The 101201-nt window shown below is 43.7% G+C and overlaps 2 protein-coding genes across 3 annotated transcripts in view; both read right to left on the bottom strand.

The window, feature by feature from the left end:
* Nucleotides 1-4798, bottom strand: part of Drgx (dorsal root ganglia homeobox) — a 30000-nt gene extending 25202 nt beyond the window's left edge. The window contains exons 1-2 of the mRNA XM_034499065.2: nt 4684-4798; nt 819-916 (exon numbers count right to left, since the gene is read on the bottom strand). Coding sequence (XP_034354956.1) covers nt 819-916; nt 4684-4717 — 132 coding nt within the window. The 5' untranslated portion in view covers nt 4718-4798. The remainder of the gene's footprint in view (nt 1-818; nt 917-4683) is intronic.
* A 23638-nt stretch (nt 4799-28436) lies between these two features.
* Ercc6 (ERCC excision repair 6, chromatin remodeling factor) lies at nt 28437-95447 on the bottom strand. 2 transcript variants are annotated; one of them, XM_034498498.2, is made up of 21 exons: nt 95349-95447; nt 91551-91975; nt 89742-89862; nt 87734-87845; nt 82303-83032; nt 68731-68859; nt 63056-63214; nt 57153-57288; nt 48646-48816; nt 48040-48216; nt 45605-45721; nt 43700-43795; nt 39679-39894; nt 39214-39324; nt 38445-38564; nt 38000-38094; nt 36306-36451; nt 35536-36225; nt 31769-31973; nt 30950-31022; nt 28437-29968 (listed from the first exon to the last, which is right to left on the bottom strand). In XM_034498498.2, exons 2-21 carry the CDS (start codon nt 91970-91972, stop codon nt 29552-29554), a joined length of 4443 nt encoding a protein of 1480 aa, XP_034354389.1. In that variant the 5' UTR covers nt 91973-91975; nt 95349-95447; the 3' UTR covers nt 28437-29551. The 2 variants fall into 2 exon arrangements, with proteins under 2 accessions (XP_034354389.1, XP_034354388.1); XM_034498497.2 differs by having other exon boundaries at nt 95092-95415.
* Between the last annotated feature and the right edge of the window lie 5754 nt (nt 95448-101201).

Below are 101201 nucleotides of genomic sequence, written 5' to 3'. Positions count from 1 at the left end.
TAAATAAATAAGATATATTTTTTTTTACTATGTGGGTGCTGGGAATTGAACCCCGGTACTCTGGAAGAGCAGTCAGTGTTCGTAACCACTGAGCCATCTCTCCAGCCCAAGGTATATTTTTTGAAAAAAGATAAGAAAAATTCCACAGAATGACACTTTAAATCCCAGTTGACTCTGTAGCCAGCCGAGGCTACTAACAACCACAGTGTGCCCTCCCCGAGACATTGAAATAGACAAGTCATAGATGTTTTTTGTGTGTTTACATTTAAATTTTGTCTTGGGCATTAAAAGTCTAAAGATAGTCTCGTGAATAATTCCCACAGTGCCACCATGGGAGTAGAGAAGGTTGGCACCTATAAAACTCTTGATCAGTCAGCCCCACAGAAGCCTTATAAGAGTGGGGGATCACCTCTCAGATGCTCAGGAAAGAGACTGCTCTAAGGACACTTGGCTTGGGGAAGCCCAGTAGAAAAGTTGCAACACTGTCTTTTCATGAGGCAGCCTTATCAGTCAGTTTTCCCATGTCTTTCTGGAGATAAGAATGCCCAACCTGCATTCTGCTGTCAAAGAAAATGTCACTCAGACCATCGGTTCTAAGACACATGGGAAAATTCATAGCCACTTTTTTACTGATTACCTGGAGTTACAAAACCTGAGTTAACTGTCCTTTTCCCAGGCAGACACATAAGTTATTCAAGAAAACAAAGACCTGGCCAACCTAACAGTTGCTCTCATTTTAAAAGGCAAGGAGAAAGTGGCTCATCTGTGACTTTGAGAGAAAAAAAAAATGGTTCTCACACATGGGGATCTGTCCTTACCTGCTGAAGAGTGAAGGTAGTCCGGTTCCTGCGCTGTTTTCTTCTAAGAAACCCATCATCGAAATCCCCAGTAGAGTGGTTCCCAAAGGGTGCAGTGCCTGCAGGGAATAAGTGGGCTTATTCAGACTGAGCAGAGAGACCCGGTATTCATTCAGATCCACACACACTAGCTCCCTCCCATGTTCCATCGCAGGGCAGGACACAAACCTGTCCCTCCCCAGAAAGCCTGGCCTTCTAAAGTACTTGTCTGTGTTCTCCTAGTGAGACCCTTCTTTTCACGATCTCTTGTTCTGTGTCACCACAAAACCTTTGGCTATAGGACCAGGTTTCCCTATTTCATAGGACAATGGTGACCTTAATACCCAACATGGTTAAGTCTACTCCCTGTGAAATTGTGGCCTCTGAGTCAGGAGGGGTCAGTAGCTTGGGAAAACTCTGGTCCTTGTCTACCTTCCTTTTCCTGGCTCTTCTTTCCCTCTGTCCCCTGTCCCCTGTTCACTCATTACCATGGACCCTCCAGCGGAGACTGCATGCCCTCTCTGCTCACCTGTCAGTTCACTCCCCTTGTTACTAAAGCCATCAAGGACTAAAGGCTGGGGAGGAAAGAAAACACCAAGAGCTTTTCACACCCCTTTCCTCCTAGAAATGCAGAATTGAAGGAGGTACAAAGTTTATAAATGATTATTAATTACCACTGGTCACAGCTCATCAGCACCACAGTGGATCTATTATAAAGACACCAATTAACAAAAGGCCTGCACCAGTAGAAAGCCATGCTGACTTCCTAGGGCCGTGCTCCAAGGACATTCCACTAGGTAGCCAGGCCTTATACAACACCCTACTGTCCCCGATTCCCCAGGAAAAAAAGATGCTGTTCTCTCCAGCAGCCTCCAGTGCTCAGGGTAAAGCCAGAACAGAGTCTGGCCCCAAATGTGCATTTGGATCATTTTCCAAATGTGCACTATTTACTTGATAGTCCACGATGGCTTCTTAGGAAAACAAATGAGTAAGTTTCCATTAACCAGTGCGCGTTTCACCTGCCATGGGCGCTGCTGTCAGAATCATCATGCACTCAGCATCAGCTCCCAGGCACAGCATCCGAACAGTACCCTTCACAAGCACCTCAGCCTAGGAGGCTAAGTTCTCAGGCCCTTCCACATCGCGTCTGCTACAGAGGGTAACCCTGAGAGATCACATGCCTTGTTGAAATCCTGCTCCCCGTTTCTATTAGAGCTTTCTCCCACCATCTTCCTGTCCAAATTGCCTGCTTCTTCAAAACCCTGGCAGCAAACATTTCTCTTCATCTCAGTAGAAACTAAACGGGAAGGATTCAAAGCAGCCTTATCTCCATCACTTCACAAAAGGCCATGCTATCTCCTTTTGAGGGAGAGTATTTGACTGGTCACCGTGGAGCACAGTCTCAGGCCACTGCCTCCCCAAGTCTTCTCACTTACACCTTGCTTTTGCACTGTTCACAATGCTTCCCAGCCGAATTCCTACAAAAGATGACTTCACTGCACTAGAAAAAAAATATAAAAAAAGACTGACAATCTACCAGAGTAAAGGAGATGAGGGTAGGCTTCTTCGAAATAAAAAGGATACGTGATAAAGTTATGCACAGCTCCTTAAACAGAACATAATTGGACAATGAAATAATATGGTTATAGCTTTGTCCTTCCCCCCAACAAAGTGCATAATGATACCAAAACTGATAAATTATAATAAATTGTGTCTTTGTTCACTATTCATGTGATATCAATCAATGAAACTGTATTAGAAGGCAATTGAATAGGAACCATCAAAAATTTGAGCACACAGGTTTTTAATCTATCAATATAGTTATAAAGGATGTTGAAACAGAGAGGTAATGCTGTTCTTGGAGATGTTGCAATTAAGAAATAAAAGAGGATATGACAAATCACACATCGCTGGACACCTTCTGCAAAACAAATACTGGAATACTATGCAGCAGTCTAAAAGAAGGCAAGTAGCTCCAAATACACGGGTGTGGGAAAGATGTATTATGAAGTAAAAAAAAAATGCAAAGTGCAAGATGATGTGACAGTATAATCTCAGTCAAATAAGACTTAGCAGACATGGAACAAAAGGTTAGGGTGAAGGGAATACACTAGTGGGTAGCTTTGGGAGAGGAAAGGAGGGCTCTGCTAGCCAGAGTGTAGGTTCTTGTTCTAACTTTGAGACCCACACGGCACTCTCTAATTTAATCTGAACAACGTGTCTGAGAAGTAAGATTATAGTCCCACTTTGCTTTCTCTCTGCTCCTCCCTGGAGTCCAAGGTCTGTCCTCAGCCATCCTCAACTTTCCCAGCTACAGAGCATCATCCTGCCTCAGCAACATTGACCTAGACATAAATTCCCCTCCTGAGAAACTAGCATAGGTTTATATCTACAAAAGCGCGAAAGGTACTTGACGCCCTCCTCTCCTGGTCACATCAACCAGAGTCAGGGCCAAGGTAGGGCCCACAAAGAGCATGAGTAACCCCGACTACCCCCTAAATAAGTTAGTAAGCAAGTCAGACAGAGCCTGGGATAGAGCTCTTAAGTCACTTCTGTAACCCATCCTTCTGTAACAGGGGTTTCCCCTTAGGTTACCCAGAATGTATACAACTTGCTAAATGCCCAAATCTCTTTTCCCATTAGAAAAAAAGCCTGGGCTAGGGACGGCAAACAGTGCTGAGCTTGGAGTCAACAGCATATAGCAACTACCCACCACAAACCCATAGGGTCTCCTCCAGGCCTAGGGTAGAGTTGTAAGAGACTCCTTTCTGACTGCCCTAAAGTCCCCTGCCTGGGTCTTTCCTGGTGTTGAAAAGCAGGCATGCCGAGCTTAAATGCTACTCTCCCCACTAGCTTCCTTTAGCAAACTCTGCTGGACTCTTCAGGGCTTGTATATGGAAAATGAAAACAAACTTTCCCAAATCATGGCTGAGACTAAAAACTGCTCAAGGCAACCTACAGCAAGGTGGACAAATGTCCCAGGATTATAAACATTTCAGTGTCTCCTCTGGGCCACAGCACAAGCCAGAGTAGGGAGTAGCATGTCCACCTGCTGGCTACAAATCACTGCCAGGAAGAACTTACCCTTCTGTCTCCCAGGTCCTGGTCAGAGACACCCAGGAATGCAAGCTCTTCACTTCTCACTACCCCTGCCCCACTTAACAACTGGGAGAAGAAAACATACCAGGAATAGGGAAAGGCGTTTTCCCCCCTAAGGTCTAGAGACCTTAAACAACCAGACCCTGATCCTGGGGGCTGACGAGCTGGGCATTTGTGGTCAGAAATAACTATTCCTGAACACTCCGGGCAGGTAAGTATCAGGGAGCTTGCCTCCAGGGACAGCTTTGCCGCTAGAAACTGACATTAAGCTGTCCAGAATTACGTGTGCGATCCCGGAGCACTCTTGCCAACGCCCAGAGTGAGAGCAGGCCAGCAACTAGGCCCTTCCTGACGCGTAGTGGAGTCAGGACTCAGCGGGCAGTTCAACTTGCTTTGGTTTTCTGGGATATTAGCAAAACACCGTGAAAGATTGATGCGGGCCCCCTGGGCGGAGAAGCCCCGATTAGAGGCGTGACACCAGCATCTGTGCTGGGAGGACCAGGCGTCCCTGAGGCACCCATAGCCCGGGGCAGCGCGACCCAGGCGGAGAGGGAGGTGGGAGGCAGGTGGCACCCGGGCGGAGGGATGGAGCTGGATGTAGGGAGGGGGCTAAGGGTGCCCATAAACACTACCATGAGGCTGCCACCCCGTGGGGCGAAGACCCCTACACCCATCAGCCCTATTGCAGCCCCGGCCCTTTTGGCTGGCTTTGCCTGGCCAAACAGCCCCGAAAACGGCGCTTACTCACCCTCTAGCTGTGGTGGGCAGTGGAAATAAAACATCGCTGACGGTCGGATGGGCCCTGACGGCTGGACCAGGGCTGGTGGCGGCCTGACAGACTTGTGCCTGTGCGTGGCTCCGGCCTGGCTGCAAAGCAAACAGCAATAGAGTCTGAGTCTCCTGCCCGCACACCCCGAAGATCACAAGGAGTGCCCCTCCTACAAAGCCTCTCCCGAAGCCCTTGGTCCCCTGGGGCCACCGCGGGGTTGGTGGGAGAAGTGGTTGCACCTCCTGTCCCAAGCCGTGACCCAAGGCAAGCCTTTCCCGTAGGTCCTGATGCTGGACAACCGCGCCCTCACAAAGCTGGGCACAGTCTGGCTCCTGGTTCTCAGGGGTCCCAGCCACAAGCCCTGCACTTGGCCAACGCAGCGGGGTCCGGCGATCGCGCAAGGCCATCTGCACGCGCAGCAGCTCGGGCCAAAAAGCCGGTAGACCCCCAAGGCCCAGCGCAGGGAGCCTGGGGAGCGGCTCGGGAACCCTGCCTACCTCTGCGGGAGGCGGGCGAGAAGGCCGGAGTGCGCTCGCCTCTAGTCCGCACGCGGGGCTCGGCTGGCGGCGGGCGGGGCTTGGCGCTGCTGGCGCCCGCAGGACCAGAGAAGTGACTGGGGAAGTGGCCAGATGTCTTGCTGTCTGTCTACAGCGCGCGCCGCCGCTCAGCACTCGCCTTTATAATCTCACGCATAATTGGCCTTAATCTGATTATTTCCAGCGCTGTCTACAGCGAGTAACTTGGATAGGTCTATTGGGCCTTACAAATGGCCCACGTGGTGTAAAAAAAAAAATCCGTCACTTCTCGGCAAACATCAGGAATGTTTTTCCCTTTTTTTCTTTTAAAAGAAGATTAAAAAAAAAAAAAAAAAACAACAGCCACCAATATTATTCCCCCACCCAAAAGAGATTATGTTCTAAACACTCACCCCAACACCACCCCTCTGGGTCCCCTCAAACTCAACCCTTCTTTCTCTGAGTGAGATTGGATTTGAGCTCGCCCTTGTCAGAGGCCTGGCGACTCCAGGACTGCAAAATTACCAAAGCGCTGCTAATTGTCGCCGCCGGATGGGTTTTGGGGGTACTCGTTGCACACGGCTTCCCTTTCCAAGCGATCGTACAAAAGGAAAGTTTGATTTTGTTCTCAGCAAGGGGTCCCTGAATTTATGTTCGCTTCTCCCTGCAAATGATATGCAGTGGGACCCTTCGCAATTACTTTTAAAATGCATCCGAGGCAGACACTCAGCGGAGAGAGGCCGCCCTTCTCTCTGCCTGGGTGAAAATTAAACTCTAAAGTACCGGGTTGAAATTTTCAAGTCAGGGGCGCGGGATTGGATCAAATCACATAAACTGCAAAAAAAGCAAGTCTAATGGCGCATAATTGGTTCTGTAATAGCATTACACCAGGATAATAGCCCGTTACGGCCCCCTGCACTATTAAGTGCTTCCCTGGCGGAAAGCCTTTATGATATTAAAGGGGGAATATAATGATATTTTGGTTATTAAATGCGTGTAATTAATTTATGCACCACTGAAAATAAAGTTGGTATTATGACCCACTCAAGATGCATCAGAAGATGCGAATCAGACAACTGTTGATAAGTTCTGGTGTCTGTTCCGTCTAGACTGCCGATTTTATTTTGGGACGATGGCTTCTTGGACAGACTACATAAATTGAATATTTTATAAACATTCTAATGCTGCGTTTGAGAGCCTTGGCGAAGCGGTGGGTCGGGTCCCTGCCCGGCCTGAGATCCAGCCTTGATCTTAAAGACACAGAGCTTTGGAAACAAAAGGCCTGGCGGGCCCACTCGTGAACCAGCGGATCGGGACAAGTAGCGCGGAGCTGGAGAACTGAGTGCTGAGGCTCTGGCCGGCCAGTGGACACCCCTGGGAAAACAGCCAGGAAGAAACGCGGCACCGCTCCCGCCGACGCAAGGCTGGGCTGGGCCTCTTTCACTCAAGCGGTCCTTTCTGGACTCAGCAGCTCCTGGCCAGAATCGGCCCTGCTGGCATCATGGAGAGGCTGGAAATGCCTGCTGGGCCCGGAGAGAACAGACTCTGCGGTGCTGGCTCTTCTCTAGGGCCACAGACTCCACGAGACCAAGAGGCGAGTCGAGAGGCCCCGTGCTGTGGATGGCGGGACCGGGCCAGTGCACAGCTTCGAGGCCAGGAGCAGACCCTTTCTCGGTCCTGGACCACAGCGAGCTCACGGGTCCCTGCTTCCCTCCAGGTCGGGCTCAGGGAGCATCCCCGCTCTCTGCAACCGGTTCCAGGAGCCGAGGGCCCCCTGAGCGCCCGAATAAGCCGAAAGCCCCCTCCGATGCCCTCCTGTCCTGAGCTGCAGCTTCCCGCGGGCACCCTGTGCGCTCTGGGAGTCGAGCGCAGGGAAGCGAAGTGAGGAAGGCTTCCCCGCCAGCTCCGCTCAGCGCGCACTTGCGTTATCCGCGGGAGCTTCGGCCCCAGCAACCTAGCACCGACTGCCGCGTTGGCCCCAGAAAACAGTGGCATCCAAGCTTCGATCAGTCCCCTGTGGCTGACATCGAGCCGTAAGGATTTATGTGAAGCCCTGATCAGTCCCGGGGTCGGAGCAGACTGGTCCTGGGTGTCTGAACGCCTCTCCGAATCAGCCGACTGATCAGAACCTTGGACAGCGGCGAGCGTCCCCCCACCCTACCAGACTTTTTGCTGGCCAAAGAAACCACCAGTCCCTAGGGCCCCTGTGAGGTCCTGCAACGCTCTGCATCAAGGTCGGCACAACTGATTCCAGGCGATCCTAATCCTTTCCTGGCCCAAATCATTTGGGATGCGCAGTAAGCGCTAGAAGCAGGAAGCGAACTCCCTACTCTGCAGTCTCAAATGCAGGGTGGCTGTAGCAGAGAAATATCTTACAGTCAGTCCCCTTGCCTTCACCCCTGCCCTCCCAGCGCCCCTCGATGCGAACCTGGCTACGTTCTTGGTCCTTGGCTGGACAACCAGCTCAGCTCTAAGAAAACACCCACCTCGCGAGGCACTCCGAGCCAGCTCGGGACCCTCAGCCTTAATTTACCCGAAGTCCTTTTCCCATAACTACGAGGCTGGGCTCGTTCCTATGGAAAAAATTGCAAATAAACAACCAAACAAACAACCGCAGAAACGAAAAGCTACAGAAAACTTTGATGACGTGAACCCCTCTTCCCCCCAATTGTCTCCGATACTCGGGGCCCTGGAGAAGAAGGTGACTAATAGATAGTCGTTATGATCTCCCCTCACCAAAAGGAGAGGGCGTTGGCAAGGAAACTCTCATTTTTCCTTAATTCTTGTGCAGTAAAATGTATTTCCCAATTAACCAAATTTGCCGATCTGTCCCGCTTGGACACTCTGATAATTTACAACCTAAAAGTGTACTTTCTTTATCTAAAGACCAAGGTGACTGCTTTTAATTTTCTCTAACCTCTTTACACTTGATGTTCACCAGACTCATAATGTTAATTGGCTTCATATACGGATCATCAGTTTAATGAAGAAATAAATCCTGTGTTGCTTTATGTTTTAACAGTGATTGCTTTAATGAGGAATGTGACGTGTTCCAAAATCAAAGCTGCGGGAGACATTAAATGGGACTTCTATTAGGACAGAAATGCTTATTTAAAGTTGAAAGGCAGGGTCATATTTCAACATTTTTCTTTTGTGAGGGCTCTTCCCACCCCCACCTACCTGGGTTGTTTCCAGCTTCTACAAGGAGACACTTCTGGGGTCCTGGAGGCTCCTTGTAATATTTAACTCCGTTGGCTTCAAGCTGCAATCCCTGTAAGAATCATTTTCTGGTTATTGCATAGGGCATGCTAACTTACCTCTAGTCCAGAAGGGCAGAGAGAACCCAGAACAGAGTGGGAAGTTCAATTTTCAAGGTTATTCATGGTTTTAAATAAAGGAGGAAGAGAGTAACACACACACACACACACACACACACACACACACACAAGACTTGTGTGCAGATGTGTTGCAGAGGCGGCTTGCCCAGTACAAACATATTCACAGAACTGGAAAGCCAAGGCTGAGCTCCAAAAGGCAAACGGCTCCCAGATTAGAGGAGGGGGCTGCTGCTGACCTGGGCTCTGCAGGGGAAGTGCTGGGCCCCCACCCAGGTGCTGGGAGCTTTACATCCCCTATCAATTAATAGCAGAGCAAATATGCTTTCTCTAATGTGTGTTTGATTTTTCTAATTTTAAACTGGCTCTATGAAGGGAAAACTGTCACTGCAAAATCACCGAGAGCAGCAGTAACACGCTGCAGATGGGCGCGTCCTCCATGCTAGCCCTCGATTGTCTGCAGTGATGTCCTGAGTCACTTTAAATTGATTCCTGGAAAGTATCCTGTATCCCTAGAAAATGGAGGAGTTGGAGATGCTGGGCTGAGATCTCCAACACCATACACAGCTGTGTTTCCTCCCATTTGTCCTGTTTGAGGAAATCCAAGGGAACATTTGGAAGCGCATTTAGGCACATCTTGTGAACCTCAACCCGTGAGTACATGCTGGACTTGATAACTGTGTTCAGGAGGGTTTTTCCCTGCCTCTCTTTTAAAATTTCACTTTAGCAAAACCAATTCCCGTAAACACCACTTAAATCCATAACAGCAGGGACAAATAAGATACTCCACTTAACAAGGAGAGAAAACATATTGAGCTCGTAACTACTTGTTCTGGGACAGTCTAAGATATTTGTACTGTTATTTGAATGATAATTTCGGAATCTGTATTTCCCTCCAAGAGGGGAGGCAAGCTCGGGGGTGCTTAGCTGTGTGTTGAGGGTGAGTGTAGTATTCTTTCTACAGCCAGAAGTAGGGTCGTTTGTTATTTTGGAAATGGCCAATAAGGGTGGGTTAGCTACACATGTAGAATATGCTTTAAAAAAAAAAAAAGTAGCTAATTGAAGTTGTGAATGAGAAGAATGTGCATATAAAGGAAAAGATAGCTGTGCTTTTTATTCACTTAGAAATTCTCTGTAACCCTCAGCGTTATCTGCCATGTGATGGTGATAGAAGCTGTTCACAAGCAAACCACAGTCTAATAACCTGGCTTGCCATGGTCCAGGGTCTCAGGACCACACAGATGCCATGTGGTTTCCAGGAATCTCACAGCTCAGCTTTCGCTCTTGGCCTTGGTGTTGCTGATGAAAAGATGAAGCACTGTAATGGAGGGAAGCAAGTCCACTGCTCGTTCCCTGTGAGCAAGCCCTGGCCTTCAGTAGCTAGAGGAACTCATTTCCTGACCTCTGTGACATCTGCTGTGTGGAGGACAGCAGTGCCTACAACAAGTTTTGTTGAGAACACCAAAAGGCCACACTAGGACATTTTCAGAATCTTAAATTATTGTGTATAATTCTATAGGGTGGAGTCATCTCATCTGACATTTATACAAACCCATAGAATATCTAGCACTGAGAGTGAACTATGTTGTAAACCTTGCACCCTGGATAATAAGGATGTGTCACCATGGGGACAAATGGACCTTCTAGAACTAGGGATCATTATAGAAGAAATATGTGTTTATCAGGGCAGAGGACATATGGGAACTCTCCTTAGCTTCTGTTTAATTTTGCTGTTTATAGAAAATATCTCTAAAAATATAACTATTTTTAAAAGTTTTGAAATACAAATTATACATAATGAGCAGCACCCAGCAATCACTCAGTGAACACCAGTTACAACTACATCATCACCCTCCCCATCGCCCTGCTACAATGATGGTGTCTAACTTTCCTGGCTTTCCTGGCACCTGCTAGGGTCTCTATTTCTAAAAAGGGCTATATATAGGCCTTCAGGTGGTTAAGATGGCACCTGAGTCTTCTGTGATCTCCAAGATGAGTTTCTCATGAGACAAGACAACAGTCCCCCGGGGAGAGCACTGCTGGGACTTCCCACCCTAGCGCTTTGCTCGTCTGTCTTGCTGGTTCCCAACAGTTTCTACTTTTCACACTTAATTACATTTGTTCAGCTTTACTTGGCACTTTTGTTTGGTTAGAAAGTCTAAGCAAGGGCCTTTGTGTTGTGTTAATGATATTCTATTTGACCAACAGACGTGTGTTGGAAGTGTGGTCCGATGGCTGAGTATGAAACCTCCGCATGGCTACCGACTTCACCGTTCTGTGTGTCTTTGCATATGACTTCCTTACAAACCGTGGGACCTTCGTGATTTCCACACTGATGGTGACCTCTTGTCAAGTGTTAGGGTAAGAGTAGAGTGTGTTGAGCGAGACCAAGTCTACAGCTTCTGGTGTTATAAGGTCTGTTCTGGAACAGGGAATGTATGCCTGAGATTATGGTGGTCTCAGGTCCCAGGCAATGGAGGATCTGACTGTGAGAGGAGATAAGAATGAGAGAGAAAACATTTGTATCACCAGAAGCCCATGTCATCTAAGCTTTCTGACTGCACAGTCTGCTCTCAGAAGGCAGCCCGCCTCTTCTCAGAGCTTCTCCCATCCTCAGGTAAACAAACCCCTGCTGCTCTTAATGGAGATCGCCCAGTCTTTCTGAGAAGTCAAGAGAATGTCTTGACAGGATGTCTGTCAGTTGCATGCCTTCTAGCCACAGTAAAGTTTTGGGGGTTGGGCCTGCATCCTTCCGGGGTGTGTCCCAGGACTTCAGCTACAGTCAAAGGTCAGTATCTATATCCAAACACTTAGGATCTCGCTCATGGATCTTCTGGAGTCACTGTAGCAGAACAATATCTTTCCATGAACATTTAATCCATCAATCTAAACTGTTATTAAAACATAGCCAAAAATCCTCGTAGGACATGAAATCAATCCAGGGAAATCTCAAACCCAACCCAGCCAAGGATAGGCAACAGCTTACCTTCAGAAAGCAGTGACTTTCTAGTCAGGTTTTGGTTCCAAAGCAGTCAGCTCTCCATAAGACTTGAGGAACAGCCCTGTGAGGTGGCTTTAAGAGCCCATGAGTAACAGAGGCAGGCTGGAGCTGGGTTTCCCAAGCCAAGGCCCACACTCCCCACCACACCTCTTAAATAAGACATGTTTCTCCTAAAACATAAGCACAGTCAATTGCCCATGCTAAGTGCTCAATAAACGTGTAGCGGTTAATTGAAATGCCTATTGAACAAATGAAGTAAGTTTACTACATGAATGATTAGTAAACACAGTGAGGCTTTCCCATTTCTAAGAGACTTGAATTATGTAAAGTGTGGTGGTGGAGGGGCAGATTTCCAATCAGGCAGACTTGGGGTCAAATCTGACTTCTTAAACCTCCTCCTTTATTGGAAATGCTTGCTGCTCAATAACTGATTCAGCGTTTCCTCTCATCACTTCTCTCTCTCTCTCTCGCTCTCTCTCTCTTTCTCTCTCTCTCTCTCTCTGTGTCTGTCTGTCTCTGTCTCTGTCTCTCTCTTATACACACACACACATTCTCTCTTCTGTCTCTCCTACACTCAAACACCCTCCACATTCCTAACTCTCTCTAACACATGCCTTCTGCCAAGTACCTCTCTTCACACACACACACACAGACACATACACACAGTACAGAAACTACACACATACACACACATACCCTTTCTCACCCATGCTTTTCTTTTTTCTTGTTCCTCCTCATACACATACCTCTTCCTTTTCCTGTCACAGATACGTGACTAGACAGATAGACATGGACAAACACACACATGGACACACACACCATGGGTTCTCCGCAACTCTGACTTTTCTATGGTGCTCATTTACACACACACACACAGATGCGTACGCACCATGGGCTCTCCACCACTCTGACTTTTCTATGGTGCTCATGAAAACCTAGATTCAAAGACCCTCCCTTGCTCCCCACCACCGCTCACAGCGATGCTCCCATTTGTGCTCATGCAGGTCCTTAGGATGCAGCCCCCTACCCATGCTTCACTACTCTGCTCCTGTGGGTCTCTCGACCTCCTGGTTCACATGCTCTTGCCTACTATAGCCGTACCATGACAGAACCTCTCAGAGCACCCCAGAGGTACTTGTCCTGACCCGCTGACTCATGTGATGGCACCCCTGTGTAGCACGTACGGATCTTAGCAGAAACACTGCTGAGACCGGCTAGAGTCTGTGACAGGTTGGCTCAGTCAGATGCCACTCTGGGCACTTCGCAGTCATCACACAGCCCCAGCTGTCCAGGCTGGAGAGGAATCAGTCCAACATGGCCATGACATATGGGAATCATTCCTTCATCTTGAGAGTCTCAAGGAGTTGGGTACCAGGGTACCAACCTGAGGGGATGTGTAGCAGCCCAGAGACTGTGACTCTGTGACTGTGATAAGACACCTTGAGCAATGCAACTTATAAAAGAAAGAGTTTAACTGGATGGTAGTTCCAGAGGGTTAGAGCTGTAACAGCCAAGGCTGGGAGACAGGGCCTGGGGCAGCAGCTGAGAGCTCACATCTTGAACCATAAGCAGGAAGCAGAGAAAATGCAGATGGCTGTCTTTTAAAACATCATAGCCTGCCCCCAGTGACACACCTCTCCCCACAGAAAAGGAGTTAATATGAAAGTTGGTTCTAGGGAGTGGGATCCTGCTATAGCAGGTCTACATAGTAGGTTTTGGAGGAACATGAAAAACTTTGGGACTTTGGATTAGGAGACAAATAAACATTGTAAGTGGATCTTAATGGCCCACCCCAGTAGGATCTTGGAAGACAGTAGTGCCGTGCGCTAAGCAGACTATAGAGGCTGCCTCCAGGGCCTTTAGGTGGGAACAGGATAAGCAAATAGGTTCGTGAGCATTCTTGAGATATTTTAGCTAAGAAGGTGGCTGCCTTCTCTCCATTTTCCTAAGACATTTCCTGAGATTAAATAGAAAGGTGTCGGACTAATTTCTTTAGTGGAGAAAATTCTAAGACAGCCCAATGTCAATTCTATCATGTTGTTACTAGCAATCACTTCTGTTCAGGTCTACAATGAAAAAAAAAAAAAAAGCAAGCAGAACAAAAAAGAAACACAAATGCAGTTTGGAGAGAAAAAGAGCATGAGGGAATTCAATGTTGGACCCAAGATATGTTCTGGAAGAGAGGAAGAGATTCATGAGACAGCCAATGAGAAGTGGAATAAAAGCAGGGCACCCCTTAAGGCGAGACTCATCCACTCACCCGGCTAAGCCTCCAACTTGTGAAAGGAAAAGGTGAAGGAAGTTTCTGTTCCTGAAAAGCAACAAAAACAAAGACTGCTGCAAATGTGGGTGGGGATGGGGGCTTCATCCCAACTTAGTAACCAAACTTGGCAGTGTTGTTTGCAGGGTCCTGGCTTTAGGACCATAGAGGATATTCAAGTAAGAGGTCATGGAGGCTTGCTCTGGGGTCAAGGAGAGCTGCTGAGGCCACATGTGTGGAGAGGAGTCCCTGCATGGAGACCTCGCGAGGTCATTTGCTGAAGCCCTGAGCGTGGAGCTTGTCTTGTGTTGGATCCCCCCAAAAATATTTGTGGCAGAACCTTGCATGGGATATTGGCCAAAGAGAACTGCACACAGGAAGTAGAATCAATCCAGGAGAGAGAAGCTTGTTACAGACAACAAAGCAGCAGGGGAAAAGCCATCAAACCCTTTACATTGGACATGGAGTTACAGAATTTGGAATTTTCCCTGATAGACTTTGATCTTGCTTTCATCCCATATTTCCTTACTATGCTTCAATCCAATCTTTTGGGAATGGTAATGTATAGTCTGCCATTTCACGTTGGATGTATTTTTTTTAATGGGGGCTTATAATGAAAAGATTACCTTGGGTCTCAGAAGAGACTTTGAACTTTCAACCTTTAAATAATACTGAGACTGGAAGACTTCATGGACTTTTGAAGTTGGACTATATATGTTTTGCATTACAATATGGCCACCAGCCTATGAGGGCCAGGGAGTGTATTGTGGTTGTTTGAATGAGAATGGACAGGCACCTCCACAAAGCTCATGTGTTTATATATTAGGTCCTAGTTGGTAATACTGATCAGGAAGGATTAGGAGGTGCGGCGTTATTGGAGGAGGTATCACTGGGGGCAGGCTTTGAGGTTTCCAAACACTTCTGTCATTCCCAGTGTACTCTGCTTCCTGCTTGAGGATCAAGATGTGACCTTTCAGCTACTGCTCCAGCCACCAGGCTTTCACTCCACCATCTTAGACTCTAGCCCTATGGAACCATAAGCCAAATTAACCTCTGTAGGGGTTGGCCTGGTGCTGCTATGCATTCAAATGCTAAATACTGGCTCCAAGATCTGGTTGTCCCCTGATGAGGACATCCTCACGTATACCAAGTGATGCTATGTAACCTTGCTCTCCAAGTTAATTGGTCAAAAAAAAAAAAAAAAAAAAAAAAGACGAAAGCCTGTGATTGGGCAGTAGATAGAGGTAGGTGGGTTTTCAGTTACCTGGCTGGAGGTTGTAGGTATAGAGAAAGGAGGAGAAGAAAAGAGATGGATGGAGGAGGAAGCTGTGAGTATGTGGCCAGAAAAAACAGCCAGTAACTAGGGCCTTATGACTGAAGTGTAAGTTAGAGTAGCTCAAGCCTGCCCAATCCCGGCTCACAGCTTATAAATATAATACCTGGATTGTGTGTCTTTTATACAGGTTAGCTAGAATACATAAGTCTATTTACAAACCTCTCTCTTTTCATAAGTTTCCTTGGTTATGATGCCTTATCACAGCAACAGAAAAGAAAGTAATACACCAGTCTTATGCCGGGTGCAACAGAAAGACTATCTTTTCTTCCACAGTACTTTCTACAACACTTGTGTGTGAGTGTGTGCTTGTAATATATGTACATGTTCACATGTGTGTGCATATGTATGTGCAGGCGCGTCCTTCCCTATGTCCATGTGTGGTGTCCAGAAGTCAATGCCAGGTGTAATCCTGTGTTAGTCTCCACATAAATTTTTTGGACGTAGGTTTTCTCGCTGTACCTGGAGCTCATCAATTTGATTAGACTGACTGGCCAATGAACTCTAGCAATCTGCCTGTCTTCACACGTGTGCACACACACACACGCACACACACACACATGCACACGCACACACATCCACATGCTCACTGGTGTTACATCTACACAGGACCATGTCTGGTCATGTATGTGGGAGCTCATGGTTTCAGCTTGTGCACTAGGTACTTCACTAGCCAGCCAGCTCCCTTGCTTCCTTGTAACAATTTTGGGTGGGTTTTTCTTTATACTAGATTTTAAAGGCTGTGGAGAGCAGGGCAGCCTGGGTTTGTCAGGGCCCACACCCAGTAGCTATGCAGGAAAGATATGCAGAGCTCACACATTAATAAGAGAGACTGTGAGCCTCAGAGATGGAAACATTAACAAAGCCTGTGGCTGCAGGTGGCTCCCTGCTGTACTGCCCAGTGCCCTCCCCTGCTTCCTAGGCTAAGTCGGGACTTAATACACCTATGGAATAAAGACAGACCTTCAACCAATCATCTCTTTCCTGCACTTGTTGCTATTAGCCTCTGAGGGCTTTGGGACAGTCGCAAAGTCGTCTAAAGGACACTGAGTTCACAAACAAAGGGACACCCTGCCCAGTCCAATCCTGTGAGAAAGGCAGGGAGTACATTCCTCCTCCCATCCCATCCCCTCCCCCACCCCATCCCCATAAGCTATCCCAGATGTTCTTTCCCCACCCACAGCCTGCAGTGGAAAGATGAATCTCATACCTCATGGTCAATGTCCCATGGCTGTTTTCCAGCTCTGGGCTCATCTTAACTTTCTGAGAATGACTCATCCAATCTGAAAATGAGAAGTGACTCCCATCCAGGAAGAAGTACTTTATGAATCAGGAAATGATCCCCCATAGTGGCAGGGCTTAGTTAGTGTCACCTCCTGTTCCCAAAGCCAAAGAGGGTGAAGGCACATGATGCAGATAGCCCTTCCACCTGTTACCCCATCCTTATACCTGAAGTAAAGCCGAGCCTCTCCTCACTTTCCACTGTCCTCTCTCCTCTCACCTTCTCCCTCCGCTTCCTGTCATGCTGTCTCCTAGCATTTCTTCCTCTCCATCACTGCAACCCAACCACCACCTGGCAATGCCTGTGCTAAGCCCAGCTGTATCTGAGTGACCCATGTTCTCTTTTCTCTGCTGTCACATTTCTGAGAGCACCTCTCTTGGCCCACTGGGAGCATCTGCCTTATCCTGCTGGGAGCACCTGCTTTGGCCCTCTTGCCTTTGCTATTTTAGTAGGGAGATTGCTGAGAAAGGAGAAAGATCACTGGAGAGTGGGAGGGAGGGAGGGAGGGAGGAAGGGAGGGAGGGGAGCTCCCCCCTCTTCTGTTCAGCAGAGACGATGCTCTGTCGTTTGGCTGGAGTCAGTACTGGCTCTGTCTTATACTGCATTAGTGTCATGTCTACAACATGGAACAGCTGGGCAGTGCACCAAGCACCATGCTTCACACGCTACCCCTGTGAAGCATCTTACCCTGCCCCCATAGCACTGATAGCTCTCTGATGTCTGAAAATGTTTGAACCTAAAGCCCTTGCTTAGACTTTAAGTGCTGTGTTTATGGTTGTCTTTCCTTCTCTTGTGTTCTTTTGGGAAGATTTTCTAAAGCAAAATGAATAGATCAATAAATTTAAAGTCATTCACATATTACTACCTAAGGACAAACCTCCCTAACATGTTCTTGGGTACCTTACCAATATTTTATATGGATTTATCAATGCATCATTTTAAAGGAGAAAAATGAGAAGCAGCAGCACCTGCTCCTGTTGGACAGTTTCTCATCTAAGGCCATACTGCAAATATCTCTCTGTGTTATTAACTATATTGCACGTGTACTGACTGCTTATATGAGTAGGAAGAATATATATCCACCTGCTGTAACAGAGGTCATAGCAATGACTTAAGCAGCCATTTTGATCCTCTGAAGTGCGTGTCAAGGGCACCTCTGCTCTGCCCCTAAGAATGTCAGATCCATGTGATCTAAGAGTTTACCCCCAATTTGCATTCTAGCCCCCAAGGAGATGAAAAAGGGGCCCCAAAGGACATAACCATCTTTAAAGAACTCTCTCCAGGCCCTGGAGCCATTATCTGTTTTTATCCCATCAGCCACACCGATGACCACACCCTGTTGGTAGGGAAGCTTGGAAACTATGTCCTGACTTGCACATGCCCAAAGACAAATAGGCAGACAGATCAACAGAGGCCAGAGGTCCAGAAAGAAACTGCTAAACCCCACCTCCAACCTCACCCCACCTCCGACATCCAGAAGCTGACTGGGGAGGACCAGGAGTCAGTCAGCAGTTCAAGGCCAAAGAACTCCTCGAGGGAGGTTAGAAGGCTCTGGAGACAAGCATGGGGTCAAAGACATTTCAAAGGTCAAATGTCAAAGGAGGTAGGAGCCCACCTAGGCCACTTCTCCAGTCAAACAACAGAGTACACAGTGGGCCTCTGAGCCCTCAGTGAATTTCCTAGGTCCAAGGGACTGTTACCAGCAGATGGGGCTGTCTGCCTACTGTCCTAAAGAAAGCTCCCTCAAGTGGCCAGAGTTCTTTGGTAACCAGGAAGTTATGTAAACTTCACAAAATGTTAATTCAGAATAGCAGCTAGTGCCAAGGTGGGTGGGAGTAGTAATCTAGGGAACCCTACGCAGGAACACACAGGAGCCAAAGCAGACAGTGATGTCTGCATCCCCAGCTTTTTCCAGCCCCATGCTCCCAGGTGAGACCTAGAGAAAGGATGAACCAATAAGAGAAATGCTGCATTTGGAAGTCAGGGAGTCAACCAGGCTACAATCACACCCATCTGTTTCATCCAATACCACCAGCTGCCACTAGATGGCACCAAACTTCAAAGGGGAGCAATGCCTTTTTCTTCGCTGCAGCAGCCACTTCAGAACAAGGAAGGAGATGTTTTATTGAGGTGTCCCAGGCTCCTATGTGGGCCCTGGCACAGAGTAAAGCTCAGAAAACATGCAAATGTCTGCTGATTGGAGGGAGGTTGGGTGGGTGGGTGAGTGAGTGGATGGACAGATGGTCAGGTGCATAGAGTTGACTCCTCTCTCTAAAGTACCTGGACACTACTTCTCCTTTTGCCTTTGTAGATGTCTTCGCCCCTCACTTCACTAGGGTTCTGAGGTCTGGAAGAGTATCAAGGTTGCATAAAGTAATGAGATCAAGTCTTCCACCCTTGGCGAGAGGGTAAGGGGCAGGAGAGGACACGTGGAGCAATCAGAGTAAAGGCCTTCCCTGTACCCAATTCCCACCCAGCCAAACAGCCCTACTGTGTCCTACCCATCTTGCCATTATTTTATCCAAAGATCACCTATGACTGGCCTTCAAGACTCTGGCACTGACCCTGCCTCAGCTCCAAATGGTCTCTAAGATTTCCTGGCCCTTGCCTTTCACCCTGCCATGGCTGTTTTTCTGCTTTAATTTCCTTCTTGGGGATTCTTTCACATGTTTGTGGGTACAAACGAAGGGTCCTCTTCACTGCCATGCCGGCTGCATGGTGTAACCTGACATCTACAACGGAACCCTGCACACTGAAATGTGTTATCTAAATCAAGTCCCAACCCCCTCTGACTGAGTGAAGGAAGCCACTGGTCCTGTCAACCATTGTTACCCAGAATTCCCCACCACCAGGTGAGTGCTTTGGGTTTTGTTTGTTTGTTTTGGAAAAGGAATTTCTTCTAACTTTTTGAGGTCCGATTGACAATTATTTTTAAAAGCCTTATATTGAAGGAGCACAGTGTATTGTTGCATATATACTGTGAATGGGTATCTAGTTAACGTAAGTGACATTTCACAAGTTATTTTTTTTGTAAAAATGGTTAGCATACTTATACTCAGTTCTCAGATGGCAACCGTGTGACACAATGTGTGACCTACAGTCACCAGGCTGTTCATTATGCTCCAGAACTTACTGATTCTGTGTACAGAAATCTTCTGTCCCATTTCTCCCAACCCCCAGATGCTGTCAAAACCTACAGTGCCGTCTGCATTTGAGTGTGGTTTTTTGAAATACCAGGAGAAGCCAGCATGCCTTCACAGTACACAGACACATTCCTGGTGACCCCGCCAACCTTGAATCCTGTCTTCAACCTCATCTCCTCACAATGGCTAGAATAAACAAACCAAATATAGTTGTAGATTCATTTTCCCTACTCAATGAGCCACAATGAAAGTAAACAGAAAGATGTTCACAGACACCTCCAGGGCCACGGCCAATAGGGAGGGACCAGGCAGGGTCCCTGGTGATTGAAGCCTCAAGATTCAGGTTTCATTGACTGTAATTCTGGCTGGCTCTGCCCAGAAACCACATCATTTATTCATCCCTTTGCCTTTGGCTCTGAGCCTGCCACCCTGGCCGGATAGCTGCCCTTTTGGAGAGTCACCCGGAACCCAGGGACAGTGGAAATTTCCCAAGGGCCAGGTGCAGGGAGCTGTTGGCCATATTCACAGAGGCTGTGGACCACTTTTACAGTAAAATCACTAAGTTAACTGTGTGGTCTATCATATACTCCCTCTTCCTCTTTGACACCCTATTTTTGGTTGGGTCTTCACAGTGTGTCAGAGTTCTTCATGTAAATACTACTCCATTGTATGTAAAGGACTTGTACATCTGTGGATTTCTGACATTTATGGATATCCAGAAGAAACTCAACAGGTCCTAAAGGGGCGATGCATGCAAATAAACCACACAGACTGGCCCTGCAACCACCCAGCATATTAGCTGTTTTTTGCTTGCATCCTCTTTTGGGACTTTACACACTGTGGTGGCCCGTTGTTTAGTGAGAGGAGGGCTGGAGGTAGGAGCCCCTTTTGGCATTGTGCTATGTAGTGAGATTTGCGGGGGGGCTGCAGAAAATGTGGGTAGGCCCTGGGGAAATGTAGGGTCACAGGTGACACTGGACTCTGAAATGTCACACACAGCTGATCCTAAAGAGCCCAAGCTTCAGAAGAGCCAACCTAGGTGTGGATACTCTGGCTCATGAAAACTTGGAAAGGCTTAGCCAAGCAGGGCTCTACCTGACTCCTAACAGTCCAGGGGCCGCTGCACATGTTTCTAGCTGTTGACTCTACACGCTGTAATCACATCCAAGGGGTGCAGATATGTCCGAGTATCTTCCAGGGCGCTTTCTGCAGTGGGTGGGAAGAGCCTGTGTAGGGCTGCCAATAAGGCTGTCTGTCCCCTTCGTGTGGTTGGGTGTTTCCTATGGAACAAAGAAGCTTCTCTCTGTGTACACTGGTGGCTGGGAGCCTAGGGACCTGTAGGCCAGAGCCTCAGTCACTAAGCTTTATAGAGGTCTAAGCCCCACAGAAAAGAGGTGAGGCAGGTAAGCCACAGAATGACAGAGGGACAGTGCTGGCCCTAGTGAATTAAGAGAAAAGTGCCCTCTGGGAACTGGTTGGACCTCCATCAAATTTTCTTTTCTTTTAAAATTGTGCACGCAGTAGCGGAGTGTGAGAAATCGTGAAAGCCTGTTGTTGGGGGCTGCACGGACCGAACTGGAAGATTTTGTTTAGTGAAATAAGCCAGGCTCTGAAAAACAAGCGCTGGGTGTGCTCGTCCATCTGTGAAAGCCGAAAGTCGAATGTCACAGAAGTAGAGAGCAGAACAGCGGTTACCTGAGGCTGGAAACAGGTGAGCGGGCTGGACGGGGGCTGCTAATAGACACCAGAATATAGCTGTATAAGAGAAACATGTTTCAGGCACGATGGTCAACACTGTGGTGTGATGTCAGGTCATAATTCATGAGGAAGTTTATAAAACAGGTAGAAAGGCAGAGCTTACAGCTTCCCAAGCAAGGGGGAAACAGTAAATAAATACTCTGAATTGATTCATATATGCTATGTACCAAGTAGCCATATTGCACCCCATAGCTATTATAATTATCCTGTGTTAATTAAATAAATCAGGTAGAAAGAGGCAAATGAAAAGCCTTTCAAGGCAGCCAATTCTTGCTTCAGCAGACCCAAGCCCATGTGCAATTGTGCTGGAAACATGACCCCAGTGTATTTGTCTTTGTGATCAGTGGTGTGGAAGACTCACCTGTGCTGTCCAATATGCCATTCCCCAAAACAGAAACCTAGGGGCCAGCACTGCTGGACACAATTGTCTCACTGTGTGACCTGTGCCTCCGTTTCTCCGTCTTTGTACAAAAGCAATTGTACTTGTTGTTAGTTTTTGTCAACTTGGTACAAACTAGAGGTGCCTGGGAAGAGAGAAGCTCACATGAGGATTTGCCTCCGCCAGATCGGCTAGTGAGTGTGTCTTGAGTAATCACCGATTTAGGAGGGTCCAGCCCAATGGGGCAGAGCCACCCCGACAGGTAGTCTTGATTGCGTAAGAGCAGGTTGGCTGGGCGAGTTGTGCAGAGCAAGCCACCAAGCCGCATTCCCCATGATTCTACTTTAGTTCCTGCTCTGAGCTCTTGCCTTGCCTCACTTTTGGGTAGAACGTCTTATCACAGCAACTGGGGCGGTGATAATGACGTGTATGTCTCATAGGCCTATGGCGAGCACTAGACTCCTGTGTGCTGGCAGGAATGGGCTAAATCTCTTAGCCCATGTCAGCTTTCCCACCAGACAGACATGTGCTGCTGTGGGAAAATACCAAAGCACCTCTCTGTTTCAACAACAAACTATGAGTCCAGCAGCACAGGGCCAGGGCCTCTCTGATGTCTTATCTCCACTCCCAGATTTCAGCCATTTCTGTTCCAGCTTCGCAGTGTTTACTGCATCCAGGATCTACTAAGGCTTTATGTTTTTCTTCCAATTCCTTCCGTTGCTCATCAAACATTCATTTTAAGTGACAGATGCTTTATAACGAGATCGTAAACTCAGTATCCATTAGTTCATGGGGTAGATAGAAAAGAAACATGGATGTAATAGTCCAGTGGCAGTGAACACACAGGGTGGGGCTTCTAAACGCCATTTCCCACTGAACCGGGAGTCAGGCTTGCAAAGGTTATACAGACTCAAAAGTATTCCAGAATAAACAGTTTAAAGCAAGGAGAGGAGCAAGGAAAAGGAATAGGAGGAGACATAACTATGGAGGAGAAATGACCTATGGCTCATTCCAGAAAAAGCAGAAAAGTATACAAGAAGCCAGTGCCAGGAGAGAAGGAAGTGGCCCAAACCATAGGGGCATGTCAAAGGGCACAAGAGCCAGCTCCCAGCAGCCCTGGCCACATTTGGGTCTATCTGAACCTCAAAATAAAAGACAGAACCAAATGGATTATAATCTACCAAATAATAAAGATGTTATGAGTTCATCCTGACGTCAGTAAATAAATAATAGAGTCAGTTCTTCCTTCCAGTCAATGCCAAGGCACGGTGACTGAGAGGCAAGGGAGTCTTTGGCACACACCATGCCCATCATGGACTTAGGAAAAAGCATCAATGAAGGTTAGAGCAGTGGGTGAAAGTCTGATGAGGGACAAAAATATTCATTTATTTTCAAAAACGTTTCCCCATGTGTCACCTACTAAGCTCAGAGGGGACAAGAATGGCTGATGGTGAAGGAACCCTGAGGAGCCCATCCATCATCCACAAGGCTCAACAGGGGCATCAACATTCCAGGGACAGATGGACACTGCATTGAAGGCACCACGCCAGGTCAGCTCACCCTGATGGCAAGGAGGCACAGTACAGCCTTATCCTGTGGTGGGCACAAAGGGTCAGGATGGTGGGTGCTATCTTAACCATAGGTGGCAGCAGACAGGTGACCAAACACAGTGCTGTCGTTCTGGGCAGACAGACAGCAGAGCAGCTGTAGAGGATGTCATCCAGATAGCCAGGGAAAGCTGATCATGCCCACATCTCATGCTAGCACTGCCTCAGGAGGCTGTGTGCTCATCTTCGAACTACAGTGGCTGTTTGGGAGACTGTCTTGTTAGACAGCACTGAAACATCAAGGTGAAAATCAGTCTGGTACGGAGTCATGTGCCTGTGACAGCCTCCAAGACTTAGGAGAGTGGGCAGGGGAGAGAGGAAAAAGAGAAGAAAGTAGAGCTGTCCTTTCCCAGCCTTAAACAGGCTTGAAGGAGTTGTTTACCTCGGTAGACCAAACAATAGGACCCGAGAGTTACACACCTTGGTGGCCTAAGTCTGCTACAGGAGCTGAGAATAGACTGCCTGCTGAGCTTGCCTTGAGACACAAAACTCAGCTGCGTTTGAGGATGGATAAGGGGTTGAGACTCAAAACCTTCAGCTGCAGTTGAGGATAGATTACCCTTACCCACACTGGCTGAAGCGAAGGGGTTCTGGTGGTGGGGGTGGGGCTTCCCCTTTTTATTTGAAAGACAAACATTAAACTTCGAGCCTTGATCAGATACTTGTCTTGGCTACATCTTTTCTCTCGTCCTCCCCCTCTCTCATTCCCAGCCCCTTTCAGGTGAACCCAGTTGATGTGGCTGCAGGCAGCTACAGTAGAGGGAAAGAAACAAACAAATGACCTTGAACTCCTGACCCCTTAGCTTCTACTTCTTAAAGTACTGGCACTGCAGATATGTACCACCACCATTGCCCAGCTTTTATAGGAATTTTAAGTAGTCTTTAATTTCTGGGTTTTCTCCCTACAACCTGAAGCTAGAGATGATGAGATATGTGTACAGCCCACCCCTCCCAGAGAGAACTTAGTAGGATAGATGATGGGGAAACCTGCTTGTTTGTTTCACCTGCCTGGACTGAGTTACCAAGGGAAAAATAAACAAACTGTATAGTTTCACCAACTTAGCTGATTTAAACATCACTAGTTTTGGGAGCCTAGGTCTCACACTGTTTTGCAACACATTGCTAGTCTCCAACTAGCTTTGCAGTGTAAGACCCCCACAAAGGGAGGACCTCTCTCAAGCCTCAGGAATTTTCGGCCACCTAATAACTCACAAGACAACAGCAAGAGGTTTATTTCAGGATCAACTGGCTGATGGTCAATTCATAACCCACGCAGGAGAAGAGGAACTGACAAGACAGCCTGGTTAGGGGCAGTCTTATATAGGGAAACCCACAAACGGGGGTGGGGGGCGCTGAAGGGGTAACCAAGGAAACATAATATCTTAAGAAGTCCCAACCCGTAATTTAGTCAGAGTCATGCAGAAACTTCTTGTATACTCATCTTTCACAAGAATGTAACCTTGCTCAACCGTGTGCTTTGGGCCTTCCCCACCCTCAGGTGGGTTCTCTTCCCTGAGGTCTGAGGAATGTTAATCAGCCCCTCCCTTCCTCTCCGGAATCCAGCAAGTTAATCCAGCAAGTGTCCTCTGACTCAGGGATAATATACCCGTCCCAGAATGTAAAATGTATCGTAGGGCAGTGAAGACCTAAAATCTCACATTTAGTTCTGCTTTCTTGGTGGAAATAGTGAACCTGCATTCTTTTGCTCAGGTCTAGGGGTCATAAAAACTTCCTATATTTTTCGTAAGTTTTCTATACCTTTCAGCAGTAGGTACCGCCTCTGCTGGCTTCATCATGATGTTTGCCTAAGTCACCTTTCCGAGTCTTGAAGGCTGCTTTTGCTGTTGAAAACACTGCCTTACTCCCTGGGCTTGGAGGTGACTGACAGATGGCTGGACCAGAATGAGAACCCCAGTATTTGCCTTCATACCATGTCTGTCCTCTTTTCAGCTCTGGGTGTTAATCACTGAGAACTGTTTTATCAGTTACATTAGAAGGCTGTAACAGAGCTTTCTTGACCTAAACCTGCCTTGTTTCTCTTCCCACTTGAAGGCTAAAGACACCTACCAGCTCCCATGACCACAAACAACAGACTAGGAAAGAAAGCAGCAGCAATGAAATTCCTAGAGCGTGTCCACCTGTTTGCTCCCCATTGCTCTCCTTCATAGCTCCGATCGCCATTCCTGCTGTGTGTCTGAAATCCTTCCACCCCTGGAGCTGAGGAAAACTCCCACTTCATCCTTTGGTCACTGGAGAGTCTTTCTTCTCCCTAGTAGTGGACATTTGGACATTCATTTTCATATGGGAGACACTCTGTGTACAGACAGGATCACGACTCTGATAACACCTGGTGCTGTCATAACACTGGGACGGGGAGAGACAAAGGGGCTGTGCTTCATGTCATACCCACTGTTCTCTCCAAGACTTGATAGAACTGGTTTTGATGTTTTAAGAGTTGACTGTGTACTTCACCAAACTAGGTGAGGGTATTAAAGAGGGAAACTGTTGATATACGCAGGAGAAACATTTAATGAAGTCCAGCACTGGATCTGAAACTGGAAAGAATATTCCCTTAACTCGACCATCTATTAGAAAACAGCAGCAACTGTAGGTTTTAAAGCTTCTCTTCAATGGCAGGAAAGAGAGATGGCTAAGTACTATGGCACCTGTAAGCACTGCTACTCCATATCATAGCATGCGCATACTGGAACACGTGAAACAGTCATCACTCTTCTAACTGATCCAAGTGTTACAGAACACATAGATCACAGAGTGCATGTTCAGCCAAGCTGCTAGACGATACATATAACATTAGTTACCAAAGCCAACTTCGAACCAGGAGACGAGCCTTTATAACTGAGAACCTGGGTTTTCAGAAGGTGTTCTTTACTGCGGGTACAAAGTCAGGGTTGGGGCTAAGTATAAGTTGTACATCAGACACTGTTCTCACCAAGACTTGATAGAACTGGTTGCATGATACACATTTTCTATCTATTCATATGTAAGTCGTCTATGTTTAAGCTTCTATATAAGTTGTCTATTACAAAATGTGAGATATACCACAATTATTTTTTTATAAGCCCATAATAAAAATATGTAGCTATGGTTTCTTCAGAGATGCATGGGACCCAGCATCATAAATAATCCTTAACAAATCTGCTCATTCATCGTAATCACAAAATCCCAATGTGACAAGATGATCTAATATATATAGAACAAAGATCTAAGAGTTGTTCTACAATTTCAGACAACCAATTAGAAAGCGATGTGATTAAAAATGGCTTCCTGGTAAAGATGAATGGACAAAGTTAACAAAATATAGCATTCAGATACATTCCCATGATTATATGGACTCAGGACATAATGGTATGGTGGCTTTGTAAATGTGTAAATCAGAAGGGTGGGAATAATCTATGGTTTTCAAGTGTTAGGAAAATAATTATTTCTGTATGATCACATTTAATCATTTACCTTACTGCTGACAAAATGCCCAGACAAAAGAACCTCAGGGAAGAAGGGTTCATTTTGGCTCACATTACAGGTGGCACAGTCAGCTGTCAGGAGGTCCACTGGTATATTGCATGGGCAGCCAGGACAGAGTGGAGCTGGACTATGAACCTCAAGACCCACCTTCAGAGACTCACTTCTTCCAGTAAGCCATTATGTCCGGCTTTTCCACAACATTTCAAAAGAATATCATGGGCTAGGAACCACGTGTTCAAAGACATGAGTCTACAGGTGGGACACTTCCCATCCAAACCACATTGTAACTAACAAGACTATTCATGAGATGGCATCATGACCCTAGGTTATTAAAAAAACTAAATGTCAAAGATTTAAATGTAAAGGCTTCTGGGTGATGAGCAACGTAAAGTTGATACAGGATGCATCGAGCATCTGGATTGTATGTGAAAGATCCTTAAAAATCCTAAACAAAAATTATGTAAAATATCTAGAACAAAGCTAATACAAAATGTGAAGACCCTTATAAGGAATGTTATCCAAGCATATAAAGGACTTAAATAAAATTAGGCCTATCATAATACTAATGGGCAAATTATATTAATTATGAAGAAGTCCATTATCTTCCAATTAATGAACAAACTAATGCTATCCCGGCTAAAAGAGCAACATTTCAGTGGAACTTAATAAGTTAATTCTATCATTTACTTGGAACAGAAAATGCACAAAAATAAGACACAGAGAAGAGATAAAAGGGAAAATAGACTTTCCCACAGGTGGCAAACTTCAGCATGCAGAGTGTGAAGGAAGAACAGACGCGGGTCTGACGGCAGCTTTGCATCACAGTGCCGTGAGTCAAAGTTGGCATTTGGAGTGGGTGGGGGATGATGGACTAGTCCACGATGGCTTTTCATTTTTGCCTATTTCATAACTGTCTTTCATTTATACTTAAGAAACTGGCTGAATATGGTATTCTGTTTGCTGTTAAAATAATCATGGAAATTCAAGTTAAAGGTTATTTTATTAAATAAGATTGATTTTAAAACAATGTACTAAGATGGAAACTAGCTGCTGTAGCAAGCATGGGGAAAGTGAGCCTGTGATGGGTTTGGAGGTCAGCAGTCTGTCGAAAGCAGAGCTGCATCACAGGAGTGAAGAGGCCCACATAATATGAAAGCTAATATACAGGAAACTTATGGCATTAGTATGTTACATACATTAAACCAATTAGACGTTAAAACACTATTAAATTATGAATTCATTTATTTCACCCCAAAGTATCAGGTCAAAGACAGCCAGCCATTCATGACTGGTAGACCAACCACCCTCTCTTGAAATACCAGGAGACTCCTGAGGCTCTCACAGACATCCTGACCAGCAAAACAGGGAACTTTCAGGGCAATCACACTGTGACTCTTTGTGTAAGCTTCAAGCTAGAAGTTTTCCATCTCACTGCCTAGAACTATCATGTGGCCACACTATCTGCAGGGAGGCTGAGGAACAATTACTAGCTAAGCAGTCACGAGTCCACGGGAAACACAGACAAGAAGGGGCAGCCCACACCAGCAGCCAGGGCTCTGGAAGGCAGCAAGATCAGCACAGAGTGGGAAGGCAGGAGTGCTTGAAGGATTTTTAGCAGTGACAATACAGTAAAAGCTGGTATTTTAAAAATTTTTATTTGTAATTATTTAACATGTTTAATACATTAAATCTATTTATACTACACAAAGTATTTAATGTTCAAAAAATCAGATTGCAGCTCAATGTATAAAGGTGCTGTATATTGCTAAAAAGTATTTCAACCTAGAGCGGTGGTCCCTAAGTTTCTCTCAGCTTGGTTGCATAACCATTTTTACAGATTTAACCTTCCCAGGCTGGGTATAGCTGGAACATGGACTCCTTCCTTACTGCACAGCAGGTCACTTTTGACAGTTAAGAAATGACTACACCTTCCCTGCTCAGTACAAACTAGATCTCAGACATTACAGGCACAGCACAAACGTTTCACACTGGTGAGTCAGGTCGGTAGTCAGCCTGAGGACAAAGGCAATATCATTCCCTTGTAAGCCAGTGACTAGAAGAAAATAAATAAACAAACGGGTGTTGTGACTTCCTTCTGAGCCAGGTACTAAAGTTTAGAATGTATTGACCTATTTAAACAAACCCCTCCCACCATCTTTAGTTAATGATGACAGAGAAGAAAATACAGACTTCCTTCTTTGATACATATGTATGAACTGGGATGGAACTTGGTGGTAAAGCACACACTTAGCATGTGCAAGGCAACAGACTGTCTTGAGCAACATTTAAAACAAACAAAAAAGCAAAAAAACCCAAACCTGCTCATTTAAAAGTACTGTAAAGAATTATTTATAGGTAATTAATGATTTGACAGATAGCAAGCATCTTTCTGTATGTGGCCAGTGAGTCAGAAAAATTTATTCATCCTGTATCAAGGTACTAAGGTTATAAGATACCGTGAAGTGACTTATGGAATGGGGTGGATAAAGAGAAGACATGTTCCCAGCACCATCGAGAAGAACCGATCCCTGACAGCATCCTTTGGGTTAAGTAATGTATTTGCCCCATTAAACAACTGTTAGGTCCCTGGTTTTATAACTTAATTCATAGTGCCACCAAAACAAAACAAAAACCCTCCAATTATTTTCTTCAAGTTTTAGTCTTGAGGTAGATGACACAGTAAACAAAGTACGCGCACACACACACACACACCAAGATTCCCATTTAAAAGCGTTTAGGGAACATCACTGTTCAGCAGTATTCTGGCTTCAGTTTCCAAATCCCTTCACCACCAGGAGTTCTATGGAAATTGCACAGATTTCTCAGTAGTTCCCGGAAGACACAGGACTGTGCCACAGACAGCTTGGATTCAAACTCCTGAAGGATTTCCTGAGTGCTAGCCTGGCCATCCACCTGGGCCTGGAAAGCAATGAAGTTCCTCATGTCCACCAGAAGGTCGTCATGTTCTGTGTTGCAGGGAGGAGTGGAAGAGGCCTCAGCAAGGTGCTCGCCATCACTCTCCAAGCGCTCCGGCAAAATCATGTGGTTTCTTGCTCGCATTCTGGCCAAGAGTGAGGAGGAACTGGGTGCTCCAGACAAAGATGCTCCATCTTCTTTGCCACTGAAGTGCTCAGGGGTGTGGGCTTTCCCCTCCTTTTTCATGTTGTTCTAGAGAATGAAGACCACATGTTAGCAGACCAGACTTGTAGATTATTCCACTATTTCCCCAAAGGCTGTAAGGACCCACAGACTAACTGAAATACAGTATGTATGGTGAGATGCAGGAGAAAGACATGGACACCATCCAGTGCCAAGGTAGCGGAGATGTGGACATGGATCTACCCATTTGTAACAGGCATTTCATAAAGAAATAAGCAGGAAGAAGAGAATGAGGCCATCTCCTGGATGCCAGAGAGTGAGAGCAGGGGAGCCGAGGGAGACCTTGCCTGCAGGCACAGTGCCTGGGTGGATCCTCTAGAGGCCTAGGACAGCTTTCCGTGGCCATGGCTTGTCCTGTTCTTTCTCCTGCATGCACCCTGGCCCACACCATCGGTCAAGGAGCAGTGTCACTTTCTTCACTTTTCAGCCTTCCTCCTTTCCACCCCCTGCATCTCATATGCTTCCTTTAAACATCAGACCTAACTTGGAAACTGCCTTAGCCTCCTGCTGCCAAAAGCCCACATGGGAGACTTGAAAAGTGTCTGTTCTCAAAGGAGTTCACATGGTGATAAAACTGGAGTCTTAACCTGGTAGGCAGTCTTCATGTGTGAGCACTATCACACCCTTAGTCAGACAGACAGAGTGGTGCTCACCCAGTTTTACCATTACTGCAGTGTGGCAAAGGACAGGTGCTTTGCCCCACACTCAAGAGGGTTCTCTAACCATTTAGTTTAGACAGTGGTGTCTCTAGAGCTGACACACCTCCAGAGAGATGGCTGTGCATATTAATTTTCTAAGAACTGAACAGAGAATTTGCTGAGATTTTGTGCTCTAGAAAGTGTTCAAATGAAAGTACAACACAATTCTGAGCCCACAAGTATCAAATGTCACCACGTCAGTTACAGCCATCTTCATCTTCACACCTAAATGACATTCTTCTGGCCATCCACACAAATCTCAACATGAGAGGCAGCCAGGCTGCCCTGTTACCTGAGTCTTTTCTGTTAGCGACGAAGGACGCTGCACAGGGAGGCTGGAATTCCTTTTCTGACCGAACCTATTCCTAAATAAGAAAGAGAATCAGGTAGACAGAACGTCAGATGCTGCATTAGAAGCCAAGGTACTCTCAACAACAAGCCTCTTCCTGGGAAAAGTGCTGCCGTCAGATCACCACACTCCTGCTCCACTCAGACTCCACTCCTGTGGGATGTGTGATTGGGATCCACTCAGCATGCTCATTCAATACTGGACATGAGAAAGCATCCTGGATAATAATTACATAATTATATGCTAATATTATAATTAGCATAATAATGCCTGATAGCTAGAGACTGGCTAATTGTCCTACTAACATTCAGTCACTACTTATATTTACCACCATTATTTTTTAAATAATTGGTGCTTTGCCTGCATGTATGTCTGTGTGAGGGTGTTGGAATCTGAAGTTACAGACAGTTGTGAGTTGCCTGTGGGTGCTAGAAACTGAACCCAAGTCCTCTGGAAGAGTAGTCAGTGCTCTTAACTATTGAACCATCTGTCTACCACAGCCCCTCCCCCCCCCACTTCGATTTTAAACATTTCTCAAGCACAACTGATCACTTCTTCCCCGGAAAGGTTATTTCTAGAAAGCAGGAGATGAAAGGGAAGAAAGACAACAGGACTTCCCCAAGTCATTCAGAGCTGCCCCACGCAATGCCTTCCTGAGGGAAATTCTTGTCTCATAGAGAACAAGCCTTGGCCCACCCTGACAGTGCAGCTAGCCTTAACCACTGGAACTTTTTGCAAGCATGTTGGGGAGTGGTCTCTTACTTGACTCCTGTAGGTGCACCAGAAATACCCCTGTGGCCAGTCCAGGTGGGAACACCAGATGCTGCCCCCAGGCATTGCTGACGAGAGAGCCTCAGAGCTTTCAAGGCGTCCTGAGCCACTCGGTTGGCTTCTGCCTCCACTAGCACATAATCCGGACTGGACCCATCTATGATGGCATCATGCTTCACCACGCTGTGCACGCCCACTAATGAGAGTAAGGAAAGAATGACAAGGATGATTTGGCTTATGTACTTCAATACTACACACTGTAATACTACACACAGCTATACTACCCACTGAACCACTACACACCATAATACTATGTACAGTAATACTACACACAGAAATGCTATATACTGTAATACCATACATTATAATACTACACACTGTAATACTACGCACAGCTATACTACCCACTGAACTACTACACACCATAATACTATGCACAGTAATATTACACACGGAAATGTTACATACTGTAATACCATATAATACAATACTACACACTGTAATACTATGCACTGAAATACTACACATTGTAATACTACACAAAGTAACACCACACATTATAATACTACACACTATAATACTATACACAGTAATAAATATTACATGCTGAAATACTACATATTATAATACTATATACAGTAATACTATGCACTGAAGTAAATACTAAGCACTGTAATGCTAGTTTCACAGGAAAAAAAAAACCCACAACACTTTTAGCTGCTATTTTTTGGATGGCAGCAATGACTCAAGAACTTCACAAATGCTTTCTGTTCACACTTGCCACTACCCTACAAGGGACAGTTATGAATTACCCTTGTTTTAAAATACTTAAAATAAAATGCTTTAATCATAATTTTAACATTTAATCTCTTCCTAGTTATGGTATAAGAAAATTAAAATATTAATAAACCCTTCAAAGTGAAAATATAAAGCATAAATACGAATTTTAAGCAAATTAACCTTCATGGGAATGTTAATAAAATACACTTAATAGAATAATCAGTGGAAAGTTCATTTCACTGAGTATTTGCATCAGTAAAAACGAACAGCAATGCAAGATGTGGCATGCCTATAATCCCAGCTCCTGAAAGGCTACCTCAGAGAAGGATCAGAAATTCAAGGCCAACATGGGACACACAATGACACTCCCAAAAATAAACAAACAAATAATAAAATTAAACTAAAGTGAGGATAAAAATAAAATAAATTTCTAACTAGACATAAATACAAGGAAATAATCATGCTCCAAAAATCTCACCAAAATAAAAACAAAAGCACTAGAAGAAAATTATAAAATAAAATAATGAAGTACTGACTAGATCAACTATAGATCCCCATTAATAAATAAGAATCATGAATTACTAGACAGCAAAATGAACAACTCACTTAAGGTAAGAAAAAGAAAGACTAATGGAATAAAGCCAAAAAAGAAGCTTCTCTTTGGAAAAAAAGCAAATCATTATAGGCATATTTGTATACCTTTGTGGCAATTTGAATAGAAAACAATAGCAAAAAAAGATTACAGATGATACAGGTAAGAGTCATGGGAATTCAGGGTTGGTTAATGTTAACTAATCCATTATCTAATCAGCTTTGTGATGCTCTTTTCAATACCAACCATTGATGTCTCTATACTGAAAATGCCTTTGACAAACTTCATTACCCATACCTGAAAACCCATTCCCCAAGCCAGGAATTTCCTTAATAAAACACATGCTTTATCCCAGCTCCAGACTCTTAATGAGTAAACACTCCAGGTTATTTCTACTGTAGTGATGCATAACATTCTGCTAGCATTGCTGGCTAGTACATTAATAACATCATGACTTACAAAGGCCTCTTCGTGGTACATGAGCACACAGGACCCCAGCCTCCTACATCTTACCCCACTGAAGAGAAGATCAGTGGATTCTGCCCTTCGTTCTACAGAGGTAACTTATAATCACCTTTATTCTCAAGGCTCAGAACTTTGTTTCTTCTAGACTCTTCCCCACTAACAGCTCTTCACACTTCAGTTTTCTCTCTACCATCTACTTTGGCCCATTTATCACTATGCTGTGGTATGTTATTCTTTCATTTTCTGGCTAGGGTTTTATTGTGTTTCTTGAATGTGGGAATGTATAGCTTTCATCATGTTTGAAATATTGTTTACCAGCATCTCTTCAGATTGATACATTCCCCTCCTCACCCTTCTTCGTCAGGACCTCAATTACCATTACACGAGGCTATTGACATCCCAGTCTTTTGCTTCCGCGACCGACTTTACTATATTACTCTTTGCAGAGCTTCTCTGCTCTCAAGTTCACTAATCTTTTCTCCTGTTATGTCTAACATAATCCATCTCCTACCACACATTTTTCACACCAGCTATTACATCTTCGTATAAGTTCACTTTAAATGTATGTGTACATCTTTTATGCCTCTTTTTGAATATATATACAAGTTATAATTATTTAATGTCTGTGCTAATTCCACCACCTGTGTCAACTCCAATTTATTCCCTCATTGTGAATCCCATTTCCTGCCTCTTTCTATGACCAATAATTTTTGTATTTGATTTGTTGCAAAACCTCACACACTTTGTCTTGTCCAGTGTTTACTCTCCACAGACTATAAGAGTTCAGGGGAAGCAGAAACAGTGCTAAGGCTGCCTAGTAGGCACAGGCACTGTCCCTGCTCTGGGTGTGCACAGGAACTTTCCCCTACTTCTGAATGGTCCTTTCTGCAGCCTCAATCAGCTTCCTTGTAGGATGTGCTGACCAGCATCCAGCTGAGTTCCAAAGGAACCCCTCTGCAGGAGGGTAATCCTGCTGCTCTTCCCCATCACACTCTTGCATAAACTCCAGCACCTAGCTCTCCCCGAATGTGTCTGCCTAGGGCTTCATCTGGACCCCCTTTTATGGTTTTCAAGGCATCAAGCTCAGCTCATTTGTCATCTGAGAGATCAGCATCCTTTGGTGGTCTCTTGGCACCACTGCTTTATATTTCAGCTGTTACATCCTTACAAGAATCATATATGCTTTAACCATAAATGTAGAAAGACATACAAGAATGTATGCATTTATTTTTACACTCATGCACATGCATGTATAGTTGTAGGCATATTTACATATGCATGTGAATGATAAAGGAAGTACTGAAAACTGTTAATGCTGGCATACAGGCTACAGCAGAGCTCATATACTCTTCATGCAAATTTCCTTGAAAAAGCTTTCTGAAGCAATGCATAAACCTGCTTTCCTAAAGAGAACACCCTGACTCAGGAATCTTTGGTAACTATGGCCACCACTGTCATCATAATGCAGCAAAGGGGAAGAGGATAACACTCAGGAGGTACCAAAGCTGAGCAGGGCATGCTGATTTTCACTGTCTCAGCCACTGTTAGCTGGTTTCTCTAATGCTTCTCTTTCCTCTTGGTCATCAGCTTCTCTTTGTGCCTGCCCTTAGCCAGAGTCCATCCTGCCTCTCTCCCATGAACGGTTTTTCTAACCTCCTCTAGTTAGAAAAGCATATAAATACAGCACCAAAGGAAACTGCCTACTAACGTTCAGGCAGCACATGACTATTTGATCAACTATAAATGGTCACATGTTAAGTATTATTGTTTCTGAAAGTTTCAAACTCTTTCAGGTCTTCAAAAAGGGGGATAAATAACAATTTCCAAAATGTTAGCCCCATAGTTAAAGACTACCATGCTCGACACGGCTGCCACATTCACTTTCCTAGCACCGAGGTGAGAGATTCATCAAAATCATTACCTGATTTTTTGAAAAGCTTTTCCAAGACATAATCATCACTGTTCTGGTCCTTGGCTCCGCTCTCCTGCTCAGAGGTTTGTTGGCGGTACCGCCTTTTCTTCACCAGGTGCGGGACTCGAGTTCCCTCAAACTTAGCATCTTTGCAATGTTTGGAGTTCTTGGCCTTTTGCTTGGGCTGTGGACATCTCTCTGTGGTCTCTTCCTCCATTGCATCATGTTTCCTTTTTGATTTGTGCTTAGAGAAATGACCTTCCGTTTGTTCACTCATGTGAACAGGTTCTGTCTGAGCCTGACAGCACTCTCCTTCATAGGAAGAACCCTGCATCTCACTGGTGCTCGCCTCCCCTGATGGCCTGGATGTGTGGTCAACTGCTGGAGAATCTGAGCACTTCCCATCTCCACTCATCACGGAGAGTCGCTCCAGTGTGGACCCTGCATCTGTCTCTTCTGCAAAAGCAACACTGCTAGTTCTGTTCCCATTTGTGTGATAGTCGCCTTTCAAAGGACCATTTTCTCCAGAATTGACACTTCCTGTAGTTCCTGCTGCCTTAGATTTTTCTTCCATCAAGGTGGCACCATTTGCAGGTATGCCAGAAACAGGGGGCTTCTTGCATTTGAGATCTGCTCCTAGGACTGGCGGGGTCCTTTTTTTTAAATGGCATTTGGGTGTCTGAATATTAGAGTCAGTTCCTGTCACAGGGAAAACACAGCTAATGTTACACTTCAGAATTCTTATGCAACTGATTAAATTAAATAACTTAATGTAATACCTGCAAAAATAGCACTTGTTTCAGTGCCCTGGGAGGCATCAGGACTAGTCAGAGTGAACAGTTCATAGAGATCATTGGATTTGAAAAAGCGCCTTTGTTTTGGGTCTTTTAGCACTCTGTTTGTCAAAAACTGCTTGAAGATTTGTCTAAAAAGATAAAATCACATTGGTATGAAACAATGTTTAGCTGTACCTCAAAATTCCAGTTATAAAACATGAGAGATGGGGCTGAAGAGATGACTTGGTGGTTAAGAGTACTGGTTACTCTTCCAGAAGACCTGGGTTCAATTCCCAGCACCCATAGGGCAGCTCACAACCACTTGTAATTCCAGTCCCAGGGAATGTAATGCCCTCTTCTGCCCTCTCCAGGCACTGCATGCATATGGTGTGCAGACACAGACACACAAAACACAGGCGCGCACACACACACACACACACACACACACAAAATCAAGTTTTGTTTTTTTTTTTAAATGTGAGAGAGATACTAACAGCAGATCTATGAATGATTAAAAAGCCCCCAAACTTTCAGCCATAGAAAATTACAACTGAAAACATAAATAATATATATGGTGGTCAGCTAAGTTGTATAAAATTTAAATTAGAAATGATATCTTATTATTTATGCCCAATGACTTCTGTTTTACCTTCAAAACCTATCACATTTCAAACCTTTTAAAATTTATGTACCCCAAACTCTACAGGCTGTAAGGAGCCAATCAGACCCCCTGGGCCAAGGCTGCCCTGGCCTGCTCAGTGACTTCTTATAGCTGTGTTCCCTGCTTTGTAGAGCCCTCACCTGCTCTGCTCCCCAGCCCCCACCTGCTGGCTCACTTCTGTGCTTAAGCTCCAACATTGTTGTCCTTTTCACACAGGCATTACCACAAAGCAACACCATTCCCTCCTATCCCCTGTGCTTCAGGCTAACCCTTTCTTACAAGATGCATCTCATCACCAGGTCTGACAATAAGCCTACAAGGACTCAAAATAGTTCTGGAACAGCCCAGTGCCAATGCAGGTCCTGGAATGTGGGACAAGAATGGAGTCTGAGGAGCACAGAAAAAGCTGGCAATGTTTAGACACTCCCTGCAGTTACTGCTGCCTCAAGCTGCCTACTTACAAGAAAGTAAGAGGAAGGGGCACATGCTGTAACCTCTCCAAGGGTCTCTGAATAAACTGTCCTTACTTCTGTCACTTTTCAAGCAAGTGACACACTACAGTAAGTCAGAATGTTTTCCTCACAAAGCAAGTTCACATTTACATATAAAGAACCCGTGGCTTAGGCTAAAGTACAATATTTACTAGGTTCAGATATTTTAAAAAACAGTAAGGTTGGCTGTGGTGGCACAGGCCTTTAATCCCAGCACTTGGGAGGCAGAGCCAGGTAGATATCTGTGAGTTTGAGGCCTTCCAGGTTTACATAGTAAGTTGTAGGCCTTCCAACAGCTACACAATGAAATCCTGTCTCAAACAAAAAACAAAACAAACAAGCAAACAAAAAAGAGTAATAGATCAAAATATATTTTAATGGCAAAGAAAAAATAAAAACACAAAATAGTGTGATATTCTTTAAGTTATAGTAATTATTCCTCTAAGATGAAAAGAACTTTTAAGCATGCACTTGGAAATAATAGAAACCCTTCTTCCTAAAAACTCTAGGTTAGGATATGAGGTCCAGCAGCCCTCTATACTGACCGATGGTAGATCTTTTCCTCAATGGTGCCGGCTGTCAGAAGCCTGTAGACAGTCACCTGCTTCTTCTGACCTATCCTCCATGCACGCTCCCGGGCCTGTGGCAGAGAGATTTTTAACAAGAGCCAACTAAGAGACTGATCATGGCCTTCTATCCCCTAGTCAGAATTCTGTCTAAGAAGAAATGTGCGCTCGAGGCCTGAGCAAGTGGACAGAGTCACGTGACAGCTTGGGTGCAAGAGGTTTCTGACTCTGAACACTTTTCACAGCAGAGCTGAGATGGATACTGTGGAGAGACAGCTGAGGCTCCCCCAGTCTGAAGGACTGACCATGTGCTCTCATTAGGGAGCAGGATGTGACCACCATGCAGACTGCACGTGAAGCCAGGTATGACATTAACAAGCTGTCCCTGTGTAGGTGCCTTCTCTTCTCTTCATGGAAGACAGACCTGTGTGTCAGTGCTTGGGTTCCAGTCAGGGTCGTAGATGATGACTCTGTTGGCCCCGGTCAGGTTCACTCCTAAGCCACCCACACGTGTGGTCAGAAGAAAGACAAAGATGGACGTGTCCTACAGGAAAGATGCAGAACAAAGTGGGCAGAGCTAAGAGCTGCTATAGCTCTTCACTCCCCCCGTACCTCCGACCCCACAGGCCTAGCATGGGCTCTGCGGCTTACCCACACCTCAAACTACATGTCCCAGAATCCTCTGTGAATCAAGTCCTCATGTCAGAGCTCCTACTTTTATTAATTATATTGACAATTTTAAATAATTGTATAAAGTACAGACAGACACACATACATTCTCACTGGCTATGTGTTACCAGCTTCTTTATTCTCTTCTCAAATTTCAGCACTTCATTTCTAAATCTGGTATGCCCACTTCCCAACCCATGAAGTGTACACTCAAAGGCCACACATCACTAGGTGTGGTGGTGCACATCTTTCATTCCAGTTCTTTTGAGGCAGAGGTAGATGAATCTCTGTGAGTTTGCTGTCAACCTAGTCTACAATGCAAGTGCTACACAGCCAGGGTTACACAGTAAGACCCTACCTAAAAGAAAAACAAACAAACACAAGGGAATACCCAAAAGGATAATGTCCCCTTTACCTGCTAGCCAGACATAAAGATAGTTCAGTGACTGTCAGGGTGGACATGTGCACTCACTCTTTCCCTCTATACACTGTAGTCTTTTTAACTCTGTCACATCCCTCATTACCTCATTGTATTTTGTAATCAGTGGCTGTCTTGACGCTATGGTGGTGGTCCCATCCATCTTGAGATAGGAATACTTGTGGGCTCTCAGAAACACTTCCAGTATGTGCAGCATCTGTTAGTGGATGAGGGAAACAGTCTGCAAACCAAGTACGCTCCAAGCACATGCTTCCCCACGTATGTAAGCAGTGTGCCTTCCCCAGTGGGCCTATACTGAAAAGGTTTTCTTGCTTTGAGGAGGAGAGTGAATAACTAGCAAAGAACTTGTGCTAATTCTTTGTGAGTAAGCATCCCAGCCTCACTAGGATGCCAGAATCCTGCTGTGAGGGGTCTTTTAAAAAAGCCAACTCTTTTTCCTTTTCACTCCTGTAAAGGGACCCATGGCTGCCACCTCAGCAGTGAGGGGTGACAGACATCCTACCTTTTGCATTTGTGGTCACCAGTCCTGAAAGCCAACTTGAGCACTAACCTGCCTCGACTGGGAAAACAGCAGCACTCGCTGACCCTGCTTGTGCCAGATTTTCAGCAAAGACTCAACAACAATCATTTTCCCAGAGCGTTTCCAGTATCCAAACTGTTCTTCTTCCAGTTCGTCCTCTGGAAGACCACTGACATTCTTGGGACCACCAGAAAAGAGGTCAGGGTGGTTGCAGATCTTCCTCAGAGCTACAAGTCCAGAGAAAATCTGTGATTAAAACAACAACACATATTGTTACGTGGGTGTAACAACAGAAAGGAGGAAGGGGGAACACGTTACATGAATTACAGTCATTTGTACCAGCTCGCTGACTTCTTCTCTATGTCAACATTGAGATACAGTGTGGATCCTGACTGTCCTACCCCAGGTCCCACATGCACTGATCCCCAGTGTGGTGGCCTCTACATATGGGGCTTTTGGGAAGTGACTGGCTCATGAAAGCTCTGACCTCATCAACAGACTGACACACTGACGGCTTCATAACTCTATGGCCTATTAAGAGGTGGAACTAGCTGAAGGAAATGGGCCTGGAGGTATGCCTTGAAAGCCACTTCTTGTCCCCAGCTCCCTTTCTCAGGCCCCTGCTTTCCAGCCACCACAAAGTTGCTTCCTGCACATGTGCTTCCTGCAATGTTGTGTGGCCCCGAGAAGGGCTACAGGCTGAAAACCATGAGCCCCCCTACTTTTCTTAAGTTGATTTTCTCAAGTATTCTGTTATAGTGATAGAAAACTGACCAACACAAGCTGGAAGAAATTAACTTTCATTCACGTTCTTTTCCTGATTGGACAACTTCTCTGGAAAAAAAAACAATTTTACTGGACTGAACATGTCCACAAAGGTCACAGTCAATTGCTGATAACTCAACTTCCCTCACCAGAGAAAAGAATATTTAGTTCACAGCACTGTATATCTGATTTAAAAGAAAATCTAACTTAAAACCTAACTTACCTTAAAAACACAGGCCAAAAACATTATACCCATCCCTGATCTACCTACCTACCAAAGGGCTCCTAGTCTTACATATCTAAGTCCCTTAATGCCCTGTTTTTAGTGTTTTTAGATGCTGAGGATGCTGAGATACTACTCCATCAGAAATATGCATGACAAAAACATGAATGGAAGAGATACGCAGGGTTGGACCATGGAACAGAAAAACCTAGAGGCTGGGGTTACTCTCCCCAAACCCCAGGCCAGCCCCTGCCTCAAGGTGATTACAAAAGCTTAAGAATGATTCAGGCAGAGGCAGGTGGATCTCTGAGTTCAAGGCTAGCCTGCTCTACAGAGAGAGTTCCAGGATGGGCAGGGCTACACAGAGGAGAAACCCTGTTCCAAAAAACAAACAAACGATCCAGCTTTTCTAAAGCATTCAAACTGTGACTGGTTTGAAAGTCTAAGTAAAAAAGAATCATAAATTAAGCCAATTTTCAGAGTAAGGCAGATTTAACTAAACAAAAGATCTAAGCAGCCAGGAACATGGCCAAGCTCTTCAAAGAGTCATCCTTCTGTCCTCTCTCTTCCTCTCTCATCATGCCCCGTGCAGTACAGCACTAACTACCCACATGTAACTGCTGAGCATGGGCATCGTCATCTGAATTGAGATGGACCGCAAAAGGAAAATTCATACCCAAGTGTAAATATATAATACAAAAAAGAAAGTAAAATCAACCTCCCCCCACCCCACACACAGGGTCTCACTATGTAGCCCACTGGCTTAGACCCCACTATGTAGATTAGGATAGCCTCAAACTCACAGAGGTATGCCTATTTCTCTGCCCCTCAATCATTTTCAATTTTTTTCTACTTATTGAAATACTTTGGGCCTGCAAATGAAACAAAAGACATGATCTTCATCCAGTTCACTTGTTTTTCTTTTAAACATGATTCTAGAAAATATAAGCCTTTCCTTTTGTATCTACTAGATACAGCAGTTTCTGACCTGACCTGGAGGCACGTAAGGGAGAGCTGACAGCTGAGGAGGAGATGTGAGTAGTTTTGAAGTACTCATACAGAATAAGAAGAAACTGCTTGGTCTGAAGAGATGGCTCAGCAGTTTAGAGATCTTATTGCTCACACAGAGGACTCAGGTCCAGTTCCCAGCACAAATGGTGGTCCATACCCATCTCTAACTTCAGATCCAAGAGATCTGATGCCCTCTTCTGATCTCCATAGGTACCAGGCATGCGTGTGCTATGTTATAGTGAACCTACATACACGTAGGCAAAACATTCATATGTACAAAATAAATCTTTTAAAAAATTGGAGCTGGAGAGTTGGCTTGACAGTTAAAAGCACTGGTTGTTTTTTCAAAGTACACAGGTTCAATTCCCAAGACCCACATGGAAACTCACAGCCTTCTAACTCCAGTTTCAGGTGATCTGACACCCTCTTCTGGCTCCACAGGCACCAGGCACACACAAGTGCACAGATATACATACATGCAGGCACAACACCCATACACAGAACATTTAAAAACAAAGCAAAGAAAAAAGAAAGTGCTGGGAAGTGACAAATAGGTCAAAATGACTGATCTGAAAGTGTAGACACCTGAGGGTGAGGACACAGGCAGCCACTGCAGAGCCTGGGGAGGGCACACAATGTAAACTCACCTATTCCTCTCAGAGCCTAGGGAGGGCACACAGTGTGAGCTCACCTATCCTTCTCAGAGCCTGGGAGCAGGGCAAAGTAGACTTCTGAACATACTCAAATATACTACAATAGGGCACAGTGAGGACCATGGCTGCAAGGCTCAGCATGCATTTAAGGGCATGAAAGCTTGCACCTGCTAGGGGAAAGGCACAATATCAGAACGCACTGGGCTGCTAAGACTTGTTCTGAAAACACTGCATAGAAACAGCTCTGCCTGGATAAAAAACAAGAACTTGTCTACTTGGCCCTAGCAAAGTTACATGTCAAGTCAGTGAAACTATGTGCAGGGTGTGAGAGAAGCTGCAGCTTTAGCCTATCATACTCCTAGCACACAGACTCCCTGACACAGTCATGCTGAATGCTGACAATGCCACCATGGAACAGTGTGTGAAAACATGTCCTCTTTAGATGCCACATACCCTGGCAGGCTGGGCTTTCCTAGCCCTGCAAGCCACACCACCGTGTGTGGCTACTCCTCAGTGTTCTTCTTCCACAGTCTGGATCCACGTGCACCAGGTCTATGGTGGAGAGGAGCAAGCAGCATGTCCTCTTATGTAATGAGCTCCCTCACTTCTGGAAGGGCTGCAGATCCAGTTATGGTTCTCACAAAATGACCTCGCAAGGGCCACAGAAAACACCTGACCCAACTATCCAGCTAAGTAAAATTCAGATGCCCGGCTTATGGCTCTCATGTCTCACTGATCCATGATGTTCCTAGACACTGTAATCTGTGCACCACATTCTCATGTCAGGTGCTAGGGACACTCCACAGTGGAAGTATTCTAGAAAGCCAAACTCTCCTATCTCTGTGACTTAAATAACAGAATTTTCTGAGTAGACACTAATAATTTCCAAATTCTAGAATGAGCAAATAAATTCCTTTCATAATCCGGGGAAAGTAAGAGTTAGAACCTGAGAAATTTGATCCAGAATTTTGTCTGGTCTCTAAGGTGGTAATGGTCTGCCAACGCTTATTGGGCAATGAAGCTGAATGAGAGGCTGATAAAACTTGCACATCTTGATAACTATGTCCTGATAATATATTTTAGTCGTAATTTCTGAGAAAACCCTGCAATGTACTGGGCACCACTCCCTGACAGGTATGTAGGAGCCTTGGGTGGTAGGACTTAGGTCACATCCCCACCTTGAGTCCCACTTTTGCTCAGGGCTCCCCCTCATACCAGTGACCTTGCTCCTCGCTTTACACCTGTCTTCAGCTGTAGCTGTGACTCAGGAGCCACTCCATTGATGGCAGATGGGTTAACAACATGGGCACAAAGCCTGGCACATTCTAAACCCATTTCCTTTCCAGACCCCACGCCCTTGATAACAAGTGCTCTCTCTGGAGTCTGCTCTTTGGCTGACCTGATTCTCTCCATTGAGAATCTTGTAAACTTCTTTGGAATCAATGAAATTCTGGTAGACTTTATGCTGCTCCTCAGTCAGACGGCAAAATAAGACCTGCAAGGGAAAAGGAAATAGTTTTAAAAATACATTAATTATAAGTAAGACTCCCTTTTCTAAGAAGGGTGCACAATTTTAACAATGATACATTTCTCAGCTAAAGAGAGTTTTCCCTTTTCCATAGCCATCCACCTCCTAGTTCCAACCCAGGACCCAGCAGTCCCTCCAAACTAGCCTCTGCTCATGTCAGCACCCCGGTACACAGTCACATTTCATTTCAACTCAATGTGACGAGAGACTCTCCCCCAGGCCTCTCACCTATGCTCTGGTTGGCTGACTTGGCAGGAACCTTTACCTCACCTGGAACTTCCCCGTTCTAAGGGGTCATAAGTTCACCAGGCCCTAACAGCAACTCCCAACCAGCCCACTGGGGTCAGTTATTCCATGATATCACACTGCCTACTCTCTGCCTTTCATCACTTCTCTCTAAGTCTACCACCTCCATCTCAAGGCTTGACTTTCTTTACAGCAGACCTCTACTGTCTGCCTCAAGAAGCATCTCCCCACACACCCTTCCTAGTACCATCTAAAGCCCTGAATAGCCATGCTAATGCCCTGGGGCTTCCTAAGCCATTCATCTAGCAGCCATCTTTATCTCAATGTCTAATCGCAAACATTCAGACAAATAGAAATCAACAAAAATCCGTCTTGAAGCTATCAGGATCTGTATCTTGTGAGGGTTTGGTTCCCATCTCTAAGACAGCTCTACTTTTGCATCTACTTCATATAGGCGAAGAAGACCAGTCCAGTCAGGACCTTCAACCTCTGCACTGGATCTGAGCATGTACCTGTCTTCTTCAGGACAGTCCCCTGCCTATTCAGCTCTCTACAGGGAAAGGGGGGAGCATCCTGAGAAAACACGGGACAGCCTTCACCGGCCTGCTGCTTCCCAAGCCAGCACCTGGTACAAGTCACTGATGCCACTGAGAACACCCAGGCATCAAAACTGACTTCAGAGCCACCCTGTGTACCAGGCTCTTCCCAGATCAGCTGTTTGCCCTTCACTCTGCCAGTTCCTGCCACACCACCTCCTAGCCCACTTCATCCTATCTGCCTGGGCCTCTGCAATCTGCCCTGTTAGTTCCTTGTCTTCTGCCCTCTCTTCTCTGCTGCTTCAGCTGCTTGCCTCTTCTTGGTCTCCACGTGCTCTTCAGGTAATCAATCTCTGCTCAGAACTGCAACCTTACCAGCTCGCAGTCTTGGCTATGGCCATCCTAGAACCTTCTCACATCCCTCAACCTCATATGCAAGTGGACGTTGTCCAAGTACGTCAACATATGCTCCTAGCTTTAGTGACCCTGGCACCCCTGCTGGCCAAGTACTAACATACTGCCCCATCTTTTGCCCATAATTTTCTTCATCCAAGTCCTAAACAATTTGTTCTTTGACCTTCCTTAGGCCTCAGCACAATTATCAGATCAAAGGTCTCCTCTGACTATTACTAGAGAAAGCCTTTTCCTTCAACATGTCTTATCTCCCAACTTAGTGAAAACACCCTCTTACTTTTTACTCATTTGGGAACCTATGCGGTTTATGATCACAAGTCTGTTTGCTGCCTGCTGTGTCCCAGAGCTGACAATATGATGTCTGCAGGAAAGAACTGGGGGCTTAAGGAACATAAATGCTTTCCAGTAGTTGTAGGATCAAGCTGTGAGCTAGAGGAAAACTCCAGCCATGGGAAGATGCCACAAATGGGTACAGTCACAAGTAGACCAGCCTGCCCACAGTGCCAGGACGAAAGCTGTAGGCTCAACAAGTTACACATTCATGCTTGAAGACTGCTTGACCACCTCTGGATTCACAAACCTGCTCATTTTTATCTGGCAACGAAAGGCTCATCTTAACATCTGATTTCATTCTCCGCAGTAGGTATGGGTTTATCGTGTCTCTTAAGACACATGCACACTTATAGGCAGTTTTAACCTTTAATAAAAGAAAAGAAATATAGCTTAAGGAATAGAGCTGTTCTCAATTGATTCCATTTCTTAAAAACTAAAGAATCATCAACTGGTTTATAAATTCAACTTAGAAAAAGTCAAGTTCTGGATGCTCCAGACAATGGCACCTTTCAAAATAATATCATCAGAAAAAATAAGTTACCTACCTCATTAACCAAAATATATGAGAGAACTCCTGTTAATCACGGCTTATCTCCTCTTCTATACTTGTTTTAATTATCACTGCACTATTTAGTTAAGCAGGAAAGTAAAGATTTATTTGGTTACTGACCATCCTCCAGGGGGAAAACTAGTTTCAAATAAATCCCTATTTGCATTCTGCAGGAGCTACAAAGGAACTGGGCCCTGCCAGGATAGAGATCAAAAGCCAAGTCTGGTGAGAGCCGTTGCTGTGGGAGCCGCCCACTGCCTAACACAGGGAGAGTAGACTCCGGGGAGTGAGCTCAAGAGCAGCCCTCTGATACCACAAATCAAAGGTCACTCTGGCCTAAAATGGAGCATATGGCCCCATAATAGACATGGCCACATGAGAGGGCATTAACTGTGCACAGAAAAACAAAGACTTGCAGCCTGAGAAGCCACACCCTCTGCAATTCACTTACGGGCAAGCAAAGGCTTTGATTAATTATTAATACTTTAAAAAACTCTAAATAGGTTCAACAATTTAGTAAATTATTATTCATAAAACAAAAATCTAAAATTTAAATGTAAGAAACATAGTTTTAAAAGCTTAAGCAAAATAAACACAGAAAAGTTCAGGTTAAACACATTAAATACATACTATTTGGATAGACCCTAAGAACTCCTCACTGTGTCTGCATTGTGTATGCACACCTGTCTGCATGCAAGCACTGTGTGAATAGGCGTGAATAATTACTAAATACAGGCAGTACCTGCAACACCAAGAGGCTAACCTGGTAACAACTTCTACCCTCTAAGTTTATCACTGGGACAATGATACAAGTTAACCTGTAAGGAGATGAGGTACAGATGATTTGTAATGCTGAGATGTTAAATTTCACAATTCACAAAATATAGCCCACCATTTAGTCACAGAAGAGAGAGCCATTAAAATTGGTTTTGACAAGCCTCTGGTTTTAAAAGTATAAAACTGTTTTTGTAATTAAGTATTCCAAAACATCAGATCATCAATCTTTTGAAGGAGGACTTTGGTCTTGGCCTAGCAAGGTCCCATGAGGTACCTCCCCATCTGACTAGGGACACACAGATATCCTACTTAACTGCAGGGCTGGGTCTGCTTCTGTAGGTCACAGACTGCCCTTAGGAGAGCCCCACCCTCTAAATTCTATACAAACTCCAAACTACCCATGGCCCAGGCCTAAAGCCTCAGTGAGGTACATCCAGCCCAACCCTGTTTGCTTTATTCTATCAGCATCTAGAACTTGCTTATTTATCCTGCCTAAATGTCCAACCATGCTATTCCAAGACCACCATCTAAGTCTTGGTCCAGCTCCTCACTTCACCCTCAAAACCCCCAACACCTCTAATGCCAACCTTCTCATGACTACTTGCAGCCCCAAACAACCCCAAGAACTGACACCTTCTATCTGCTGGATCAAATCCCTTCCTGTTGTCCCTCAGTAACCACTAACTTCCTCTCAAGGCCCCTAGTTCCAGCTTTTGTACACACACTCTGTGACCAGGTTAAGGCATGGGTCACTGTGCTAGCTTCCAGTACATATCTCCTCACTGTGAAAGGGACAGTACCCTGGTGACAGCAAGGTGGACTTGTCCAGAACTGCTCAATCTTTTTCACGATTGCTCACTGCTCTTGTGTTCACTTCCAAAATTATTTTAAACATCGTAAACGACATTTCCCACAGAAACCAGCACTGAACCATTTCCTTTCTCTTGTGAAAAGGGAAGTTTTATTCTTGTGCTTTCCTTAAGTAAATGGTATACATAAATTTTTAAAAACTTTATCTGTAAAAATACAATCTACTGAGTAGGGACAATTTCTGATTTTTATCAGACACCAATTCATTCATTCATTCATTCATTCATTCATTTTGGTTTTTCAAGACGGGGTTTCTCTGTGTAGTCCTGGCTGTCCTGGAACTTGCTCTGTAGACCAGGCTGGCCTTGAACTCAGAAATCTACCTGCCTCTGCCTCCTAAGTGCTGAGATTAAAGGCGTGCACCACCACTGCCTGGTGAGACACCAATTTATAAGCCTGGCCATCTTCCTTAACACTGTCAATGACTTGGCTACAAAGTATAACGTTTAGGAAAATGCCAAAGGTGTTACTACCTATCGTATTACCTGTACTGGGGAAGCATTGGAATATCCTCCCATGGTGATGGGGACAGAGAACTGCTCCATAAACACAGGCAATGTGCCTAGCTTTCCTGGGAAGATGAAGTCGAAGAGTGACCACAGCTCTCGGAGGTTATTCTGCATTGGTGAGCCAGACAAGATAATCCGATGAGGTGTCCGGAACTAGATGAGGAAAGGAGACATTGTTTTATGAAATCTACTTTGTAACAGATAAATGCCATCAATCCTAAAACACAAGTAATTGTTACTTAACACGTTCAATCATTTTCATTTTTTTGGTCCTCTCCAAACTGGGTATTTTGTCCAATTTTCTAACTGCATATGGAAGAAAACACTGAGAAGAATTCTGTCTTGTTCAAGTTAACCAGCACCTATTAGAGTGGGGTTTGGTTACATTCTAACAGATGACCCTTACAAAAGACATGAACAATCAAAGTCACAAAGGACAGGTATAAGGAATTTTCTATACTGAGATAAAACTCAATAAATGTATTCATAAAGCAAATGGCCTATCCTAAAATTAAATCTCAATACTCATCCGAATCCGCCTCTGTAAGCACCCTACCTGCTTGCCCTCTGTAAGCACAATACCTGCTTGCAAGCAAGGGTGACTGCAGCATTGGGATTTCGAATTTTGTGTCCCTCATCTAAGATGACATAGTGCCAGTCATGTCTGCTAATGTCGTCTTGCATCAGTCGAATGTAGGAATACGAAGTTATCAAAACTCCATGACAGTGAACAATATCTCGAATCAGCTTCTCCTAGAACCACAATAACACAGTAAGGGCAAATGTAAGTAAGAAGCAAAAGCTTAGATTTGGATTATCATGAGACTACCGAACACACCACTAAAATATACAAATCTAATGACATACATCAGCACTTTGTATTTGGTTAATCTGCAAAATAGTAAACACACTAAAGTGGAACCCTCAAAGAAGGTAGTCATAGACATGAAATCATTTGTTCAACTGTTGCTTTCCTAAATCACCCTTTGTGTCCAACCCTGTTACATCTTTTAAACAAAGTAGAGGGAAAATGATCATTATAGTAAAAGCAGGAAAGTGAAAGAAACAGTCAAAGACATAAGACATATAAGAATGGCGTGAGGGGGCCGGGTGGTGGTAGCCCACGCCTTTAATCCTAGCACTTGGGAGGCAGAGGCAGGCGGATTTCTGAGTTCGAGGCCAGCCTGGTCTACAGAGTGAGTTCCAGGACAGCCAGAACTACACAGAGAAACCCTGTCTCGAAAAACAAAAACAAAAAAAAAAAAAAAGAAAAAAAAAGAAAAAAAAAGAAAAAAAAAAATGGTGTGAGGGCAAGAACATGCAAAGGCAATGACATAAAGTGTAATACAAAATCCCACAGCTAGGAGACCTGAGTCTGGAGAAAAACATCTCCAAATGTCAGCAAAATCGTGGAAGGTCTTATCCCACACATATCTGCCTAGATGACTGAATCTTCAAATTAAGGAATAAAGAGGAAATGCCTGGGTTGAGAGCATAAGGAAAAGTTTTCCTTCCAAGGAAATAGTCCTCATCAAGCATCTTTCTGAGACCTAAAAATGTCAGAAATAAATCATTTTTCTGAAGAAGAATACATAATTCTTAGCAGGGAAAGGTCAAAAGCTAGAATCCTGCTTGAGCCAGGCTTCTGTGAGGCAGGAGTTCAAAAAAACAAGCCACCTAGAAGTTATCCAGGCACACAGGGAAGTACAGATGAGGTGTTCCCACAGAAAGCTACTGGGGAGAGAGGCTAGGATGGTGCCCTGACAGAGAGCGCACCAACTCCTGGTGCAAGGACAGTGACCATCATGAACTCTCCTTCTACAAACAGAAACTATGGCTTGGATCAGGTCCTGTGGTGGAGTCGGGATTCCAGGGCTGAAGGCAGCCCATCCAAAGCTACCATCGTCCTATATTAGGCTGCACTGCTGCTCACCATACTACACAGGAAAGCTCTGGAGTGAAAATTCTGTGTTAATGTATAAATGTCTTTAAAAAGCCTGCTAAAACATTAAGTATAATATAGAGTACTTTTAAATAATGAAAAGGGATATATTTTAAATATTACTGTAATTCCTGTTTAATTAATAAAGCCTATGGGGAAATGAGGGGAATGAATATCCCCAAACTTCCACCTTCTCCACGCATGTGCGCATGTGTTCACATGGATGTGGAGGCCGGAAGACAACTTCCAATGTTGTTCAGGTATTGTCCACCTTTTCTTTAAGACAAGGTCTTTGGCTAGTGAGGCAGCTCAGTGAATACAGACACTAGTCCACAAGCTTGGTGACCTGAGTGTGTGACCCTGTACCCACTGTATGGTGGGAGGAGAGCTGATTCTCACAAGGTATTCTCTGACCTCCACGTACCTCAAACATGAACACATACTGAGAAAGGAAGACAAAAACACAGCCTTGAGCTTAAAGAACACCTATGCAGACTGATACGGGACACTGGGGATTAGCAAAGATATACCAAGAAAATGCAAATAAGAGAGGGCAGAATTTACAATATAAATATCAGATATACTTTCTATCTTATTTATTCTATCTCTTAAAAGAGAATGACATATTTTTTTTAAACAACCAGGAACCTTTACCTGCATAAAACACTGTAACAACCATGGGCAAAGCTGACAAAGCAATCTGGACAGCTTCGGGCATTAGGTCAGGGTCAAGAAATAAGCCAAACAATGACATGACTCAAACTGAGGACATAGGACCTGAGCATGCTGCCAGGGCTGCTCCTCATAGTATGACAAAATTAACAAGAGGCAAAGCCAGTGAGTCTCAGAGAAAATACATGGCGGAACAAGGCTACGTGCGCACACAGGGTTCACGTAGGAAGTGCCAGGCCAGCCAGAGCCAGACAGTCAGATCCTGTCTCGAAGCCAAAACAATAATGGACAGAACCAACAAATAAGTAACTCTTTGAAAAGACAAACTGAAAAACAGATGCAGTATGAAGCTTGTAGAGTGAATGCAGAGCTAACTCTGCACATCAGAAACCCTCAACATTTGACAGAAATGACTCACAAAAAGTAAGCATTCAAAAGAGAAGGGGCACAAGAAAAATCAGACTAACTGGGGAACAGTTAGTCTGTCAGGAGGCTTATAAGTTCAAATCCACCTGCACTGTACAATAAAACCCTAGCTCAAAGAAAGGAAGGGATGGGGCTGGCTCAGTGTATAAAGGCACTTGCCTCTAAGACTGACAACCAGAGTTCAATTCCAAAAATTCACGAAGCATAAAGAGAGAACAACTCTCACAAGTTGTCTTCATTTCCATATGTAGTACCATGATATACAAGAGCTTGCTGTCACCCACATGCACAAGCAAACATACAAATGAAAAAAATTCATGTAGGGTTGACAAGTAGCTCAGATGGCAGGTATTTGTCTAGCACACAGGGTGTCCTGGGTTCAATTCCCAGAACTGAAAAAACTGGGTTTGGTTGGTGCACACCTGTAATCTCAGCACTCTGGGGATGGAGGTCAGAGGATCCAAAGTTTCAAGGTTCTCCTCAGCTACACAATGAGACCCTGTCTCAAAACAGGGTATACAGATGACACATATGTGTGTATCCATCTGTGTGTGCGTGCATGTATAAAGGAGTATAAAGGAGAAACTGAGGTGGAAAATTGTTCCTGTGTTGTAGCACACAAGGCATCTAAGGAGCTTATAAAGCCTCAAGTATCAACTATATTCTTATAGTGACTACTCTTTTGCCACATACCACTTGAAAAGTTCAGTGTCTAATGCAGAATACTGCACCAATAAGTTAATTATGTTGGTGCACAGCCTTGCAAACAACAGGCAACTAAGACTCAATCCACCTCCTTGAGGCATGCCACTCCTTCAGCTGGTAGGGGTCAGTGCAGAAAAGAACCACCGGCAGACTCCACTCCCTGACCTCACCCATGAACTCCGTAACTCTGAAAAGCTAGAGATAATTCCCTCACTTCCTCCACATCTGCATATTCTTCCAAGATTCTAGGCAAGCAGCACCCAGTTCTATCCCTGTTTTCCTCCAGGAGAGCAAGGGTACCCCAAAGCCATGCAGGAGGTAGAGCATGAAGTGACAGCAATGGATACTCCATCCCTGAGTGTTGTCGGGTGTCAGCTGTGTCCTGCTGTCCTGGTATTGGCTGTGCACATTGAGAGATAGAAAACAGAGAATATTTATAGTTGCCCAGGGCTTGAAATAAAGAGTGGAAGTTAAACCACCACTTGAATTTACAAAACAATCATTTGCCTTTGACTAAGCCCTGAAAATGTTGGTTCACTTGCTCCTGGGCCCTGGGACTTCCAACTGTTGCACAGGCTCATCATGGTCCCCCCACTTACCCCTAAGGTGCCCAATCCCAAAATGAATTCTTGAAATCACTTCATGTAGCTAGATGCTTTATCATAGTTAAACTAACGAGACACTGACCTGCTAAATGTACGCCACTGAAGCAATGTGTAGCTTCTTGTGATTGCCTAAGAACTGAAGTTTATTTGGAACATTCTACAATGTTAACTATAGAACCACAGAATTCCTATTTATACTGTGTTCAGAAAGATGTATAATGATCATAAAGAATTTTAAAGATGCCATAGAGAAAGGACAAGAAGTTGTACAAAATGTTCACAATGAAAATATGTCTACTAGATAACCCATCTATGACTATTGATATTCACCTGATTCAATCTCAGAATTCTATAACTGCCTGGACTGGAGTTTCAATAATGGTGAATTGTTGAATATTATGGACGTCTCAATCCAAACACTTAAGACAAATCATCTCGGGCGGTTTCAAATTAAAAGCTTGTAAAATATGTAACCTCTCCTAGTTTTTGCAATTAATAGGGTACATCTGCAATTAGCCTGACTTACTGAATGTAGTACTGTTGTCATTAAAAGATGTCTGAGGAAGTGCTGCCGTTATTATGGAGGCTCAGGAGACCAATCCCTCCTAGAGGGCAAACAGTGGACTGGTAGAAAACAACAGCCATAAATCACACTGTCAGGCAGCGGGGAAAACCAGTGAAGCACAGGCACATGAAGGCCATTCACAGTAAACACACGGCAGCTTCCCAGGCAGGATTTACTGCACCTGTAATTAATTAAAATTTCCTTCAAGCTAAATCTTTAATAAACAAGGATTTGTGCTGACAACGAAGAAAAGGTGGCTCCAGCAACATAATTTTACAGTGTACCTCACAGAACAAACGGAGTGTCTATGGCTTCTCATAGAAGTGCACAGAGCAGCTCTGAGTTACTAGGAAACACATCACTTTGCTTTGCAGTTGTGCTTGGAATGTGTCTGAATGTTCAGGAGACCTGAAGATGTACATGGCCGCCCTTCCTATTCTGACTTGGTTTTATTTTTCCCTCTCCCTTTGCAGTTAATTTTTATTTATTTATTGTTCTCACTGCGTAAGCGTGTGTGAGTGTGTCTGTCCATCTGTCTCCATGTGGCAGAACAACATGTGCCACAACATGCATGTGGCAATGAGGGGACAAGTCTCTGAAGTGATTTTTTTCAGGCACCTTATAAGATCCAGGGATCACACTAGGGTCCTTACACCTGTGTGGAAGCACTTCTAGCCATGGAGCTATCTCACCCACTCCCTGTTTACCTTTGTTTTAAAATTTATTTATTCATTTTATGTATATGACTACACTGTCACTATCTTCAAACACACCAGAGAGGTCATTGTATTCCACTACAGATGGTTGTGAACCACCGTGTGGCTGCTGGGAACTGAACTCAGGACTTCTGGCAGAGTAGTCAGTGCTCTTAACAGCTGAGCCATCTCTCCAGCCCCACTTTCTACTTTTTAAGAAGCCAAGTGCTGACTCCTGTTCCAGAAAGCAGACCTTTGTAGAGAATCCAGCATCCATCAGATGGCCAAGCACTATTTGGCTTTTGAACTATCCCATGACCTTGTACTTTCCAAAAAGAACTGTAACATTCTAAATCATTCTTTCATTTATGACATGAGAAAAAAGATCTAAACATTGGCCATGAACACTTTTGATAAAAGGATTATAATAAACTTTTCTATCTAGAACGTATACCAAACAGTCTTTGGGGCCATCTTTCTCAACTACCAGGATCAAGGCCTGTAATATGTTACGTTGCTATGGAGAAAATAAGTGAGTCACTGTTACCTGTCAGGGAACACACGATGTTCTTCATGCATGTACATTACCTCAATAAACCTTCATAAAATTATCAAAATTCTCAAATCTGCAGATCATCAAACCAGTCTCAGAGAAGCCAGTAAAACACCAGTTTCACAATTCCTTCACAGCAGGTGTGTGTGCAGGCATGTGCCCCTCAAACCCTGCTGCGGTAAACAAACCTTGTCCTCCTGAAACTTCAGGAGGTGGGTGGGTTTTTTGTTTTTGTTTTTTCATGTCTAGGACTCTAGGGGCATGAGTTGATCAAAATGAGACCAAACTCTTTGGATTATCTAAACTGTCCACAAAATCACTGGATTCTACATATCAGGAAAAGGTGGGAGACATAACGGTTATTTTAGAATACAAGCAGTCTCCCATGATACATCTTCTAGCAAACTGAAAAAAACGACTCTTAACCATTAAATAAGCTTCTCAAAACAGTGCTAATGAGGTACCACCCACTGGGCAGCGTGGTGGGATAAGCACTACAGACTGCCTTCCTTCATTATCTTTCATGTGTGTTCTTTCCAAAGTTGGCTTTTCAAGATTAATTAAAACATCATGCCTCTTTCTTCCTGAGACCTAACAATATGAAACACCTGGACGCTAGCATTTATAGTTGTTCCACAAATAAATATTAATCAACTCATATACAATTTTTTTCTGTGAGGAAAAAAAGCTGTAATGAAAAGCAGTGGAGGAAAAAACATACAACCATGTGCACACATGTGAGTGTAGCAGAGAGATCCTTATCATGAAGGATGCAGAGGCAGGAGGGTCACAAGTTCAAGGCCAGCCAGGGTTATAGAATGAGATTCTCAAAAAACACACCACCACAAATGAGAACAGCAAAGAAGTTGGATATAAGCGAAGGTGACATTAGTCCTTATGGTGAAGTTGGAACTACTGTAAACCAAAGCAACCCATTAGTCCTTAAGGTGTTGCTCTCTGACAGATAAGGGTCCCAAGTTTTCCAACAGGCTCACTATCAACTATCTTTCCACTAGTTAGTCAATATATAAAGACTACTCTTTATCTGAGTTTGCAACATAGCCATTAAGAGATGTCAAGAAGCAGTAAGATGAAAACAGGGCAATGTCTCACCCAGCAACAACACAGCAGTCAGCAGCTCAGAGTGCAAGAACGGCACCTGAACCTTCACTGCCTCCATACCACTAAAAGCCATTTCTTCTCAGTCACAGCATTTGCTCTTTTTGCTAATTGTCTCAATTCAATTTGTTTTATACCTATCTTTTAAAATCCTGGGCAAAGACAGTGATTGATATAGATACTTCTGATCTACTTCTATCAAAAATTTTGCTTACCTAAAGTCATGAGTGCATGGGAATTCACAGGGACCAGAAGTCCAGTGGCTGCAGAGTGCTTCTAGGGTTAGGAGAAGCTTCTGTGGCCCTTATGGCTGGCACTGCACTCAGGAGCTAAGCAGACTCAGGAAATCAAGAACATGGACACATTGCCAGCTGACAGGACTGAAGCCTGCAAGCCTATAAGCCTGAGACTATTATTACAATATTTATTAAGCAAATATTTGTTATGTTTGAGATATGCAGTATCTAGTCTACAGTCTAGATGTTGAAACAGATGAAAAGGGGAAAAAAGCAGCTTGGTATAACACATCTACAGAATGTAGGACCAAAGGTAAGCCTTCTTTTTAAAAAAAAATCTACCTGTAGCTGGGTATGGTGGCACACAGCTTTAATCCTGGCATTTGAAAAGCAGAGACAGGTGGATTTCTGTGAGTTTAAGGCCATCCTGGTCTACATAGTGAGTTCCAGGGCAGCTAGGGCTATGTAGAAACACTGTCTCGTGGGGGGGGGGGGCCGGGGGAGAGAAAAGGAGGAGGAGGAGGAGGAAGAAGGAGGGAGAGAAGAAAAGGAGGATAAGGAGGAAAGGGAGGGAGGAAGGAAGTAAGGAAGGGAGAGAGGGAGGGAGGGAAGGCAGGAGGAAGTAAGGAAGGGAGAGAGGGAGGGAGGGAGGGAGGAAAGGAGGGAGGGAAGAAGAAAGGGAGAAAAGGAAAGAGGAATGGAGGGAAGGAGGGAAGGAGGAAGGGAGGAAGGGAGGGAGGGAGGGAGGGAGGGAGGGAGGGAGGGAGGGAGGGAAGGAAATGTATCTGTTTGCTAAATCTGCAAGCATGGGAGGAACTGCAATATCCAACACACTGTGATCCAGGAGGAAACAAGGAAATTAAACTACCTGTACCTAGGAAAGCCTCCAAATAACACACACTCTCTCTCCTGCATCAGAAACATATGTGAAAAGCATAATTACAGGTGTGTTTATTAATTAAGGTTAAATATTTCTTATTCAACATGCTGTGGGACCAGGAGTGGGTCAGACGTTGGAGTATTTGCATGTATGTGCTAAGGTGCCTTGGAGTTAGAGCCCAGCCTAAACACAAAATCCACTGTGTCCCACGCACAGCTACAGGAAGTTCTTATACAAATCATTTTGGTGTGCCTATATTTTCACTATGGCCTCTCATATGAGTCAGGTATGGACTCCTCCAGTTGTGATACCATTGCTCAAAGCTTCAGATTTGGAGCATTTGGGATTTCTGATTAGAGATGCTCAGTCTGTGCTACTTTTCAAATTCACTTTTCTCAAATTGCTTAAAGCTGCTAATGTCAAACTCCCTCCAGTAAAATGCCATGTAGACCACCTAATTTGTAATCCCATGCACACAATCAGCCTGTAGCCCCATCTGTGCCCAGCTATGTTTTGTTGGACATCAAAACACACTCCCAGACTATTAAACAAGAAAGTCTTTGTTCACATCTGGTTGATAATATGGACTTACAAGTCAATAATTAAATAAGTTAAAATGAAAGAAACATACGTAGGCACATTTGAAAGGAAAAAAGAAAGCCAACTGTGTAGCCGGTCGCTGCATCATTACCTTTTTGTGGGCATAGGAACCTGTTTCATGCAGAATTGCCACTCTGAATGGAGGCCACCACGTGTGGAATTCCTTCACCCACTGATGCATCACTGTCGTTGGGCAGACAATTATAGTGGGGCCTAGTCCCTCGAATCTGTACCCAAAAGTCCAAGAAAAAAACACAACCATGAAAGACAATAGAGAAAGTGACCAGCAGTCAACAACAAAAACCCTGAATGGTTCAAAAAAAGAAAATAACCTATGAAAACTTACTGATGCTTTCTTTAAGGAAAAAAGCTACTGAGGTTAACAGTAGGGAAAACCTGGATGAATACATTCATCCCTTAGTGGATGCAGGAATTAATAACAAACAGTATATGGTACGCTTGGAAGCCAACATCATTAGTAAAGAAGAAAGTAAAAATAAAACAAAACACAACAAAAAGCCGCCTTCCTTCTGTTTCTTACCAGTCCAGATAATACACAGTGTATCCTAACCTAAAGGCCCAGCAGCAGCTTCACTCTGTATGAAGATTTCCCATCCACCAGAGCTTTCAGCCCATGGAATTTCAATACATCTTTACTGCTCTAGAAAGCATGCATGATAGCCATCGTTCAGAAGCTTGGAGGGACACTCAGCTCTGGTCACTGGAGCCTCCTCTCACGATGACAGGCTGCCTCCTTCCCTAAGCAATGGCAACACTGTGGAGGAGCATCCCAGAGACTGCCCTCTGCAGGGAAGCTGAGCTGCAGTGCTCACTGGGAAATTTATATTAGGAGGGTAATATGACCTAAATATGCAGGGACAAGGAAGAATTGAAATGTCCTATGTAACACAAGCCAGTGGTTGTGAACACCACCTGAATCTGAACATCATTCTGTACAATCTCAGACATATTAGTTTACATCTCTGAACTTCAGGTTCTTATCATTAAGTAAATAATAGTACTGAATTTACAATTACTATGAAAATTGACAGTTAACATCTATGAAATGCTTACAACAATGTCATTTGGTAAATACTAAAAGGGTTTATTGAATAAAACATACTATCATATAACCATTAAAATTGTTTTTGAAGACTATCTAATGGCCTGAGAAAATGATTATAATAAACTTAAAAGGAAAAAAGAAAAACCCTTACAGATCACTGCAATTTCCTAACACACAAGAGCTGGCAGGCAGGTGAAGAAACCTCACCATGGTCTTCCCCAGCTCCACTGGGAACAGACACAATTGGCTCCCAGAAAGAACTATTTTATGTGGTCTTAAGCACTGGTATGCCATAAAGTGTGGATCCTTTCTGTCTACTGCCCAGCAGCACAGCATGCCCCTGAAACTCCTGCAGGAAGAAGTGCTTTGCTTAGGAAGGAAGAACTCACTCTTCAGGTTAGGGGAGACATTTTTCTTGCCATGTCCCGCTATATGTATGCTATTTGGTGTATAAGATGAACACACAAGTCAAAAGCAATAGTGATATCCCCACAGGAACGCAGGCTACTCTCCCTCACAGCTTTCTAATCCTAATGACAGAACTGTCATCCATTCTTCGGGCACCAAACCAGAAGGCCAGATATGGTTCTCTGATCAATCCTCTTGTTTCCCACCACAGGATACCTGTACAAGTTTACATCCCTTCTGCCCCCTAAATCTCTCCACAAGTCACCATGGCTTTCCCTGTACATGTGACTGTTCCAGTGCAGCCACCTCAGCCACATTCTGGCATCGTCTGGCACTTTCTGAAAGCAAAATCTGAATATCTTGTCCCTTTCCAAGGCCTCCAACAGCTGCACACTGCTCTTAGAAGAGTACCTACACCTTGGCCTGAGACCATGCAGGTCTGGCTCCTGCCTCACCTGTCTTACTATGATACTGTTAGCACCAGACCCTGGACTCTGCCAGCCTGCACTGTCCCCAGACCATGTGTAGTGCACACACTCTGTCTTCTAGACATTCACTTTCTCCTCCTTTCCCTCTTGTCCCTTCTGCTGCCACCACCTTATCCATGGTAGAGCTGGCCCTTCTCGCCAGACAAGTGGATGAGCATCCCTTTGAGGTGCCCATGCTAACCCGCTGTAATGTATATTATTCCTCTTGCTGGACAATCTCTTTATGGTATGACCTCAAGGCCTAGCCCACAGCATTTAAAGGATGAATATGATAATGTGAATGATTATTTTTAAGCTGACAAATTATATAAAATTTTTATATTATTTTAACTTAGGAAATGATTCCTGAACTTAAAAATGTTTAAGATTTCAATGTGAGCCACACAGAGCTTGAGATTTAGAATACTATCATCTACATAACTAAAAAATAATTGGTCTTATTTAAGAAAAATAAGATACTGGCCAACTCTCACTAAAAGTTTTACCCCTACACTCCAACATGATGTCATGTCTCAGTCCACTTAAGAGCCCTTCACCTCCTGTTGTATATGGTCACTGTCCTCTGGACCTTGGAGTGGGAACCGAGAATTCAGTGGTCCTAACAAACTCACCCCTGCCCACAGAATTTCCAAGCTATGTTGTCACTAAAGCCAGGGCCCAGTCAGGGTCTGAGGGTCTCTCAATCTCCCTAGGGAGAGCAGGACTCTGCCCTGGCCCCTGACCCCTGGCCCCTACGATGACAGCACTCCTTTTAAAAGGATTAAATGTGCCAGCTTCTTTATAGCCTCCAGTAAGAATAAAAGGGAGTTGTCATCTATATGCATTTGGCAGGGATTAGGAAACAGCCAATCAACAGCTGTCTACAGTAGTCTAAAACATGCTCCCTTCAAACAAGTTTGAATGTATATATACAGCTTTTCAGGTTGTATAGCATTTTCCTCTCCTAACTACCATGTAGATGACATGCTTGTTCACTTAGGGCTGTTATTTAATCCCAGCTGACCTGCCACCTGGCTCTGCTGTGTCCTTTCATTTCTGTCATTCCCACTCTGTTAGAAGAATTGGAGGCTTCCATGCTGAGCTGAAATCCCACAGCTGAGGCAGGCTATTCCTGGACCACAGAGGGGGCAATCAAATCCATTAACAGCAAGTGAGCCACTTTCTGAGCCTTAGTATCAGGGAGATGATACGAAATGGCTAAATGTACTAGAGTGATTAGCATCAATTACCAAACATGCAATAGCTCCTTTCATCTTTGATTATCATTGATTACTTAATGAATTTACGACTAGTCAATAGCTCCATGGTCAAATACTTCAACTTATGAGTGGAAAGCCTAATAGCTATGTCCTAGGACTTACTGGGAATTACAAAGTGTAACATTTACCCTTCAAACTTTGTTAACTTTTTTTAGGACCTTAACTCTTCATCAGAAATTAATTAAATGACAACCAAGTCAAATATTAACTGGAATGTGAGAAGTAAATCACTCACATCTTCCTGTTATAAAATTCAGAGGACCCATCACTTTAAGATTGCTCAAGAAGTGTGTTCACCGTGCTCCAGAAACATAGCTGCCAGCACTCACTTATTCATTCATCTACCATGCTTCTTTCTCTTCTAGAAACAGTTGTACACCATCCATCAAAACATAAATTGATACAACAAACTACTTTTAAGAGAAGTTTCTTGATATCACAGAGACTTCCAGTTTCACAATGTTCACAGACCTTGAAATTAGGTCATCACCTCCTATTGGGACCCCAACATCTGTAGCCAACAATGCAATCGTGGCTTACACACATGTTCCTGTTGCTTTAAGGGCTATTTTTCTTTAAGACATAAGCTGACCTAGTACAGAAGGAGGACATATTACACAATCATTCTTCACAGAGCTCCTCAGCACAACCTGCACTGTGCCTGATACACTGCCACATCCTCAGAAGCCGATCCCACCAATATTATTTTAATAAAGACGATCCGGGCGCTAGTCCAATATGCCACATTATTTCATTATGGAAAACAAATATGAGCATCGACAGTTAATTGATTGCAGCTGATGCTCATTGGAAGCCCTGACTTCATCCTTGCATGATTGTCACCACTCAAGAGAACATGTTTTAATTTACATGTCAGAACTACACTGCAGGGATGAGTCGAGGTCTCCTACACCCAGAATGTTAAAACTCCACACAAGGTTCATGATAATAGGACAGAAAGAGAAGAAAGACACAGGAAATGAGAAAATTCCAGAAATGCTTAAGGAGAGAGAGCCCTAGAAACATCTGGGACAGTCAGAACATTCAGGAGAACTGTAGCGATCAGACTTATGTGAAACAGGAAAGGTCATTTGTAAGTGCTAAGTAACAGTCACAGACAGGAAAACCTTAGATGCCCGTATTCAGCTACTTACCGGATTGTTTTCAGATTTCCAGGCAAAATATATCCTACATCTAAACAAGTATCTGATGGCTACAGACGCTCTCCTGCTTCACTACAGCTTTCCTGTAATAGCAGCAAGACGTTTAGTTTTTAAAATCTTTTAACAGGTTTCCTTCGCCTACAGGGGACTTTGAAAAATATCTAGGGGTGACAGATGACTCAATGGTTAAAAGCACACACTGCTTTTACAGAAGACCTGAGTTCAGTTCCCAGCACCCACTGACATCTGTGACTTATGACTCCAGCTCCAGAGGATCCAACATCCTCTTCCAGATTCCACAGGCACTTGCAGTCATATGTACATACCCCCAACATGCATGTACAGATAAGTGTACAAACAAACATACTAAAAATGAATTTTTTAAAAAAAAATCTGAGAACTTCAAACAGTCCTTACAATAAGTGCTTACCTGTTAACTGAGCAAAAAGTAATGCATTTTAAAAACAGGTAACAAATAAAAGGTGGCCAGGATACCTGGGAGACTCAATAAGAGTCTTTAGTAGCAGGGGCTTATGTTTATATCTGGCTCTCTACATTCTTGTGCCACTTCCTTAGAATGTGGGCAATCATGTTCTGCAGTTGCTGACTTTCAACACATCAACACTGTTTCAAAAACATCTGCAAACTGCATACAAGGAGCGCCTCACATCACAGGACACAGATCCACCTGGTAACTGTATCATTACTACTCATTAGATAAACCTGCTGGGACACAGGGAGCTCTTGGTATATCTGTGTCCAAGATCAAGCATCCTATGAATTTATCTCACAACATTCTTACCAATATAGATTTCCACAAAGATAATTTACAACTTAAGCAAGGCACTGCTCACAGGTCTTTATTACCAGAACCAACATTTCAGTGCTTGCCCACACAGATGAGATGCTCGTTCTTTCAGAGCACTGATGCTCTAGCAGTGTTAGGAAATAAACAGAGGCAGACTAAAATTACATTCTACACTTTCTGGAAGTCATTAGGGTGTTGACCTTGGGAAGGGAGTCTAAAACGTACTGAGCAGACTAAGTAATTTCACTCCAAAAAAGTGAGCACACCTCTACATGCCATCACATACACAGACTTAAGAGTACACAGAAACTGTAGAGAAAGCTTCTTCAAAGCTCCAACTTTGCCCATGAGCAGACTCGTCCTTACTGTAATGCTCACCTGGTCTTCTGCCAGAACAAATATTTTAATGTAAAATTTAATAAATGGGACTAAAGGTATTATGTCTAATTTAAAATTCCATATTGTGTAAACTATTGATATTAACATAATTGAGTTTGTAAACAATCCATTTGCAAGAGCTAACCTTAGACATTGTATTGACCCAAAATATCTAGCGGGGCCCATCTGCAAAATGAAGCATCAACGCCTGGAATTCATTACAAGTGTTACATGTTTAATTTCTCCTGCCCTACAGCTCCATTGTCTCGTAAAATTTTTCCTTTGATGTCCCCCACTAAAAGAATTAAAGGAATATTGTAATTGAAATGTCATCAATAATTCACAAGACCCTCCTCCACAGCAATACATCTGATGAAATATTAATTGAGCTCCACAGACTGACAGTCTGCAGAGGAGCACTTGCCTGTAATTTGAACCGCGAGTCCTGATCTTGCTGTAGCTCAGACCTGCCAAGAAGGCAATTATCTGGATGGTCTTGCCCAATCCCATTTCGTCTCCCAGAATTCCTCCTGCCTGCTGGCAGTGCAATTCCCACAGCCACCTAACACCTGTCTGCTGATACCTACAACAACAAACAACAAGGAAAGAGAATGGCAAATGGTGGGTAATACAGACTGTAACAGAAAGGACTCATGAATTAATCATTTGGTTAGGTTCTAGTCCAGTCAGATAAGCCTGCCGGATGCATGTTTTATATGACTGTTATATTTATAAGGCCATACATTTTTGATCACTTAGGCATAAAAATCATAATTTTTTGTTATAGAATGTTAACACATTTCTAATTAAACTGATAGATGGGGTAATTAGAACTATTTTATTCTTTTTCAACATTAGATATAGCTTGATAAACAAGCATAAACTTACTAGCTTTGACTCACTTTCTGGAAAATAAGAATCTCAAATATTCTAAGTATATAAAGGTCTATAAGTTTTTCTACAAAAAAGAAGTGATAAATTTTTTTCAATCTAAATAGCATCCAAAAAGCACAGCAGAGAACACCAGAACTTATAGCTTATATAGTTGTAAAGTCACTTTGTAATCATATTATCTTTTACTAGGGAAAATTAAATAAAATTTTAAGGCCATAAGCAAGTATGAGTAATAGAACTGTTCTCAAAATTAGTGTATAGCAGATGATTCTGTTGCACAATTAACAGATGTAAAAAGAGCTAATTATAAAGGACAAACAGCATAATAGGTCTTTTAGTATTTTAAAGCACTCAAGGATTTTAACAAAAGTTACAAGATCGGGACTATAAAATTTTAAATATAGGTTTTAAGTAAAAAATAAAACAGTATCTCCCTTTCCCTCTTAAAAAAAAAATCCAGCTGGTCCTTTCCTTACCATTCACATACTCAACCCTAGAAACCTCTAAGGTTTGTTTTGTGTGCAAGTAATAAAACAAAAATATTTTCAGGAGTGGATAATGACCTGATATCATGGAATGATATGAAGATTACCTGCCAAATTAAAAAAAAAAAAAAACATAAGCAAAACTCACTTATGATAAAAGTCAAAGGACAATCTGGCCCAAAGAAAACACCAAAGCTAAGGCTTTTCCAAAGAGAAAGTAGGTTTATTATTTCTACTTTACTGCCTACTGAAATCGTGTCCTGAGACGGGCCTATCCATAGCCTCAGCACTCAGGCTGGGGGAAAATTCCAGGAGTTCCAGGTCTGTCTTAAAAAAAGGGAGAAAGGGAGTTAAGAAACAGACACACACACAGCCAGACAAATGAGCCCATCTCACTGTGGACCTTGGTTCTTGGTGAGCTGTTACTTACCTCCTTTCAGTAGATGTGCCATAATTCATTTTCTCTCAGTATTAAGTCAACTAAGTATAAATCTAGGTGGTAACATCATTGCTCATGTGTAAGAAAAACGTTGAGACACTTACTGCTTATTAGTTTGGCTAATTATAATAAATACATTGAAAATACACTTTGAAGAAAATGATTAAAAAATCAAAACCCAATTAATTATAAAAATAAGACTGATTAATTTGGGAAGACAAGTGCCATAAATGTATCACATGTCCTGAGAGAACAATGTTTCCCGCTGAACAAACCCATTTGCAGGGAGTCTCTGGACCAGGTAGGCTCCACAGTGGGGGTTGGCGGCATATTTAACAGGCAGGAAGAAAAAACTCAGGAAAAGAGGAAGGGAAGGGGACGGGAGAGGAGAGTGACACATAAACAACAAGAATACAAGCAAGCAAAGTTGAAATCCAGAACTGTATGACCCCGAAGTGACCCCATTTTGGAAATAATCTAGAAGAGCAACCCTGAACCAGGGATAATTTGCTCCCTTGGGCCATTTGGCAATATTTACAGACATTGTTTTTTACAAGTGGAAAAGAACAATTAGGACCTCATGCTCAGACGTCAGAGATGCTATTCATCCTACAACACTATGATCAGTCCCTACAGAAAATTATTTGGCCCAGAATGTCAAGGCTGAATTAGCCTTGATATGGAAAAACATCTGGTTTTACATACCTATAATCCTAACACACAAGAGGCCGAGGCAGGAGACTTTCAAGTTTGAGGCCACCCTAGACTACATGATGATACCATGTCTCAAAAGAATAAAAATTAAAAATAAAGAAAACGAAACAAAATAGACTGCTTGTACTCACAGTGCAGAATGGCTGGATTCTAGGCATTGGCCTTCTTCTACCAAAGCAGAGAAGCCCCAAGCAGGTCCAGGATCTCCTAGTGACCACCCTGAAATCAATCCACCTAACACAGGGCCAACACTCTTCTTTCCCTTGGGTCCAAATTTTATTAAAATGGTAAAACTTCAGAAACTAGCAACTCGGGAATTAGGAAAGGAATACTTATCAGTTTAGTGTCTCTTAGAAAGAATCTGGGACTGAACCAGACACTGGATTCCATGTGACACTGAAGAATCAGCAACAGTGGGCTAGGTTTTGCCATCTCCTACCCTAAAACCCCAAGGGTTTTCACAGGGTGCACAATGGGATGTTTTCACAAAGGTAAGAAGTACTACAGAAATAATTGAAGGAGAAATAGTTATGAGGCATCCCAGGAACTGCGTCTCAACAGCCAGAGACTGTATAAAGCCTGGGGAAGGAGCTAGCTCCCACAACCCACACCATAAACAGGCCCTCAGATTTCAGTTGAAGAATATTCACTGATAATGGAATCGGACCCACTGCCTTGGTCAGCAGGGGTATATGGTGAGTAAGGACGAAATATCTGACCTCTGAAGACCTGCGCTCTGGCTCCAGAACCAGTAAATGCCCTGAGTTTTATTGCTTTACATTGTGAATAGTAACTACCATAAAACAACTACACAGCTAAAATGAAAATAGGGGTTAGAATTTAGTTCTCAAATCCTTGAGAAGCATATAAATTTTACTCTTTAGAAAGTTAAATAGTATTTTTATGTTATTGTACAACAGCAAAGAAATTACTAAACTCTGTTATCCCCAAGGGACCAAAGCATCAGAAAATAACCACAAAGAATTGCTGGATCTTGGCATTGTCGCACTAACCCAAGATTGCATTTACTAGTTTGGTGGAGTATAAGGTCAAAACAAATTGAAGTTTTTCATGAGGCTGTTAAATTATACAGATGAATACATTTGCTGGGCAAACTTTCAAAATTGAAATTTAGAAGTTAAACATTATCTTGCAGAAAATAGCACTTAAATGGAAAACTATGTCTCCTGATTCCCTAGGGTGCAACTAAACCCTGTTAATTCAACTCCACTGAATGTAGTGAGTAGAATAAAACTATATCCACAACTTAAAGGCAAACTGGCTAGGCTAAAACTTAATCATAAAAAAGGCCGAGGCCAGGGTTGGAGAGATGGCTCAGAGGTTGAGAGCACTGATTGCTCTTCCAGAGGTCCTGAGTTCAATTCCCAGCAACCACATGGTGGCTCACAACCATCTGTAATGGGATCCAATGCCTTCTTCTGGTGTGTCTGACGACAGCTACAGTGTATTCATATACATAAAATAAATAAATCTTTAAAAAAAGAAGGCGATTGAGAGGCTGGAAAGCGCTCATCAGTGAGGAACACTTGCAGCTCTTGCAGAGGACCCAGTGTGGTTTCCAGCACCCACAGAGCAGCTCACCACCCACTTTAACTCCAGTTCCAGGGCACCTGGCCCCCTCTTCTGGCCTCTGTGTGCACTACATGCACACAGCATACATATAGGTAAAGAACCCATACACATAAATAACTTTTTAAAAACTAGAGTCTCTATTGGTCCTCCATTTTCTTACAATAGAAAATATGAAACCTAGTATCATTTATAAAGTATTTTAAATTATTTTTATAGATATAAAACAGAATGTTTTCTAGAAAGGCATAATTGAGATAAATTTAAAACACTAACAAGCATCTTAAGTATAATAAAGTTAATAGCCAACATACTGACTTTTACATACATTTAGTAAAGCAAAGTTTGGTGCTGTTACCTGTGAAACTTCTTTGCTAGAAAATCTGACACGTATACAAAACTGTGCCTTCACCTTGACTCCTGAGGATGTCTGCAGGCTCACTCTCTGATCATGGAGAAGCCTGTCCTTGTTAAATCACCTTCATGTATAATTTGGGCATTTCTCTTTGCTAGTACAACACAGAAACTATTTTACTTATTCTGTAATAAACAATGACTTCTGAGAAAATAGACTTACTAATAAGTATAATCTTTACTTATCTTTCTACAGTTAATTCTCACTGGGAGCAGCAGTGAACAAACCATTTGCCTTTCTGCACTATGAACTGACTTGTCTGCAGAAATGACCAGAAATATAGGTTCTACCTTCCAGTGGCTCTTCCTCTTCCTCTAGTCAGACCACCCAGCCATGCCACTTTAGTTAGGACTTCGTTTTGCTATGTATTTAATGAGATAAATATCTACCCTTTACTCCCCCACCCCAAATGCCTCCAATCCAAAGAGCCATTAGACCCAGACATAAACTGTAATTTGGGGATGCTGAGTGGTAGAGCACTTGCCTCCATGAGCAAAGCCCTGGATTCCATCCTCCAGCACAATGATCAAATAAATAAATATTATTTGTAGGTCTTGATCTCGCTTGACGTCTCTCAAGAGTACATTGCTTGTCATGTGCATATACACCCCACACATACATAAATAAGCTGAGAAGAAATATGAATAGCATGCTACTTTTTAAGTAGCTATCTTCCATAAGTTTAGGGCATAGCTGACAGAGGACACTAAACTTCATCTTCTCACAGAAAGAAGTTTGCTGCTCTATGAATTGATGATAGGAAAAGGAAATAAACTGTCGAATGGTCTCACTTCCTCTGCACAGCCAAAGCCTCCGAAAGCCAGAAGACTAGAAACATCCTCCCAGTGTATATGTTCACCACAGGAGTCCTGCCCAGCCGTGGAGACCAAGCATGTGTCTCTCAGGCAGCTTCTGGTCATCACAGCACTTGGCCATTTACACAGGGAACTTAAGTCAGCTTCCTAGGTCCTCGAGGTGTTGTCTGGGTCTTACCTTTTGACATTATATAGAAAGACATTATGTGCACATAAAATATTCAGATGCACATTTGGTCAGCTCAAAAAATATTATCCCTTAGGTATGAGTCAAGGTCCTTAGAAGTCAATCAAAATTTTCTGTTTTCATACAGAACTAAAAACAAAAAACTCCTCCAAGGTTTGATTTTAATATCTGTAATGCCTCTTGTTGATTTTAATATATAAATCTTCTTAAATAAATTAATCTAATTTTTAAAATGAGAGGTTTGGTGCCTTAAAATTACTAAGAGCAAAAACATAATTTGATGCAGAGGCTTTTAAATGTGTTGCTTTTAGTCTGCTGAGACAAGTCCATACAGATTCATCAGTTTACAAACACACCCAATGCGCACCTTAGTCAATTTATTATCATCTAATTTTAATGAACAGCATGTGGCTAAAATTTCATTTGACAGCATCTGGATTTGCAATAAATTGCTGCAAGTACCTTCAGGGCCCCCAGGTAACTACTGTGTAATTTCTAAATGTTAATCTGTACACAACAGCTCGATGACAAACAGAGCATACAGAACAAACGGCACGTACTTAAACAGCTTTTTGAACAGAAAACCAGGCACTTTGAAACCTTCGTCAAACTCGGCATCGCTCTCCTCAGAATCTTCTTCAAGCTTCAGGCGTTTCTCTTTGTCCTGCAGCCGAAGCCTATTCCACCTCCTACGGTGAAAAACAAATTCCATTTCCATTATTTCCATTATAAGATGAAAAGAGACAGCTCTAGACTATGCACTGGAAAAGAACAGTGCGTTACTACCCAACACTAACAATCTACAAACCAACTCTCTCTCGTGCCCCCTCCAGTCAATTCTTACTTGAATTATTATGGCTACTCTACAAATATTCCTCTACCTCTCATTTCATTATCATCACCAGTCCCTCCTCTTCAGCACATCCTAAGGGGAAACTCCTCTACTAGCTTCTAAGATACATGACTTTCATCCCAGAATAGACTGGGAAATTTTCAATATAACTGAACATTTGGTAATTCAGTTTAACAAGAGCATATTGTATTTAGAACTGATATTTCTCTGCTGAAAATAGTCACAGGATAAAAATGCACTATTTTAAAATAAATACAACAATTTTTGGTCAAAATTGTTACATAAGGAATTTTTTCTAATTACTCAACTGAAGAGAATCAGCAGCAGTAGGCACTGACAGTCACTGCTCAGAAAGAATGTGTTACAGACAAACTTAAATTTAGAGAAAAGATGAACAGTGGTATTTCAGAAGCGTGATGTCGTATCTGTTTTACAGGCTGTGACAACCTATAGAGGTCCTATTTAACTAGTTTATATCCTACAACTGTACTGAACGCTAGTGCTGTGAGTAAAAAAAAAATACAATTACCAAGGTAAATAACCTTGGATTCCGTTATTTAAAAACAATTATGACTTTCTTTACGTGCATACACTGACATTCTAAATGTTACAACGCGGTAGAAATGGAACAAAGCGTGACTACTGATAACTGCCTCCAACCAAAGGCTCAGAAGACAAGAGCAGCGCACAGAGGCTTAACTTCTAATGACTGCGCAAGAGGAGCAGAGGATGTCTGCAGAAGCTGAGAAACATGAGAGGATAAGGTGTGCACATGCTGGCTGGAGAACCCATAACGAAAGCTGCAGAGGCCACAGGCCCGAGAGATGGGCAGCCAGCCCCTGCAGAGGCTACTAGCAGATGGTCAAGCACATCCTTCAAAATTCAGCTCTTCGAAGTAACTAAAACTTGCTTGTGCTCAGTAAGAAAGCACTAGATGGTAATGTGAACTGTCGGTCTACCATGGCACCTCTTTACAAAACACTTCCAAAGACCACCTCTTCTTTCCATTACTAGCTGTCTTCCTGAACAATTACCTCTATGCAACTAACCAGGTGAGTCCTCTGGGTGACCGCAACACCCTGCTGTTCTGCTGACTCTTGTGCCATTTTCAAATGTACTATAGTGCAATGGTGTGCCTCAGTGGTTCTCAACAGGGACAACTGTTGTTTCCCTTCATGTGCACCTAGGCCACTCTGACAATGCCTGAAGACATAGCTGGTCATTACAGAGGCTTCCTGCTGGCCTCCTGTAAGGGGAGCCCAAAGCTGCTAGGCAGGCTAGCACACATGTCCTCCTCAGCTCAGTGACTATTCTTGCCTATTGTGAAGGTGACTGTGGGTCAGTTCTTGGATGAGGAGATTACAGAGAAGCTTAGGGAAGGATGGCAGGCTTAGGACAGCCCAATCTTACCTAGCTTCACATATCAATAAGGCCAAGACAGCCTTGGAATTGTAGGAACTGTTCAGAGAACATGCTAGAAAGGTGTAGTCATTCTCCTGATGCACAAATCTGAATGTGCTACAGTTCCAGGTAATGATGAGACAATCCTTGGCACCCAAACCCTAAGCATCAAAAGTAAGCATCAAATATCTATAAAGTAAGACACCTCTACTCAGAAAATCCTGCAGGTAAGGTGACACTCCAAGAATCACAAAAGCTATCCCTGGCACTTAAAGAGATTTCATTTGCATTTATAGTTAATAATTTTGCAAGGAGGGAAACAGAAATCCCAGAAGGTACTGGCTTTGGCAGTCTGGAACAAGATGAACAATGGCCTTTCCATATTACATAGTACATTTTCACTCACAGGTAACCAACCACTCAATGTTTGTGGCTGTTAAATTTCCCACCACATCATCCTGCATTGACAAGATTGCATCTCCTCATCTTGCCTTCCTCTCTCTGTCCTAAAATATACAGACATCCTGTTGCCACAGAAGCCAGCACCTAGGAAACCACAGAAGCCACCACAGAAATGATTACATCCCAGAGCTTTCTACTTCAAAGAGAAAGATGACAGCATTTAACGTTTGGCCAAAGAATGAGCAAAGGTGGTGGGGCTAAATCATTCCAGTCAACAAGCACCTGAACCACTGTGAGGACAAATCATCCCAGAAGAACCTAAAAGACAGAAAACATGACCTCATGCACGTGGGTGGGGCTACAGACAGCAATACATCCTTGTGTAGACTGGGGCTTACCACCTAGGGAGTGCCCCCAAAAAGGACATGGCATGCTCAGGAAAGATAGGAGAGCTGTAGCCACCCAAATACCAAATGACATAGTGTGGTAATGGAATGCTTGTCTGACATGTGGGCCAGGGCCTGGGCTCCATACCACTTCTTCCAAGAAAAAGAAAAAGCAGCAAAGCAGAGAAAAAGTGGCTTCCCCATCCAAGGTGCTGACAAGAACCTTTCTGTTGGTGGTGGTGTATACGTGTAAGTTAGATCCACACATGCTGTAGTATACATGTGGAGGTAGACAATGTCCATTAGTGGGTTCTCTCCTTCTACCCCTACATGGGTTCCAGGGTCAAACACGGATGGTCAGGCTGCCACAAGCATTTTTACCTCCTGAGCCATCCCACCAGCCCAAGCATCTTCTTGACAGTGCCCTTTTTAACATGACCTCTAGGATCCAGCTTGGCCTAGGGCCCAAAACCCCACTGAACACTGTTATAGCTTCTAAATGCATGACCCTCTGGAGAACATTCCAGAGCAAACCATGACAGGTACCCTTAACCCTCAGGAAGAAACTTAACCTTGCAACTAAGTGTCCCAAAGAGCCTTGGGAAAATCAGTGATGCCTGCTTCCCTGGGCTGTATGAAGGACTGGCCAGGGTGCCACCTGCAAAGCAGTCCACACAAGAGCGAGAATCCAAGTGCTTAACTAAGACGAATTATGTATGATCATGCATGCTTGTTGAAATCGCCATGCTCACCCTTTAAAGGGAACTACCACTTCAAACTACCTGTTTACAGAGGGGAAATAGAGGCAATATGCATTTCCACACAATCTATGTGCAGTAATGCAATGGCCCTCAAAGGTTCCACAGAACTACTAGAAAGAATGTATGTCAGCAAAAACCACGACACTTGATCAACAGTAAATTATTACCAATGATGTGACCAAACAAGGATACCCCGCCTTCAGAAAACACCTGCTGAATATCTAAACTTAATAATAATAAAAAAATGTTTGCTATGGACTAGGAATGTAGCCCTATGGCAGGGCACAGTCTTAGAATGTACAAGCCTCCAGATTCAATCTCTAGCACCAAAGACAGAAATAAAAATTTGACCATAAATGTGTATAATGTCTGAATTACAGCTGACTTTTATATGACAGTAACAAAAGGCACATGCAGAATTACTAAAAAATTGGCTGGTGGCAGTAAATGGTCCAACACTTAACTTTTCAGAAAAACAGTAACTTTTTCATGTTCTCCATCCTCTCATTTAAAAAACTCCATACATGTAATAGTCACAGCTGCAGCCACATAAAGCTAAAGTGCCTGGTGTTCCCTGGCAGAGCTTCTAACTCCTCAGACAACTGCCACATTCAGCCTGCTGCCGACTCCACTGGCAGCCACTTAGAGGGGAAGCCAGTGAGAAGCATAAACTTAAATTCTCATCAGATGCAGGCACAGAAAACACACGTTGGCTTCCCTACATGCCTGCAGGAATGTGAGCCTGGCCCAGGCCCTGAAATCTGGGGCTGATGCTGCAATAATGTCTATCAGAAGCAACCCAGACCCCAAATAACCAGCTGAACTACACCAAGGCCCACATAAGCTACTGGGGTGCCTTGTCAATGAAACCCTAAGTACATACCTAAGCTAAATGCCATCATTTACTATGAGTTTGTTTTAGAATTTCTAACATTCCAAGGAGAGTTGGATTACATAAATGGAAAAACACAGCTGAGTGCATTATGCCATGCCTTGTTATGTGTCCTTGATTCTCTTCAACTGAATATATAGTCCTCAGCCTATGTCCTCCAAACATGTACATTTTCATACTTGGCAGACCCTTCAGATACCATGTTCCTCTGCCTTAGAGGAAGCTTTTCCTGACCAAGTAGAGTTAGGCATCTGGTCTACCAAGTGCCATCCTAATCTTATGACATCCTAAGCACAGTAGGGGTCTCATGTACAGTGTCTGCCTGTCAGCGTATCCTGAGATCCTTATCTGTCTCCTGATTCTAGCAGGAGCCAGAGGCCAGAGACGATGGGCACAATACCCTAGAGCTCACACTGCTACTAAATAAATGCTGAACAACGACCTATGGGTTTGAGACGAGAAAGAGATGCAGAGAAGCATCGTTTGAAAATGACATAAGTGGGTCATCCAAAAATGTTTCTAGAAACTTCCTTTTCTACCTCATTGAGAGACTGTCTCTTGCTTGTTTTCTTACTCCTACCCACCTGACCCTAAAGCCCCAACCTTACTTTGCCTACTAATAAGCATTATTATAGTCTGGGACAAAGAATGACCCATGAAAGAGGCAGCTAGCTACAGTGTCAGAGAAATTCTTGGAATCTTAGAGTAACAACAATTTAAAAAGAGATAAAGGGAAGCTCATCACTTTGAACAATTAAAAACAAATTCATAAAGTAAAATTTCCTTATTTTCAAAACTGAGCTCAATTTTCAGATTCCACAAAGCATCTACTTGGTTACAAACTGGTTTCTGTATCCTAGCCAGTAGGAAGAATCAGGGACCCCAGTTTTGGTTCCAAGGTTGCCCAGGATCAATTGAAAAGGATGGGTAAATACTCCACAACTCAGAAAAGAGCCCTTCTTGGGCTGGGAATGGAGTTGCTACCTCTGATCTATGTCTGTATCACTAGGACAGGAATGATGCTTGGGGTGAGCTCTTCCTCCTGTTTTCCTTTATGTTGTCCTTGTAACCACTGCAGCTTCAAGCAAACTGAACACTAAGTACCATATTCTCTTGGGGAGGTCCCACTTTCTGTAACCCTGTCCGACTCCAGCAGTGGCCATTAGAGTAGAACTCACTGTGACATGCACTGAGAGAACTAGATGCAGACAGAGAGCTGTTTCACAGGCTTTAACTGGGAAGGAGGGGCCTAACTCCAGAAAACCTCATTCCTCACTGTTACATGTATGTCCTCAACCATGCAAAGAGCCCCATAGTGTTCTGCTACAAAGACCAAATGAGATACTGTATTACAATATATAAAGAAACCATATACGTATTACATAGCATCTGGTAATTCTACTATGTATGTAACCTTTACCAAAAAATGTAAAATCGAAGCTGGAGAGATGGCTCAGCAGTTAAGAGCACTTGTTATCTTGCAGAGGATCTGGATTCAGTTCCCAGAACCCACATGGTAGTTCACAGTCATCTGTAACTCCAGTTCCAGGGGATGGCGGCCCTTTCTGACATCCATGGACACCAGGAACATAGGTGGTACACATATATTTATTCAGCCAAAAACAGTCATATGCATAACAAACCTTTTTCAAGTTTTAAATTTTTAAACTTTAATTTACTTTTATCTTATTTTATTTTGTGTGTATGGATGTTTTGCCTACTGTCTGTAACATTTCCATGCCTTATGCCCACAGGGCAGAAGAGAGTATTGAACTTCCCAGAACTAGAGTTCTAGACAACTGTACAACCCCCTGCAGATACTAAGAACTAAATCCAGGTCCTCTGGAAGGTCAGCAACTACTCTTCTGCTAAGATATCTCTCCAGCCCATTTTTAATTTAAAAAAAGAAAAGAAAAAAAATCAAGAAATATTAGTTAACTGTAGTTTAAACATGAATAACAAATAAACATTCAAAGCAACTATTGCAGCTGGGGTCACAGTGCAGGCCATCATCCCAGCACTGAGGAGGTAGAGCAGGAGGATCAGAAGTTCATAGTATATCAAACACAGAGTTTGAGGCCAGTTTGGTCTACATGAGACTGTCTCAAAAAAGAAAAAAATTAAAGAACAAGTAAACAAACAACAAAAACTATGCAATGCACACCTGGGCCAATTGGATCTAAACCTGCTGCTGACCAACCCCCTTGAGCACAGAAGACTGCTCCACCCCATCCCAGCCTCTCAAGATGGATAAGGCATTATAGGTATGACATCCTATATCAAATATAGCAAGGGGTCTAGAAAGCAAGGCATGGAAGACCACAGAAGAGCCTCAAGAAAGGATCCTTTAGAGCAGTACTGTGAGGGTTCACAGTATAACCTTGAACTACCTGGGCAGGGCTCTGGTGCCCCCTAGTGTTTGCAAAGGAGAAACAACCATTAACAAAGGTGCTCACATTCGTAATCTAACAAAAAAGTGCAAACAATACAAAAAGCATAGCAGCAGTAAAATTAAGTCTGTAACAGGTAATACTTATGCATACATACTAGCCCCAACTGTTAAGCTGCCTTTTACTTAAGATCAATCATCTCAAGTAAAATCATGTGTACAGCATCTGTAATATCTTCACGGCTCTTCATAGACTTCTTTTTAAGGTTCATCCTAGTTTGTCAGAACCTTTGCTTGTGGCACGAGGACTCAAGGACAGTCCACAGTTATAGGCTCCTGCCTGTGGTCTTGTCTGCTGTGGTCTTGCCACCGTGGCAGGGTAAAGTTCCCGTTCCTGTTTTATAGATGAAACATGATCTCACAGCAAGTGTGACCCTCTAACTTCACGGCCTATGACTTCTGACTCAGATGTGAGAGCTGGCTAGCCTCGGACATGTTTTCTGTTGGTGTTCTGTTGGCAGTGGCAGGGTCAGTTTGCCCCCCTGGTGGGGCTGGCGGGGGGGGGGTGTATAAACAACTTTCAGGAGTTGGTTCTCTTCTTCAATTTTGGCGAAGACTTGCTCGTGATTTATGCCACTGTAAGCCAGCCTGTGAGTTCCCAGGACCTTCTCCTGTCTCTACCTCCCATTTCACTGTGCTAGACCACATCACACACAGCTTTTCACTTCCAGGAACTAAACTAAGGTCATCAGGTTTGTACAACAGGAGTTGTTACCCAGCAAACCATCTCTTAACCCCCTGGACAAATTCTGAGATCACATGTATATCTTATATATTAAAAAGTACTTCTACATCTTCAGACTTAGAGTCAGAGGCTGATGAGTAGCACTGACTGAGGTCACTGGTGTCACTGTGTTCCAGGCACTAATCTAGGCAGTTCCCATTTATTAACCCCTTCAACAGGATAGTTATTTGACTTCTTCCCCAGAGAGAGACGAACTGGGGGAAATGGAGATGTACACAGACACCAGCCCAGTCCAGCAGGCTCCCCAGTATCCCCCTTCCTGGTTACATTATAGTGTCTCTCAGTGGGTGTTTTCCAAACTTCCAGCCAAAGGATCAGTGATGACCTTTATAATGAGGGCAGGCCAAAGCTTACCCCTTCAACTTCCGCCCTAACATCAGCAGCACACAGTGGCCGTCTGTACAATTAGGCATACAGACTTTGGGCCTGGTTAATTTCTATGTGTGAACATTTGTACAAGATTTTATAATAAAGTTTATTATGAAAAAATCAGCAATTGCTTCAGTGCGGCAGCATGACTCCACCCCCACCTTACACAAGGAAAGCCACAACCCACTGTCACCTGACACCAACAGACTCTCCCAAGTCACAGAACAGCTGCTTGGCAGTTCTGACTACAGATGATCTGAGCTGAACCATCCCGAGAGACACACTTAACACCAGACAAATCAATGGACACAACTGCCCACACCAACCCACTACCAGAACAAAGTACGCCTATTAACGGGAACTGAGTCAAAACATGAGCATGCCCCTCCCAGACTCCACTGTCCTCACTGCCCTGGTCTCTCCACTGTCTTTACACTGCACAATTTAAGGCTGGAAATGGGGAAAACACATCATACAGTCAAATCACTGTTAACAGTGAAATTTCAAAGTCAAGATCATTCTCTGCTCATTGTTATTTCCATGACAGAGACTCTACAACAGCAGCACAGTGAGAAACGTCTGGTTTTTAGCAGTGTACCCAGACACTAAGCTGTGTATCTAACACAGTTTGCACTGTGCTCTGCAATAGGTTTTCTGCTTCAGACAGCTAAGAATCCCTTGCAGATTAGTCTCATTTGCTAAATTGAGATACTCAGTGTTTTACTTTTCTTCTCTCCCTTTTTATGGTCTATCTGGGTGGACTTAATTGGCACATCTGAGCAGATGAAATACCCTCAGTTAGGAGTCCAGATCTCACAGAGTAAATTAAGACTGATGCAGACAATTATGCCCTAAGCCGAGAATAAAAGGTGTGCACAGAGCAGGAAATGGAATTAGTCTTCATTTGTGTCTTGGTTTTGTCATTTCAAAGCCAGCATGCTCTCTAAGAAAACATGCTGGGGGGAGGGGGAGCAACTTTCTTTTCCCCTTAAAATCTAGATTCCTAAAAAGAAAGTTAAAAAGAATGGCTTATTTCCTTGATGAAGAATTGGGCTCCTGGAAACATATTAAGAACAATTTTCAAACTGTTATATTTGGGTTTCTAGACCATATCCTAGGTATTTGAGAAATCAAATTTTTAGGGCTTCTAAAAAGGTGGAAATAAATCAATCTGGCTTTTGCTTAAGTATGTACATTCTAAAACTGCTGACTGTCTATTCAGTCTAAGCAAGGATCCATCCAAGCAAGGTTCCATCAGAGGAACAGAAACAATCCAGCCTAAACCGGATGTTGGTAAAAGGAAGAGAAAGAGGCTCCACAGCACAAAGACTGGAGCTCTGTCTTCAGCAGGAACTGGACCCCGGCAGGGTGGAACTGATACCCCTACCCCGCAGTGAGGAGACACTCCATCTTGGAGATAGTGCTGTAAGTCCTCTGAGCAGACCCAACTGCTCTGAATTACTCACAGCCTCCCCTTCCCACAGCTCTTCAGTCAGTATCTCACCAAGGTGGGGATGGAGGAGGAAGAGGAGTATAGTTACTCAGACTGTCACTGCACCAGAGGCCATCCTTCGTCATCCAGTCATAGAGGGCTGATTTCCCAAATGAGACCCTTCAACGTTTATCCTAGCTCACTTGAACCCTTTCAGAGTCTGACCCTTAGTAACACAAGGGACAACCTGTTCCTCCTCAGAGATGGCCATGTGCACAAGCCAAATCTCCATACTAGGATCCAACTCAGCCAGACTGAAGAAGCAATAAAAATTTAAAAATCATAAGAATGTACTAAAGTGAGTTAAATCTGTGTTTCTGAGCCATAAACTCGTACATTTGACTCCAAAATAAACCACCCCTGCTGTTCTTTTGAGATAAGAGCTATTTCTTTTGCTGATAGTGATCAAAGTTTAAGAAGCCATCTCCCTAAACCATCTCCACCTCCCAGATTCCAGGTTTCTGTTTGGTTTTAGCCATAAGAGAGGCAGCTATGTGCTGTTTCTTGGCACCACCTTGTGGTCACACGTGGACACCGTACTTTCCACCAAACCACAATGGAAGGCAACATTTTCAACATTTCCCAGCTTCAAGCCTCAGCTTAGCAGCGAGACCATGGGCAAGTTGATTATATTTGTGAGGGATACTTAACCATAACAAGACAAAAACAGCTATGTATAAAACCAAAGTCTGGAATAATGAAAAAAATATGTAAAGATTTTTCTCATCTTGATATTGCTATATATTTACAATTAAAGTAAGTAAGCGTGGTTTCTGACCTCTCCCATGTCTGCCTGACTGGAGATGAGGCCTGGGCGAGGACTATCTCAAAAGCAACACCACACTGTTTTCGGGTGGAAAAGAGAAAGCAATGCACCTCAAACCCCAACATTACTAATTTTTTCCAATGGCATCAAAGGCTGAGCCTCTACTCTACCCCAGGCCCTCTTACATAAGCACAACTGTCAAAGCACACAAGGAAAGCTGTTGGAGAAACCCAATCAGCCAAAAGCTATGGTCTCAAAAGAGAAACAGAAACGGACATACAAATCTTGGCGGTTACCAACACAGTGCCATAGCCATGCTCGGACAAGCTTCTGGGTGGGATTCTCAAGCGAGGCTTGTACAGTCACTCCCAGGGTCAGGGACCAGTCTGTCTAAGTTCTGCTCCAGTGCCTGCTCCTTATTACGAATGTACAGGCAGTTCATTCAGCAGCTTAAGTCACAGCTGGCTGGGACCAGAAATAAAGCTTCTAGGCATGAATTAAAGCTAAATGATAAATGCTAAACTTCCTGCTGCCAACAAAAAGCAACAACGAAAGTCTCTGGAAATGAACTTCCTCCATGGCTCTCACCTCATCTGAGCAGTGCTGACTACTGCTGGGGAAGGAGGCCAGAGCCCAGGACAGTTCCATTTTACCATCTCAGGCAACTAGCTGTAAGAACACTGTTGATGTCCCCTTACCCACCCTCTGGAGCTAGGACAGACATCACAGAAGGATGCTGGCTCTCTTTCCCAGGCCTGGATCACCCAGAGAAAGCCTAGATCTCCTGGAAAACAGACCACTACTCCAAGAGACATGGGAAGGGAAAGAAGCCCAAAACCTAAGATCTCAGTTATCTTTCCAGCTGGCTGACTGTCAAGAAATTTCAGCACTATGACAAAACCAAAAGCACCTACAGAGAGAACTCTAGATTTCCTGATTTAACTAGCAAGGTCTCTGAGGGGAGCAGTGCTGAGCTGCATGTCCTTGTCACTGTCATGAAATATTCTCTTTCCCATGACACAGCAGAGGATCTAAGGCAAATTTAGCATGGACCACAAGGAGCACAGCAACATATCTGAGCTAGTGAGTAGATGAGGCCTGCGCCAGGATAAACTTCCTCAGAGTCTCCTTCCACCTCATCTGCACTCACTGCTCCCTTCACACTAAGGTTCTGCATCTGTTCATGGCCACTAATAGCAGCCTGCTGGCTCCTTACCAGACTGGTTATGTCCACTAACAAGCAGCTACCAACTCCTTACCGGAAGTCCTCTAAGCCAGTCCCAGGATGCAGACAAGCACAGGCATGTGGAAGCAAAGGCCAAGCTACAGAGCTGCCCTTGATTCACAACTGGGAAATGCGCACTCATCACCCAGGCAGCAAGTGTCAGGCACAGTACAGCTGACTCGACCAGCATGCTGGAAAAAGGTTACTACTCTGTCCTAGCATCTAGCCTTAACTAGGCAAGTGGATCTGTGTCTTGCCAGGACACAGATAATTCAAAACATGGGGTGAGTTATCAGTTCCAGAAAGTCTATTTAGCTTGGAGATTTCTGAAGCATGAGCATTATGTAAAGAAAGCCAATCCTAATGGAGACCCGTGTACCTCCAGCAAGAACAAGAGCCCACAAACACTGGCTTCTAAGCATGGCTCCTGCTTTAGAATATTCAGAGATCTGACCTACAGCAGCTCCCCAGGCCCCACCTGAGGATCTGAGTGTATGAAAGGATAAGAAATGCACAGGGAGGGACAGCCCTGCACAGTTTACATCCGAGACTCAGCTGAGAGCTTGGGCCTAATCAGAAGACAGAGGGTTTCAACTATGGCTGTCTAGTTCTAGAGAAGGTATGCCAAAATCTTAACCAATTAAAGACTATTTTCTACACTGGAAACTATGCGTTTATTCTGATGATTCTGGTCATTCTGTGGTCAGAACTCTGACGGTCTTGTTCAGTCTAAGAACTACTACTATGACTCCATCTACCTACAGAGATCAGCAGTCATAACAGAATTCAATGAATGACAAATTCCAGACATTAATATGCTTCTCAATCCTTAGCTTTTTATTTTCTTTTAACATCCTCCATCGAAAGAGCACCAACAGAGATGTAATATAAACATTTCAATGTGTATATCTGCCGCTTAACAGCCTTAATAACTAGCTATAAAAATTTAAGAGCTATCGTATTTTGGTGGCAATTAAGAATTATTGATATTTCTGAAATTCATTTGAGATTTTACTGTAACTTTAGCAAAAAATGGATTATGATATGGCTTTGGAAATAATAAATTGTTTTACAATCTTAACATTATTAAAAAAAACTTATTGCCATGAAATTAAACTGTACCCATATTTAAAATTCAATCAAAATAAATTGCTATGTTTAAAATACATTTAATATTGACCCAGTTTAATGAGAAGACTATATATTGCTCCATTTAAAATCAATATGCTATGATTAACATTTTTATTAATTTTCTACAGTAAAGACTGACACTATTCACTGTTTAAGGGTACTTCAGTATTCCTCAGACACTACAGCTATAGGTATGCACACTGACATATGCTGCAGTGGTAAGCGACCAGCATAGGCCCCTCCCTGTCCATGCACTACCACAAGGAACTACTGCAATGGCAGTGTCACTGGGCCTCGACTTACCTTTAAGAAACTCTGAAAAGGTCATGCAATGTACTTGGACTTTGGACTAGGGTTACAGCACCTCAGAACTAAATAAAATCAATGGCCAGCTTTCCCAGGGAGGCACATGAACCTCTTCTAAAAACACTATCAATCAGCTTCCCCTCATCGAGAAAGAAAGCACTGTTGAGGACTACCTACAGCCATCCCAATAGTAAATACTTCACTAGTGCCATGGTTCCTTTTCTCCTCTGATCTCTTCAGAATCCCTGCGGAGCTCACAGAGAAACCCTGTGCCTGTGGTGTGTGGAGTGCTTGCCTGGCTCACAGAAACCGCCAGCAATGGTGACTGTAACTCCATAGACACTCATCTCCCCATCAGCTCACACCAAGTGCTGACAAAGTCCTGAGCGTAAAAGCCAACCCAGCCTCAGCAATGGTAGATGGAAGCAAGGGGGGACGTGTGTTGTGCATTCAGCGTACCCTCAGCATTTCAGTAGTCTATAATTCTGTAGACAACTATTCTCTCAGAGTCAAGGGAGGAGGTATTTGAAATAGAACATCTCTCATATGCCAAAACACACATTTCAGCTTTTTTTCTAAAGGAAATTTCTCTAAAGTGAATATCCTACCTCATAAGGAAACAAAACCCAAGGTAGAGCACCCCATTTTCCTTCCCTGACACTTGCTGCAGGGCGACAATGCTGAGTACCAAACACAAAGCTGGTGTCAGACCTCTCAGCTCTTGCCCAGACTTCCCCTCGGCTCCTCATCCCAGACTTGCCTCTCAATGAGAATAAAGACTGAAACCTTTGGGGCCAGCTCCACTAACGACTCCATGTTCAGGTCACTGTGGGCTAAGGCAGCAAGCCCAGCTTCTGCACAGCTGGGTGTCTAGTACAGTAGGGATCTGAAATGCAGAGATCTTTAGGGTGGCCTCCTCATGCCCCGGAAGCAGCAGAGGTCCCACATACTAACCTTAACCGCTGCTTATAATAATCCTCATCTCCATCGTCTTGGTGCCTGGCTACCTTGCGGCCTCCTCCTCTTCCTTCCATAGCTTCATCTTCCTCCTCAGAACTTGGAAAAAAGTCATCGTTGATCTCCTGTACTGGGACTTTCTTCCGGCATTTTTTCCCTTTCCGAAGTGGCTTCAGCTCATAGCTAACATCATCGGAAGACAAGCTGGCTATCCCTTCCCCTTCTTCTTCCTCTTCCTCCTCCTCCGCATCAGTGGGAGAGGACCCAGACTCCTCACCCTCAGTGTCTCCCTGGGCCTCTGGCCTCACCTCAGGCTCCAGAGGTTTCTTCCTGCTTGGCAATGCCACTTTCCCCTGGAACTGCAGCGCCCTCTTCTGGAGCTTCCTGATGTGCTTCTTCAGGCGCTTGTCTGTTTGAGAGAGCACTTGGCTTCTCTGGTCTGGCTTGGTTTCACTTGGTCCTCGGCTTGACTCAGATATAACCACAGCTTTTTTAGCTGTCCTTTTATTAGCAGCTTGTTTCTTCCTTTCAAAAGAAAGTTGTGCTTGGTCTGCCAAATATTTTTCAAAGCCTGATGCTTCATTGAGCATTATTTTTCTAGGCTTTTTCTCCTGTTTCTGAGGGGCTGGGGTACCAAACGGTGTCATCTGGCCAGTGCGGATAAGTTCTTCCCAGGCAGTCTCCTGGGCAGGCATGAGCATACTGCCAAGACAAGATGGCCCTGGCTCTGAAAGGGAAACAACAATGAAGACTCGAGTAAAACTCTCAAAAAGCACACAGAAAAACAATCACTCACTCACAGATGGTAAGAATTTCCAGGAACTCACAAAATAAATCAGTGGACTGAAGCACAGAGTAAAGTTTACAACCCATGTGTATGTACTATATTCTCAGTAATTTTTCCCCCAAATATGACACTGTATAATATGGTACACAACACAATGCAGCCACTTTTTAAAGGATGAAGTTCTACACCTGCACAGTTCTACACAGAACTAAAAGATTATGTGAAGTGAAACAAGCCAGGCATAGAAAGACAAGGACTGCATGCCCTCCCTCACATGCAGAATCTAGAACAGCTGATCTTCACAACGCTAAGAGTAGAATGGGAACTATCGAGAGATGAGAACATCATCCAGGAGGAAAGAGAAGGCTGACCCATGGTACCAAGTCCCAGTTAATAGACGGGGAAGTCTGTGGTGCCATTCCAAGGGAGAAGGAGTGCACAGAGTAGTAACAGATTGTGTTGTTTCAACAGCTGCAATAAGGTTTTAGATGTTTTTTACCATTAAAAAAAATGATAAATCTTTGAGAAGATGAATATGTTTAATCTAATTTACACACTACACAATATATATACATTGAAATATCACATGACACCCCATAAGTACACTAAATGTTTACCTACTATATATACATTAGTTCATGTGATAGATAAATGTGAATAAAAATGTATCACAGTATAGTCATACTTTCTGTACAAAGGTAGGCTTATCTACACATTATTGGTTACTCACAGACAAACTTATCTGTGCTTGCTCATCAAGAAGTAAGCCATGACAAGTGATCCCCTACGTTCTGTCATTGCTTTGCCCGACATTCAGATGGACCTTAGTTCATCTAAAGAATCAGCATGCCTATCTAAGAAAGACAGAAAAGTACTGCACCTCCTACCTGGTCACGACAAGTCACTAGTATCTGACTGTTTAACCCTTTAATATTGTCACAAGACACTGTCATCTAGTTGAACTGCATTCATAGCTATCTAGGGATACATGTGGCCCACAGGACACAGGTGGGACATGCCTGGGTGTGTTCCTGTCTGCCTGCTAGGACTGGTATTCAGTATGAAATCCACACTGATTTAGTGTTCAATTGAGTTGAATTTATTACCTGACTGTTACTAATATGCTGTGACTATATGACTTTCTCTTTCCACTATTAATGTAGTGTGGATGGTCTCTAGGCTTGGGCTACTAGGTTTTAGAACAAGGATACCACGAATACTCTGTACACATCCTTTGGAAATAACATCTGATTCTTAGTCTTTAGAACAAGGCTACCATGAATACTCTGTATACAGCCTTTGGTAATAACATCTGATTCTTTGGTCTTTAAACCAGGCTACCATGAATACTCTGTATACAGCCTTTGGTAATAACATCTGATTCTTCAGTATGCTAAGGTTTAGCAGAAACTGCTGGAAAGATTTGCAAAGTGGCACTACTTAAGTTTCAGTAGTGTTTAAGAGTTCAAATTGGCCCACATTCTTGCCATTCCATGACTTCAGAGACTCCCAGTGAAAACAGAAGGCCTTTCAAATCCGTGCCTATGGACAACCACTTTTCTGTACAAAATCTTGTTCCTAGTCTCTGTCTTAACCTTTCTTCCAGTTTTTTTTTTCACTGCATCATAAATTCAAGTCCTGTGCATGTTCTACAAATATCTTCTCCCACCTCTCTTCTGCAGCCTCCCTTCTCCCAGTCTGAACACTCTCTTGACAGGCAGAAGCTCCTGGCTGTTTCCAGAGTCCATTTAGCTATTTAACTGTCCTCTTCCCGTGCATACTTTACACTTCTGGTCTTGCTTCAGTCCTTGCCTCATCTGCCCCAGGATCATGGCAGTGTCTCCCTGTGTTATGTTCACAAAGCCTTTTTATCATTAACATTCAGATCTATAAACTGCCTGGAGTATATTTTTGGAGGTAATATATACAATGGATGGAGATTCCTTTTATTTTCACGGAAATCAGTCTTTTGGTCAAGAGTGTTCATTATAGCACTGCTTGCTATCTTCATCATAATCAAGTAATTATACACAGGTGGGCCTGTTTCTGGAGCCTTCCATCCCATCCATCAGCCTGGCTGTGTATGCAACACTTAGTCACTACAGTTTTATACTGAACCTTGGCATTTTGCTTTCTTTTCTTAAGTAAGGAGGGGTAAGACAGGGTCTTACTCTGTAGGCTACACTGGCCTCAAATTCACAGCCATCCTGCTGATTCAGCCTCCCAAGAGCTGAAATTGCAGATTTTAGCACTAGCTTGTCAATAACCTCTACCTTCAGCCTATGTTTTATACATGCCATTTGTCACTTTTTTAAATAAAAGGCTCAGATTTATATTAGGGTAGCACTGAAACTACAACTGGCTAAAAATGTCATCTTTACAATACAGAATCACCCAACATCAACCACAGTAAATCACCACATTTACTTAGGCTTTCTTTGTCAATAACATCTTGTAGTTTTTAGATGTATAAAACATTGTGGAACTGCTTTTTTCCTAAGATATATTTCTAGGTATTTGGATTATAACTGGTACCTGTGTTAAGTATTATCTTTTATTTTTCCTATCATACAAAAATAACTAATTTTTATATACTATGTATTCAGTGCTATTATTATAAGTCTTGTGATAATTCCATAGCAATTCTTTTGAATCTTCTTTCTTTCCCACCTTTACTCACTGAGTTTCTTTTCCTCTGTTCAAACAGGACTGTGTACAGCTGAATAGAGAAGGTAAGCAAGTGTACCTGCTGCCCTGCAGATCACACTGGCTAAGGCAGATCTCCAATCTGTCCTCATCCCACCTACATACAGGGAGGGGCTGCTGCTAAGCTGCATAAGCATCATGTGCAAAGCAGTGAAACCATGTCCCCAGGGAAGCATGTGGGCAGTACACCCCTGACACCTGCTACATGGCTTCAGATAGGCTGAGAGAGGTCCACACCCACCAGTACAGAGCAGGGCCCCCAAAGCCTGGCTACCCGGGCAGTCAGCTCTATGGCCTCTGCAGACAGGGCCCAGTCTCCAGTAATGGCTAGTGGTCAGACAGGAAAGTATCCTGGGAACCAAGAGTTCAGAAAAAAGAGGCTACGGATTTGTAAGGCATCAGATCTTAGGTGGCTCCAAAAACCATGGGAAATGGATGAGAAAGTCAGGGAGAGGAAGCAACAGGAGCACTCGACATGTCCTAAGCAGTATCACCATTTAAGATACTGCTGGATAAGCTACCAAAAATAACTAACCAGAACTCACCAGAGGGCAGAAGAGAAGCCAGGAGACAGTAGTCTGACACTATCTCAAGGCATCCTCAGGCTGAACTCAGCAGAGGTGAAGAGGCATCAGGATTTGCAGAGTTACCTATGAACTCTGTATCAACAGAACTAAAGAATTCAGGCTTCACATAGACAGAAAAGATCTCCTTTACCAATGAGAAATCCAGTGCCCATGTGGCAGAAACTACAGTAGCATAGCAGAGCCTATGAGACTGAACTTTAGAAGCACATCTAAAGCCAGGAGTGAGGACGTACACCTGATATAGGAGGGCCACAATTTTGAAACTAGCCCAAGGTACACAGTAAGATCTTGTTTTAAATAATGGAGGTTGGGGAGCACATTTGTTTTCTCCAGCGTTACATTCTTCATACAGCTCCTCTTGTCTATGTGAAAAAAAAAGTCCCAGGAGCTAGCAAAGAATCCTTCATCAACCAAACTCTAAATTTAATCTTTAATCTATGTTTAAAGCAGAAACTGGCCAAGCAACAACCAACAGTGTGTACATACGGACACACAGAAAAAAATATTTAGTTTTGGAGTTTATACATTCTCATAGATTTTCCAAACAGAGCACAGCTTTTCTGAAAAGAACTTTAAATGGCCATGATCTAACCTGAATGCCTTTCCTTAACAGAAGGAATGCTTGGAAAACCTGCTATGTTCCTTAAAGATAAGGAACAGCAATCCTACAGATGCTAACAGAGGATGCTGGACAGTGACAGCAATCCTACAGATGCTGACAGAGGATGCTAGACGGTGACAGCAATCCTACAGATGCTGACAGAGGATGCTGGACAGTGACAGCAATCCTACAGATGCTGACAGAGGATGCTGGACAGTGACAGCAATCCTATAGATGCTGACAGAGGATGCTGGACAGTGACAGCAATCCTACAGATGCTGACAGAGGATGCTGGACAGTGACAGCAATCCTACAGATGCTGACAGAGGATGCTGGACGGTGACAGCAATCCTACAGATGCTGACAGAGGATGCTGGACGGTGACAGCAAACCTACAGATGCTGCTGGAGAATGCTAAGATTACAAAATGAACCTAATCAAGATACTCGTTATCTTTATCAAGTTAATGTATGTGAACATACAAATTTCTGATTAGTTAAGTCTAACACAAGTATGTGCCAGTAACCACCAGAAAGAACCAGGTTAACGTTTTATTTTAGTCTCTAAAAAGCATGTCTTAAGAGCTTTGATTCAACAGAAAAATAAGATTTCCCCAGACCCATCTGACACAAAGGCAAAGCAACATGTTAGTCTCAAAACTCAAAAGTCTCACAAGACACCTCCCCTGAATACAGACAGGCACCAGGCATCAATTAAGAGCATGCCAAGCTGCCCCCGCATCCTCACCTGCATCTTCCTCCTCTAGGCTGGCATGATCCAGTTCCACTTGGACCCCAGCCCCTCCGAGAATGGCCTGGAGACGTTTCTGTTTTGCAGTTATCTTCTTTAGCTGTTGCTCCTGAAGTTGTAAACCCCAAATACAAGATATGCAAATAGTGGTTTATTGTTAAACACAAGATATGCAATACAGTGGTTTATTGTTAAACACACAAAGACTGCACTGTGCAATTTTAAACTTTGATTAAGAGTAAACTAAAACTCCACATGGTAACATCACTAGTGAGCACTAGCTGAACAGTTTCCACTTTCCTGCAGCATGGAAGCCCTGAGTATTCCTGCGCAGCCAGCCACACCCACAGACAACCCTCACCCTTGGGACTAAGCACTGAGCTCACATGCACTGACTTGGGAGGTGGAAGTGTTCCCTGGGTTCCCTCTGTACATTCTGCATACATCCTTAAACTCCATTTCTAACCCAGGCGGCCAACTGGCTATAGCAGGCAAAAGCCCAGAGTAACAAGAAATAAAACTATAAAAGCTCAAACAGTTACAAAGTCAGGCCTCTGGAGACCTGGCCATGAATGGCAGCCTTTTAAAAGACATTTTGCTAAGCCTTTCTTTCTGTGTACTCAGACTCCTCTTTGTCTCCCTTGACATTATCAGAACTCAGATATGTGGCCTTCTAACGCCTCAATTAAGCCTTAAGTGCTTCAACTGTCTTCATGCAGGAAAGAGTTCTTGCCTCATACACACAGGCCCTGGGTTTGATCTCTAGCATCGGCGTGGGGAACAGAGAGAAACACAAACAGTATGCTACTATGACTTGCAATTTGTTGTTCTCAGTCTTCCTGTACCCTGCTTAAACATTTTCCCTCTGGAAATCCTAAACTCAGGAATATAATTAGGTCAGACCATGACCCAGTCACCTAAGGTTTGGTTCTCTCCACCTTAAAATCCAAGCCCACAAGAAGCCAAATGTCCTTCCTGATTTATGAAGGCCCCATCTGCAGTGAATTACTGCCCGCATGGACATCTGGGCTGCTGTTGTAGAAAGAAGAGCCCAGTGAGATAATAAAAGAAGGCTCCATGATCAAGTCTACACACAGCCCTCAAGTGGAACTCACAGGCACAAGTACTCCACGAGCTGCACTCAGTCAGCAGCAAGCACAGAGACCCCTGCAGGCTGGGAGCCGGAACCATCATTGTCCCAGCTACCGCCATCAATTTCCACACAGAGGGTGGTATACAAAGCCCAAAATATGTTTCAACCTTCACAAAGCTATATATAATTCCTATTCTTAAAAGCCTCAGAAAAGCAATCTTAGAGGCAACAGTCCCTTCCTACCCGAGTTCTCTGCCTCTATGAGCAGCCCCGTACAGCTGAGATGGAGCGTGTGAGTGGTGATGGCCGTATCTGCAGGAAATGAAGAGAAGCAAGACCTGAGCAGGATAGCTAAGTTCAGACAAAATAGAGACTGAGTAAGAGGTCAGAGCCCAAGCGAAGGCTGAAATGGTAGAGTTAATGATGGCAGGGAAGACCATGAAAGAGCACAGAAGTGAGGAACCACAAAACCACACAAGAACTACTCTCAAGTACATATGTACGAATGTGTCTGTACACATGGGTTATTAAAAATACTGTGTAGCAGAACAGACAGATCACACATAAAATAGGCATCCCAAATTTGTCTAGTGTGAGGCTAGAGGTAGTACAGAGGTTAAGAGCAATTACTACTCTTACAGATGCCCTGAGTTCAGTTCCCAGCACCCACACTGTGGCTCACAACTCTCTGTAACATCAGTTACAAGAGATCCAGTGCCCTCTTCTGACCTCTGCATGCACCAGGCACACACATGGTACACATATCAGCAAAACACTTATTCACTTAAAATAAAATTCAATCTTTTTATTACAATGCTGTTTGTCATAACATGTGTACCCTCCGGAATCCGTCCCATGCACTTAATCAGTACTTAAATGTACCGCGGCGCACAGTAGGTCACTCAGCCTCACCTTGTTATACTTCTGCCGTTTCACGGAATCTAGTTTCCTGTGGATGTCTTTGTTGCTAGCGGCTTGAGGGCTAAGTTGCTCTATAATTTTATTGATTTGCCTCAGGGATGTTGTACATGACCTAAAAAATAAGAATAGTTGTCTGTTTTTCTCCATGGTAACATTTTCTTATCATAAAGTAGAGAAAATGCTAAAAACACATCTATTTTTATTTCTTCTGAGTGAAAACTGAACAAAACTGAAGCAGAATGCACAAACAGATCCGAGGCGCAGTCAGTAACAGTATTCCTTCCTCCTTGGGCTGTTTAAACCAGCCCATGCCTATTTGCAAACTAATTCATTTCTACTACAAGCATTTTTTTAGTGTCTATTTATTCAAGACAGTGGGGTAAGAACAGAATTCAGCCCAATTTTTCTTTTATATATGAAGAAATTGATACATATCATAGAAGCCTCCCAAAGTTTGAAAAAGTCCTAAAAATGCTTAGTCTCTTAAGTGAATCACTTATCTATGTAAGTATTTTCCTTTCACAGAACTGCAAATTCCTCTACTGTAACAGTAGACTTCATGGAGTAAAGAGAAAAGAACAACTGAATTATCAGTTGCTTCTAAAATACTACAAAATTGCCGCTTCTAATTTTTAAAAGAGAAAATCAATCTCATAATTTGCTGTTTGTATTCTTTGCAGACTTCAGGGTAACAATGTAAGTTACTGGCTATTTAAGGCAGTACTGTCCTCTACAGAAAATGGGCACAGTGCTGAGAGCAATCTTAGAAGGCGGGCCACTGCACAGAACTAGAAAGGTTTCAAAACACTTGAGCAAAAGATGTGCTACTCAGGGATGTAAACAAAATATAATAACAATAATCACGCTTTCAATTAAAATAAAAGAACCTATCAAGGAACTGTTAACGGAAACGTTCTTTGAGCATCCACAGACACCTCAAAACAGCACCACTACTGGGTAGTGCCTCCAGTTCTGTGCTCACTCACCTGCCTCCTTCTCTAGCCATGCACTGGGGTTGCCCATTTTTCCACCCAGGCCAGTCCTTAGTTATTCTCGCTTCTATGTCTGACCTTCCTAGAATCACCCAGAAGAATGAGTGGACTCCATACTGCCCTGCCTCCCTGCCCTTGGCCTCTCCCTGAGGCTGGCTGGCCTACATCTTCCCCACCAAAATACTTCACTCAGCAGAGCCCACATCTCTTTCCTCTACCACACAAATGAAATCTTCAAGACTGAATATTTCTTTAGAGCCAAAAGTAGGACACACACTAAAAATGAAGGGCAGGAAGTTTAGTCTCAATATTTTTATAAATTAAATCTGAAAATCTGCCAAAAAATAAACATTTTTTTTTGAGAATAGCAGACTAGAAACTACAAAAGAGAAAGACAACGATAGGTTCCAAGCGTTCCCTGTCTCAAGTATGAACGATAGGTCCCAAGCGTTCCCTGTCTCAAGTATGAACGATAGGTCCCAAGCGTTCCCTGTCTCAAGTATGAACGATAGGTCCCAAGCATTCCCTGTCTCAAGTATGAAACTCCCAGAATTCACTCTGAAGAGCATCTGCATGTGCTGCCAGGAAGGCCTTGCTCTTCAAGACCCTAGGCCTTCAGGGATTGATGTAAGCCTAACTAAAGGCAATGTTATTCCTCAAGAGAGGGACAGGAGCTCAGAAGGTAAATAGAAGATTGTCTTAACCAACTATTTCTCAGATAAGAGGTTCTATACATTTCAGCTTTTATTACCTGAATTTCCCTTTCATATTTCAATGCAAACTCTGAAAACAGAAGGCTCACACTCACATGAGGTCATCCAGGACTGACTGATACTCCTTCTCCGCGTCAGCAAGCTGGGCCACACGGCTGGCCTCATGCATCGCACTGTCCACCTGCTGAAGCACACCTTGCTCCAGGACGGCCTGGTCATAGACGTCCACACCCAGGCCCTGCAGCTCCAGGGCCTGAGCACTGGGCTCCACTGCAGGGATCTGATGCCGATCAATGTGTAGCAGGGCTGGCCCCCGCCTTGTGGCTGCCAATACAGAAGCTTCAGCAGATGTGGATGGCCCATACTCACAGGAAGTAGAGTAGAGGCACTCCCCAGCCTCTGAGACCCCACCACTCTCTTGCCCAACTGGCTTGTCTTTGTCAGCACTGACATGCTGACCTGGTAAATAGTCTTGCTCCTGAGGGTGAGTGGAGTTGGGGATTTCCTCATGGGGCATCCTCTACAAAAAAAAAAAAAAAAAAAAAAAAAAAAAAAAAGCATTGATAAGCCTTTTGGTTACTGATCAGTATACAGTGTCTTAAATATGTTAAATGCATTAGTTTCTCAAAACATCAATAACCTTCCAATTAAATAAGTTAAAGTTTCTAAGTACTAACTTTAAAGAGAACAAATGATGAACAAGAAAAGCTAACCAAAATAAATACAGTGACTGCAACAAAGGACACATGGGCAACCACCTAAGAAAGCCAGTGGCCCAATCCTAAGTGACAGCCACAGAATGTTCTAAAACAGGTAAAATGACCCAGCTGCTGTCTTGACAGTTGGCACCTTCACTGGGCTGTGGCAAAGAAACTTTGTGTTAGAGCAACCTGGCCAACTATAGTGTGCATTTATCAGTAATGTGAGAATTATAGGAATCACACTAGGAAGGTCTAAGCTTAACTCCCATCTGGTAAATGGAGTATATCAGTAGCTCGATTAAGTGAAAAATCCTCAAAGATTCATCCAATTCAAATGCAGTCACCAAATCTCTACCCTCAAGACTCAGGGATCCATGTGGAAGAAGAGGGAGAATAATTGTATGAGTCAGTATCTGCTGAATGGAAGTAAGGTTTACACTGGAGTCCAAAATAAAAGGGCAGCCTAGGTGACTGAGTCATGAGTGGATTCAATCAACAAAGACTCTCAGAAAGGAAGCAGACAGGAAGCTGAAGTGCAGGTTGCTGAGTTCGTCACAAGTCACAATACTGATACATCATGTGGTCCGAATGCAAATCTGAGTTCAAGGGGGAAGGGAAGGGTTGGGCAGATGTGGACATAGTTCTAAGATCAGGCAGCCCCAGAGGTCTCAAAGCTCTGACAGGTTCCAGAGATCATCACTGAGAAGGGTGATGATAAAAAAAGAGAATATTCCTCACTTTGGTGTCTTTCTTATTATCTTCAAAGGAAAAGTCTCCCTCCAACAGAACGGTGGAGTTCTGGTTCAGAGCCTACCTGTAAGAGCTGGAATTAAAAATCCACATACTCAGAGTTTAAAGAAACTTCTTTTTTCATCTTTCATGTATAAAGGGATTTAAGTTAAGATGTCAATTAAACCAAAATTATCAATAGCATTTTAATCAAAGATAAATTTACAAATAAAATTTTGAGGAAACTGATTTTTAAAGGGTAAAGTAACAATTAAAAGAAATGAATGAATAGATTAGAAAAGAAAAGCAAGATTCTGTCAATTTGGACTCTGGCAGCTCACTAGGGATACCAGTAAAAGCAGTTTCTCATTGGACATGGTGGCACACACTGTAATCCCAGCACTTGAGAGGCTGAAGCCACACAGTGAGTTCCAGGCCAGCCTGAGCCACACAGCTATACAGTGTGAAAACACACAACAAGAACAAAGTGGGTGGGAGGGTGAATGGTTGAATCCAGCAGAGCAACAGACACTAAACTAAAATCCAGACAGTCTGAGGTCAGCAGGCAGCAAGGAAAAGGACACAGGGAGGCAACCCACTGCTTTAAGGACCTTGACTATGTAAGGCAGAAAGAGTGATAAATAACCAGAGGTTTTGTTGGAAAATAAAAAGGAAAAAAAACAATATATGAAAACAATATAATGTCCTTCAGAGATGACTTAAACAGAAAAATGTGCAGCACCCAGGCACTGCCCAGAAGCGAAGGCACAGCACTTCTTTCTGCATCTAGCTGGAGAGTGATGCCTGGTGCCCACAGATGTGAAAGGGAGTTGACAGAGAAGATAAATGCAGAAGGAAGGAGCCTGGGCCTTTCTTTAGTCAAAGTTGGGATGGGGGCAGGGGTGAGAAGAGTAAGAATCTGGTGGTGAGAAATGAACACTGCAGGTGTGTGCTTTCCAAAATGATGGATTGGCAACACTCCAGCACTGCTCAGTTCCCTCCTTCTGTAACCAGCAGGCCGTGAAGAATGTCATTCCTTGGGATAGTCAGAGAGAAGTGGTAGAACAAAGGCATAAGAATTGAAAGGTGCCAAGAAGAGCAGCTGGAGTAACAGCTTGGAGTTCGCAGTGGGATGGGGTTTCTTATTTTATTCATTTTTTTATTTTGATCAGAAAGGAACTGGAAGAAGGCAGGAAGCAATTTAGCTTCTAGCTATAGTCAGAGTTTGCATGTATGGGCATGTGCATGCACATGGGGGTGTTATGTAAACTTGAAGGATTTGATTAAAGCATCAAAGTTTCAGAGGTGAAATGAATCATACATTAAAAAATTGTTATTGACTCAATCACATGAGGCATGAGGCACACTAGTTCCCCTGGGCAGAGCTTAGTCCCTTGGGAGGCCAGGCATTTAAAAAATGGCCTGAGTATAGAAATAAAACGTGCAACTCTAGTGATGGCCATAAAAAGAAATTACATAACTCCATGATAAGAGAGACCTAAGTGAAACTCTGAAGGTAGGTGTGAGGTGGCCTCTCTGACAAAGTGACATTCTAAAAAATTAATGGGATTTAATCAAGGTCAAAAGCAATGTTAATATCTCGAAATGGGGTAATGAGAAAAGGCTGGAACACAATGAGAACTTTTGTAACCAAAATTAAAGCGCTAGTTAGAGTTATTGCTCACTGTGTAAATCTTTCAGAGTCGCTTCAGATACATCCAAAACTTACAAGGCTGGGAGACCAGACTTGGGCTTTCTGCCACCACAATAGAGCTAGATTAGGGTCTGGAAAGTTGTCTGTACATAAGCACGGTTTTGAGACAAGAAGGGACAAGTCACACGGGTCCGGAAAAAAAACATGCTCTTAAATTTCACTGAGATGGCTCTCGAAGAGTTTAAAGATGGGTGACAGCGGCAGGACCCAATTAATACTTGTAAAAGATCAGTTTTGGATAACAGAGAAATAGCAATGCAGTATTAGGAGGTAGACAGGAGGAAAACAACAAGAGCTTGGAAGAGGATAGAGGTGAAGATGACACTACGAGGGGGTACCAGGTTACAGCATTCACATCTCAGTCCTTCCCACTCAACTTTGCATCAATACAGAAGGCGCCGGGCATGCCCCACCCTGACTCTCCCTCTCAAGGACACCATCCAGACGCGACAGAGCCCTGCAGACCCTGCGCGCCCAGCCCCATTCACAAACCCTGAAGCAGATGCCGGGGCGGGTCCGCGCCGCGACAGCCCCCTGCCCGCCGCGCAGGTAAGAGCGTGCGCCACGCGTCACTTCCGGTTTCAGGTGAGCCTGACGGAAGAGACCCGGCCCACTGGCGAAGCCGCCGCTCGCTCCGATGGACTCCGCGGCAGAAGTCTAGAAGTCCACGGCGCGGGGCTACAGCCGCATGGAGAGCCCGAGACGCAGGCACTCTCGCCCGGCCTTCTGTCCGGCTGCCGAACACTCACCCAGGACCACGCGACTGCCCAGACGAAATCTTTGTCGCCGCGGCCGAGCGCTGATACAGACCTTAGCGCATGCGCCCTAGGCCTGTGATAAGCACCGCCTCTGAGGGGGCGGGCAAGGCCAACGGCGCCTGCGCCTTACTGAGCCGTTTGTTTGTAAGCAAGGGTTTGCCACGTGCGTTGACCAAAAAGAACTGCACGCAGCCTTTTTCCCAAGCTAGGTTGGACTTTGTGATCAGCCTGTAGCCATTGGGTGGCTTGTATCATTCTCCGCAGACGTTATCTAGTTTTATGAATTAAAAGATACTGATCGGTTATTTCTCCGTCGCCGCCGGTGAAATGGGCCAGTTCAAACCAGATTATATTAAAGGCAGGTTTATTGGGAATCTGTTCTCGGTCCAGTTCACTGGCCCCAAGGATTAAGGCCAGGGGAGTCGCCATGGAGGAGGGAGGGCAGAGACAGAGTAGGAGAGGCCAAAATGCCTAGTAGGAGAGTACAGTGCGTGTGCGTAGACAGAGTAGGAGAGGCCAAAATGCCTAGATTATATAAGGAGGAGCCTCTGGGGGAAGGGCAGCCCAGCCCCTGGGATGAAAAGTTCAGGGTTGGGGAGCAGGGTATGCCAGGTAGGGACTGAAGTATGCTAGGAAAACCTGGAGGCTTTGAAATGTAAAATATGCATCTCAGTCCCTTGTCCGTGGGTCTGAAACCAAACATTTTTAAAGACAAGGGGGCCTGCCAATGAATGACTGGCTAAACGTGCTAACTGCCTTTGTCATCTGGCACATCTTAAAACAGAAGAGTAAAAAATACCTTTATCACCGCTCTCCACCACCACCCCAAGACACACATACACCTGGGCAGAGTACCTGAGTGTGTATGTACTGCATGCAGTTGGTCTACAATAGATGACTTGATTACATTAAGTCGCTTAATACTTGTTAATATTAACTATCGAATCCACGTAGTAAAATTCTTTACCCAACCAAGAATTCTGGAGATGGCCTCACTTAGGTGAGAATACAAAGAAGAAGCCAGGCTTCCCAAGAAATAGCTGCATTAAATTGGGAAGGTCTTAGCCCAGAAATGCCAAAAATGGAGGTGGAATTGTCAGGGTCCTTGGCTCAAAGTCCAATGTGAAGGCACAAAACTGAGGGAGGAATGTTTGGGGGCACCAGTGAGAGGCTCCACACTGCCATCCACAGCAACCCGAGGAATTTCAAGACTAACCAGTTTATGAAACAGAGTCTTAAGGAAAGGAGAGGCTCTGGGAAGAAAGACACACGTCAGGGTATAAGTGTGCTTCTCAGAGAGCCACAATCGTCATAGCATTAGCCATATAAATATTACATCTCAAGATTGCTAAGAATTTTCTGCCCACCCCACCCCTCCTATCTTCTTTCTCTTAGTCAATTAGATTATGTGGTAACTCTGGAGATGCCTTGGGTAGAAGTAAAAACAGAGGCTTGAGCTGACCAGGTAGCCTCCAAACCTTAGGACCTGAATTCTGTCTTCAGGGCCCACATGGTAGATGGAGAGAAGCAACTCCCACAACTTGTCTTCTGACCTCCATGCATTAAAATCACCTTTGTTCTCCTGGTCTATGCCTCGAGCTTGTTAATGCTAAACTGTAGAAACTCCTGCCTGTCCCTAGAGGGATGGGATAGTTTCCCTTGCTCAGTGGTCTCTAAGTCCACTTTTCTTGCCTGTACACCTGCGTCTTTACCCAGGTGCCCGTCAAGGACTTTGTTTCCTAACTGCACCAGGGTATGAACAACACAGTTGGAACCACTGCTATACCTGTGAAGTTTCTTACATAAGTCTGATGGAAGAATGACCTAACTGCATCACCTAATAATCCTACCCAACATTAAAAGCCACGTCTGATCCAGGCATGGTGGCACAAGCCTTTAATCCCAGCTCTTGGGAAGCATAGGCAAGGCAATCTTAGTTCACAGTCAGCCTGGTCTACAGAGCAAGTTCCAAAATAGGGCTACACAGAGAAACTCTGTCTTAAAAAATCAAAAGAGGAGGAGGAAAAAAGTTTATGGTAAAGGATGACTCCTGTGAGCACCTGAGTACTACAGACACCAATCTTTGTAACCAGAATTTGGTTTGTGCTACCTGTCTCTTACAAAAGCCAATGAGCAGAGACAGGAATTTTACCTTAATGCGCTTTATTCAGAGATTCTTTACTAAAAGCCAAAAATGCCCTTGGTCCTGTCAGTAGCTTGCTTCATCCTTGTCAGAGGCCAAAGATGCCACAATTGTTTAAGCCAACATATTTTTGCTCTGCCTGGCCAGAAGTCAGGATGTAAGAAGGGAGGCCTGCTTTGGTTTGTCTGTTTGTTGCCTTTTTTTTTTTTTTTCTTATTTCTCTTCTCCTAAACCTGCACCCCTTCCTGGAAGCTCTATGTAAGGATATGACTGAAACTATAATCTAGACACTGATTCCTTGTCAGGAGCCATAATAGGACAAACTAATAACTAGCAAGTGATCTTCCTGAGATGGTCTGTTTCAGATTAATCTGATACAGATTTACAATTACAGGCAAGGCCTAGGAGAATTCATTCTATGAAAGATTCCTGCCACTAGTATGCTTTTACTGTTATTATTGAACATATATAGCGATCTCTAGGTATTAGCCACCACTTTTGAGCAGATGTCTGCAAATCTACAAAGATGTACTGTCTTGTAGTGATGCTATATAGACAAATAGATGATTTCTTAAGTCTTAATAATGATCCTATAAGAATTCCTAAAATTATATCAGTGATTATTAAGCTCTTTTATAGTGAGACTGCTATTAGACCCTTTTCTGATAGTCAAAACTGCAATGAGAACTCAGTCTTCCATGTGTAACCAGTTAATTGCCTCTTAGATAGTAACCAGACTTTCTCCTACTCAGAGCACATTCCAAGAGGTTATAAAACTATTAACCAAAGATCATAAAGAGGGAACTAACAATTTATTATAGGTGCTAGGACAGAAGATAAAATATTGACTGGGTTTATCTATACAAAGCTTCACTAATAATTTAGTTATGGTTTTAAACTTTCAGTGAACCTGTGGAGCTGTGACAGGTGATGAACATTTAGTCAGATAATTACTAATAGATATGCATGTAAACCTCTGTTGTAAACTTCTATTTCGATTTATGATTTGATTTTATGTGTGAACTTGTGATGAACTTTTTAACATGTGGTCATGTATTCTGAAAAAATGTTTAAGTGCTGAAGACAAAGAGAACAGTCAGAACTGAGCTGAGAGGAATTGAGCTGTGAGAGGAACTGAGCTGAGAAGTTTTTAGAACTGAACTCAAGAAGAACTTAGAAGTATAGGCACAGCATTGGGAGAAATGGCATTGAGAGTTAGAACATTATTGTGACCTCAGAGCAGGAGGAGAGAGCAAGATTAGAAGGAGAATGCAGAGTGGAATAACTTAGAAACTATAGGTAACATAAAAACTAAGAGAGCAATGTGCAGAATGCAGAGAGAAAGGAAAAAGGAAGAAGCTGCAGAGAGCAGAAGGAGCAGGCAGCTTCTCCTTACCATGGGACAGAACAGGTCCTTTCTTAATAACAAGGCAGGCTGAGTCTTATTAAAAGGAACAAAACTTTTTTTTCCTTACAAACTCAGCTTTACTTCATTTAGCATTAAAAGGGTAGAAGCTTTTTCATTCTCTGTGCAATAAAGATTGGAGCTCATTTTTTTTTTTTAAATCCAGAATGAGTTCTTTCTGCACTGGTGCTTGGTCTTTTACTTCATATGCATATGTAAGTATGGATATGTGTGTGTAAGTATGTAATTGTGAGAATACATGCAAGCTGGGCCCGACTGGTTTGAATGGAAATGTATAAATGCACATGCATGAATCTGTATATGAATTTAATATGAGTTTATGCAAATTTGATTATATAAAATTTTTTCTTTCTGCAAGCGTTATTCTCTTCTCCTGGTTCAAAAGAGGTTTATTGCTCCAAACTACGGCATCTGGACAAAAGGTAAAAGGCTATAACAATTAATCCTTTACTTAGTCTCCTGCTGTTTTAGGATGAAATACTAAGTGCCAGAGACTGTAGTTTTTGGCCTCAGAGGAACACAGAAGGCAGGTCAGCTACGGTAGCAAAGTAAATTAGATAAGTAAACTTTTTATTATTATACAGCAACCCTAAATAACCTCTTTCCTCTCTGCTGCCTCAAGAAGAACAGACAAGACAGAATATCTGGTTGGGGCTGGCCCCCAGCAATTCCTTAGATAAACAACTCTGAAGCTATATTTCTAGATTTTCATGTTGAAAATGAGTTACATTTTGGATCTACTCCAAAAACTAGAACATTAGATACATTGTTTCCTACCTTAAAAGTTAGTCCAGATGTGTCTGTGTCAATCACCTGGCCAAGAAACCTCGGTTGGCTAACTATCCCCTTACTGAGAGTAAATGGTTAGACCTGAGCCCCTCCTCCCTCCAGCCACTCACAGAGCTTCCATCCTGTAGCCCACACACTTCCTTTTCTTCTTTTTCCTTGGGATACTGACAAAGCCTGGGCATAATTTCCCTGACATCTGGGCTTTGCCATTCATTCTCTTGCCCCGACTAAGCCATGGGGTGAATTCCAGACTTCCATTGCAAACAATGTGGCTTTCTCTCTCCCTCTTCTCCATCTCCCTTCTCACAGTAGTGACTAGGTTAATAGCTTTCCTACCCTAATGTTTTTCTCTTAATCTACCCTCAATCTTCCTTTGGAGTCTGTTTCAAAATTCTTTTATCCCAAAAGGGGACCCCGGTTTCCCTAGTGACCTATCTTGTTTCAGGTAGTGATGTTCACCTTCCCACATTGAAGCCCAAGTGAGGTGAAAAAAGAGTTGGGAAGGTTGCTTAATCATTCTCAGTAACACAGTCCCAGGGGGCTTGGTCTGAAGTCCCCTTAACTTCCCAGTCCTTGTGATATGCATGGAAAGAATTTAGAACATTCATATAGAACATGGTTAAACGCAGTGTGGAGTGGAGAACACTGTCAAGGAATGAGAGTGAACAATGACCAAAGGGACCTCTGGGCCTGACTACATCTCAGACATGCCTTAAACTATTCCTCGAGTCTCTGCTGGAACACACAGCTATCCTGGAGGGACTTTATCATGCCCAGGTGGCTGACAGGCTGTTTCGGTTTAACTCTTTCAGGAACAATCTTCTGAAAATGAGTTAAATGTTTATTTACTAATGACCTTGCCGGCAGTTCAGGATGTCATGCCTTCTGACCAGACATTACAGTCCCCATATCCCAGTCCTTGTTTTCTGGTCTGAAAGGTTAATGACCTTTTTAAAAGCCTAAGACTAGCTGAGAAACTCTTGACAGAAAAGTTGAGAGGCTGATAGCATTTGCATGTTGCCAGCTGGGCTCTGGGAAGCTCCCAGCAAGGTCCCATATCAAGGGGACAGATCTACAGATGGAGTGTTCTACTTGTAAAGTTGCCTTTTCTGCCCTAGAAAACCCACAAGCCCCCTGTGCCTGGGTGCACAGAGTCCACTCATGAGGAGTCTGCTGCCCTTCATTGTTCTGATAAAAGGACAGTGTGCTCCTGTTGAAGTTACTTACTTACATCTGCACATTGCCTACAGTAGCAGTTCTCAACCTTCCTAATGCCAATGCATATTTTCTGTTTGTGACCCTGGGCCCCCTACCCACTTCTCCCACCCACCTCTGCACTCTAGAGGCTGACCTAATCATCTGGCATCTATAGGCACAGGCTTTATTTGGTTTTGACAATGAGAGGCAGAGGAGATGAAACTGCTCTGTGGAGAAACCCAAGGTCAGTGAGTTTCTCTCAAGATGGTCTCTGCCTTCTGCCATTCAC

The sequence above is a fragment of the Arvicanthis niloticus genome, chromosome 3 (genome assembly GCF_011762505.2).
Source record: "Arvicanthis niloticus isolate mArvNil1 chromosome 3, mArvNil1.pat.X, whole genome shotgun sequence".
NCBI classification, from domain to species: Eukaryota; Metazoa; Chordata; class Mammalia; order Rodentia; family Muridae; genus Arvicanthis; species Arvicanthis niloticus.
This window is presented reverse-complemented; position numbering and strand designations above follow the sequence as displayed.

Bases quoted from the DNA above. Each gene is read 5' to 3' on its own strand.
- Ercc6 (XM_034498498.2), bottom strand. From the start codon at position 91,972: ATGCCCCATGAGGAAATCCCCAACTCCACTCACCCTCAGGAGCAAGAC. The intron at 68,860-82,302 runs GTTAGTATGTGG...TTTTCACCGTAG, and splicing joins TATTATAAGCAGCGGTTAAG to GAGGTGGAATAGGCTTCGGC. The intron at 39,325-39,678 runs GTTAGTGCTCAA...ATCCACTAACAG, and splicing joins TGTTTTCCCAGTCGAGGCAG to ATGCTGCACATACTGGAAGT.